Source organism: Sprattus sprattus (assembly GCF_963457725.1).
Source record: "Sprattus sprattus genome assembly, chromosome: 7".
Lineage (NCBI taxonomy): Eukaryota > Metazoa > Chordata > Actinopteri > Clupeiformes > Clupeidae > Sprattus > Sprattus sprattus.
Window position 1 is genome coordinate 28,396,253 of NC_137926.1, and position 138,603 is coordinate 28,534,855.

At 41.6% G+C, this 138,603-nt stretch overlaps 7 protein-coding genes across 8 annotated transcripts; 4 read left to right on the forward strand and 3 right to left on the reverse strand.

Annotated features, from left to right (window-relative positions):
• Positions 1 to 32,319: 32,319 nt before the first annotated feature.
• cspg4 (chondroitin sulfate proteoglycan 4) lies at positions 32,320 to 70,921 on the forward strand. Its single transcript, XM_080842929.1, has 10 exons — positions 32,320 to 32,433; positions 54,116 to 54,279; positions 54,831 to 58,391; positions 59,335 to 59,805; positions 62,650 to 62,826; positions 64,348 to 64,546; positions 64,845 to 64,976; positions 65,183 to 65,343; positions 66,355 to 66,532; positions 66,754 to 70,921. The coding sequence occupies exons 1-10, from the start codon at positions 32,364 to 32,366 to the stop codon at positions 68,571 to 68,573; spliced, it is 6,933 nt and encodes a 2,310-aa protein (XP_080699055.1). The 5' UTR covers positions 32,320 to 32,363; the 3' UTR covers positions 68,574 to 70,921.
• Positions 70,922 to 84,183: 13,262 nt separating this feature from the next.
• Positions 84,184 to 93,359, reverse strand: snx33 (sorting nexin 33). The gene is made up of 2 exons (XM_080841509.1): positions 91,884 to 93,359; positions 84,184 to 85,003 (listed from the first exon to the last, which is right to left on the reverse strand). Exons 1-2 carry the CDS (start codon positions 93,319 to 93,321, stop codon positions 84,750 to 84,752), a joined length of 1,692 nt encoding a protein of 563 aa, XP_080697635.1. The 5' UTR covers positions 93,322 to 93,359; the 3' UTR covers positions 84,184 to 84,749.
• Positions 93,360 to 95,103: 1,744 nt separating this feature from the next.
• Positions 95,104 to 98,890, forward strand: fam185a (family with sequence similarity 185 member A). Its single transcript, XM_080842858.1, has 8 exons — positions 95,104 to 95,684; positions 95,778 to 95,887; positions 96,895 to 96,987; positions 97,158 to 97,296; positions 97,387 to 97,428; positions 97,616 to 97,711; positions 97,797 to 97,931; positions 98,700 to 98,890. The coding sequence occupies exons 1-8, from the start codon at positions 95,270 to 95,272 to the stop codon at positions 98,810 to 98,812; spliced, it is 1,143 nt and encodes a 380-aa protein (XP_080698984.1). The 5' UTR covers positions 95,104 to 95,269; the 3' UTR covers positions 98,813 to 98,890.
• Positions 98,891 to 99,277: 387 nt separating this feature from the next.
• On the reverse strand, positions 99,278 to 105,399 carry fbxl13 (F-box and leucine-rich repeat protein 13; the record flags this gene model as incomplete). The annotated part of the gene is made up of 21 exons (XM_080842461.1): positions 99,278 to 99,449; positions 99,605 to 99,768; positions 99,879 to 100,013; positions 100,136 to 100,219; positions 100,356 to 100,482; positions 100,570 to 100,686; positions 100,791 to 100,953; positions 101,217 to 101,337; positions 101,596 to 101,694; positions 101,776 to 101,905; positions 102,059 to 102,159; positions 102,243 to 102,295; positions 102,394 to 102,529; positions 102,639 to 102,734; positions 102,938 to 103,036; positions 103,135 to 103,244; positions 103,719 to 103,873; positions 104,229 to 104,293; positions 104,403 to 104,523; positions 104,680 to 104,783; positions 105,325 to 105,399. 21 exons carry the CDS (start codon positions 105,397 to 105,399, stop codon positions 99,278 to 99,280), a joined length of 2,427 nt encoding a protein of 808 aa, XP_080698587.1.
• Positions 105,400 to 105,838: 439 nt separating this feature from the next.
• armc10 (armadillo repeat containing 10) lies at positions 105,839 to 110,067 on the forward strand. The gene is made up of 6 exons (XM_080842895.1): positions 105,839 to 106,155; positions 106,560 to 106,705; positions 106,832 to 106,966; positions 107,068 to 107,244; positions 107,860 to 107,931; positions 108,648 to 110,067. The coding sequence occupies exons 1-6, from the start codon at positions 105,876 to 105,878 to the stop codon at positions 108,897 to 108,899; spliced, it is 1,062 nt and encodes a 353-aa protein (XP_080699021.1). The 5' UTR covers positions 105,839 to 105,875; the 3' UTR covers positions 108,900 to 110,067.
• Positions 110,068 to 119,108: 9,041 nt separating this feature from the next.
• Positions 119,109 to 134,044, forward strand: cax2 (cation/H+ exchanger protein 2). Of its 2 annotated transcripts, none has more exons than XM_080842894.1 (20): positions 119,109 to 119,230; positions 121,553 to 121,711; positions 121,875 to 121,981; positions 122,121 to 122,229; positions 124,482 to 124,598; positions 124,690 to 124,751; positions 129,798 to 129,950; positions 130,178 to 130,363; positions 130,457 to 130,556; positions 130,842 to 130,983; positions 131,155 to 131,338; positions 131,692 to 131,791; positions 131,934 to 132,064; positions 132,266 to 132,303; positions 132,387 to 132,499; positions 132,580 to 132,725; positions 132,819 to 132,913; positions 133,006 to 133,084; positions 133,347 to 133,455; positions 133,588 to 134,044. In XM_080842894.1, exons 1-20 carry the CDS (start codon positions 119,149 to 119,151, stop codon positions 133,659 to 133,661), a joined length of 2,286 nt encoding a protein of 761 aa, XP_080699020.1. In that variant the 5' UTR covers positions 119,109 to 119,148; the 3' UTR covers positions 133,662 to 134,044. The 2 variants fall into 2 exon arrangements, with proteins under 2 accessions (XP_080699020.1, XP_080699019.1); XM_080842893.1 differs by having other exon boundaries at positions 119,110 to 119,230; positions 121,550 to 121,711.
• A 1,677-nt stretch (positions 134,045 to 135,721) lies between these two features.
• On the reverse strand, positions 135,722 to 137,690 carry LOC308367593 (uncharacterized protein; the record flags this gene model as incomplete). Its single annotated transcript, XM_080841536.1, has 2 exons — positions 135,722 to 135,874; positions 136,362 to 137,690. 2 exons carry the CDS (start codon positions 137,688 to 137,690, stop codon positions 135,722 to 135,724), a joined length of 1,482 nt encoding a protein of 493 aa, XP_080697662.1.
• Between the last annotated feature and the right edge of the window lie 913 nt (positions 137,691 to 138,603).

A 138,603-nucleotide genomic window follows, 5' to 3' on the forward strand; every position in this document is an offset into this window, starting at 1 on the left:
GATTTCAAGCAGTGGCATCAGCTCAGAACTCTCAGAAACCAGTGGTACCCAGGTATAGACATTTACTGTCCGGGGAAGTCTGGCCAGAAGTGGTCTTCATGGAAGAGATGCAGCCAAAAAGCTCTACCCCGACAAGGAAACAAGGCCAAGTGACTGAACTAAGCACGAAAACATAGAAACTGGGGTGCAGAAACATGGCAGAAGGTGCTCTGGACTGATAAGTCAAAATTAGAAATATTTGGCTGTAGAAGAAGGCAGTTTGTTCGCCGAAGGGCTGGAGAGAGGTACAATAATGAGTGTCTGCAGGCAACAGGGAAGCATGGAAGAGGTTCCTTTCCAGTTTGGGGCTGCATTTCTGCAAGTGGAGTTGGAGATTTGGTCAGGATGAATGTTGTCCTCAATGCTGAGAAATACAGGCAGATACTAATCCATCATGCAATACCATCAGGGAGGCGTATGATTGGCTACAAATGTATTCTGCAGCAGGAACATAACCCCAAACATACAGCCAATGTCAATAACAACTATCTTCAGCTTAAAGAAGAACAGAAAGTCCTGCAAGTGATGGTATGACCCCCACAGAGCCCTGATCTCTACATCATCGAGTCTGTCTGGGTTTACATGAAGAGACAGAATAATTTTAGGAAGCCTACATCCACAGAAGATCTGTGGTTAGTTCTCCAAGATGTTTGGAACAATTTACCAGCCGAGTTCCTTCAAAAACTGTGCAAGTGTATCTGGAAGAATTGATGCTATTTTGAAGGCAAAGGGTGGTCACACCAAATATTGATTTAATTTAGAATTTTCTTCTGTTCCTTCACTGCATTTTGTTAATTTATGAAGAATTGATGAAAATAAACTGTTAACACTTCCATTTTTGAAAGCATTCTTAGTTTACAGCGTTTTTTCACACCTGCCTAAAACTTTTGCACAGTACTGTATATATATATCCAAACCACTTACAGATTCCGATTAGCTAAATTTGCGTCTGGATGGAAAGGTGTTATCTTTCCCCATCCCACCCATGCTAAGCCATTTCTAGCATAACATGCGATCTACTGTGGAAAACAGAAGGCAGGCGATTTTTGTATCAGTTCTCACCACACAACGACGTCTCATCTTTGCTCCTTTAATGTCCAGTGGTGTAGTCCAGTGTATACGCAGGTATACGGAGTATCAGGGATTAGAAACGGTTCAAAGAACGAAAACGAAAACCGGTAAAGAACGAAATTTTGTGATGAACGTAATCGAAAACTGGAACAAAAACAATTTCAGCTGTTCCGGAGTGAAAACAATATTTTCAATTTTAAATAACCGGTTAATAACGTTATTTTTCGTTCCAAATAACCTTTCTTGAAATATTGTGGGAATAAAATAATTGTTAAAATAATTGTTAAAATAAATCTTATTCCGGAAGTGATGGGCTTGGCTACCTGCCCGCTAAATGTTACCCAGACACGCCTGGCTGAAGTGAAACTACTGTTGACACTAGCGAGCTGCGAGTAGCCTAACAGATCTGCAATGATTGTGCTGCCTGTGCCCGTTACCTAGGTCAGTGTAGAGCGTGCCTTTTCGCCTCTCAAATATATCCTGTCTCCTTTGCGCAGCAATCTGAAGGAGAATGTTTTGGAGGACATACTTTTCCTTAAACTGAATAAGCAATTTGGTATGTAAGCTATCTGTTGTCCATTTCAAATAGGCTAACTCTCGAGTTAATAGAAGAGAGTAGGCATAGGCCTCTAGCTATGGACATGAGTTGTGTTTATTTTGCGCGTAATGGAGAACGTTTTGTTGGAGATGCTTTCCGAATTTGAATGTAGGCCTAAATGTGACCGGCTGAGTTTGTTGTCATTTTGTTTTGAATAGCCATGGGTCTAAGCTGCTGCATTTCTTGCTTTCTTTTTTTTAACGGACTTCAGTTCGAAAGACATGTTTGCGTTTAAATGGTCCTGCAGCTTAATTTCATGTTGCCGACTGGAAACAAATAAAATTGAACTGCAAGGTGATATAATGTTGTTTCATTATTTATTATAAGTTGTAGGCAAACTCCGTTTCCACAACGTTGGAAAAGTGCGCATTGCATTTAGCCTATAGGCTTCACGCACGCACCCGAATAATGACAAACATTAAGCACGCGCACCAAGCCCCCCCCCCCCACCCCCCATGACATTTTGGAAAAGAATGTTATTAACCGTTCTTTTATAAGGTTGTAACCGGTTAATAACATGAAGAGAAGCATAGGAACACTGGAACGGAACAGAAAAATAACGTTTCTGGTCAGAACGAAACAAAATGAAAAATATTTCGTTTTTAATCCCTGCGGAGTATACCCACTTATTTTTCAGTCAGCATTGGGTGTACCCACTTCTCAAAACAGGGTGTTCATCCTGTGCTGTATCAATAAATAAAGAGTATACCCACTTATCCAGGGACCACTACACCACTTCGAATGTCGATATGTAATGGTATGGTGTTATTGAAACTTACTAGATGTAAAAAAGAAATTGAACGTTTATTTTTCGAGTCTAGAGTTTCTAATGTTGCCTCGGGGCGCCTTTACGTGAACATAATTAAAACGTCACATAAGTCCACTAAACAATTCCCAATTCGCAGAAGAGAAATACCCCAGAGGAGGGAGGAATGATAAACCAGGTACTTGCTCGCACCGACGAGCTAGACCCTTACCAGCAAAGGTGGCTAAGCGGTTAGCACCATTAGGTACACAGTGCCACTAACCTGAAGAGCGCAGGTTCAGATCTCGCGAAGCTCGCGTAATATTTCAAAATATACCTGAAAAGACACAGGTTAGATATTTACGAGTGGCAAACATGTCCCAAGTTGCGAAATGATTATCTCAATATCAGAGTAAGCCCAACTCTGTATAATTACATGCCAAAAGTGAATCTCAAGAACGTTACAGAGAGGAAGCTCCGGAATATGAGTGGAACAGCCTCGAACATTGCAATCCCCAAACTCTGAAAATGAAAGGCAAAGCAAGAATCGTGAAATCCCCGAAATCAAAACCCTAAAGACAGAACTCTGAAAACGGAAGGCGAATCAAGAAATGTGATAACCCCGGAGCAAAACCCTAAAGACAGAATATCAATTAAATTATTATCGTGTACATTTTAATTTCGTTTTTATGGGGCAATAGCTGTAAATGGGAGGGGATACGTTTTGTCAGTTGAAAGCTGACCTATAGACAGAATCTCATTCCGTCTCATCACAAGACGTTTTAATTCAATTCCTTGTCGTTTTCAACCAATGGCTGCCTGCAGCAGGGTGTGTGTGGCTAGACTGCTGACAGTCAATATGCTAATAAGAGCATTTCGCACCTCTGTCAGCGAGAGGTGAGAATGCTAAACACATCGGCCCCCCTCCCCTCGCAGGTTCCTTCCCGGGAAATTCCGTCCGTATGCGGCAGACGGATATTTCGGGGGAATTCCCGATCAGCCAGGAATGGATATCATTCGCGGCTGTATCACAGCGTATACGGGCCCGATAATCTTGCTTTTCGTGCAGTGATTTCCGGAGCATTTAAAATCAATACACCCGTATTAACAATTAAGAGTAGCAAACTCTCAGTTATATGATCGCTTGGATACTGTCACAACTTAAAAATAAAAGGCCATTTTCAGGGATTAGTCTATAAAGTTTTATTAAGTCCACCGAAAGTAGCCTATGTGAGCTTTAACAAGTTTGTCCACTAAACATCGCATTGTCCCACCTGCAAAGCAGTTACATTAAACTGACCCGATCCTCACGATATCCATTTTTTTCTTGAAAGGTCTTTCTATTATATTAGCCACCAGATCGATATCTCCTCCTCCTTCAGCCATTGTGGGTTGAAAATAAACTGAAATTTACGTTTTCGCTAATTCACCACCACGATTCGCCAACTAAAATGAGCACTTCCTGAGGCACTGCCTCAGTCTGCCGCACTAGTGCGTATCCAATCAAAGTACGTGTACGTGTACGTGTCACGGTCAACGTGATGCCTGCTAGCTGGCCCCAATGTTGCCAACTCGAATTCTTATTTGTTATCACAACTGTCTGTTTCAGTTCATTCAATTTAAATGAACTGAAACAGCCAGTTGTGATAACCAATCAGATGTACAGGCGCCTTCACTGTTAATTCTGAAGGCCTCGGGGAAGATTTCTTGGAGCCTGGCAACACTACAGGCGCCCTCACTGTTAATTCTGAAGGCCTCGGGGAAGATTTCTCGGAGCCTGGCAACACATGATAGCTGAAATATGATTGGATGAAAGCTCTAACATAAATAAACAACGCTGGAAGCTATTAAATGAAGAAAATGGACTATGGGGAATAAATTAATACATATTTATGAAAAGAAAATATTCAAATTTAATTTATTTTATTACATTTATTTTCTGATGGTGTTTAGGCCGTTAGAGAAGGCCTTGCTGGCCCTGACGGACCACCACTGGAACAGAGAAACACGATTATTTTGTCGAGGTCTTTCACTTTGTGTTCCATCTTTCCTCTTTGTATTAGGACATCTATCTTTGTGCTGTCTGGTGTGGTTTCATAGTGTGTGTCAGTAAGTGTAGCATTTAGAACACAATCTCCTCAGGTTTGGTGATGGGGGTGTGTCTGTTGTTGTTTGTTGAGTATTGGTAGCATTCTCCGGCGTCCCACCCACAGACCAAAAGCATTAATTTAAACAGGATGTCTCAACATCTCGCCAAGGGTTACTGCAAGAGGCTATTATGTTGTCGTCCTCATTTCTTTGTTATTCCTCCTTGCATATGGGTGAAGTCTCCTTCCATCGTATAGCTGCAAATCTCAGCACTTCCCTTTAGAAGTTTGGAGTTGAGATGGGGTGGGAGAGCGACAAAAAGAAAGAGAAAAGAGAGAGAGGGGGGTGAGAAAGATAGAGAAAGTCTTAATATGTGACTGCTTCTGATCCTGCCACCTCCATCAGAAAGCTCTTCTGTGATGTATGGCAGGGGTATGTCCCTCAACATCAGAGGTGTCGCAGCCAGGCAGATACGAGTCGTTGCATTTCTGATGGGGTTATTTCTTCTGAAACAGGCTTGTCATTGTTGTGCTCCTCTTCTGTCTCTTTCCCAGCATCCTCTGCCTCTCCCCAAGCATTTTAACTAAAGCTCAGCTTGTCTTTGAGCTGAAGTGTCTGTTTAGACCATAGCCAAGAAGTCTGGTGGGCTTTTTGTTTCCATTCTTTATTTTTTTACTTTTATATAAACGTATTTGTTTGTTAAATTCATGTGCTTGTGAAAGACTAAATACATACAGTACCTTGCGTAAGTATTCACCCCCTTGGATGTTTTACCCTTTTATGGCTTTTATAAATCAGTCATATATAAGTTGGCTTTTTGGACAAAAAAATTCACAAAATAGCTCTCTTTAATGTCAAAGTGAAAATATATTTCTACACAGTTATGTAAATTAAATACAAATATGTAATGAAAATAAGTGCTTGCATAAGTATTCACCCCCTTTATCACCCCCTTTGTATAGACTGACCTAATTCAACAGAGGTCCAGCCAATTGGTGCTAGAAGTCTCACAATTTGTGTAATGGGTATCAGTGTGCAGTGAATGTGTCTCAAGTGATTGTAGTATAACGACACCTGTGTCTGGAAGGTCCATTCACTGGTCAGTATTCAGTAATCAGTATTACGGGCTATTGTTAAACCATTAAGACCCAAGATCACTCTAAGCAACTCAGAGAAAAGGTTGTTGAAAAGTATAAGTCAGGGGAAGGATACAAAAAAATGTCCAAGGCACTAAACATCCCCTGGAATTCTGTTAAATCCATCATCAAGAAATGGATGGATCGTGGCACATGTGTAAATCTGCCTAGATCAGGCCGTCCTCACAAACTGAGGGGCCGTTCAAGAAGGAGACTAGTAAGATAGGCCACCAATAGACCTATGACTACTCTGAAGAAGTTTCAAGCTTCAGCAGTTGAGATTGGAGAAACTCTGCATACCACCACTGTTGCCTTGGTTCTTCACCAATCTAAGCTTTATGGAAGAGAGCCACTGTTGAAAAAAAGGATCGACTACAGTTCGCCAAAAGGCATGTGGAAGTCTCCATGGTCAAGTGGAAGAAGGTTCTGTGGTTTGATGAGACCAAAGTGGAGCATTTTTTCAACAGTGGCTCTCTTCAATGAAGCTTTGATTGGTGAAGAACCAAGGCAACAGTGGTGGTATGCAGAGTCTCTCCCATACCAGCTGCTGAAGCTTGAAACTTCTTCAGAGTAGTCATAGGTGTCTTGGTGGCCTCTCTTACTAGTTTCCTTCTTGCATGGTCACTCAGTTTGTAAGGACGGCCTGATCTAGGCAGATTTACACATGTGCCATATTCCTTCCATTTCTTGATGATGGATTGAACAGAATTTCAGGGGATGTCAAGTGCCTTGGACATTTTTTTGTATCCTTCCCCTGACCTGTACTTTTCAATAACCTTTTCTCTGAGTTTCTTAGGGTGATCTGTGGTCTTCATGTTGTAACAGTAGCCAGGAATACTGATTACTGAATACTGACCAGTTAATAGACCTTCCAGACACAGGTGTCGTTATACTACAATCACTTGAGACACATTTACTGCACACTGATCCCCATATCACTAATTGTGAGACTTCTAGCACCAATTGGCTGGACCTCTGTTGAATTAGGTCAGTCTATATAAAGGGGGTGATAAAGGGGGTGAATACTTATGCAATCACTTATTTTCATTACATATTTGTATTTAATTTACATGACTGTGTAGAAATATATTTTCACTTTGACATTAAAGAGAGCTATTTTGTGAATTTTTTTGTCCAAAAAGCCAACTTATATTGACCATGACTGATTTATAAAAGCCATAAAAGGGTAAAACATCCAAGGGGGTGAATACTTACGCAAGGTACTGTACTAAGGTCCTTAGTCGTACTTCTTTACTGGAAATCTTATACTAAATTGGTACCCTACATCAGCACTATTGCAATAACCAGAGGCAGCGTTAAGCCAAAGGTGGCCAATCGCCTGAGGCTCCACGCTACCCAGGGCCCCATAGAAAGGGTCCCATTTTTTACTTTTCACAAATGAACTACATCCTCCTATCTGTACGCCAACATGGTATTAGGAAGACTGTAGCCAGCTCATGTGAAACAGCACAGCGGGGTGTACAGACTGCTGGAAAATAAAGCTAAGCTACCCCGGCGGTGCTGAAAAAAGGAGTCAGTGGAAGGGAAACTGCCGAAGGTAACAACCTTTTCTGACGGCACTAACATTACTGAAGACTCCTAGAGTCAGAAGTCTGTTAGGCCCCCCTTTGTGCTTTTTAGTCAAAACATCTCTGAGTAAAAACCTCAGTCAAAAAAAGATTGCATGATGTAATTTATCATTTGAACAAATTGCCATTGATGAATGTATGGTTCACGTGCGAGGATGGAGAGGGTAGGGAGAGGGAAAAAAAGTTGATGTTGCATACCTCTGTACATGTGTTGAGGAGGGCCCCACTCTAGTCCTCGCTCTAGCCCCCCGAATGACCGAATCCACCCCTGGCAATGCCATTACAGTGGACTACATGGTAACTGCCCATCTCAATCGAAGTCATCATAGCCCAGGAGGATATTATGAACGCTGAATTCATTCTATGGATAACTAAACATTTATTTATAAACATTAAACATTTAATTACACATTGTCGTATTGTCTTTTGTTTACCTGCTTTAAATAATTTCCATTATCACCGTTTTATATGTTATGCAATTAAAGAAGAATGTATTAAGTAAAGTCCTCTGTTCTTTCTGCTTTGCTGCCTTAATGAGTCTTCAGAGATGATAGTGCCATGCCTCCAAATGATAACACTTTCATTAAGCCTGTATAAATCAATTTCTAAATGTAGAATTAAATGTACCCAACTATGAACAATTCAAAGCAACTGCATATTAACAGCCCATAATTAAAGTGGAATGTATTACCAGTTAGTCCTGCCTCATTACAGTGCAAGACACCCGCACACAGTAATTGTCTTTATAATAATGATGTTAGTTGACTCTCCATCGTAAACATCTGCAATGCATTTGAGCATTTCATGCACGGGATGTATGAATAGTAATGTTTATGCATTATGAATTTTTGACTGTTTGGTCGTGAAGACCAGTTTGCCCTGCCCATGCGGCAAAACAAATCTAGTGGTATGGGCCTACCCTTGTAATTCTCTTGACACATTTGGGTCATCCACCTATAACTCCAGCCATGGTTTGTGTGTGTGTGTGTGTGTGCATGTGTGTGTGCTTGTACCTTTAGTCCAGTCTGTTCGGAGAGTTGCTCCGTTTTGCTGAGAGAGGTGCCCCATATCTCAGCGGACCCCCAGGCAGCGGTGTGCCCAGCCATGCTGTAAGGACGAAAGGCGCCATAAAAAGCAAGGACATTTAGCTCCCCCTTACCACCCCCGTTCTCTCCAACTTCCAACGAGGAGGGAAATGGTGCATTAAACACCGCGGGGATACTCATTCCATAAACCGTCAGAAAGAGAAGAGAGGAATACGAAACAGTGAAATCTGAAGGAGAGTGCTGAAATTGCTGATTTGTTGTTTACAATGCATTCTTAGCATTTGTGTACGTCTGCATGCTAATGAGACATCACAGACACTATGCCACACCAATAACCATTAATACATCTGCTTGCATTTCCAAAGAACATTTTCCTGTCTTATTTATCTTTTTTTTGTATTTGATGAATAGAGATTAATACAGTACCCATGTCATTCTAATAGAAGCTGAATAATTGGATGACTTCATCATGTAGACATTGAATAATTATTACTGTAGGCTGCCTATACGATGACGGTGATTCTTACAAAACATTATAACCATACCTGAAGTAGGTTTCAGTAGTCTGTGTTAGCAACCAAACATATTTAATGAACAGCTAAAACTAAACTAATATTTTACAGACTTATCTCATTGAAGAGAAATATTGTGTGCCTACTCACTTTTGGCCTACCTTCATTGCCACTATACTGAGAGACAGGCTATTTTAGAATGGAGGTGTAGCAACCACGTGGGATCTGTTTGACTTCTTTTTTTTTATACTAAAATTAGCATTAGCAATCAACATTCAGTGTTGTACCGTTATAACTGGACTGTGAAGAGAAAAAAAATGCCCAGTGGGTGTCTAAAGGAAGCCCATGACATTTTGGCTTCCATGAAAACATATACTTAATTGCAAGTTGGTGGGTGAGGAAATCCAACCTGGTGTTGTTTTCACACCAATCAGATCAGAAACACAGCCACACCATGACATGAGGAACCATTAAACTGAATGCCGTCCATTGAGTTTAGGCAGTGAGCTGCCATTGTAAACCCCATTTGCCTCAATGACAGTTTGGGAGAAGGGAAACAATTAAATGACAATCATGTGCACAGAATAATTTGACTGTCTTTTTGAAGAGTGTGTTTGTTGTTACTCTGTTTGATATGTACAATAACAGCCCACACAGGGAAGCAATGAAGTTGCAATGACAACGTATCAACAAAGCAAAGAAGGTACCAATTACGGTGATAATGCAGGTCACTCTCTTTTGTCTCAAATACATAAAGGTCGTGATCAGTGGTGGACTGAAACAATAATTCAGGCCGTGAATTTGACTCATTCCAGTCCAGCCTGTTTATGCAAACCATCAGACTGCACATATCGTAAGCTAATCCTATTTGTTTATGTAATGTAATGTTTATGAGTTTTCAAATCAATACGCTATGGCTGTTGATGCACTGTCAAAAACCCACCAGGAATACACTCATAACACATACAAATGTACAGGGCTAGACACAACAATTAACCTAAACTTTAAAGCGAGGAGTTGGTTTAAATGTTCAAATAATTATCTTTATATTCAAGCATCATTATTGAAGGAACTTATAATGTTACACTGTACCTGCAGATAGCACTAATGATTTTTGTCATTGCCTTTGTCACACAGGCTACTGTGTTACATTCATGGATGTTTTACCTTACTCTACCTTATTAAGCATGACTGAGTGCTAGTAAGTTAATAGTCTAGGTTCACATTTTTGTATTAGTCGGAACAGACTGTTTTTAGCTACTTAGCTGGCAATGCTAGCTACAAAAGACTTGCACCATGGTACATTAACCAGATTTGTCCTCTTAAACAAAATGACTGGAAAACTAGAAAGACTCCACCAAAGTTTAGATATTTCACCTGGCATGGAAGGAAAGCCTTGCAGGCTATATAAAAAGCACTTTCTTATGTGAAATCGGCCTTCTTCATTGATGGAAAACTGAATCCACACTTTTATTTTGTTGAAACTAGACTACTGCAATGCTCTCCTGTCCGGATGTAGCAACAAAATAAAAAGCACCCAGCTTGTACAGAACGCTGCTGCTCGCACACTTACAATAACTACAAAATATCTCACCTGTACCTGACTCCTTGTCAAGTAGAAATTATTTCAAAGTACTCTTCCTAATATACAAAGCCCTAAAACAGCTTGGCTCCAAATTACCTCAAATAATGACTTGTCCCCTACTGCCCACCAAGACCACTTCGTTCCCAGAGTGCAGGTCTCCTTATAATTCAAAGAATATCGAAAAGCACAATCGGAGGCAGAGCCTTCTGATATCGAGCCCCCCTCCTGTGTAATAATATTCCTGCTTCCATCTGAGAAGCAAACACCCTGTCCATCTTTAAAACTAGACTAAAACATTCCTCTTTATTGCATCCCATAGTCATGAATAATGCATCAGAAACCCATCACTTGTCGCAACATTTCTCATACTTCTTGATAGCCATGTTGTTGTGTTTAGCTGGAGTGGGCTTCACACAGTGCATGTTGTACTGTGAAGGAGGGCCTTTACGGATCCTCGGTACAGCATCCACTATCAAACTTGTATGCATCATGTATAAACCGTGTTATGTTTGTATGTATGTTAATATGTACATTTACCACATGTATGCTAGCGTGCTCATGTTAATACGTGTATGAATTAATCTGCCATGTTTTTGATAGTCTCCCCTCCCTTTCTCCCACCTCTCCTTCTGCCACAAGCACACACTTCAACAGGCACAACAATAAGGCAACCTTCTCTCAGCAAGACTTCACAATGAATTACAGAAACGGGAGACTTTTTAAAGGCGGTGAATGTGTGCCTAATTCAAAGCAGGCGAGTCCTTAACCTAAGTTAAGTGAATTAGCACTGTGGAAAACTGCCAATTAGAATATAGGGGATTCAGAGCACTGGGAAAAAAGGGTGTGTGGCTAGAGGTTTGAAAGTGTTACAGGATGGAAGAGTTAGATAATAATACATTGAGTGTACATGATCCTGGGTTGATTATCAGTCAGGCCTGATACAATCTTAATGTATAATGACTGTAAATTGAACCAAGCTATAAGATGTTCAGACAATGAAGACTATGAATGATTTCTGGACAAAATTAACCACAGAGTTAAATGGGTGCATCTCCGAGCTAAAGTAAGTCGCTGTGCTGAAGTAACCAGTTAATCGAAGCAACATATCAGTTAGCTGTATGGTTGTGATGGCTACACATGCATAGGTTGTTTAGAGCAAAAGTCATCCTATTCACCCACTAAAGAGTTTGGTTATTGAATGGGAGATGCTGACTTTCAGACCTACAGAACTACTTTTTGTGAGCTCACTGAAATAAGGTTGTAGCAACAGTTGCTAAGGTACAGGGCATTTAGTTCGGTAAAGTGGAGTGTTAATTACTATTATATGGTCAGAGTGCCATTATTGTAAGGTTATGATGACCATTAGAAGATCTCGCCGCCAATCCCAATGTGAGTGCAGAAATAACTGTGATTTTAATTATACAGCACTTGCCTTTAAATGGAGGTCTATTTTTCTCTCACCACACATTGTAACACTGTTGTTTCTTGCTTTTCATCAGTAGATCCACTGCCTGTCCATTTTAATGATGACGTCCTTGAGCCATTAAATTGTTCAGATGAAATCATTTTCTATGTTAGATAAGGCCCATTTGATGTGATATAACATCCTATACAGTTGCTTTATGTTGTGTGCATCTCAAATTGAATTGATCATGAAGCGTGAATAGTTGTACCTGCAGAGCAATGGACATATGGCTCCCATACAGAGCACATTTTTTTTTTTTGTCAGAAGGCAGAGAAAAAAAACATACAAATAAATAAGACGATAAATATTCCTAATTGCCTGCAGCTGTGGTAATAAAGAACAGGGTAACGTCGCCACACTGTTCGTTGTTTTGCCTGAAAGTCTCAAAGTCGTCAATCAGCCATGAACAGACAGCTTTATTAAAATTATGCGCAAACACACACCGACGATTGATGAACCTGCACTTACCAGGCCCTGCCAGATGAAGGGCATATTTTTGTGAAATCTTCCTTTGCTCCAGGGCATTATTCAGCACAACCAGCAACACTCAGAGATGCTTCCAGTGAATCTCTTTCAGTGGGAGACTAGGCAGAAAATGCAAGACTTGACAACCCACTGGTCACACAATGTGCCCCGCAGTAGCTAAGCCTGGGGAATGGCAAACCTAATGATGCACAAAATGTAAAAAGCATTTTGCCTCCACACGCCCATCCACGCGTGTGGTTTTGTAATGTGCTCTATTAGATATCGATGTGAATTTTTAATCCAGTGTTGGTTTGGGGAGTGCAGCCGGACAGATTGTCCCGTCTGCCCTCCGACAAGTGTGGTACAGGGGCGGGTGCATGTTTGTTGTGCAGACAGAGATAGCGTCTGGGTCTATTGATTTAGCGGGCAGCCCCTGGCATAACAGAAGCCATCCCAAAGGCAAAGCCATCACTGCTCCACTGCACTCCAATCATATTTGTGGTTGATCATATCCTGAAGAGCTTGTCACCACAGTGCTTTGTGGCACTTAAACACAATATATTTTCCTGGCCCCATAAAATGGAAGTTGACCTTCTCCTACTTAGATAAGCATTATTAGCTGCAGGCTCCACTGCCCTCCGAGTAGGGGACTATGTCACCCGGGAGATACGGGGCCCAGCAATCGCCCCAGCACACTGAAACCTCTCATGTCTGCTGTGGATGACGAGGAACAAACTTGACCCAATCTGCTAACTACAATTGAATTGGGTACCATCAAGTGGACTCGCTTCCATAGCAAAATAGCTCATCCAAAGTTTTGACAGGTCATTTCAGATGATGAACAAATGATAAGCATCAAAAGTTTTTAGCATTGGAAAAACTCAAAATGTACACTCGAAATTTAGGTAATACAATACTATTTCAGCAAGACACTGGTACAGTCCAAAACAATTTACAAAGTGTGTGTGATTTACTGTGTGTCGTGGTCATGAGCAAGACTAGCATATATCATCAAAATATTATTGGACCATAATACATATAATTTACTGTCCGTCTAAAGATCGTGGTTGTATTTTGTTTGTCTGTCTTAGAGGCCATGACAGATGGTATACAGTCAATCATTTTAAACGTGCATGTGAAATAAAACATTTCTATAAACTTTAAAGGCACCCAGTGCAACTTTCGAGGCTTGAGACTCGAAAAATAAACATTCAATTTCTAGTTTTTTTACACGTAGTAAGTTTCAATAACTCCATACCATTACATATCGACATTCAAGGAGCAAAGATGAGACGTCGTTGTGTGGTGAGAACTGATAGAAACGTAAACAACAACAATCGCCGGTAGGGAGAGGCCATTTTTCCATTGACTGGAATCCTGCTGTATTCATTGGTGGCACCAATAAATAAAGATTTGGGGAAAAAATGGCGGCGATTGTTGTTGTTTACGATTTTCTATCAGTTCTCACCACACAACGACGTCTCATCTTTGCTCCTTGAATGTCGATATGTAATGGTATGGAGTTATTGAAACTACGTGTAAAAAAGACTAGAAATTGAATGTTTATTTTTAAGCCTCGAAAGTTGCACTGGGTGCCTTTTAAAGTTTGAATCAGCGGACACACCAAATGTAGTTTTAGTATGCAATCCATAAATCCAAATGTAATCTACTGGAGTGTTGCAATGCATGGCAAGACTGACTCTATATATAACCAGTTTACATTTACTCCTCCCTCATGTTTTAGTCCACTGAGAAAGCACACACATTGTCTAGGGAAGATGAGGTTGCTATTGTGGAAGCAGGCTGAGAAAACTAGATTTGTTCTTAGTCCACAGTGTTCAGCTTCAGTAAATTTCAACAAGCAAATATTCCAGAGAGACTGGGCAGTATCTCTCTCCTGTCTGGCCACTGCTCCAACCTCACATTATTTATCCTCGACCAGACTAACACTCCCCGCCCCCACCTCCTCCGAGTCCTTTAGCTCCCATTTTGCCTCCTGTCTCTTGTACTCACCACAAGGCTGGCAGACTTACTTTACAATGCTGGTTCCTTCCGATTATTGTGGAGACTATCTAGTGGCAAACTTGGGAGAGATGGGTCAATGAATTCTGATGAAACATTGTGTCTTGGCCTGAAAAAAATCCTTGTGTGCCTCAGTGTATTCTTCGAGTTTGTAAAACAAAAAATGTAAGCCCTGTCACAAACCAGAATTGATCTGTATAGATAAACTGATCGTAGCTTGTTTTAAACTGTTCAGAAATGTTAAATTCTGGGGAGGGGGGGCACAATAAGAGTAGGAGCATGGGGTTCCTTCCCTGGATTATTTAAAAACTTCACTAAAGCAGTTTTTGTAGCTCAGTGATCATCCATCTCCCACAAGGGTAGAAACTGTATAATTACTTAGAGATTTTCATGTCAATTATTTGTGCTGTTATGGTTATTGAAAATGACTTGCTTCTACACTGTTGCCACATTTCTTACAAAAAAAAGAGCTAAAGTCTCTCCTTCACCCCCTAATTTTAAGGGGCATAAATTCACATCCAATTGTGCACAGCCTCTTTGCTAGCTTAAGTACATATAACCTGTAACCACACCTACACACACTGACATGATGCGAGAGAGGATGCAATAATAGCCAGGTATAGGATTTTCATGCCTGCATTATCTCACGTAACGTCTTGCACTATCAACCTTCTGGTTGAGGACAGGGCTGGGGACAAAAAATTGTCCTGGAGATATAAACTGAAATTCAGTTATTTGCCAACTCTAACCTATGACAGTGATCAGCTCACTGCCATAAGATTCACTCTTCTCTCCTTTACCAATATACCCCCACACTACTGCGAAATGTAGTTAAACTAGTGATACCGCTACTTGTGGCAACGCTACACTGATATCAATAAGGCACTGAAACGGCAACCTGCTTCCGTAGAGAAGGATGTCTGTGAAATGGGGCTCGGAGACCAAAGCATGACCCTGTAAAATCATTGATTGATTGATTGATGGATTGATGCCCAGGTTGCACCAGAGAGACATGGTGGCACAGTCATAACCAGCCGATTGTTTATGTTCACTGGACTGGCCACACACCCAGCTAACCTTTCTCCTCCTCACCTCCCTCCCTTGATTGATGGGAACTGTCAGTCCCCTTGTCCAGGCCACTGAGTCACCACCTCCCCAATCTCACCTGCCAACCATGATCCCAGGTTCTCCCCAGGGTCCCTTGCAGTCCAGCACCAGATCACCAGTGACAGCACAGTATGGCTCATCAATGAGTCAAAGGGCTTTTAGGCCTCAGGCACCACTGGCCACGGTGGCTCATATTCGCTCCGTTCTGCCCAAAGCCAGGCTGAAATGTGCTCTACTCGAGAAAGAAAAGGGACTCGGCCGATGGACCCAGCGACATTTCATCATTTTCCACCGCAGTCTGGTGGACCGAGGGGCCCAACTGATGTTATTGGCGCATTGGAATTCGCGGATGAGTGACAGAGCATCTCACTTAAAGCTTAAGATGGAAGCACAGTGTGAGCCCCAGGTGAAATGTTGCTGTGCGCTGCACTCTGCAGCAATGGAGAGAGGTTTAAATTAAAGTTATGAGGGCACGGAGAGAGAGATAGAAAGAAAGAGAGAGAGGAAGAGAGAGTGCCTTGAATACTATTACTTAATTAAACAGCGGCAGATCACAGACATGGAGAATAACATCAAAGAGGGGCTACATTTATTTTCGGCATATAGGGGTTGTGAGTGGACACGTCGGCAGGAGGAGAATGTGCTCTTGGGTTCCTTCCAAATGAAGGGGCTCACCGAGGCAGATGAGACGGAGATTTATATGTCTAATCAATGTGGGCAGTGAGATAGACACAGAGAGATCACCGACTTAACATCCCTGCATCAAAACGAGCCAGGCAGATTGAAATGAGCTGTGCAACCGTGCTGTTCATCCAGCACTAAACTCAGATTAAAACGTCACGGACACGCCAAACTCTGCATAAAATACATGACATCTGTTTGCGCCATAAAGGTTGTTATTTATTCTAACATTTACATGCCACTGGAGATTGTTGCTAACTCCCACAATTCTCCTTGCATTCTCAGTAGTAGAAACCTGAGAGCTGGGAGCATATGGTCATTGCAATTTTTAATGGATGTCTTTAAATGTGTTTAACCTGCACAGCTGTTTAATACTGAAGTATACAAATTCTCAATGCATATTTTGGAGCAGTGTATTCTCTGCATACCTTAAAGATGCTTTCAGTACACCTCTTTTTTTCACAGAACCAGGAAAAGAGCAGAGCCAGGAAAAGCTGTTAGGACTGCTGATTACCCTAAAGGTCAGATGCTCCACATTCTGGCATGGGGGATAGAAGTCAGGACAGCACTAGGTGATCTAGCCTCCTCTGGAGTTATTACTTCCAGCTGAAATGGCTGTTTGTGTATTGGTGATCTGACTGGTGACTTTTGTCTCAAGGGACTTCAAACAAAAACATATATAGGAATGCAATAACGGTGTGCACTGGAGGGGGAATATGCATCTTCTGACCTTACCCCACTAATGGTCACAGAGAGAAGGCATAGCAGTTTGCTTTATATGGCAAATAATTCATATGAGAACTACACAGAAACGATACTTCATGCATACTATTGCACTTGAATAACAATGCAGAAACATCTTGTGAGTGAGTGAGTCACTGGATCGCTAAACTGTTTGAAGCTGTAGCAGCAGCTTGGCTATAGTCCACATGTACCTGAGCAAAGAGCAGAATGCTGTTTCGGCTCTTTTGGATGAAGTATATTACAAATAGTAAAAACGTCAGCCTCAAATGGGGTTATATATGGGGATGTGCTATCTGTAGATGGGTAACAATGGATGCAGAGGAAGCTTGGCAGACACCGCTTTAGGTGAATCAGTCGGAAATGAAGATGTCTCTTTGAAATGTTGCTATGCTTCTTCATCCCCAGATTGGCAACGTGTCTGGATCAAATGTAAAGCAAGAGATGGTTCCCTATACCCTTCCAGTCTGTTTATACCACACCAATATCATCCTGGCAAAAGAAGTCTGCATGTTATCATGCACTAAGAAGCACATGAAAGCCTGCACCATGTCTCACCAAATAAGAATTACTGTGTTGTCGTGGCTCAGACAGCCTTGCTTTTGCTGAATTTTTTTCTGATATATTTGGAGACTGCTCCTTGCAGACACACACAAGCAACTAAAGGCTGTCAGATACTTTAACCGGCAGCAACAGCGAAACTAACCATGCCCAGACAGAATCTCTGTTTTTAATTAAGTGGGAGCACTCACATCCTCTTCAACCACCACGCGTTCTCTAATTGGCTCTCACCCTCTAGTTCTTAATTACAGAATCACCTCCCCAGCCCCTGTTCATTTTTGCAAGGTGAAACACACCACCCAAATGAACCCACACCTTAGGAGCAACAGCAATCTCAACTATACCTGGTGTCCATAGGGCTGTTGCTGTCAGGCCTGCATGAACATTGTAATCACTCAAGGGTGAACACCGTATAGCATGTTTTGCATGTGTTTATAATGGTGATGCTGAGGTACGTTCTGTTCTTTGTGAAAAAGGCTGATTTAAAAGGTGGATCTTTGGTGTCCCAATGGTAATTAAACCGTGTGAGGAGAGATGAGTTTGTGTGTGTGTGTGTGTGTGTGGTAAATGGAGACAGCAGAGAAGATCCACATACCGTAACAGGCTAACCCTTCCACCGAATGCAATCGTTCTGACTCACTTGAGAGTGCTCTTGAAAAAAGCTGTCCTGAGAGCACATCGCTTTACTGATATTCAACTTTCACTGAAGAAATTAAACTACTCTTGTTGCTTGTGCAGGTCCTAAACAAAAGTGGATCCTCATATTGCACAACACAGCATGTTCATCATATTAGCCTGCATGCTTATTTTGCTGGCTTTCCATGCAGTTTAATCCCAATAGCATTGTTGTTTGTACAGCAAAGAGCAAACAACTACCTTTCTGAGAAAATCAGTTATCCAATGTCTAGCAATGGGGCAAAATTGAAGAAACAAAGGATTTTAAAAGCTTTGTGGTGGAGTTGTTAGAAGTCCAAAAATGTTCACATCTGCAGCAATTTGCCTGATGATTAATTTCTGCTCCTGGTCATGTTCATGCATTGTGAGTAAATGCTACGCTGCAGGCAAAGGCAGATGAGCTGTAGACAGAAGTTGCTGTTTGTTTATGTTGATATCAATAAATATTGATTATGTTTTTTCAGACACATTTTCAGAAATGTTTCAAGACTGTTCATGCTATTGTATTGTGGGTAAATGTTGTGGTGAAACAACCTTTTATTCAATTTTACTTCACCACTTGACGAGTCAGCAGCATTTGCCTTCGATTTGGTTGAAAGCCTTTAATTTGAATTAGCACAAGCAGGACAAATCCACACAAAAGGAGAAAACAGTTACACTGACGGTGGAAAGGTAGTGCTAAGCTATCACAGGGCTTAAGTGAACCCTCAAATGATTACCAATGGCACAAACTAATACCAGACACAAAAGGGACCCTAAGCGCAACAGTACAGACAACAGTCAATAGCTGATGCATGCTGTAAGGCTACGCAACAGTCTCTTGCCACAAATTCCTTTAGCCCACTCCCAACACACTACAATACTGGACTTTGTAAATACGGACATTTTGTAATATTGAAAAATATCTTCAACTCAGATGGCTTGCTATGCCCCCTGGCATACATAGCTAGTTGGTCTAATTCCCAGTGCAGACAAAAGTTAACTGATATTTCAAGATTCTTCGTGAGGGTCAGAAGTACTTTGGCATTCAAGAGGCAGAGATTTACTTTTGTGCTCACATTTTGACAACAAGGAAAAACTCCATCCATCATATCGTCCCAATTGAAAACCCATCCATTCTTTTGGACAGCTCTGGGACCAGTTCATGATCCGAATAAACACAGGTCTTCATAGAAGTAGCTGAAGCCTGGATTGTTTGTGGTTTTCACCTGAATTATCTCGGTTTCGGTCTTGACTTGCCTAAACCAGAGGGTTGCATCCTTCTTTCTGTGCCTTCCAGAAAGGTTTTGATTATACTGGCGCCAGGTAGCCTTCCCATCAATCAGGCCAGCCCTGGGCTCAGCGCTGCTACAGAAAGGCATTAGCTCTGCTTTACAAGGGCATATTTTACGTTGACGCCTGGTGTAATCATCTCAGTCGATGTCCTGATGGAACCTTGTCCAATCGATTGCGCTAAAAACACAGCAGTAAACTTTTCAGCCCAAATCACTGGGCTAACCCCCAGAAAAGGTGCCAGGTTGACGTTCACATCATCTCACTTTGCCACACCGATAAAATGTCCATTTTCATTTAGCATGGGCCAGGGGTTTCAGAAAAATATGTGCTGGTAAACATTTCTATTTTTATTAAATTATTTTTTTTGTGTATGCTACAGAAAATACTGAACTGCTCTTGTGAATGTCCCCATATCTTTGTATCGAGCACTAGAGACGCATTAAGATCTCTTTGGTCCTCATAACGCTTTATCATACAAGTGTGAAAGGCCTAAATAACTATAACAGACACCCCTTCTTTGAAGATATCTTGTGACAACCTGTGATGAAGAACAAAACATAACATTAGAGAGGAAGTCTGGAGACTTACTGGCCATTGCTATGGAGATGATGAAATTAGTGATGAATATCTCTGCAAGTGTCACCCTCACTTAAACTAAAAGGCATGCAAAAATCTTGCAAACACCACCAACAGCCCAGTTGGCACTGATAAAAGCTTGCTAACGTGCTAAATTGTGTATTTTGGTGATATACATATACACATTATGTCACACAGTAAAAGCTTTTCTTACATTTTTGCAAGGTGTTCCTTCCTAGAATACATAACTACCTAGTGCATGGCTAGTGTGAATGACAAAGGTCTTTTTCTGTCAAATACAAATTTACCATAAAAATGAATCAAAACTAGCTGCTTATAAAGGCATACCTAAAAAAAAGTGGTAAATTGTTGCATTGTGTTACCTGAGACAGGTTCATCATTATGACAGTCACAACATTAATCATACGGCATCTGTTGGGGATAATGTACTTGAGGAAGGAGACATGTCCTCAGTTCAACTGGAAAAATGTGAAAGGTGATTAATTGGAACGCAAGCATCATTCATATTTTATTATCAATGCATTACAACCACCCTTTATGAAATGGATATATATGTCTGTAGACTTAGATGGTCTACATATCATGTTCACTGGTGCCTCTCCTTACAATATCTCAACATCTGTTGCACTGACAAGTGTTACAGAGGATTCAGGGATATCGTATTTTGTTTGCCTAAGCTCTTTTTTCAAGATGTCGTGTGTCATTTAAATGTTTTGTTGGCCTTTTAGATCTTCAAACCTTTAGATCACTGTTGCACTCTAAGATTAACTGATTTTAGACTTTTGAAACAGCTGGGGTTTTAATATTGCATTGATGCCTCCCCAGTCATGCTACATTTGGCTAAATGTTATTTTCATGGACAATTTTGACATGCACCAGTTTTTTTTCTCCCTTTCTTCCTCAGCTTCAATATCCTGTCAGAGAGAGATGATCTCTGAGTAATGTGCCTGCGTGTGATGAAGAGAGAAATAGTTTTTTGTTTTCAGACCATAATTACACACTGTGAGTCACTCCACTCACATAATTCAGTTGTGTTGACAGATGCCATTTCATCACTTCTGTGAAACACATTGAGCTGGCTGAGAAGGTCTAAGTACTCTGTAGGTCCCAAAAACAACCCTTTTGGATGGCAGATCAAGCTGTTTTAGGGCGCTACATCCTCTTATAGGAAATTGATCAGTTCTGTAATACCACACTTTAATTACAGAGTGAATTCTTTTTCAGAAATATCCGGACTATTTATCATGGGAGTATATGTACATTTATATAATATTGTACATACAAATACATGCATATATCTACACATACAACATAGATAGCCTGCATATTCTATTATGTACAGTGTGTATATATAGCTAGAACTGAACAGGAAATGTTTTTTGTTTTTGGTTGAAATGGAAAACAATTTAATGGCAAACAAATGAATGCTCTATAAAGACAATGTGAAGTACAGTTACAGGTTAACGATTGACATATCACAGCATTAATGGGTCAGCCAGAGTGATGACAAACTGTGTTAGTGCTGAGAGTCAAATGGTTATTTTTGTCTGCCACTGGTTGCCAGACAGCGCTGCTTTGTGAATTGTGGCTCTTGACAGTTTAGTGCCGTGCTCGCTTCTCTCACTGACACCATTCCCCGTGTCACTCAGTGACGATGCCTGACTACCTAATGCAGTATTTTATTCACTGCCTTCCATCTGTGCCTCATGACAACTATTTGTGAAATGGGATGCCGTTTTTAAATGCTCCTGGCCCATCAAATTCTTCAGGGTGTATGATGACTGAGGCCACACATAAACAGATTATTAAGACTGTGAAAGGAATATACTGTGACTTATATTGGGGCTCTAAATCCTCATTTTGTAACCTTAAGTATATTGTGTCTCTATCAAGACCATTTTATCAAGGGAATACTGAATTAGACTTTACCCTAGGAGGTCTATCAAAGCAGCTGCATAATTGACAATAAATGTACTCTGGTGAGTGTTTCTTCATTAGTTTATTTAAGTTCAAGTCTTTGAGGTGTTAAAAAACTCCAGACCATTCTCAGACTATTGTATTCCCATCCAGGGGGTTTCAAGTCCAATAGCGATGCTTTTATCAGTTGTAGTCAACAATTTGTTACTGCCTTTGATGTACTTTGATCCACTCACAAGAGAAATATTGTTTGGACTATTTTGTGGAACACAATCTTTGCTCGCATGCATAAAAGTTTCAAAACCTAGCCGTAATTATTCATACAGGATAGAACCACCATATTATCACCCTGACCTTTTCACCATAGACAATAATTTAAGGGCAATCGGTGCAACTCAGCTGAGCCCACGACACTGTATTATCGTGCAAATGATGATAACCCCTCTGATTCATGACTCTGTCTGGAGATTAGAACAATCATCATTATTTGGAGAGGACCAAAGATGAAATTGGCGAGAGAATCATCGTGAAAAAATAAAACTGTACTACAGTCATTGAGCCATCTCCATTAGGTAAGTGCTTAAACTCTCAACAATCTGATTGCAAATGAGTTTGGAGCTTTCCAGCTGCTGGTCTGTGACAGACACACTGCGCAGTCTTGGCAGCCTGACGCCTGCCTGCTCTTTTATGCCACTCAGTGTTGAGCAACAGCGCCCCCTCAAGGTGGTGAGCAGAACGGCACTGGCCCCAAATCCCGTCTGAGCAGGCCTACGGCCTTTCCAGGGGGACAGGAAACGCCTGCTACCTCCAGCGGGCTTTAGATTAATTTCACGAAGGATTCCTCCGTCGAGCGCGGTTGGAACTTAAGGAAATGGGAGCGAGGAGAGGGAGAGAGAGTGAGAGGGAGTGAGAGGGAGGCAGGGAGGCAGTCACAGCGTGTGCGTCGTTGGCCTCCAGTGCCCTGTGTTTGGGCTGAGACTAAAATTGGCTATGCTGCCATGTTCCCAGGCAATCAGCCAGCAGGTTGCAGAAATCTAGGCGTGAAAAAGTGAATGAGGGAAAAAGCACCATTTTACCTCACAGGGGAGATGATTTTATTGCAGGTCTGCTTGATTCTGCGTACAAATTTGAACTTGTACATCATTTAGTTCCTGGTTTTGCAAGTTGTGTTAATGGGCGGCGCCTCATTGAATATGAAAATCGCCATTAGAATCTTAGTGCAAGCTAATTGCAAAGATTATGATCTTATTACTTTTCCTTTTCTTCATTATTTGAGGTTTGATATTTGTCAGTATAATACAGGCCATTTTTATTTTCATTTTGTCTGACATTTAAATTGGAATAGTGGCACTCAAACCCATTGTCATGCACTTCAAACTGTCAAAAAAAAAAAACCTGTGCTTCGAGACAGGATTTTTGTATTCATGTACAGCACTGCACTCCCACTGTTTGGCCTTCAGTCAACTGAATGAAGCACGCCTGGAGTGACCCCCTATTTCAATATCCATTCATAAGTGGTTGAGCCCCCGCCGGGAATGTGCATTAGCCACTTACCCCTGAGCTAGATGATAGCAGAGAAAAATGCCTTATCTCTCCACATGGTCCACGCTCTGAATGGAGAGGCTAAAAGAGAGAGGCAGCCCTACCTGAGCCCAGGGCATGAATAGCAGTAATGGGAGGCAGGGTGCAATCTCTGCACACAGTTCTATGAAGGAAAAGGGGTGCTGTTGTGGGGTGAAGGCGTCAGTGGGGGTATGTGGGTAATTGAGTCACATGAGGAGTGAAATTATCACTTTGCTGGAGCAGCTTGCTTTGCTGTCTAATTGGAAACAATGGGAGCCTTTGAGGGACTATTTAGCAGTGCGACCCCTGGAGTAAATAGGGTGAGGTGAAGTTGTGTGACATTCCCTGCTTCGCTGCTCCCAATAGTCATGGGCAACACACTTTTAGTGCCCAAGCATGTAGAGTTCAAGGTCATTGGTGGTTATGTCTTGGAGGCTTCATGCCCAGTGCATAATTAGCTCTTTCAGACAAGCAGCAACTGAAGGCAGACATGCTTTCATTTTCCAGTGTTATCACAGGAGCGCTTCATGCAGTAAAGTAGGAGGCGGATTGAGAAAGCGAAGGAGGTTTACTATGGACCTCCCTCGAGGCACCCTGAAACACCCCGCCCACACACACACACACACACACACCACCATCCCACCTATCTGGCATGTGCTACCACTTGTGCTGTTTCATCTAGGGATAGCTGAGGACTTTTTTTTTTCAGAAAGCGCTCCTCCAAACATTTCTCAACTGAAGGGACCCCGGGGCTGTGCATCCCCCACGCCCCCTTTCTCTCTGAATGGTGTGCATGTAGAAGGTAATGATGTTGTGAATACAAAGAGGTTTGAGGTGGAAGCAGGGGAGGCAACCTGGGAATGCATTCTCGGCTATACTCAGGAGAAAGTAACGATCTGCCTTCTGAGCCCCCCCCCCCCCCCCCCCCCCCTTTTTTGTACTGTCTTTCATGTCTTTCTGCAGAGATCTCTGAGCTCAGAGCAGGATTAAGAGAGTAATTATTGACTGACTTTCTTTGAGGTAGAAGGGGGAAGAGAGAAGTGCGCCGATTGTGTCTATTTGTCTCCAGCCTAGTTTTATTAAGTGCAAAAGGGCAGTGATTACTTTTGGAGTGACCTTGGGGGATTACCCAGCACGTTATGTAATCCAGCCATTGTGTGGTGTGAGGTGCTTTTCCACACAACTGACCCCTTCTGACATATATTTGAATTATGTATTTCAACTTCAGAGAGGGAGAGCAGAATGAAAAATGTCCCTCATCAATTCAATCAGCTCTCCGCAGCTGGCTTATTCAGCCGTATTTAAATGTGCAGCGTAGGGCTACAATGGCTCACTTTAACTTGTTCAGCCAGGCTGAACTTTTAAAGTGCCTGTACAATGAGAGAGAGACGGAGAGAGAACGAGAGATTTGCAGAGAATGTGGCCATGTGGAATGTGGTCTTACCTTTTTCTTTCCCCTCCAGAAGACTCAGAACCTGAAGAGGCATTCGCGATTTCTTTTCTAATGCGCCTATGAAAGGGTGTTGCTGTCGACGGACATCAGAGAGGCAAATACAGAGTCACTGGTTCTTTTTCAAATCTGATGTATGAAAATACGCATGTGTATGAGCCCCTTTTGAAATCCCTGAGTGATGGCTTTCTGTGCATTTTCATATCAACATCTTCACATAAAGCCATCTCCACCATTCTAGCTACCTCTTATGATCCAGAGTTTCCCAGCAATGTGCTAACAGGATATAGAGCTAATGTACACCGAACGGCACAGTGGATCTTTCTCTCTCTCTGTGTTATTTTCTTTTCTCCATCTCTCTCTACCCATCTCTTTTTCTCTCTTTTCACCTGTCTCTCACTTTCTCCTTGGCCGTCTGTAGTGACAGCCTGATGATCAGTGTACAATAGCCAAATTGCTCCCGAATAATGTGATCATCGCGCTAATGGCATCTGACTCCAGTAATGAGTGCTGGCCTTTGATTGCCACGAGGCAGCGTACAGGGGCCATCTGGAGATGGCGAGCGGGGGGGGGGGGGGAAGCGCCACAGCAGCGCATACCTGGCAAACGACTCTGTGCCCCTGCCCATCAGCATCAAGAGGCTCAGCTCGCACACAAAAGCAGCCCTCAGGCTGACGCTGGCAGCCAAGCAGCGGCGCTGACTGCGGGCTGTCAGACGGAGCCTGTGGCGATGCTCAGGACAGCTGAGGCATCACCGTTGGGTCAGGCCTTTTAGCCAGCAGGGGGATAGGATGGGGGGTGATTGGTTGCACAGGGGAGGGCTGGGCACGTAGGAGCGCAGGGAAGGGGGTCGGGGGGGGGGGGGGTAGCAGGTGCAGGTCATTACTGTGACAGACCGACTGAAGGGAGAGAGGGATTTCGATTGCAAATCTATCAGCCCTCAGAAAGTCTCGGGAATTAATGCAAAAATGTGCTCCGGCTTGATCCTCCGAGTCTTTGGACTGCCTTTCGTCAAGGTTACACAGGTAGCCGGGTGTCTAAAGGACTCACAGCTCCTCCAAGAGGAGGAAAGGCTTCAAGCCAGTCTCTTGATGGCCAGAAATGAACTCCACAAATCAGTCAATTGAGCCTGTACCCAGCAGAGAGGGTCTGGGCCTCCGCCAGCTGCATCTTTGTCACTGTCCACAGAGGAGCTTTGGTAAAGGGTTTTACACTATTATCTACACTAGGGGTGTCAAACATAAGGCCCGGGGGCAAGATCCGGCCCACCAGTGGGTCCAGCTCGGCCCGCCCGATCACTTTCTTAAAGTGTGAAATTACAGTACAGTAAGACATAAACTGCATTTCTATAAAAATGAGAATCAGAATGTCTCTTAAGAATATGGAGGTTTATGAGTACAAACGTTTTGTAATTTTTTTAATCGATCCAGTAATTGCTTCAAAACAGCATAAATGTGATGTCTGCTCCGGAGGCAGAAGCGCTTATTGCTACAGGCAGCAGCGCTTGCTGCTCGCTTTGTGATGCGTTTGACGTCAAATGCGTCACAAAGCGAGGGAATCTGCAGAGGAGAGCCCAGGCAAATAAAGAGTGGGCTGACGTCTGAGTTTTTGTGTTTCTAGTTTATTGAAGAAAGACCTTAAAATAGGGTTCATCATCTAAAAACCTTCACCAATGATTTAAACATAAAGAAATATTGTCGTTATGTATGCATTATTATGCTATGATTTCACTGATCTGGCCCACTTGAGTTTAAAGTGGGCAGTATGTGGCCCCGTAACTAAAATGAGTTTGACACCCCTGATCTACACTATTTCCCTGTGTCACTGCCTGAGGAAAGGGGGAACAAACTTGGTCAAATTATAATAAAAGCACGTACTAAAGCTTGCAATGCTTAAAATTTGAGTTCCATTAACACTTTAATTAACATTATTTAACATGGATATGGAACATGGAAGTCTGTAGTAATAAAACAACTAACCATGGCTATCTAAGTGAATCAAGCCTAATGGCCCTGGCTCCAAACCACGGTGTGTCTGAGACTAAGTGTATGGGTCTTGATGTGGTCAGGTATATCAAACCTATCAATATCTAACATCAACAAAATGTCATGGTTTGGGTTTTTGTTGTTCACATAGCCATGTGCTTTTGTTTACTTCCTTGGTTGCCATGTGCTTTTGTTTTCCCTGTCTCTGTCTCTGCCGCTTTTCCTTGTGTCACTGTTCACTTGTAACCTCCTGGTGTGTCTCATTGATCCCTGCCCGCCTGTTTCTTGTGACCTTGTTGGACCTGTGTATTGAAGGCGTGTATTTCTTCAGTTCCTTGTGCTGTCCTTGTTCGTGTTTGAATTTTCCGCACTGTTTGACTGCATCCCTTGTTGTAAGTAATGACCTCTCTGTTGAAACAGGGCCTATGCGTCATGCATTTGGGTCCAGCTCAAGTTATGACACAAACCATTACAAATGTATAAACCAGAACACTTGAGTTTATACATTAATAGAAAAACTAACTGCATTTAAGGTTTACTACAACTACTGCATGAAGCCATACCAAATACACCCTAATGTAAAGAGTACATCCCTGTCTAAACCGGTACATTTGTGAGGAAGTGATCAAGGAATGATTTGGGGACGTGAATGACTCACCAATGGTGAGCACCTCTCACCCCTCCTCCCACTCTCCTTTCTCTCAGGGTGCTTCCTGTTCTTTCAGTTCCCAGGGATCCATGGAGTCAGATTGCATTTTTCTGTTCAAATTTAGACTTCATTGAGGGCTGGGAAAGCTCTATTTGTTTATATTGCTGTTTAGACTATTTGCTTTTCAAGTGGTAGTTGTTACAGCCCTGCTGTGAGATGGTTCCGTTTTCTGACATGCTTCCAAATTCACTGTTGAAGAGTAGACATATCGTCACATGGTGGAAGATTTAACTTTGATGGTTTAAAATACACTAATATGTCTTTGTTACTGTGCATATGTCACACACTGAATATTGAGTATCTCTGCAATATAATCTGCACCAATATGTGGTGTTTTATTAATTGTTTTGCACATAAATGTGTACTGGATTAGAGCATTATCATTCCATTAGGTAGAGAACCTCCACAAGAGGGCGGTCACTGACAGAACTACCTGTATGACCTGTTGCTGAAGCTTGGCTATGGCCCATGACAAGTATACAATGGAATGAAATATAAAAATATATCATGAGTGGAATATTTTCTTTATTTATTGTCAGATTTGCCATTGGCATGAGGTGACCAAGTAAAAAGCCTTGGCAGTAAGATGTTCACCACACATTATTGGCAAACAGAGAGTCAATAAAATCTATTTAATGAATACATTTTCTTTATTTATGATTAACCCTTCACATAGTTTGTCTAAAACTAGCGAGCTAACGAACGTAGGTAACGTAAGACTACTCCAACAACTAAAGCACTGATCAAATCTTGCTAGCTTGCAAACTTGTGTCACCAAAATACCTGCACCTTATAACATTGCTTTGCCTCAGTCAAATGCACATTTTTTTGACAAAGTAATGTTGGTTCTTACAGGTTATGGTTAGAAATATTTTACAAATTACCTACAGGGATTTAGGTAGTCAAATGCAAGTTATTTTGACAAAGTATGGTTAGTTCTTACAGGTTATGGTTTCCCAAACTGGAAACAGTGGTATACAAATAATGCCAAGATGGGGCTGTAGACCAAATATCCAGCTAACAATACAGCCCGAAACTTTGACGCTAGCTCCACATCAAAAACGCACAGTGGGAGAAATACAAACTATTACCGCAACACACACTGGCCACTACATCCATCCAATATGGCCGCAGTGTGACATTTTTATGCATATTTTTTCTAGTTATTTATTCATTGAATAATTATTTGGATAATAATATATATATTTTTTTTGTGGTAACAAAACTAGTGTAACAGTTGAATAAATATTTTCACCACATTTACCAGAATATACAATACCCATGAACGACTTCACAAGGCTTTACAGACCATTAATCAAGGTGTACTGTTAGTGCACTGGCACATTAAGCACAATGAGATGAATTGTTAGATGTTGTACCATGCAAAGGAATATGTATAAGAAGAAACGATGAGTGTTCATGCATTTTCCAGTTAATAAACAACTTGATATAACATGAAATAAAAATATATATATACTGTATATATATATATAATATATAACTCATATTTAAGCATGGACATATTACAAACTCTTAAAGCTTTCTTTTCTTTCTGTAGCTTGTTAAACGCACACAACTCAGTTGCGCACTTTCAGTATTAGAGGAAACGTCAGTTAACAAAACATAATTAATTGATTCCATCAGGCCACCATGCCACTTCGCTAAATAAATTATCTATTTGCCTCGGAAGAAGTATTAAACCGCCCACCATATCTTTGATGTTTGTTTTCGTGTCCAATCAGTGTTTATCATCATTGATATGTGTTTGTTTATTATTCATCCGTCCCATGCTGTGCCTCTGTTACTTTGAAAGGAGCTTGAACACTGTGTGTGAGGGTGGTTTCAGCCTCCTTTTCATCCTGTCAGATGTAACAAGTTAATTTGTGAGCGCTGCGTGATTGGCATGCTTCTCTTCTTAAAATCTGAGCTGACATTTAGATCTTTTCTCCCTGTTTTGTTTCTCTACCCAGACAGCTATAAGAAGCACAATCGTTTCTTTCAAGTTTGGCACAGCAACTTAACATGCACCTCAGGGAGTGCACAAAGTTGAGAGCAGAGAAATGGCGAAACGCAACATGGACTCTCAACAACACGCAAAGTCAGCGTGGAGCAGATGGAGGAACGAGGTCTGTGGCTATTCCCATATTTTTTCAGATGCACTCTAAGGATTGCTGCTGCCATCTTAAACCTTTTCCCCAAGGTTATCACTTGGCTGCTCACCGCTTGTTCAATATTTGTGAAGCCACTGTGAAAATGGAGAGGACACAGACTGTGTCATTGGCATTCTTGTCTTTCCCTTGTCTCTGAGCATCTCTCCCATTCTCCCCGTCACTCACTCGCGCCCATGCTCACACTATTTCTCCTCCATCTCGCCTCCGTTTGTTCTAGGGGGAGAATTTCATACCTGAGCTTCCCATTCTGATCTATTCACAGACCATACAGCCAACAGCATCACATTAGAGATGGAGATTCCGAGCCACAAAGCTGTCAAGGAGGAGCGATAAACAGAACTATGCATAATGAGGATTATAATTTAGTCAGGGTTTACTGCACTCCTGCCTGAACCAGGAGGAAAGACAGATTAAAGTTTACCGGGGCTCAGATTAAAAGTAAATCTGGGCTCTTGGCTTGAACTTTTTAATATATATTAAAAACATAAAATATTGTGCACTTCCACTGTGTATAGACTCCATCTATGTATGCAGTGTATAAATATAGAGGTGCTCTCTATAATCTGTTATATGTGAAACATTTCTAGCCTTGCTTCAGTTTGTATTGACAGCAGATATGGCCAGCATTCACAGACTGTCAGAGTTACTTTGGTCATTCTCGAGCCAAAATTGGATGATGTTCCTTTTTTCTCACATTCCACATGGAAGGTGTCACTTCTCGCAATCGAGATGACAAGCTGATGATCCCCCACTGTTGAAGGTTAAGAAGGCTCAGTACAGGGTAGGGAAAAACACAGTGAGGCTCTCAAACCTCCAAGTCATCAACAGAGAGGCACTATATATTAAGCAACAATGCACCACTGCAGAAAAGCCATGAACTGATTGCATTGTATATCAGGAGATGCTGGCATTCATTGTCATTATACCCCTAATACAGTATACTATTTTTCAAGCTATTGTGAACATGTGATAGGAGGTCTCTGCAACTGATTGTCAATTGTGTTACACTCATCTGTAATTCATACGAATTGGAAGATACTAGTCATTGCAGGTCCTAAGTTTATTTTGACAAAGGTAAGATATGTATGTCTGTGTCAAGAATTTGCCATAAAAGTAGTAAATTAGTTTATTGTTCATTCATGGGTCCTCGTCATATATAAATATGGGTGTAGCTTAGTTTAGCACCTCCCTCCACAACACTTTAAGTTCACTTATGGAATAAACGGGGAGCTGACAATAAAGCCTTTGTAAACTTTGTAAAGCAGACACAGGTTATAGCCAGGCAGCTGAAAAAAGGATCTACCGTTGACACATAGGTTGTGGTAAATGAAGTTTTCAACCATGAGTATGAAACCACAGACTGTTAGGGGAGAGGCAAGAGGAAAATGAGGGGCCTTGGGTCTGGGGGAGTCGTGTGAGTTGGTAGGTTTCCCCAGACTGTTTCTCCTGGCCACAAAAGAGACTTCTTTTTTAACAAACAGAGTAATCATGTGTCGGGATAAAACCACAATACATACCATTTCAAAGAGAGAGTTATAAATGACATGAAAAAAACTATATATTCAAATTGGGACAGTGTGTACAAATGGCAGACATTGCCCTATCTTAAAAAAGTTTTTCAAGCTCTTCAGATTTCATTGCATATATGTACTTAGTCATGGAACCATATCGAGTTACATAAAAGATATGGTGTCTGCACCACAAAAATGTACAGATAGTAATGAAGTAATGTAGTGCAGATACAGCCTGCTTTCTACAGGCAGTGAAATTGAGTTATGCTGACCCTTTTCATATGTCTTAATTTGAAAATCCCACCCACAAAGTTTAGTTTGTCTCTTGGGAAAGGCTGTCGACTGTGTTTAAATATAGGAGGAACATTCCATTTGCACACAGAAGAGTCTCAAATGTATCTGTGCCGTTGATGGGTTTCCATAGTGCAGAGTGAACGTAGCATAGTTTCACAATCTTGTGGTAAACCTTGACAGTCTTTCCGCATGACACTTAGAAACGGTTCCTTTATTTTTTCACTGGTACAGGACAGAAATAGCGCAATAACTAGTGTGAGTATACTTCATCATTACATGATATGCTGCCTCCAGCTATTAAAGGCTACTGGACTACCACTATGAGTCACAATATTCATTTTCAGTCAAAGGAGAGGCTGCATCAATTAGTATGAGAAACAAAAAGGTCCTTTCATCCTCATCAAGTGTGTAATTAGACTGAATGAGAGGACAGAGAGAGGGAGACGGAGAGAGAGTCAGAGTTATGGATTACTTTTTAAAGTGTGTCATTTGAGTGAATGAGAAGACAGTGAGAAAGAGAAGGGGAAAAAGAGAGAGAGAGAGCGAGAAGGGCAGGGCTATGCATTATTTTTCCGTACAGGGGCGTCATGTTGCTGAGACTGGAGGTGGGAGGCTTTCCTGAGGTTTTTTGGGGTGTTGCAGGGCGTCACTCTGGGGCCTCCCTCTGCCCAGCCCCTTCCATGAGAATGAGTTGCAGGGCTGCTCAGGTCCCAAACTGGAAGGCAGTGCTTTGAATGGAGAACGAGACTCGGCTGCACCGGTAACATGAGAGTCCTGCCCCTGGTAGCGTGTGCCTTCTTGGCCCTGCTTTGTCTGCCTGATCTCGGCCACGGAGGTAAGAACTAAATCTAAATCAGACTTTCATCTATTTATAACATGACCTGTCAGGGCAGCAGAGAGTTGACACTTGGGGTCCTCCGCGGTCATCTCAGATTCCTGGAGCACTCCATTCAATCCAAATCAACTTCAAGATCCCCCCCCCCCCCCTCTTCCTACCAACAACCTTTCCATAGAGCTGGGTTAGATATGTGTCTTGTATTTAGTCATTGCATTTGTGAGAGTGCAGTGCCTTCAGTGTGAGAGTCCTGAGAAGGAGACAGAGTGTTATGTCAGTGTGCCGATGCCGCTGCTGCAGCTGCCGCCGCCGCAGCCCGTTTTTACAGGGACGTGTGTGGGAGGGCCGTGACTGAGGACTGTGTGGCAGTTAGGTGCGGGAAGGTGAACTGAGGTCCCCCTTTCTGCATGCTGTGAAAGACTCATTCAGATAGAATGAGAGGAAGGACGCATGAGGGAGAAGGCAAGCGAAGGAGAGAGAGAGAGAGGAAGAGCGTGAGCCAGAGCTCTGCTGGGGCTCACACAAGGCAGTGAGTCTTCAGGGTGGGTGGGAGAGGGGGAAGGTTTTGCCGGTCTCGGACAATGAGCCTACAGTGCTGTGCGAGATTTCAGATGCAGTAGCAGCACCTCACTTGTTAGATTCGTTTCCTTCCAGGAGTTTCTCGCAGATTTGAGGTGGCGGTGGTGGTAGGGGGGGGGCTCTGGCATCTGCTGTGTCTGGGAGGGAAGTGGGTGCTGGCCAAACAGCTTTGCCCTAAATAAGACATGGGGGAATGAAGAGATGCCTTTCAGGGCTCATTGGATCCCTCACAAGACTGTACACATGGCACTTTGGCAGGGATGGGCTCGCCTTTGTGTAGATGTTTAGGCGTGTTTCCTGTTGTTTTTTTTTTTATTTTATTGACTTCTTTTCTTCAGAGGAACCTCTGGGGCCGTATTCACAAAGCCTTTTATCTTACCACTAGGAGTGCTCCTAACTCGCGCTAAAACCTTTTACGTAGGAGTAATTTCTTAAAAGTGATTCACAACGGCTCTGAGACCTACTCATACTAAGGATAATACCAACTCCTAAGCTTAAGATAAAAACTCCGTTGCTATGGATGACGTCGCTTCTCATGCACGAGTTTAGAAGGGGTGAGGACGGTGATTGGTTGTTGACAGGCTCTCTCATTAAAAACTCATTCGTGACGTCTCTCTAACAATCCCACTATATCGACTGAAAATAAGAGAATAACCTAGGCTTCAAATTAAGTCATATTAAATAGTTATGGACAGTGCAGTTAGCAGAATGCACACGCATGATGACAAGTTTGTGCATCCAACGGGAATGACACTTAGCACGTTAAGAGAAATATAAAGCGATCAATATAAAATATGGCAATTGCATGTAATCAAGGCAGTAATAATTAAAGCACCCAGCAAACTGTTAGGATATTATATTTCCAGCCCTTGACCACTTCAAATATCAGCACATACGGCCCTTCAAGCCCTCCAATCTTAATTGATCAAAGCGAAACGAACGTGAACCGTAGCCTAGGCGAAAGCCTACTGGTCCCAATAGCCACTGTCACCCCAGCGGCATCCAGCTGGTAAGTTCTCAAAAACCTGCGACCGCTCTCCGTTGAAATGCACCAGTCATCGGTACATCCAGGCCACGGTGGACGAATTCTTGTAATGTTTCCTGCGATCGCCATGGAATTTACTTTGATATTGTGTAATAAGCGATTGTCTGGATAAACTGTTGGATGATGTGGGGTCTACAGTGCGTTGATAGTTTGATGAATTAAACGGCTGACTGATGATTCCCAGTGTCGTCAGTTGCGTTTTCCGCGAAGCCAAACAAAAATCTTTATGTTTCCAAACATTTCACTTCGGGACACATCGTTGTTTAAAGGCGTCATTGCATCCCGCGCTAATTCTACGACAATATTAATACAGGTATTAATATTCACGGTTTAAGCAATGTCTTTTATCAATTCCAAGTCGGCTGCAGCCATCTTACGATTTTTTGTGAATAGGTCTTAGTGATTTAGGAGTCCTCATGAGGAGTTTTAAGCTGTCCTAGACTTAGGTGCTACTTTTAGGGATAAAATATTTTGTGAATTGCTCTTAGTAAAAAAAATTAGGAGTCCTACATTTAAGACTGACACGCCCATTATTTTTAGGAGTTTCTCCTAAATTCGCCACTTATGACCTACTTTTAGCCCTAAGATTCTTTGTGAATACGGCCCCTGATCTCCAAAATAGGCAAGCCTTTAGAAGAATGCTCTCACTTAGCACTTTGGGTAGAAGAAGCTCTTCTGAGCTCAGATCTCAATGGCATTGGATCAAAGGTGTGTGATTTGCTGTGTGCTACAGAGATTGGACCAGATTTTACTGTGCATGAATGTTGATGTGCTCAGCCACTCCTTGAATGTGTCCAAATGTGACCATTCCTCTTCTCTTAACTTCCAACGGACTGCATCTTGTCAGTTAAAATGAGAGTAACCACTCAAACAACTTTAATAAAGACAAGGCAGTCTCTCTTCCCTAAAGTGTTATCCATTACAAAAGAAAGTGCTAGAATGGGAATTTGAATCAATATCCAGACAGCTATTAAACACAGCGCTAACCACCCATGTGCACTGCTAACCTATTGACCTGTTGCTTAGCTCCTGATGGGAACCACATGTGTCTGTGAGGGTCCCCCTACCCCCAAAATCTTTCCGCCAGCCTTAGTCTGTCAGTGAGAGCCAGTGGTCACCCTGTGAGCTACCTGGAATGTTTGTGAAACTGACCTCACTTCCTAAACCATGTTTACATTTCGGCCTTCTATCACCAAGAGCAGCAGGAGCTCCATCTGTGCTGCTGCTCCTGCCACCTTGTGAGGGCAGCAGTCGGCTTACGCCCTCGCCCATCACTGCGTCCAACAGAACCAGGGTGTGGCTCTGCCTGTGTGTTCAGCTATGAAGGGTGTGTGCAGAGGAGAGACAGACTAGCCCAAACCCTCTCGAGAGAAGAAGTGTCATCGTTTAGATCCAAAAGTATGTTTTAATTTCATCATTGTATTGCTAGGGCATTGAATTGCATGTTATTATATTCCTGTTGCAACATTTGAAGCAGATTACAACCAATACTCAGAGAAAATCCAGATATGCAGGATTTTAATGGTGTGTCCAGAAAATAAAGCAAGAGTATGACCATTCAATATTCAACAGCTCCTCGCAAGATCTGCATTTTCAGAGAGAGCAGCCTGTTTGGTAATGTGTTTATGCCCTAATTTTCCTCGTTGTATGGGGATTTGCATCTCCAGACAGAACAGATCTCCTCACGTCTATTATGTCACCGTGGCAACACTCTAAATAAATAGCGATTTCATTTCGCCTGTCTAAGAGCTTTTGAAGCTATACAAGGAGCTGCTGTGTGGCTCAGAAGTTAACAGAGCAAACATAGTAACTATGGCCTTCTACAAGGGAGATTAATAAGGACAATATTAGCTTTAGGAAATTGATGAGATTAGACCAGAAATGTAGGCTCCTCTTTCACAGCCTTCCCAGGTAGCCTCAACACTGGACATAGATGGACCAGACTGTCAAAGCAAGGTTTGATGGCATACTACATGCTTCACAGCTGGGTCTTTTGTTTGTTTACTGTAATGTAAACTAACCAGGGAGTGGCATTTGCATAAACTTTAGTTATGGCGCCAGTATACACATACACACGTGGATGACTGTATTTATCCAAACCTGCTTTCATTTCATGTACTTAGTTAACAACCCCTCAATTACACCACCGCATATTTCTTTTTCTTGGGTCTCGCCTTGCACAATTGAGAGGTATCACAGTTTGAGCCCAGTAGCTGTTATGGCCCTCTGCTGGATAAATGTAGTATTGGAGATCTTTGGCTCACTTCTGCACTGGTCCAGGAGCTCTACTATAATCCTCTTTATTAAACCATATGGAAATTACAGCTTCATAAAAAGAAGAAAAAGTCAAGTCAGAGAGTGCTTTAATGAAGTGCAGAAGCCTCCTCTTCTCATCCCGCCTGCTTTGGACGTCAACTTTGAGCCGTCTTCAGCTGCTGTCCTGATTTATTGATGTCCTGTAAGGCAGTGGCTGGAGGCAAACACCATCATACAGATGCATCATAAAGCAGACTGGACTGAGTTGCCTGTATGTTAACTCTAGTGATCTTAAATATGGTTAGCCAGTTGCCTCTGCATTATTCAGTGCTACTTTGGCTCAGGTCATTGGAATACCAACCTCCCTGCAACATTCACAGCTTCCATTTTGTGGTAAAAGAACACACACACGCGAGGTGTCAACCCTACACAATGTGTGACTGTCCTGAGCAGTGGGGTCAGGGGGCACTCTGTGGAATGCTGCCATGTTTTTTTTCTTGTTGTGTAAGTGAAGTTAAGTCAACAATCCATCTGAACCTAACCCTAAATGATTCTCCATCCTCCTTCTCAGTCAGATTCAGCTGGGCATCATTACAAAAGGTGACAGAGTGGCTATCATTTATTTGTGATTGCTATACTATACTATACTATTATGAAACGTGCTCTTGAAAGGGCAACCATTTGCCATCATACCAACACTATGTTGTTTGCAGCTACACCGACTTGTCAAGTGACATTGTCTAGTATATTTGGAGGATGCCATTCGTGCATATTTTATGAGAGAGCTGTGACTTGGCAGCCCTCAGCCGTGTCTCACGCCGTGTTTGTTTTCTTGAAAAGTTCCATCCTGTTTTGTCCCAAATTTTAAAAAGGCAGTCAGAGAAAGCCCTTCTTCAGCACATTTATGTTTCATGTTAATTCTTTAGAAAAGTTCAGCTTCAGAGGACTCTATACACACATATCTGTAAATGTGAAGAAACTATGCAGGAACAGATGTTTGTAGTGCGCTTGTTTCCACTGTGTCTTATATGGTGAGGCAATCTGTGACCAAAAAAAGCACTTGGCGAGAACGTTCCTAAGGAGTTGACTGTGGTTTTCCATCTTTCTGGAGTAAGAGACTGTTGAAAATAAAGACAAACATCAGCCAAGATAGTAACTTGTAACATTGTTGTTTTAGGATACCATGACACTAGGCTGTAAAATGATAATTTCCTTATCTTATTTCTAAATATTTTCTAACTTATCAGTCAGTCTTGCATCTGGTTTGGCAGTTATTGTATTGCTAGAATTTTGATTTAAGTGCCTTGTACTTAGTTTCCTTACATAGGCAAGTCTTTTGGATAAAGAAAAAACTTTCTGATCGTATCTTCAAGGATGTTATGCTAACCATTATCAGACAAGTATTTAAGAAGATTCTTTTTCTGTTGCAAGCACTTCTATGGGAAATAGTTCATGTACAACGCTTTTATCGCATCAGTTCACAACTGAAACCTCATAACCAGAGCCACAGAATGTCTTTTTTAGCACTTAGACACAACCATATAGACACAGGCATGTTAGAAGTCCCAATGATCAGATGGCAAATCTGATGCTGCCCATCTGCACATAATGATAAGGCAATTCTGTGTTTTTGTTGCTTGGAGACCAGTACTGCTGTAAAAAGCTCTCCGGGGCTTGAGTGGTTTTTAGTGGTGGTTCACATGGTTTAGTGACTAATGAAGGCCGATTCAGGGGTGCCCGAGATCCGCTGCCACCGGACGAGGGTGAAAACCCAGGGGAGGAGCGATGAGTCACTGAGTCATGAGACAGCCCGGGAGGGAAGCAGACATCAGAGACACTCTGTGACAGAAGACCGGCTCCTTAGCCGCAGGCCTCAGAAACAGACCACCTCCATTTCTCATCTCGGCAAAATAAACATGGTCTGTAGCTCCAAGAATCTAGGGACAATCATTTACGGTTGATCTGTCTTGGTCCTAAATTTGTTTCTCTCTCTCTCTCGCTCTCTCTCTCTCTCTCTGTCTCTCTCTCTCTCTGTCTCTCTCTCTCTCTCTCTCTCTCTCTCTCTCTTTTTCTCTCTCCCTTAAAACTGGACTTATGGAAGGAATGCACAGCATGGATCTCAAGGGTGTTCTCTTTTCTTCAGTTTTCTTTTTCTATTTCCATGTCTGCGGTTTCTGAGCAGTGTCCACCCAGGTTTCAAAAAAAAAAAAAAAAAACACTTTTGAAATCCTACTGTTTCCAGAGACTTTAAAATAAATATTCTTTGTTCACCCTGCTGGATGAAATATGAATATCCCTTCACAAAGACATGGCTTGCCACCATCCGGTTCTAAGTGGGCAGAGGAATTTGAGAGAGCATTTCCAACAGGGAGCGAAGCCTTGTCAGAGTCTTGTCAGGGCTAACTCCTATCCTATCAGACTCTGTCAGACCTGAAGTGTTATGAGTAATTTGCGCCCAGGTCTTTGTCATTGCCCAGACCCCTGGAGAGAGAGAATCAAGTGACCTGAGAAGGGCTGGGCCTCTGGCTGCTGACAAGCTTGAAACCAGTGTGCTGGATAAATATAGTCACAACGTGCATATGGAGAGGGAGAGGGAGAGGGAGAGGGAGAGGGAGAGCAATGCAAGCTTTGTGTGTCGGAGTGGGTCCCGGGTGCTGGTGAATGGTGGGGGCTACTCTCCCATGAACACACATCCAGATGCAGTTTGTTTGCAGCCATGTCGTCATCCCTTAGTCACGAAAGGCCCTAAATATCCAGAGGAAGAACTGTCTACTGTTGAGCCACTGCAGCTGAAAGTGAAGGCCGTCTGGCTTGTGCCGGGTTCAGAATCACATGACATCGATCTTGGGAGAAGACACACTCTCATTCTCAGTGGCTCCCATTTCAAACTGTAGTTGCATCACTTTTCAAATTTAGCTCAGTTTCTAGTGTCATTACGCCGAGTTATTCGTAGCAAATGAGTGGTTCATTGTATATGGTTGTATAGTTGTATATGGAGTTATACGATATACTCAGTCATTTTGTGTCCCAACCTGCCAAATTGTGCTGTAGCCTTTTTTAACAGCTGTACAGCAAAACAAATTTGATTTGATTTTCAACATAAAATCTATTTTTGAGCGACAATCTATAGGCAATAGTATTATGGCAGGAACAATTTGAGCTCAACTAAAAACATTTGCTAAACATAGGCTGAATGATTTGTAATCCATGTCTGAATAGATTTTTCTTTATTAATAACAAACGCTAAAATAAACGATGCCTGCACTTATAACCAAGTATTTACACAGTTAAGCAGATCCCAAAAGGGTGTTACTGTCAGCTCCAATATATGATCACTTGACTACCCATGAGGTGACGCATCAGGAGCGCAATTATATTTGGACTTGCCAATGGAATCAAATGTTTATTGGCCCTTAACTCCATAGTATTGCTTTAAATGTCAATAGGTGCTATACAATCATTACTTAAAAGGCAGAAGGTTCATCTTTAAATGACCATAGTTGCTATACAATCATTACTTAATGGGCAGAAGGCTCATCTTAAAATCGGAAAATATTTAGGCAGAATCTTATGATTCCAAGGTCTTCAAACATTATTAAAAAACGCAAGTGAATAATAAAGGAATGTTTTGAATTCAGAGAAATAAAATACTAATCATTGCATGCTTCACCCAGATGTTTGAGTTTTTTTTAAAGTGGGTAGAGCCAAATCCACACAAACAGAACAAGACTGTCCCTTGAATTTTCATGGTTATTAAATACATGACACAATGTACATAAAAACCACATTAGATAAGAAACAATGGAATGCCCTGATGTAATCCCACTAAAAGCTAGTTGTTTCATTCATTTTATAAATATACCCTAATAAAGAAGCTATAATAACTTCCAATTACATAACTTCTGCATACACAAGCTACTCCTGAACGTCTTTTTTGAGTGTTCTGTCAACCCCAACATGGACTTCACTGGACATGTTTTAGTCATCACACTTAAAGAAAGTAAAAAAGAAAAATGAAATGCTTTTCATATGGGAATGGAGCATAATCTATATCCCAAATCTCACATTGTTGGAATGAGAAAGTTCAGGCGTCACCTGACATCTGGCTTTGTGTAAAATTCCAGGAACACTCTGTGGTTGAGTGTAGGAAGGGTTTGCGACTTGATATTGTGAATCTTTGTACAACTGGAGAAAGAGAAAAGAACATGGGAGTGTCAACTCTGTTCAGGTGTCTGGACCCCAAATACAGCAAGATATGGTCAGTTTTCATGCACCGTCATTAACTGGCTTTAGTATCATGCCTTGATAACGTTTGGCTTCACATAACCACACATCTTTCCCACTGCTGCATGCTAAGTTTGACGAGTAAGGTAAAATTGAGTAGATCTCCCTCTAAATACTATATTCAAAAAAATGTGCTATTCATGGGGTGTAATGCATTCCATGACAATCTGTGAATCCATATATTCTAGGTGTTCATTTCCTGTAGTGAGCATATTGTGTGGTGCAAACACGGGTTTTCTGCAGTTCAACAATACTGCCCAGAAACAGGGTGCCAAACAGTGAGTACTAACACCCAATAAAACCATTGATAACGGGGCCATAATTGGCCCAGAACATAAACGTCGAGGACCTTATTCACAAAGTATAACCACTAAGTCAAAAGGAAAAGCAAGATCTCCTCTGCATTTACAAGTTAATGTAGTTATTTTAGAGCCCTTGTCCAGTGTTTCAGAGACATTTGAAATGAACCTGCTGTGGCCATTATGAAGGCATTCTTCAAGAGGTCTTGTGTAACCTTGGTGCTGGTAACATCTGTATTCATGGGGTGCCATTGTAGTGTGTATTGTGACAATACTACAAGATTATGTTTCTAGAATGCATAACAGGAAAATGGTATAACACAGTGGTTAAGGAGTTTTTTCTAAAAGTAGCTTGTACTTCATTTGTTTGCTGGATTTGAAAGGAGAATTTAAAACATATACTTTTATGAATGCACAAACCCTCATGAACTTCCTTATCTGTCTGATTTAATATCTCTTTACGTGAAGATCGCTGCTGTTGGTGGTTCATCAGATTATGGAAACCATTTTGGTTGAATGTTATATTATAAATGTCCGTCTGCTGTTGCCATGGTAGAGAGGGATTTGATGCACTGGTAACACAACCAACGCCCTTAACCTCAGTCCAGCACTGTCTAACCATGTGGCCAGTAGACACAGCAGAAGAACTTATTCTGACCTAATGTTGCTATAAATATTTGTTACAACACATAAACTTAGTCATTTTTGTCTCGGGGCATCAGTTGATTCTGAAACCTCTTTTTTCCTTTTTTTTAATGGAGTGAGTTGTTGGCCAAATAACCAGAAGCCTACAGGTTAAGTCAGCACAAAGGCCCCTTTTTTAAAACAGTAGACCTGTGAAAAATATCTTTTCACGCGACTTGTTTGCTTTTTCGGTGCAGTTTCACGTGTCCCACCCGGCCCCTCCTGTCTGAGGTGGATTCGCCCTCCGCCTCATAAAAAGTAAAAAAAGAAACGTTTTCTTCCCAGGGCAGCTGCAAAGAAACCGCCTCAAAAGTCTGGCATGAGGGAGCCTGCAGGAAAGCTGTGTGTTTTAAAACTCAGCGCACATTCCGCACATGTGAGCACCAGGACTGCTACTGAGAACGCTGCGTGCTGAGAGGCGTTGTCTCTCGCGCTTAGACGCGTTGTCTCTTGCGCTTCAAAGAGCTCCGTTTGCTAGACTCAAGCAAGTGTGTTTGTGTTACCCATATGCTCCAAATGGCCTAATTGACTCCAGCATGCACTTCATCACTCAAAATGAGCATCGAGTGATGGGGGTGGTGTTTAGGCCCACTGTTTTCAGCCCTGAAAGACCCCGGGAGGAAAGACCACCCCTGGGGCAGAAATTTATGGTGAGGTAAAGAGGCAAAATTCACTGTGAATTTGACTTAAGAAGAATGTCGTCACTTTAGCAGTGCTATTTACATTTCCATTAGGTGTACTCAGAGGAAATGCATATCTAATGCCTTTACTTAGCTGCATGTTGTAAGAGGACAAGTTGGCTTTTTAGGATGTGCCCTCACACACACAGGCAGTGGCGTATACCCGGGGGAATAGACATCATGCATAGGAAGATGAAAGCTCAAGGTGCAACAAAGCAGAAGACACGAAAGATGTTAGTCAGTTTGAGTCTTCAGAGCAAAGAACTTGAACGATTTTTTTTATATTGATTTGTTCACTGTGCTTTGGTTGTGACCGCATGTTTCTCAAGAATGAATTGAACGAAATGTAACTACGTACTGTATGCGCAACGTTAGCTATAGTATTCCTGCCACACACACACACAAACTACAGTTGCATGTATGATGGCTGTGTAAGTTCAACACCCTGTCATGCTCATTACTCTTCAGCTGCGGGTGGCGGTGCATATGTAGAGCTGTGACTGCGTGGTTACGGTTGGCGTGTGGCTGTGGCTTCGGGGGCTGATACTGTAAGCCCGACGCATACTGCAGCGCATTGTGAGGGGTGGTGCTGCAGTCCTGCGGTCGCAGTTCATCTCAGCCCATCTTTGCTTGTCATTACCACTGATGGATGGCCCCTTAAAATACTCATCCTTCCAGAGGAATTCTCTCCCAACATTCACACGTTGGTAAACACATGATCGCACTTCATAACAGAGCGTCAGAACAGAAAGCCGGAGGCCATGCAGAACTCTAATGCACTGTGAAATAGCCCACACTTAAATAATTGGGTTATAATGTTGGCTCAATTAAGTGTCATTGTCACTGCTTTCCTGACATGATGAACATTTCTATGATAAAATGATTTTTCTCTGCGAGTCCAGATAGACAGTTAAACTCTACATATAACTTCCATGCAACCTGAGATGTTAGATGTGCCTCATTGTCATTTTGTAGAGAATTAAACTAGTATTAAATGAGAGTGTGTTCATTGCTTTGGCCCACGTAGGCATTCCCTCGTGCTTACTTCAGAGCCGACATAAATCAGGCCTTTAATGCAAGACTATATCTCGACACTGTGCTGAGCTTGCAAAGAGAAAGTTATGTTGCACCATACACTTCTGCTGGGGTTGACACTAAAACATACTACACCAGCTACTTTCAGCTTCACGGGCTTCTGGTTCTAATTACACGTCAATGCAATCAAGCCAACTCACACATAGATATGCGCAGATTTTTAGCTCATTGGAAAACAGATGTTGGTTAAATGCATGCAATCATTCACATACTCAAACCTCACATTCGCAGGCCTCTTATAGGGGGAAGCATATAGGTTTTCTTGAGGCTCCTTTTCTTTCGAGTCTGTTTTGAATGAGTTTCTCATGCAATGCTGTAGCATCGAGCAGCCAGGAAGACACAAAGCGTCGGCCCAGTTCCTGCAAGCGCACTAATTCTTCTTTGAGGATGGGACTGGCTGATGCAATAAATAATCCAAACGTTCACTTGAAGGAATGCTTTTCCCTTGTCTGAGGAACAGAAATTTCCAAGACAAAAGCCCATGTGCTTTCAACAATGTGCAGTGTAGAACTTCTCTCACCCAGCCCAATACATCTGTTTTTCAAACAGGGCCAAAAGGACTATGAGTCTGTCCAGGACGTATTCCCTCGCGCATGTGGTTGTAGGCTTGTCACCCACTGGAAGGCGACAAGCACAAAGTTCTTAGTCTGAATATCTCTGAAACTCTGATCACTTGAAACTTTTAAAGCTTTCTGTCTATTCATGGGGTCTTTTCCAAGAGACTGTCAGTGGTGCAGTCTGTATCATTAGAGTATTAGCTACTTCAAAATGTCCCACATGTTGAATATGATTATAAGTCTCAGCCACCATGCCAAGTGGCTTAAAAACATCACCTGCTAAAAATGCTGGTTAACCCATTCACCCTGTTAGCGCTAAATGATCTTCTGACATGGCAAGTTTATGTAGTCTGATTCGTCAATGACGCCTTATGTGGCTCCTAGGAGGAACCAAGAAAACACTCATAAATGAGAGAAATTGGACAATGAAGGTATCTCAGCCTTCCCAAGAAGCCATGTGCTGCCATAACTACATAGAAATGCACTGGAATGTGGGGCACCATTTTAATATTATTAAGAGAGTCTGTAAATTGGTTCCTTGGGTTGTTTGTTGGTAAATTACTCCGAAGAGAGATGTTTTCTCCTCTGCTCCAAAAAAAATTGCAGCTGAGGAATGTTCTTTATAGCCAAGCTGACCAGGCATTTTTACAACCTCGTATCACTGCAACGATGTTCAGTTAAAACATTTCCAACAGGCATAGCTTTGAACTACACTCTACATTTACATTTAGATTTAGTCATTTAGCAGACGCTTTAATCCAAAGCAACGTTCAAAGGAGAGAACAATCAAGCTAAGATCAGAGTATGAACTTGGATCAGAATATGAACTTGTCCTTGTTTTTTTTATGTAAGGAAGTTAGAACAATACCTATAACTTTAATAGTGCTCTCAGGCTGTGTTTATAGCCTGCTTCAACTGGTCTCAAGGACAAGTTTAGGGCAAGGGTTTGAACCTCCCAGCTGAGATAACACCAAAGCCAGCCCAGTTGTGGACCTTTCTGTCAACAAACCACCACCATGCGTGTAGTGGAATAAAGAGGCCTTCTTTGGTGGCTCCAAACTGTTGAATAACTTACATGAGATTAACATCAAAGAGCCAGACTTTACTTTTACTATTACTGTTCATCATTGTTTTATGCTTTGAAAACGGCTGTCAAAGAAAATGAAAATAGTCAATCTCTGATCTTTGATTTCATGTCTGCCTTCATGTATATGGTGTTCCTTCGCATGCAACTCCACTCCCTTGAGTAATATTAGTGGACATTATGTGCATATACAACACATGTGGCACATACATCCTTACAGTCATTGACATCTCACCACTTTGTTTAGACAGTATGCTTACTTTGAGGGGAAGCACCACTGCGCACATCTGCAGATAGTTTTACCGTGCCTCGTGGTGAAATGGGCCCCAGTTCATTCCCCCCCTCCTCGGTTTATGGACACAGTGTATTGCTTTCATTTTAATGAGGAGAGAACACGACCTAATAGTTAGTTCCTCCTTGCTGCCCTATGGTACCCTCTAATAACAGAATGTCACAGAATCTCCCTCGTTCTGGAGAAAGGGAAAACATCCAATGCAAAAGGTCAAACTTGTGGTGAATCTGGAATGATGTGGTTTTCTCATAGACTGTGTTGGTATGCATGGAGAATGATGTGCTGTAGCTTTTTGCCTGCCGTCCCCCACCTGACTGTCTCTTCAGAGAATCTTACAACACAGCACCTGCAAGACCTTGATTTAATGATAGGTTTAAGGGGGCTTCAGCACCGTTCTTTTGTAGAGGAGCAATGATTGAACGCTGACTCAACTTGCTTTCTATGTGTCCCCACAGATTGCCGCCGGGTAACGTTTGTTAAATCATTACATGTGACCTGCACCAGGGCTGTGGGGTTCAGGAGGAGGGGGGGGGGGGGGGAGGAGGGGGGGGGGGGGAGTCGGTAGATCAAGTGTGCAGGGTGTTTGATAGATTAGTCCCAAATAAGATGGAAAGGAGTAGAGATGAAGATATATAGCTCCAAGGGGGAATATGCATATCACATTTGTATCTCGGAGATGCTGGTAAAGCAAAACAATGGAGCAAAACAGATATGTACTGTTTGTTAGCAAAAAAAAACAACAAATTGTACATTTGGCCATATGAGAGCATGCACTAAATGACAGGAATAGAAATGAATGCATGGACAGCGCTAATGCACAAGTATGTTTTAGGTCAATTATATGTCAAAGGAAGAGGTCATCTGATTGGAGCATTTAAAAGCCAGGCTGCCACAGTGGTCCTGATAAGTGGGTGTCAGCAAGTAGGCCTACCTACGAAATAAAAAACAGTTTGACACAGACACCATGTTTAGTACCACATCATGGCCACAGCAGGGCCAGACTCGGAGGAGAGAGAGATGACATGTATCCTCTGTACACCGTGCAAATCTATAATATTCTCATATTACCAATACAGTGGTTGCAGTCACAGCAGGGACATTTGGTTTACTTCTCCCGAGCTTTCAATACAACCACTTGGGTGTACATAACCGTTCATCAAGTATTGATATCAGGTTTGCTGGATGGACGTTGGTCTCTGAGTGACAGGAATGTCAATATAGCCTGACTGGAATGGGGGAAAAAGAACCATACCATGCCACGTTGAGCTGGAAAAATGTGCTCATAAATCTAAATAAAGCTGAGGACCTGTCTCCATCATTTGTAAAAATGTGACCGTAGATGTGTGCTTTACATCAACATCTCGACGAACCATCTGTAGGTAGGGCATCCTTGATCTCTGCACTCAGACAAGACAATTGCTTTCATAAACATAATTATACCATGACAACATCAAACATGTCTTCGGCTTGTAACTGATATCTTGCTTTCCCCAACAACACTGACAATCTTGCTCCTGATGTCTGTGACTGAGACACCGTGAAGCCATATTTCCATTTAAAAAAAATATATATATGTATATATATATATCACCATAGTGATACAAATCTTTAGAGACATGCTGTCATTTAGAAACAGCATTAATCGAGGACCAGTTCAAAGTGATAGATGAAGGAGGTCTGGCTGGAGTTGGCTGTTCATAGTTTAATGCAAACCCAGTGCATGGCCCCTCTTGAGAGTAGCTTGCACACAGTCACGGAGAGGGGGTGGTTGCTGCTGAGTGGATAGCAGTTGATTTGAACGCATGGAATGAAGAGATAACATTGAAAACAATTGCAGGCAATGAGGTGCAATTGCGCGTAATTACATCTGCTTAAACACTGCAAAAGCTGTTTAGATAGCGAGGAATTAAATTGCTTTGTGATGCTTATCACAGAAATGCAAATAGAGGGGGAATATATTTTTTCTCTGTTTTTAAAACATTTTTTATTTAATGAGCACCGTGACAAACTATGTGTAGCGTTTCTTCAGGGAGGCCGAGTATCTTTCTCCTGGGAGGCACGCTGTGATCTAAAAGTGGACGCATCAGGGCTGTTCAAATCATGGGGGCTGTTCAAAGGACACGGGTGCAGTGTGTGACAGGATGTTGCGTGGAGTCGCAGCCCATGACTGATGGCAGAGAGGCTGAACATCTTCTGCCCAGGGGAATGTCAGTGGGAGCCACATGTTTAAACCATTAACCCAAATGGGGCATGGAAATGCTTACTAGGTACACCATAACAAACAACAGCAAGTTGTATTCTACCCCAGAGAAACTTAATCCCAGAGTAACTCCAAAATGTGGTCAATGATCTGGGTAAAGACCATAGTGCCATTTGTTATCTACCTGCCTTTTACACGTCAGTCCAGTGGAGGTATGGCCTATTGTTTAGGTTATTGTGCAGTGGAGCCAGTCTTAAAGTACTAAGTACTATACACACTGAAAACAGTTCTGGTTTAGTGGTATCTGATATCAATTTTTCATTATGGATGCTTTTATTTTTCAGTTCAGTTGCTTGCTGTGACAAAAGATTTTCCATGGTATTTGAGACCAACCTTAATCTAGGCTTGGGACGTCTAAAAAAAAAACAGGAGCATTGCAGAAATAATGAATAAGTAAATCAGGGGTGGAACATTTGAGTGGTGTTTAAGGCCGTTGCAGAATTTCAGGGTTTCCTTGAAAAGGGCTGTTTATTTTGAGCCACAAGTGCCAGGGGAGGGAGAATAGAGGCTTTGGCAGACCTGCTGTCTCCCAAATGGCAGACTGCGCCTGCAGAGCAGGGTGGGGCCTCAAACAGTAGCGTCTTGGAAACGGTGGCGCAAGCAGCGGACCGTAATGGGTGGAGTGGCCCCTTACTGAAGGGTGGGGGTTATAGGGGGGGGACTCAGCAACTGAACACCATGATTGAAGGCTTCAGGGGAAACTCAGTATTGCTGGAACCAGAAATCTGCTGTTAAAGCATTTACCAGGACCCTACATGGAAACAAAAAGGACATTTTTAAGGGGGAAGGGCGAGTCAAACTGAGCAGCATCAGTCCCTTAGTGTTCTTTCAGCTGCAAAGCATTAGGGGCCAGCAACATGGCTTGATGAAATATACTAACGTACAGAGTGAGCCTAGTTTGCTATGGGGCCTCTTGTACTCTCACAGTAGTGCCACTGGTCTTTACACATACTGCGCACACGTAGTAAGGGTGCTGAGAATACGGCCCTGTGTCCCACTGCCTTTAAGCCTGCCCATTACCACACCGACTTAGTTTAGAGGAACACATTGTCGCCAAGGCCACATGTCCAGATGTTGCTATTCATGACCTGATTAATGGAAAGCATTCTCCTTCTCACTGAGTATTTTCCACCCTGTTGAAAGCATAACATCCAACTGATATTTATCAGACCAATGACCAGTGACTGAGGGGAAAAAAACAAAATGGTAAAAGCTTGCATTGTCCTGTTTATGAAGGTCACGTCAGCAGCGGCACTGATGGTTACTTAGCAGATGCTTTCAATTAAGTGTGACTCACTCACTGTTGGTGGCGGCATTTACCTTCAACTCAAACTATATCTGAAAGTTTAGTCATGAAGAATGTAAGCAGTGTCCTGAGGTGTACGCAAGGGCCCTTTGAGGAAATCCAATCTCAGGACCCCTGGACTCAGGGCCCCCGACCAGATTTCTCCTTTCATTGCCTTTGGAAAAGGACAGGATCTAAGGCGATACAAGGATTTTACGTCTTAATTTGCTATTTAAAGGGCAGATGAAAAGTCTGATGCAGATACTCACTTGTTGTCTCGGCTGCCTGCTATAGTTTAGCAGTTGTGTAACCGTTTTGAAAATAAGGAAAACCTGAAGGGGGGGGGGTTCTTCTGATGTCACAGGGGGGAATTATTTCAACAGACCCACCCACGGGGACCTTGGCAGTTGATGGCTTCCGTAGTTTGCCATGCCTGACAGAGATGTTCTTTGTACTGCCTGGTCATAAACCTGACCTAGCTTTTGGGCTCATACAATAGCCTTGTTGAGGTTTCTATTTTTCCTACAATACCAGGAGGTGAGTGAAATCATACAAGCAGCACATGTATGATGATGGCTATTATTCTTTCTTTGAGGTGTGATGAACCTGAATCGAACTAGCCTTTACTCACCATCATGGAAAATGTAGCGTTCAAGGTAAACACTCCTCAGAGTCGGAGTCAAGCTCAGAGGCAAGACTTGTGATCATAAAGGACCTTAAAATTCACATAAGAGCCGTAACAAATCCGACATGAAATTCATGGCGTGCCAACAACTGATATTTTAATTGGCAATGACAGTGGGTTAAACCATGCAAGACTGGGGAGGCTTTGTGATTATCCTTTCATATGTGAACCCCATTTTATCTCTGCCTCCTCTGCTTGCCTCTCACCTCTCAGATCTGCCCTGTTTCCTGTTCAGAGGCGAAGACTGAGGTTTAATCTTTTGATGAAAACGGCATAGGAACAGCAAGAGAGGCAACGGCTCCCTTCTGGAATGTGTTGCTGGTGCCCGCTGTTTCATACAAGTACATTCCAGCACAAACTAAAATCTGACTCCAAATATTATTCCTTTTCTCTCACTTGGAAAGATACATTGGTGTCTTCGTCATGAATCATTTTTTGGGGGGGGGGGGGGGGGGGGGGGGGGGGTGGTGTGCTTTGTGTCTTCCACATATGGAAACTCCGGATTTCTTCCAGCAAGACATTTCCTTACCAGTGTCCCAGAGTACATTTTTATGAAAGAGCTGAAAAGATTTAACTATTAGCAGAGGGGTGGCCAGATGCAGTGTAATTTATACTGGGGCCCGTATTTATGTTTTATTCTGCTCTGCCTCTACCTCTTGCACAAATCTCAGAGGGACAGGATGTATGTAAATTTGAAAGGAAAGAAGAACGATGTTTTGTTTCTCCTCTCAGTGTTGGAGTTCTAACAGAGGTCTGGCTCCAAAATGGTAGTAAATGTGGGTCCCTGGTGAGTTCACAAAAGAGAGCGCTGGGCTCTATAAAACACCCAAGCTATGGCCTGCTGGGTTTTACCATGTCCATACTCCCGGGGGTGCCTCTAAATAGGGGGATTTGTTACTATTATCAGATTTAGAGGCTACGTGTACAGGAGTGTAGCTCCTGATTGCAAACACTTGGTCATGTTTGGTCTGGGAACATCGCCTGTATATGAGTTACTTGATGTGCCAGAACAGCCATGATGACTCATAATAGCTCCAAATGAGAGCACACTGCCAAGACAGAGCCAGTATTTTATGTTCTTTTGACTATGATCACATGAAAACCTTCTCTTCGCTACAGAATATGAGTAAGAATGAGTTTGAAATGAGTATCAACTATCTTTAGCATCCTATAAAAATGTCCTCGAATAATATGGGAAAAGAGACTGCTCTGGGATATTCAGATTTACTCATAGTGCAAATGGTGGGAAATGTTACTTTTTGACAAGCACAATCATGTACCCATTTAGTGTTTGATGTCATATCTATAAATGGAGATACCAACTCCCCATCATTGCATGCTTCACTAAATTATATCCAGCCCTTGTGGTGTTCTGGCGTAGGCAAATCCCTTAAAAAAAACGACAAGCAATACCACTGTAAATATAGACAACTGACCATGATTTCACTAGTACCACAAGATGAGCTGGTTTGTTTGTAGAGGTCAGTTTCCCTGGTGATGGGTTTGTTAGGAATTGTTTTCTGTCAATAATTAATCGCACAAATATTTAGATTTGAATCACTTCTATAAAGATTTCTTTCAATTCATGCCATACCTAAATGATTTGCTAGCTTTTACAGAATCATTGGAGCCTCTTTCTGTACTTGTTTGCCTGATATCAAACTAAGTCTATCGATCATGCCTCAAGTAAGGACCTGAATGTCTTTCCAATGTCGCATTCATAATCTATTGGATATTGACAACAACTGATATTTTAATTGGCAATGACAGTGGGTTAAACCATGCAAGGCTGGGGTGGCTTTGTGATTATCCTTCCATATGTGAACCCCATTTTATCTCTGCCTCCTCTGCTTGCCTCTCACCAGCTCGCTCACCTTCAGGGTCATTTTAAATGATTACATTTACTAATTATTACTCTTTTTGTAGACCAGCAAGGCCCCCACATCTAATCTGAGACCCATGAACTTCATCAAACCCTATGCTGCATACTGGACAGTTATGCAGCTTCCTGTTCCTTCAACCTCATGTGTTTTGCAGACGGGTTGAGTAGGAAAAAGCAAAGAGGGGGGGGGGGGGGGGGGGGACAGGGAAGAAGGGAAAAAAGGGGGCTTCACTTACAATGGGAAGATTCATTCATCGGTTTTCAGTGCCTTTAAACATCAGAAGTACAACATAGACCAGTCATAAAATTGTAGCCATCGCTTTGGAAAGTGCCGGGGATGTCACAACTCATAATAAGCCGTTGTTCACTACAGGGTGTGGTTAGCAGCCTTTCAATGGAGAGAGAGAGAGAGAGAGAGAGAGAGCGAAAGAAATAGCGAGCGAGAGAGAGAGAGAGCTGCCATGTTCATTCCACTCACATGGTTTCATTCGAGAAATGGTCATCTGTACAGTCATTGCACCGCACTACCTGGACTTCTACTTAACCCTCTGAGGCGCTCTTAACAGTAACTCATGAGTTATGGCACGCCACATATTACTTTTCACTCTGGCCTACAATGTCTTTCTGCTATGGTGCCAGCAAGCACATGGGGAAGCCAGTGTTATCAATCAGTTCACACAGAGTTAAACCCTCCATCATCCCAGCATGATTATTTAGGTTCGAGCACCATATAGCCATGCTTGAAATGGATGTTTGGCAGCCAGTAATACAAAACAGCTGTTTCAGTACAGGCACTGCAGAGATGACATTGTTGTTCACTGAAGTCGCCTTCATAGACGTCTGGGGCAGATAAAGAGTACCATGTCTGGTCACCTATTCTCCTGTGAATGGCCGGTGTAAAGCAACAGTTGTTCCAGAGCCCTCTCCCTCCTCACCAGCTGCAGTTAGCTCTACATGAACCACAAAGTCTGGGGTCTGAACGACTTGGCTTCGGTTTGGAGTCACATATTTTCTCCTCATTTTCTGTGAGAGCTATCCAAGAAAAGCTAAGCCTGGAGGATCATGAAGCTGATTGTGATTTCTTTTCTTTTTTTCGTTAATTCAATTGACTCTCTTGTCCCCAACTCCATCCCCCCCACCCCCACTTTTGCGCCTCACTAACTCCTGTTTTATTGGCTCCTGTCCTGTCTTACACTTGGACACCCTGTGTTTGTTTACTGCCAAACGCAGAATTCTCTGATTCAGTCCTGATTGCACAATCCTTTGGCAATGTAAAAATAACCCCCACCTCAAACTGTGCATAACACAAAGTCTGTCTCTGCTACTCTGTGACGTGCAGTAAATTCTGATTGACAGAAGTTAGTGCTGCAGTCAACAGACCGTTTAGAGTGCCATATTAAGACTTTCTTGTATAACCATTTATTTATTTATTTATTATTCATGCAAACAGCATTTAGTGGCATGATTTGAGTAGAGTAGAGCACTATTACTAAGGGTGATTAGTCATATTAGTTAGTAAAGCAAAATCACCCTATGCTAATCGCGAGCACCAAAACACTACTTTGTAAATGGTCAGAAATTAAGCATGACATCTTTTTTTGGAATCTCCTTTGTATCCTTTGTATATATATATATATCAATTTGGTGTTCACAATCACCAAGTAGATTTCTTCTTCAGTGTATGGGTAATTTAACTTTTAAAATTTCAAAACCTACATCTGGCTGTTATATTGTTATATTGACTGACACTGTGATGATTTAGCTCCATATTTAGACGATTCCTCCCATCTTTGCCAATGAAAGTGTATGGTAACAACTTGATAAGCAATGTCTGTTCCTAAATGCATAGAGATTTAGTAAGACAAGACAAATTAAGTGTTGCACTATATAATAAGGACATGTGGGAATCTTATATCCAAATGGCTGTTGGCCAATTGAACTTCATAGCTGTGTATGTACTTTGATATAACACAGCCCCAAACATTACATTTAGCTGGTCCCACTTAGTTTGATAGCTGCAGTGGAGTTGAAACATTCACCGGTGCAGATGTGTTGCAGTTAAACAAATAGGCCCGCAGCTATATTATGGTAAGAGCTGGTTGTTTATGTTCACCATAGCACTGTTTCCACAACCTTCAGGAACCAGATTGGGAAAATGCAGCCTTGTTGGCTGTTTGTCTATTATCTCCCATGCCTGCATAGAATCCTTCCAGCGAGATTTTCTGCGTGTGACCTTTGATCCATAGTAAGATTGGGTAGTTGTGAAACAAGCTCTTAGGGGCTGTATCTTTTGGCTCAGCCACTGGAAACCACTGCTTTGGAGGTCTGACAGTTTGATTTGAGAGAATATGGGAAATCGTGGACTGCCGTTTTTTTTTTATGTTGCTTAAAAAAAACGAGACAGGTGATAAAATGCTTGGGAAACCCCAATTTGGACTTGAAGCGGAGAAAGTCTCAAGGGACAATGACTAATGTCTTGGCGAGAGACATCCTCCGGTTTATTGAGAAGATCCCTTTGGCCGCTTTTCTTTCTTGCATAAGCAACAGCTGGTCCAGCTGGAAGTATCCAAGTGCATGTTGGGTCATACGTGTCACAACTCAAGACAAAAGGGGCACATATCCATGGTGTAATATTACCCTTAGCTTAGTGTGAATGCAATAATGAAATTCACCAAATGCTAAAGTCTAGTTTGTTTTCTGTTTCTCTTTCTACAGCATCCTATTTTGGAGACAGTTTCTGTAAGATACATGCCATCCAAGACCTCTCCAACTTCCATCTTTCCCTGCAGTTCAAGACAAGCAAGCGGAGTGGTCTTCTTCTCCTTGCTGCAGGTGTTCAGGACTACCTGTCTATAGAACTCTACAATGGCAAGTTACAGGTCAGGATGCATTTTTCATAACAATCACAATTATTCATTTTCTAAGCAACCAAGAGGGCAATATAAATGTTATGAAGTAAAATCTCAAACTCCACTCAAGTAAATGGGAAACTTCCATGTTCAAATAATAAAGTACTATTTCTATAGAATAAACACGAAATCAGCTAGCTGCACAATTGCACAACAAAAAACATGAATGGAATTTGGTGGGTTGACTTTGAGGAAGGCACAATTTAGCTAAGAAAGTGTGTAAACAACCATGTGTACTCCATGTTAAAACTATGAAGAAAAATAACATCTAGGATCTTATGATTCTAATTAAAATGTGGTCAGACTTTACTCATCTGAAAGCTATTCCAGTGACATTTTTGGTTCAATCATGAATTGTAGCTTCTCTTCAGTACCACTCTCTGTATTTCATTCCAGCAATTGAATTAGTATCAAATGCTTTGCACAATGAAGATAGATGCATCGATGTTATTGTTGTATCACATACACACACAGCATGCACACAATAGAAAATGCCTCATTTCTTCTTTGTTTGTTTGCAGGCACGAATGAATATGGGGTTTGGAGAGGTAGTCCTTTCAACAGCACAGGGTCGTCAGCTAAACCACCTTGTGGACCACCATGTATCCATCACTCTGAAAGAAGCCAAATTCACAATGGCAGTTGATGACTTTACCACTGACACTGATGTGCGAGAAGGTGAAGATGACCTTAACATTGATATTGGTGTTTTCCTCGGAGGCAAAGACGACTTGGATGTGTCATATCTCAACCATGCTGTCCCTCCGTTTCGAGGCTGCATCGCTGATGTCAAGTTTGAGTCTCATCAGTTTGATATACTTGCCTCAGAAACCACAGACTGTCAAGACACAAAGGAGCTCTGCAGTGACGAGTTTGAAGCTGCCGACGGGGAGGCTATAAGCTTCATCAGCCCTGACTCCTTTGTTTCGTTGCCCACGTGGGTCAGGACCAGCAGTGACATTCACACTCTTGAGCTGTTGATGAAGACCACTATTGAAGACGCTCTCTTGGCCTTTCATCCTGGACGAGAGTCAGACTTGATAGCTCTGGGTGTTGTGGGTGGGTATTTGAAAGGGGTGGTGGACTTGGGCAATGGCATTGTGGCGCTTGACAACCTGAAGGTACAGCTTGACGATGATCAGTGGCACAGAATTAGAGTTCAGGTCGACTCTGACAAGTTTGAAATGAATGTGGACAGTCAGTCTGTATCCATTCCTATAAGTGGGGAAGATAAATTGGACTTGATTGGGAATCTGTATTTAGGAGGAATTCAGGGCAAGATGAAAGATGTATTTCGAGAGGCAAACTACTTGTCACGGATGGAGGAACAAGTGACGTCAGAATCATTCATTGGATGTTTGGGGGAAATTAAAGTGAACGAAAAGGACAAAAGCCTTCAGGATGCATTGGTCACTAAAGATGTGCATGTTAAGTGCGAGGGTGAGGACTATGATTACTCAACTTATGACGAATTTGAGACACCCACAACCACTGCCCCTGTTCGAATTCGATACGTTGATGTAAATCCTGAAGAAAGACATTGTAACCCAACTAGCGACATGCCAGAAATCTTCCAAAACGTCACAAAGCTTCTTGATTTCACAACCTTGCTTGTTCCTGAAGGAGGTGAAGCCTACTTAGACATAAGCAACCTAAGCCCAACCTTTGATATAGCTGCAGCTGGCATCCGGCAATCTCAAATCATTTTCACTCTTGTCAATGATCCCTGGTATGGATTAGTGGATATGAACATCAACAGCAGACGAACAAAGAAATTTACACTCCTGGATGTGGTCAGTAAGAAAATTAAGTATCTTCATGACGGAAATGAAAGGTATGGTGACCAGATTGAACTTGAGGTTGTAGCCCATAGTAGTGGCTTCCTTCCAGACTGCCTGAAAACCTCTCGGCAGTATGTCCTTCCAGTGGAAATCATCCCTGTCAATGACACCCCCCAACTGAGCATTGGGGACATCGCGATCACTGCAAATGGACGCACTCGTCTGAGCCCCAACCTCATAAAGATTGTTGATTCAGACACTCGGTGTGATGACTTGATTGTCCGTGTGATGGCTGAGTCAAACACACCAGAGGGATATCTAGAGAATGTGCAGCAGCCAGGAGAGAGCATCAGTCAATTCACGTGTAGGCAGTTAAAGAATGGACTCATTTACTATGTACATAAGGGGGGAAATGGAGCAGGACTGAAATTAATGGTATCGGATGGTCAATCTACTAGTGAGCCCACCACATTTAGGCTATCTGTGACACAACCACAGATTAACCTTGTGACCAACACAGGTCTTCTTATATCTCAAGGTGGTAATTCTACCATTGGTATACAACAATTGGCTGTTTTCGTCACTCCCAGAAATGGAGATGTTTTATACAATATCACTCAACCTCTGAGATATGGTGAACTGCAGTCAACCACTGCAGGTAATGACATGCCAAGGAAGGTGACCTATTTTCGGCAGTCAGATTTGGAACAAAACCGTTTAAGGTACATCAGCACAGACACAAGTGGTCAGGAAGAAATAGTGACTGAGTATGTTCAGTTTGATGTCCATCTTGGACAACAGTCACTGACAGACAACACCTTTCTGATCAAGATCACACCTGCTAAAGTGAGGGTGGCAAATATTGTTCCATTGGAGGTAGAGGCAGGGCAGCAAACAGTCATTTCACAAGCAGAACTTCAGGCAACAGTGACTGGAACAACCTTGGAACTGGATTCAATACAATATATCCTTGTGAAGCCTCCAACCCTAGGGACTCTACAGTTACAAGGCAGAGATCTCACAGAAGGTGATACATTCACTCAGCAAGAACTGGCAAGTGCCCATATCAGCTACATGCCAACATCCCAAATAGCGGTCGATGTGCCAGACCAATTTCAGTTTAAAGTGTTAGCGGAGAATCAGTATTCTCCCATGTACACGTTCCCAATTACAATCCTGGCTGACTCAAACACTCCAGTTTTAACCAACGAGCGACTGACAGTCCTTGAGGGAGGGGAGAACATCTTAAATAAAGAGTATCTCTGGATTGAGTCACCCAATTTACCAGACTATGTGTATAAAATTTTGCAAGGCCCACAGTATGGTCACCTCTTTAGAGAGTCTCCACCAGGTCAGCCAAGGTTTGAAGGTGCTGTTGGAGTGTTCAGTAATGAAGACCTGCTCTTGGACAGGCTCATTTACAAACACGATGGATCTGAAACAGGCGACGACTTCTTCACCTTCCAGGCATATGAGCAGACAGAGGGCAGTGTCAGCACTGACAAACAGGAGTCCCTGAGTGGAACTTTCAGGATATCAGTTCAATCTAAAAATGATCATGTGCCACAACGTGTCATTGACAAGACCTTCAATGTGGTGCGGAACGGAGAGAGGTTGTTGACCACGGAGGACATCCTGTTTGACGACAACGACTCAGACTTCAATGATACTCATCTGGTTTATGTTCGTGTAGGGATTTTGTCAGGTAATATAGTCTCAGCTGCAGATCCCTCTCAGGCCCTGTACCGCTTCACTCAAGCAGACCTGAGGGACCACAAAGTCCTCTTCGTTCACAATGGGGCGGATCGTGAGAGGTTCCAACTTCAGGTCTCTGACGGTTTGCACAAGACAACAGCCTTGCTTGAGATTCAAGCTGGAGTTCCATACCTTCATGTGGTGAACAACAGCATCGCAGTCATGGACCACGGCAGTACGAAGACACTGAACACAACTTTGCTTAGCGCTGACACAAATGCGTATGTCCAAGATGCCAGTGAGATTATATACGAGGTGACAGCACCCCCAAGTGATGGGAGGATCATTGTCAGTGGAATTGAGGCCTCACAATTCACACAGAAGGACTTGAAAAAGGGTGTGGTGTCATATGAACACCATGACTACAGTTATAAGTCAAAAGATTCTTTTAGCTTCACAGTACGATGCAAAGAACTATCAGAAGACGGAATATTCAGGATCAAAATCTTCAAACGAGGCTACTTGTCTGAACCCAAAGTGATCAATAACAAGAACCTAATCTCATATGAGGGAGAACATACAGTAATAGCCCAAGATCATTTGAAGGTAAAATCTCTTCTTTTCATATCCTTGAAATGTTCATGGCTGTTATCATGAAAATGATTTAGTCAATGGGACAAATTGTTAAGCACCATCACAAATACTTTCTTTAATGAAGATATACTTTCTGTGTTGTAAGGGTTAATTTTAGATCCCTTATGTGCAACTCCTATTTGCTTTTTTAAAATTAAGCCTTAATTAACTCCACACTTAAAAACAAAAATGACGTGTCTTTGTTCAATGTGTGTCTTAAACTAATTTGTGACTATATCAAAAGACTATATACAGAGTGTACCCAAAGGACAGGATCTTTGAGACAAATCTCTTTTTCATCATATGTTCAAAGTTGTTTGAGAGCCCAACATTGTCTTTTGTTTATCAAAGAGGACTATATAAACAAAGACATATTTTAACTAAGGAGATTAAGAACTTGCGCAAAGCTGAATGAGCCCCTGGCAGAGACGTTCATTGACAAAATCAAAAACTTGACTGCTTCATAAAAATCGCAAAACCAAAAGTCCCTAGATCAAAGAAACACATCACTGCTTTACAAGTCTTTTATGTGTGGGGTAGTAAATCTATCACTGTGCGCTGTAATTTCACAATCCTGCTTTACTCCAACTGACTAGCCACATACATTACATGTCAATTTGGGGCTATGGTAGTTACTGAAGACATCCCATACAGAAAAATCCTCTAAAGTAAGCAACTCGTGTTTTCCCACAATGTCATACGGGATTATTTGGTCTAGTGCATTCAGAGTGCTGTTCACATGATCCCCTCAATACACACACATGGTCACTCTTTAAAAAGATATTTGAACATGACTGGGAGATGACTCAAGCTGGGTTTCAAAGATGTTCAAAGTATAGTGTACATTCAGGTGTTTGAATATAAACAGACTGGAGAACTGAAATCACTGAATTCATTAATGTTTTTCCCCCCAAAGGTAGAGCAACCTGATATCCTGCCAACTGAAATGGTGTACACCATTAAAGATCCCCCACGACTGGGACACGTAGTGAAGATGATCAATGACTCAGAAAGCACAGTGGCCCCGGTGCTGGACTTCATCCAAACCTTCACACAGGAGGACATCAATAAGGGCCGCATCCTCTACGTGTCCACCTCAGTCCAGGGCTATGACGTTTTCACCGTTGACGTCAGCAATGGCTTCACCACAGTGGAGGACTTGGAGGTGCAGATCAACATCGTCCCACGGCTCATCCCAGTTCAAACCTTTAACTTCACTGTGAAGGAAGGCGGGGCCGTGGCACTGTCACAGGAGCTGCTCAATATATCTCATGCCTTCTACAGGATGGCCAATATTGACTTCATAGTGGAAGAGGCCCCACAGCATGGAGATATCCGTTACCTGGAAGGGGATGATTTTGAGCTGTCCTCGTTTACCTGGGATGAGGTAGGTCTTGTATCTCCTCCTATCCTGTAGGCTTGTGATTGATGCTTAATTTATGCATCAATAATCAGAAAATGTTCCCCATTATTATTGTTGTGCATCTGCATTTTTCAGATAGGTTTAATTAACTACACAAACGCTTAATTATCTATGTTGCAAAGGCTTCAGGCCCTGTTGAAACCTTAAGCAGAAACCTCAGGTCATAAGGGGGGGGGGGGCCCTCTGCTTGGAGACAGCCAGGTAGAGAGGTAGAGATAGAAAAAAGGTAGGGGTAGCAGAAGGGAAGGTATGAGAGAGGGAGTGGGGAGAATCATAAACATGGCAGATGACTGACATACTTGTGGCAAATATACACGATACATATAAACATAAAGATGGTATATATATGATACATACAAAATGAATAGTGGATAAAATGGGGAGAGAGTATTCAAAGATTATATATAAACTGTTAGATTCTGGTGTATTTCTTTAGTAGGTATACAGTGTGTGTCGTAATATAGATATCTCATTTAAACGTCAGTGTCAGTTAAGACACTGATGCCTCAAAAACATATTGAAAAAATAATTTGCCAATCAATAATCAATTAATATTTATATTTATATATATTTTGTGACATCCCTACTATACTGTCATCCGCTTAATTTACATCTGTATAAAACAGAGAGTAGTCTATACTTCAGGTTCTGAGAGATGTCTTCCTGGAATTGTGCTCAGAGCACAGAATGTCTATATATGATCATCTTTACTACCAGTGTGGTTTCTGAAGTCTGTGAGGAGCCTGGAAAGAATGAAAAGTGCATGAAGCGTGTGCCGGTGGAAAAGCGTCATGGGCTCGGCGTGTACTGTGTGTACTTGAGAGCCTAGTGGAGGCGGTTAGTCACTCCAGTGTGGACTCCAGCATGTAGTCCTGCCCACCTCTCCTCCCCTCTGCCGCACGGTGGAAAATCTGACAGTGCTGCTCGTCTGCCCGGAGCCAAAATAAACTGGCCCATATATTCCTATAATAATGCATGTGCACACAGCCTTCCCGCGCTTTGCCAGATGCATTCTCTCAAAGGGTTCACTGTGAGCTCCATTTGAACTAATAGAACCCACATGCTATAGCCATGATTCAGCTAAATCTGATTAGTCAAGGGGGAAATAAACAGGGAAAGGAACCTATTCAGATGTAACAAAGACATTCTGGACAAATCATCATCTTTCAAGTTATGAATAAGACTTGCTCCTATGTGCGAAAGCAGGAGCTTTCAGTGCTCAGTGTTTTTTCCTCCAGGTTATGCAACACACACGCAGTCAGAGAGGACAAAGCACAGCCATTCCCTAAATGACTTCCACATTGACGCAGAGAGCTGCAGACTGTGGGCTCGCACAGGACTGGAACGAGAGTGTAATTGTTCCTAAATTAAAGACGGACGTAGGGTGCTCATTATCGGACATCACTCTCAACATTTCTCTCGCTCGACACATGTGGGAGCAGTGGTTCCTTTCATGCAGTCTGGCTTTTTTCCCGTGCAATGTGAGGCTAGAGTGGAGTTCAGTAAGCTGAAGTCAGACTAATTGCCTTCTACGGTGGAAGTGTGATGCAGGAAATGCACACATTGGGCATTCACACTGCATTTAAGATGCTGTGGGAAGAACATGATACCGTCGAACTGGGTGGTTCAGACAAACCGCAGACTCTCCCTTGCTCACTTGACTTTGTTGTTCATCAGGGAGAGACAAAAGCCAGGCAGATATATAGAAACCGTAGGGACTGCATTCATCCATCATCCATTCAGAAGAAAACTTTGTGAGCTTAATCAACACGAAAGAATGTTCTTAGTTGCCCTGTTGAGTTAAGGTTGTATTCAGGAAAAATCATTATAAAGCTGTTAGCCCGAATCAAGCATTAAATGTTGGTTCATGCTGGAGTTCATGGCTTATTCATGCTATGCTTGCAATGACTCATGCTGATAAGAATATTATGGATGCAGACCGTGATTGATTAGAAGAAACCATGGTGATGTTAATCATGGTTATTAATGAAGCCTTAATGTGAAGTGGCAACCCTCCCTTTTGATTTGGCTATACAATAGGTATACATAGTCATATTTGCTATGAGTTATTTTCAAATGGTTTAAATGTTTTACTAATTTGGCCAGAATTCAGACCTTTTCCAAGGTATTTCATGTAATCACATCTTCCATACTATTACTCCCTCTCACAAACTGACAGCCAACTTGGATCTTTGGTTAGAAATAGTTTATTTTCATTTCTGATCAAATTGTGAACTCCTATACTGCAATCAGAGGTGCTATTATGCCTTCTCTGAGTTGAGTTCCGCTCATCTGGAGCCAATTAATTCCACACTGTGAGAGTGCTGGGGCCTGACTGTGCTGTGACTGGACTCCCCATGTATGCACAAGACCAGGGGCTATATCACTCAAAAGAGAGGCACTCAAAATGACGTGATGAATCACAGAGTAAGGATATAAGGACCATCTTTGTGGGTGTCCACTGACATAATACCTTTAATCAATAAACTTCGCTTCACCCCCTCCACAACACAAAGCTCATTATGAATATAACTTCTTTAAATTGCCCTGGGTATGATGGTGAATTCCCTGTGCTGGTAATTAGGGGATTGTAAACAAAGGTGCAGCTCAATGAACCACTGATGAGTTTATAATGAAAGAGACAGCACACAACACACATTTTGTGGTCTATATGTGTCTCTTCGAGTGGAATGGATCAACTACAGATCCTGCGTCATACGTGACTGATATCTGGAACATGTGATGTCTTCCCTTGCAAAAACAAAAAAGCACAACCTAACTTCCTTGGATTTGTTTTGTCCATTTCAGGTCAAGAGGAAGGTTGTCTACTACCTGCATGACAGTACAGAGACCACAGAGGACAGCTTCACTCTCACTGCATCTGACTTTGAGAACACCAGAAGAAGCTTCCCCATCACTTTTGGTGTCACTGTCATCCCCATCAATGATGAGCCACCATTACTCGAGCGCAACACAGGAATAGAGGTAACGTCATCTCTGGAAGTGTTTTTGGTATTCATCAAACATCTGAAAAAAACAATTAAAGCGAATAGTAGAGAACACATTTTGTTGGAAAAAATAGAACACCAAGTGTATCATTCAGCTTTTTGGACTTTGTGGTTTCGGGTCTCCTTGGTAACACATATTTTTGGAGAACCATGACTGTGGCTGGAATTCTGCAGCCACGAGAGCCAACCAATCCATTGCTCAGCCTCATTCCCACAAAAGGGAATATAATGATGTATCTTCCTCTTGCATACTGGCCACATCCCTATCCACTCTCTCGCTTTCTCTCTGTCTCTCTCTCTCTCTCTCTCTCTCGCTCTGTGATTTAAGACAGGAAGTGTGAGCACCCCGACCTACAGCAGATGATCAGACTTGATGAATAACACAGCCGTGACAGAAACTGATCACCACAGCCCCTGCCTGGCTAGCCTTGTCCACAGCTGCTGTCTATTAAAGCCCTGAGCCCGGAGCAAAGACTCATTAGGCTTAAGATTTGCCCCTGTTCCTGGCGCCCTCTAGTTTTGCCAGAATGGTGAAGTGCACCCTATGGAGACCATTTTAAACATCAAGCATGATTTCAGCACATTTCCGAAGATGCCCTCGAGTGAGATATTACTGACTGTTCAGGACTAAATAGAATTTGCCACACAGCTTGTGATCAATTTTGTTTGTATAGCACATTGATTACAACATGAATTATCAATTTCCTGCACAATTTCGAGACTGATTGTGTTGTGAGCCTTTGCCTCAGCATGGGCCTGAGTGACACTGTGGTAGTGGACCGATGTCGCCATCTACTGGACGTTTTCACTCACACTCACTCACCCACTCACCACGTGACGTCACTGTGTGGTTGTCTGATTCAGTGAAGCCATGGGAGACAGGCAGTTATATGGCAGTGTTTACCGCCTTCACTAGAGAACACTTACCTGGCCTGGTCATTTTTACACGTTATTTCGATCAGAGCTAAAATCGTGCTTCCAACATACAATGACAATATGACCGTGAACCCACTTTCTGGCACCTGTGTGGCTTTGAAGGTTGCATATTCTACCATTCAAAATGCCGCAAGGAGACAGAATAATAGCTCTGGCTTATCTGGGACAGCACTCTACTCTCTGAATTTCCCCGTCAGTCTTTTTTTTCCCCTGTCTGGAGAGTCTTGATGGAGGCAGCAGAGAGAACAGTGCTGAACAAATCAATATATGCCTTTCACGGCAAGCCTCTGACTTTTCCCAACTGATTCTGCCCATCTCAGAGTGTCTTTCAAGACGTCTGGCCCATTTCTTTCAATTAATGTTCCTTTCAGCAACAAGGCCATTAGAGTCTATTAAACCACTGCCCTGGGAGGTTAATCCCCATATGCACTTAGTTTTGTCTTCAGATAACAAGTCAAGCCACTTTGCCAAACACCAAAAAACAAAACTCTGTCTTTATTGCAACAACATGTTTTTGTGTTTTGCGAAAATGTGTTATTGTCTTTTTTTATTTTTATTTTAGGTTCTTATTGGTGAAGAGGCCGGAATCACCAATACAGAGCTCAATACCCAGGATGCGGACACACCAAAAGATGAAGTGATTTATTCTGTTGAAGTCCTCACTAATGGGATGGTGGCTCTAAAAATATCTCCTGATGAAAGCCTTGACAATTTCACTCAGGCACAAATCGACAACGGCGAGATCATTTTCATTCATCAAGGTATATCATAGCCTTCACCCCTCCCCAGTCTTAGTCTGAAAACCTCTTGGGAAACACTACACAGGGCTTTATGCCAACGTGTGGGTATATGTTTTCATAGTTTCCCTCCAAACACCCCAACACCAGGCCTGCCATTTCATGATATGTTACCACACAGCATCCAGTGGTATTTGTCCCAAGCCTCCTGTAAGCTGTATCTTGACATTATAGGCTGCCATGCCTGGCTTTCGGTGATAAAGGACCAGGCAGTGTGGATCATGGTGCATTTCTCTAATTGACTATGCTCTCTCTCTCTCAGGCTCGGAGTCTGGGGGCTTCAGGTTTACCGTGACGGATGGAGAGCACACATCACCGCTTTATCAGTTTGTTGTCACCGCCAGGCAGCCAACCATTACCGTGGAAACAGGAGAGGAACTCATGGTGTTCCCAGGTGTGTTGCTCGTGGGGAGCATACCCATCACCATCAGGGTGGTTGTTTATGCCATCCTAAATAAGCCGGTGACAAATAATGACGCAGGCTGCTGAGATTGAAATCAGACGTGTCAGATTATAATCACCTTAACTGCCTATCCTGGTTCACATTTAGTCCAACATAAGTTATAAGGGGGGGAAAAACATTGTTTTTTGTTTATTTAGGGACAAAACAGGCAATCAGCAGTGGTATGCTGAAGGCTGTGACTGATGACAGTGGAAATGAGCTCAGGTACTCGCTGCAGAAACCGCCTCGCCGCGGGAGACTCATCAGGCAGATCCAGAGAAACCGTTTTGAAGAGATAACGTCCTTCTCACAAGCAGAGGTAAGGGCTGTGAGGAACCATGTTGAGTTAAAAAAACAAACTGCTGTGAGCATGTTAAACTGGAGGCAACACATTTAGCTGTATATCATAATCATACTACAATCCTAATATAAGGGTGTACATTAAAACATAATCAGGATGTTCTATCAAATGTGATTAATAATAAATGAATAATACATTATTTAAATGCAAGTATCTGGGGTTTACATGAGCAATGGTGATCTCTTAGGATGCTTTAGTGCATTCTGCCTTTTCATGCCACTGAGGACAATGAGGAGGTGTGTTAACCTGATATTGTTGCCCTGCTCTAGAGGCCTCTGAACAGCCCTATCCATGGCACAGCACTCTGGCAGCATGGGAATCTTGTTGCACACTTAATACATTACCCCTTAAATTCAGGACAGACGACCCATTTGTCCTGATTAGAGAAGCTTAGAGAAAACTCATTTAAGGCACACAAATATTCAAGTGTTTAATAATTAAGCCTAGTTAGTTTGTCCAACACAGAGGACCTTCCATTTCTGCAAACAACAACACACATTAGCACCACTGAATTACACCCCTTTACAGCCGTGTGGTTTGGAAATTAAGTGGCTGGATATCAGTGACCATATAAAATACTCCTTCCCCTGACTCGGCACAGTACAGTGAGCTCAGCTCAAGTAATTGCAAGCTGGGGAGGCCTGCTGAAAACAAACAGCCCTCAGCTCAACTTGTTTACCCTCTGAATCCTGATATAATTACCTGGTGAATGTCATCCTCTTCTGATATGCCCAGAATATTTCAGGCCAAGAACAATGTGCCATCAATTCTGTTTATCTGACTGATGGATCAAAATGTGCTCTTCTCGGCTAATAGCTGACATAGAATGATCCCTTGTTTGGAACATGTTGACACCTGCCATATGGGTGTCCTTTGCAAATTGTTTTTATATAAATAGGAGTGCATCCCAAATGATGTGGACACAGCTGTTGGCCTAATGAAAGTGTTTGTTTCCCCCCTGCTGCTCAGCTGGAGGCTGGAAACATCTACTATGAGCACCAGATGCCCGAGGAACCCTTCTGGGTTGTACGTGACTCGCTGCAGCTGCAGTCGTCATCACCTTCGGCTTCGACCGTCCTCCTACCCATCACCGTGTCTTTCTATGCCGCCGATCACAATGTTACATCTCAGCTCTGGAAGAATAAAGGTATGAGATTATATGCTATTCTGTACATCTCACATGTCAGCTGATTAATAAATGATTAATACATTTGAGCTACAAAATACAAATACAACACAACAAGTAAAGAGGACTGTTAGCCAGTTAATATATAACTCTTTGACGATACATAAAATGTTGTCATAGATGTATAAGCTATTGTGTTGTATTGATGTTTGCTGTCTATTTGTTGTCTATTGTGTTCCCAGGTTTAGACGTAGTGCAAGGCCAGAGTAAGGTCATAGACAGCTCCCGACTGGACGCCTCCAACCTGCTGGCCAGCCTCCCTGAGTCAGAGCGTGGCACCCAGGATGTGTTGTACAAGGTTAAGGAGTTTCCCGTCCATGGTCGGCTCACACTAGGTGGTGTGGATCTCACACACGACGCCCCGTACTTCCTCCAGGAAGACGTGAACAGCGGTGACCTGGAGTACCAGCATGGTGACTCTGGGGCCTCCTCTGACAGCTTCTCCTTCCGCGCTTGGCTCAACTCGCACAGCAGGGGGCCCTCCAGCCCACCGCAGTCCGCTTTGGTTCTGGAGGAGATCTTCCACCTGAGCCTACGACCACGTGACTCCAGCCCCCCGGAGCTGGTGAGCTTAGAGCTGCTGCTGGAGGTCCTGCAGGGTTCTACGGAGGTCCTCTCCAAGCAGTACCTCAACACCATCGATGAGGACAACACCCCTGATGAGGTGCGCTTCACCATCATCAAAAGCCCCTCCAACGGCCAGCTCATCAACACTGATACCAACGAACAAATCAGCGAATTCACCCAGGAGGACATTAATGCTGATCGGGTGGCATTCATAAGTCACGGAAGCCTCTCTGAGGGTTTTATGGAGTTCACAGTCTCAGATGGAAAGCACCACACCACTCCATACACACTCCATATTGGCATTCTGGCCCACACACTGGTGCTAACCAAACCACCGGAGATCTATGTCCTGCAAGGAGATGATGAAACCCCTATCACTGAATCCATGCTAAAAGCCAGTACTGGTGGACCCATTGAGGAGGAGGTCCTCTACAAAATCATCGGCACGCCTAAGCACGTCGCTGTAATGGTGGACAGGCAAACAACCCACGCCTTCACCCAAAAGCAAATCAACGAGGGTCGGGTCAGTGTGCGCTTTGTGACGTCAATGTCACCTCGGGACAGCATACCCTTCCTGGCGCGAAGCAGAGCTGCCAACGTTTCTTCTGTCCTGAACATCACAGTGAAGCCACTGGCCAAGATAGCAAAGGATCCTCTGCTTCCCAGAGGTGCTACTGTCCTGGTTGATAGAAAGCTACTAGATGCAACTCCGCTTGCCGACAAGACGAAGACATTCCCAACATTTACAGTCATCCAGAAATTAAAGTCAGCACGGTTTGTTGAAATGAAAGGAGAAGGGGAGGGGGAGCCTGTGAACACCTTCACACAAAAGGACTTGGATGACGGACTTGTTGGACTAGAGATCCTGAACAACACGGGTAAACAGGCAGGGACTGACGGTAAAGACGAGGCCCGCTTGCTTCTCAAAGCTCATGGAGTCCCGCCTGCTGTGTGTGTCCTACCGTTCACCACTACCCCCTACAGTTCCACAGGTGTATATGGAGCAACAGTCGTAAAAACCCCCAAATTACCTGAGAGCAAGGAAACACTTCCAGTGGGGAGGGGAGACAGGCCTTATGAAGTTGGCCCAACAACAGCCTCCCCAAATCCAGGTTCACACAAGACCCCAATGGTAGCCAGGCGGGGCACCCTGTGGTCCATCCTTATTCCCATATTGATCATCCTACTGCTTTTGATTCTAGCTGCTGTTCTGGCGTACTATCTGGTGCGCCGGAATAAGACGGGAAAGCACGACGTTCAGACGGTTGCCACCAAGCCCAAAAATGGGGACGTCAGTCAGGAGACATTTCGGAAAACAGATCCTGCCAACAACATTCCTATGTCCAGCATGGACTCAAAGGAGGCAGATCCTGAGTTACTGCAGCACTGCCGGACAACAAACCCTGCCCTGAAAAAAAATCAGTACTGGGTATGAGAGCTCACCAAGAATAACCAAACTGTACTATTCAGAACACTCACTGTTGAGCCTGGCACAGGACTTCTCCACCTTTAGCTCCATGATGTTTGCCATATCAGTATAACAGATGACAGATTGTGTTTGCTCTTTGTCTCAAAAAAACGAAATGAAAGAAAAAAAATCTGCAGTTGTCTATTCTCAGGTTTTTGCACAATGCAGATTTCCACTGACTTAAAAGAAAGAAGGTAATGTAAAGCTATACACACATTTAGCTAGATTTGTCTCTATTTATTGTAGGACATGTTGGACATAAACATATTTTGTGTTTGAAACTCTTTTTAGATTTGTTCCTACAATGATCTTGTGCTCTCTTAGTAATATCCTGTCTCACAGCTCTACAAGCATATTTTAGTATTAGTTCTAAATTTGTTAGTGTATGTGTACATAAAATCTAAGTTCACATTTAATGTTTTGAAGTAACTCCTATGGGCAAGTTCGCCATTTTAGTGTAATTTTGTTTTATTTTTCTACAAATGTACAATATTTTCTTTGTCTACCGATATAACTTTTGTATCCTTAGGCTATGGGTGGTAGTATTGCTAACACAACTGAAATTCTCGCTTACATCCACTGGACTGACTTATGGCACTGAAGAAATATCTGCAGCGTATGCAATTGCAAACCACAGACAGGAAGTCACTCACCAGTGGCTGTTAGTAATACATCCCAAAGGGCTGACAGGAAGTTGTGAGGTCATTTTCAACTGATTTTCCAGAGTTGTAAAGAAGTTGCGATGAAGTATTGCTCTTCACTGTTTGCTTTTGGGAGAACATTTTCCATGATAGAACAGCTACTGTATGACATCCATATCTTTCTCATTTCTTTTACAAAATGTTGTTATTTCTGATACTTTTCTTTAGAAGTTTAGATTAATGAATAACTGAATTTGAATTGTTAATGCTTAGCTTTGTCTATAACCCAAACTTCAGTGTTAACATGTAAAAGTGCCCTTTAATCTGTCATCTTTGCTATTACCTCTGGAGACATAGCTTTGTTTAACCGAAACACTTTTCAGTAGTGTATGCACTCCTCAAATATGTCCTAAAATTCTAATACGGATGGCCACATGGGTGCAGCAGATTGTGTCCTAAAAAATATAATCTTATGAATATATATTTACTGTAAATATACATATAACATAAAGCTTGCTGATCTGTTGTAACAGGTCTATCAGGCGGAATGCCATTTAACACTACATTTTGATGTGAGAGTCATGACATTCAAATCATTTCAAATGAAATGGCACCAGTATAGGCTTTGGTAGGTATGAAGTGTTAAGATGAGTCACTGGCCTATAATAAAATGTCCAGGTGACATAGTTTAGAGATACTTTGCACGTGTTGCATAAGCAGCACCTGTTTTTGTCATTTTCAGGAACAGGTTTTGTTTCTATGGTTTTTAGACGGAAAACAGCAGAATCACTTTCTTACTTGGGTCTCTCTTTATAATGAAATCGTTAAATAGAAATGTAAGAAAAGAAGAGACATTTTGATGTATTTGATGTGTTCTCATTCACTTCACATTCCTTTGTTATGATTTATTCTGAAATGTTATATCTTCTATGAGTATGCTGTTTAAAAAACTACAATGACACGTAAAACTACAGAGAATAAAATTTCCTGTGTTTCTTTTTATAATATTTTTCCTCTCAGATGAAGTCAGCATAGTTGGTCTGTGCTGGTCTTCACTGCCATAATAATTAATGCTTGTATTATTATGTCCTATCATTGAAAGTCAGATGGATTTGAAGCTGTTACTAACCCCTTCTGACTGTAATACAAATTCTAAACATTCCCTTATTGTCAGATGCATTTGCCATTGAGAGTCTTTCCATATAACCGAGTATTTATATGTATTTTCTTTTTAAAGATTTTGGCTGAGATTGAGATATCTCTGGAAATGTGTGTGTGTGTTTTATCTGCAGTGCATGATAATTCAGATACATTATTCAAAGGCTAAGAGATAGCTCAGGAAATCAACAGTTTGTGTCTTTAATGTGTACCAATGGGTTGTTTATCTGTTTTTTTTTTTTAAATGTTCAAGGGTCTATCAGATCTTGATTTCTTGCGTTTGTCAATATTTCTGTCTCCAGTATCTTTATGTATACTACAAATACCCCTTTGAATGGACTGAACCCTAAAGCATACTCTTAATATTTAATTTTACTTTCAACTTTTTGATCGATTTTGACCACGTGTGGGACATTGCCAATCACTTTACATCAAAAGTTATTTATTTTTGTACTTGGCTATGGCGGTGAGTGCCATCCATGTTGAAATTGTAACCCACCAGCTGCCACGAGAAAGTTTTTTACCCAAACATGAAAAATAGAAAAAATAAAGTCCAAATACTGAATTAAGAAATAAAATGGTTTTAACTTTGTTATTGCTTTTTCTATATGTTTGTGTATTCTTACAACCAGCACCCTAAGCAACACTAGTGAAGCCCTTCAAATTTTCTTCATTTCTTTCTGTAACAATGTGTCTTTGTTTGGAAACTGACTAGTTACTTTCGCCTGAATCTTCTGGTATGTGGGAGCGAGCCACTAATCTATCCCTGAATCCATGCACACATCTACTTCCCATTTATTTAAAATATCTCTCATACAAGGGTGTCTGTTCCAGACGGTCATTGAATATTCTGTTTCTTAAAACAGTCTATGTTTAAACCTTATAACATTACTGATTCAAGTTTCCCTGTATTAAATATGAAGTATTAGATATACAGTTAGAATATATTCTGGTGGAAATCGTCTCTGGTGTCAGAAGAGGCTCTTGCATTGTATGTTGTCAACCAGCAGGTGGCGTATTGTGGCACAGAATTGGCTTGACAGACATGAACCAGCCATTGGACGGCATTTAACAAGCCCCTCATATGCAGTCATAGTTTCCAACCAAGAGCCTTTTCTTTCATTGCACCTTAAGCCTTTTTCAGCCTTTTCGTCATTCTTACCTCAGTTCTCAACATATGCTTATGACTTACAGCCTGGTCTTGGTGTTTCACAACTTTCAAAGGCACTTTTGTTTTCAAAATGCTCTTCCCTGACATACTTCCAACCATTGTTAACCTTACTCCCATGGATTACTTGAAACAGTTGTTGAATGTAAACTGTACTAAGTACAGTTGTTGACTTTCTCAATAATTGTGCAAAGAGTCCCATTAATATGTTCCACCATTTTCTCATCTCCTCAGCTGAGTAAAACAGGAGCAGATTTTTGTTTGTAAATTTATGTTTCACTGGATTTGAAAAAGCAAGCCAGTCACAATCTTGAATTAAATCCAACAACACATCCTCAACTCTAGTAAATCACTTTTCAACAGTGACTTTCTTTGAAGGCTTGTCATGCAGTGTTTAACAACACAATTCATTGGGAAAGCTGAATTTTTGGGATGGTGATCTGTGAATCTGTTGAATTCATCAGGATAGCTTATTCTATTTTTTTAGGTAATTATCTGAAGACTGTGTTCACATTTGATCTCAAATATAAAAACTCATTGAGAATTGCTGACGAAAGCATTTTGTCCAACATTTACCAACCCATCTCCTTGTCTCTCAAAATGAGTCTTCCTGAAGGCTTTGCAATATGTGCGGAATCACCGAGGTGGTCTTGGTGGTTGTCTTTATTGATTCAGAAAGCATGATCGGAGAATTGGAGTGCTTTAAAATCTTAATGACATACAAAACCAATGCTCATACACAACTTTGTGAATATGGACTGACAATTATGCCTTATAATTTTCACATATTTTCACTTTCAGACCAAAAAGATAAAAGGTGTGAAACATGACATTGCACGTAGAAGATGATGGGGAGTATTTGACCTGAATTCTACAGCCCCTTGTGAAGAGTCCCTGCCTTACCTTTGGCTGTAAACTCTCTAAGTAGGCTGACATCAAAGTGTTTAGTTTCACTTGAGGACAACCATTACAAGAACCTTGTCAGAAGCCTGTACTGACCTGAAGTGGCCAGCACTGATCCCACACGCACGCACGCACGCACGAACTCACACGCACACACACACACACACACACACACACACACACAGAAAGAGACACACACACACACACAGAAAGAGACACACACACACAAAAACATTTGTTGTTATCAAAGATTTTAGGATTAAGTTGGTGTAGGCCTCTGGTGTATTCAGAAAGTGTCTTAGACTTTATGTTGCAGCCTTTTGCCAAAATAAAAGTTTAATAAAATTTTCCCTCATCAAGCTACACTCAATATCCCATGACAAAGCTATTTTTTTTTCATTTTTAGCTCATTTATTTTAAAATAATCTGAATCTGCAACAAAACAAAAATGTGAAAAAAGAGGTCTGAATACTTTCTGAATGCACTGGATAAGGCTGAAAGCATTTGATTGCATTTGTTTTCAGTCATGTGGAACACCCGCAGCTGTGGGTCGCACAGGGCACCGGCTCTGCTCCCAGCCTACCTCCCTGAATTGCTTCCACAAGTAATATTGGCATTAGCCTCTCATATCAGGGTAAGCCCCCCATTGTTTTCCTCTGGCTCTGTGACTCGACCGGTTTGTTTATCAAGGATGTGTATGCGTGTTTACCTTTCTCTGAAGTTTGCAGTCTGGATCTGGACACAAAATTGTTTTTAAAGAGAGGCTATACCATGCCATGTGTTTTTTTCCCAAACCCCTGGAGGAGTCACTGATCTAAGTCTCAGTCATCTGAGGTGAGGTGGCTCAGTGAGGACTGTGGGCTTTGTGACTCCCTATAGACAATGACTGACTGGTAGGCTGCCACTGAAAGAGTCTGAACACAAACGTTGAGATCAAAGGCATTCGCTTGGTGTGGAGGCTGGCTGGGAGCAGTAGCCGCTGGTGACTTTCCTCCAGCCACACAGGGTCACAGTTTGCCCCTTGAACTTGACATTAGAAAGAGACGATGTACAGATGTGGTTGACAGTGAACACACCATGTGTGCTTTGTGCTTTGCTAGCCATTTAAAGTGTCTGCTTAACTTCAAATGCTTTCTATTCTGATTGGAAATGTAGGTCAGGGTCCGTATTCACAAAATATCTTAAGGCTAAAAGTAGCACCTCACCGCCGATTTAAGACAAACTCTTATAAATTATGGTTGTGTCTGTCCTAACTTTGGGACTTATTTTCACTAAGAGTAATCCATGAAACCCCTTAAAGCCCCCTAAAAGTAGTACCTCAGTCTGGGGGAACTGAGACATTGACCTAGTCGAGAAGACCAACTCCCATGTGAATGGAAAATGCTAGTTTCTGCCACTCCACATTACAATGTTTTGGAATGCAGAAGCAGATCTACTGTTAAAGATACCAATCACGATTGGAGCCTGTAAGGTATGCAACCAACCACGATGGAGCTTGTAAGGTATGCAATCAACCTTGCTCCTGTCTACATAAAGATCTCATCATACAGATGCAAGCAAGCTTGTGCATGAGACTTGATGTCAGCCATAGCAACGAGGAGGTCCTTAAGAGTTCTTGCTTTTCCTTTGTAAAAGTTGATCTCAGCAGCTTTGTGAATAGGATTTAGAAAACTTAGTTTAGTTAGAAACTTGAAGTGCGACTTCAGACTACTCTAAGTGGTAAAATGCTTTTTGAATCATCCCTCAGTCTCTGCTTCCCTTCTTATTTGTCCCTCAGAGGGGTAAAGACTTCTGTAAAATAGGCCAGGTTGGATGTGTTTATCACTCATTTAACACTCATTCTCTTGCTAAATGTCTTGCATATTTTCTTTTAGAGCAAGGTCATAAGGGTTTATCCACAGTAAATAAACATGTCAAGTTGCAGCTACTTGGACAAAGGGTCATTACTAATTGGTTATATATAGCATTACTTCCTATCCAAAAAGCTGATAAGAATATTGACCCCTTAAATCAATAGTTAATATAGGCCTGCATAGCCCACCCTGAGGGCACGTCCTCAAGATAGAAGATCTATAGAAAAACAGCTTTTCTGTTTGTTTTAAACCACAGGCCTCTGAGGCAATTTGTTCTGGTTGTGACCCAGCTGTTGTGGCATGGTGTTGGGTACAACCAATGTCAGAGGGGCATCTGGTGGGGTCAGGATAGTGGCCAGTTGGACAGTAGCGTAGTGTTCCCAGCGAGAAGAATGGTCCCTTCACTGCGGTGCACAAGACAGTCTACTAGAATGCAAGGGGTTCAGATATGTCACTGTGATGCATTGGTATGACAGTGTCAGCTGCCTCTCGCGCTCTGCCATACACTAACTACTGTGTGTGTGTGTGTGTGTGTGTGTGTGTGTGTGTGTGTGTGTGTGTGTGTGTGTATGTGTGAGTGTGTGTGTGTGTATGTGGGGGGCAACAGTGGTGCTGCCATGTGTTTAGCTAAGACAGCCTGGACTTGTGGCATGATGTACACAGGCCTCTCAGCCAGTCACTGTTTGAGCACTCATACATCAAGTGAGAAAGTAATGAATTTTCCAGGTATGCATTACATAACATGCAGTTAATGCAAAGAAAACAACATTCATTAGTTCAATTCATGGAGGAACAATTACATTTTACACAGTGCTCAGACTGCATAAACATGCCCGCACCCTTTAGTCCTGACATCATGACTTGTCTGGAGCTTCTCTCATTGGTTGGAAAACAACTGTAATGGAGACTTAGTGTTTATGATGGTCTGTCATGTTAAAGAAGTTTGTCTAAAAAAACAAAAAAAAAACAGGGTAGCCCAAGCAAAACAAAATAGTGGGCACAGCTCTGTGCTCTCTGTGCTCTGCTGAGGAGATGAGAGACTGGGACGGCAGGAAATTACGGAGGAAGTCCTGGCGAGAAGCAGAGTCTGAGCGTTTGATCCGTGCCTTGTCGTCACCGGCTACAGCCGATGGGATGGCGGCCTGCCACTAAGATTGAATGCATGGAGAGAGGTGTAGTGTTCTGTGGAGTAAAGGGACTGGTATGCAGACTGGCTGTGCTGATATTTTCGGAGAGCGCACTTCTGGAAATACACTTAGGCTGTCTGCAGCCACTCTTTTGCAACAGCTCAGCCATTCTTAGAGCAAACCCAGACACTATAAGTTACACAATAGGCTCAAAGTTTGCACAAAAAGGAAGTAAAATGAGGACACTTTGCCAAATATATGATTCATTGCTTTGAATGTTCTATTTGAAAGTTAATTACTTAAAAGTTTCTAACTAAAAGGTTTCTTCTAAATCCTATTCACCAACTACTAAGAGCAACTCTTACTAAGGAAAAGCAAGAACTCCTAAGTTAAGAGACTGACTGACTGACAGGTCTATGCCTGTGAGAAGGAAATAAATGAACATGTGACATATACAACATATGAAGTTATAAAGGAATGTGCTACTCAAAAACAGAGTATCTTTGCATAGCAAATCATCAATTTGAATTCAAAATGAGTGTGTTCTTTCGGTTAGCTGATGTTATTGCATCCCTAACAAGCTCCATGGGCTGCATATTCGATCGTGATTGGTATGGAATCTTTTTCAGGACTTCTGCTTCTGCATTCCTAAACATTGTAACATGAAATGATTAAAACAGCCTCTTTTTTAGTGACTTAGTAGCCCTCTTGACTACTTTTTACTTCTCTCAGTCTTAGATCCTACATATAGTGCTGATGGGCTTTTTGGAGTCCCAAAGTTAGGACTGACACACCCATCATTTTTATGAGTTTCTCTTAAATCGGCAGGTTAGGGCTTTTAGCCTTAAGATGCTTTGTGAATACGGGCCATGACTTTTATATGAGGAATTCTGTAAGTATGTGTATGTCTGTATGTCTCTATGTGTGTGTGTGTGTGTGTGTGTGTGTGTGTGTGCGCACATGTGCACGAACTGTGTATGAAATTATGTGATTTAATTACCTTTTAACATCCTGAAACATTTAGAACCACAGATGGAGACAAAGACTCTGCAAAAAAAAAAAAATTGGAATCGAGAGGCATTGGCACAAGCCCTCAAAGTCACAACAGAAGGCTCATTTTCAGATGTTTTTCCACTCACCCTGCATGAGGCGGCTGATATTCACTCAAAACTCGACAAAATACCTTCATCAAATAGATCACTGAAGCTTGTGAAATTGAGCCTCAGACATTAGTGTCACACTGTGTGACTCGTAGCACTCGGGCTCAAATCTGCCCTGCCACATTCCAATAATGACTCTGCTACTTTTGGGTGGAGCTGAATTGAAGTAAAGGTATCCATAGGAACACAGCAGGTGTCAAAGGCTGCAGTAGAAGACTGACATCCCATAATGATTTAAATGCATTACATGCAAGGGTTAGTGGTTTCAATGTATTTGGCTAGTAACTTAGTGTTGATTAGCCTAACTGGATTGTGCACATTCATATGGAAAAAGTATGGAAAATGTATTACTAGTATATGCAATGTGTTTATACACATTATCATGGCCCCTGTCATATACAGTAACATCGTAAGTGTTTGTGTGCCATTTTAGTATGAAATGTATTCTTTACCACAGATTTATCAATCAGGTATTGTACATGACAAGTGTGATTCCCATAAGTTTTTTGCAGACCTTTTCCATAGAACTGAGATCAGCTCTGGCATAGATGAAAAAGTCCAAATTCTAAAACATTTCCAGAGAGAAACCAGAGTCCACCATTACAAAGACTGCCAAGAGTTTAACATTTCAGTGTTACACAAAGCCTCAACATTACACACCGAGGTGTGGGCTATTCTGATAACATTCATTTCTCATACATGCTATGGCAACTGACAAGCTCACATTTTTAAACTTGTACTACTGCTGACAACATTGCCTAGAGGGAATAATTGGAGGAGTTACAGACATAGATGGTCTCCAATGGTATGTGACGAGTTGAACAAGGCCTGAGTCAGATTTTCAAATGGTAGGCATCAGTCCAGTTTTCCAGAGGTAGCAGTAAATCACAGCTCTGGCAGTGATCATATGGAGGCGTTCTGTGTGTGTGATATGATTGATAAAAAAAACATGAAGTGGCAAAATGTAGTGACTTTGGTGGGTGCTTATTCACTAAGTGGCTCACCCTGAGATGGAATTTTGTTTACAGGGGTCAGGAAGAATCCCAGGAATGCAAACTCAGTGTTCTGAGGAAATGGCTGTTGTCTCCAGAGGGAAGTCTCTCACTTGGCTCTCAGTTCAGAGGGAGGGACAAGATAAAAGTACCATGAGGATGAGGAGGAGTCACACTGAGCTGCTGGCTCCAGATGGATCTTTACCTCTCACCCATTAGCTTTAAGTGTGCTGTGTGCATTAATAAATACAGTGACCAGTGACATTAGCATAGTCATAATTTATGTTTTTATAAAATAAGTGTATTCATATTTTATGTTGTTACAAAATGAGCATAGTCAGAGATGGGCGAAAATACATCAAAATGTATTTTGATACAAAATACAAAATACCCCTCAAATAAATGTATCAAAATAAAATACAAAATACTGTTGCCAGAAAATGTAACAAAATACAATACCTGTATTTTGTATTTTTAAAATACAGGAAATACTTTTTCTGAATTTTCAGTTTTCTCACAATTTGCTATAGCAGAACATTCAGGTTTGGGCTATTCAGTGGCGTAACGTAGTAACCATGGGGCCAGGTGCAGGCTATTATGACGGGCCTATGTCAGTGGTTTTGTATCATTTTTTTCATGTTTGTAACCGCCGCCACAGGGCTCTCATTGCAATCTCTATGGCTTCCGGGAGGGCTATCCCCACCGTGCTTTCGTCATACGTATTTGCCAGGTAAGGACTAGGACGCGATCTGGCACTCCGCGCCTGGGCGAGACTCTCCACTGTGTGAATGAGGCGCGCCTCACCTAGGACGCGGGTCTGGCACTCCGCGCCTGGGCGAGACGCTCCACTTTGTGATGAGACTCTTTTTAAAGAGCTTAGCCTACTATAAACGTTGTTAAGACTCTTACTAAAGATCTTACTCATTCTCACAGAGACAAAACAATACACGTAGCCTACTATAAACGTTGTTGAGATTTGTATTAAGTTGAAAGTCGGTAACAAAACAGAGACAAATAGCTACACGTCAAGCAATGTCATTTATTTCTTAAAATACGTTTTACGAATCCAACTTACATTACCGCTGCACACTCACAACCTTACAGATAACGTATATAAGTTGTACTAGCATTTGTATTCAAAGTTTACACTTTAATCTACCAAAGTACTCACCGTTTAACAATACAACTTCCACAAGTTACAGATTATCTTTGACAACATTGGCGCCCACATGTGATTGACAACACTGGCGCACACATGTGACATCACACAGATAAATGACCGTGTAGCTATTTGTTTTGTCTCTGTGAGAATGAGTAAGATCTTTAGTAAGAGTCTCAACAACGTTTATAGTAGGCTAAGATCTTTAATAAGAGTCTCATGTGCGCCCGGGCCCCTGCCTCTATGCAATGCGGTGCGGAGTGACAGATCACGTATCGGACCTTAGCTCTAATTGCGTATAAGGACATCACACGGCTTTCATCAAGTCACATTGTCAAGATAGCTAACGTTCAGTGCAACAACTCTATTCGCTCTTTGAAAGAACCTCCTTTAAATCGGTGTACTAATGAAGATAAAATGACAAGGATCAAGACAGCTTTCTAAGTTTTCGACCACAACCCTGTTTTGTGAAAAAAATTGATTTAACATGGGAGTCAATGAGAGAGATCTGGGGTGATTTCCTTTTTGCCCCAAAAAGGGGCGGGCCATAAGAAGCAACACTTTTGGCAAATTGACTGATTCGACAATGACATTCAGAGGCAGATCAGATGGTCTCGTGGTAGAATCCGACTGAAAAAAAATCTCCTTCTGCCTAAACACTGGAGAAAGTAATTTGAGTATTTTAAATACAAAATTACTCCACTCTAAAGAATTTTGATACAAATTACATTCTATTTTTTATCGGCCCTATCAAATACAAATTACAAAATACTCAAAAGCAAATTAACTAGTATTTCAAATACTGTTGCATCATAGTTTAGGAAAAACGGTAGATGCCCTTTGTTGCCATATTCCCTGTATATTAGTACTCAAACTATCTTCATCACACACCATTGCACTGCAAGTATGTTTGTTATGCAGCTAGGACAGCTTTGCCTGATTACATAGCAAACATCCAAGGCAAAAGCCTCATTTCATGCTTCAAGAAAAGTATTTGGCCACCCTTGGGGCTTAGAGGGCACTTCAGTGTCCTGAATCTCATCGTAACATTTTACAGCAATCCCTGCCTCTTACTCAAACACACAGTCCCTGGCCCCATGCCAGCATCCACATCTAAAGGATTTTGCAATCCCTGTCTTTGTGAAGCAGCAGGCCCTTTCAATGTGTGTCTGTGCCTCTCAACCCAATTGTTTTTCAGCAGTTTTGCAGTGAACTGGGGTTTGAAAAAAGCAAACAAAACGAAGAAAAGCTGAGGTACAGCTATGCATGCTGAGAAACAATACTGAATTATACTGCTGCCGCACTATCTTCAGGGAGGTTCAAGCTGTACTGGTTGGATGTTAACATTGACTTCTAGAGGCTCACATGGATAAAGCCCAGTATATTTAATGAAATACACAAAGTGTTTCTCCTCTTGTCCTTATATGTATAAAGCAAGTACATAGAATTGTGGTAGTATATGGGGAAATGTCACAACAAGAGCCACTGCACATAGAGGTAAAGCCATCAAACAGAAATGTTGATGTCACGACAGAACATATATAAACCATGACAGAGCACGCACTGATAAAACTGGCCCAACACCATCACAACCACAAACCAACACCAAGTGTTATATGCAAAGTGACAAAACTTATGTTGATAAAAAATAAACACTTGGTGCACGCAATGATGTCATCAGAATGGGACCAGAAGAGTCCAGTGGGAAATGATGAACTTGTCAGAACTCCTACCATAAACGGACAAACCCTTCAGACTTTTCCACACGAATGCTGAGGCAATGCACACAAACCACTGGAATTCCACTGTGTTTTCCCAGCAAAAGGAGGTGGTGGGAGGGGGGGGCTGAGTTTGGCAGCGTTGTCTCCCGGTGCAAGGGAATGCCACACCCACTGGGCAGTGACTGCTCACCCTGAGAATGCTGTGCTGCCTGCGAGGCTTTCTTAATTGAGTACATCTGGAGTCAGTGACTGTGACTGTCCTTCACAAATAGACAGAGGTCAGTTACTGCCTCTGTCTGGCCCGTGTCCTGTAATCCTTTCCACAGTTCCAGAGCATTATACAGAACGTTATCAAGAGCATTATCCAGAGAACCAGAGAGGGCTTATGACATGGTGACCTATGCATTACCAAACTTTGCTTCCAGGACCATTTTTAAGCATTAAACGAAATCCTGTTTATATGCGTGCATTTGTGTAAGAAGTAAGACTTCTTAAAGCAGGGTTTGTGTTTTCCTTCCATAACACTGATATGTACTCTCAAAGCTTTTACAGTTTGCCCCTTAGTGTCTGAGACATATGATTTATACTTGTGGGTTGCCAGTCAAACAACATAATACAAACGCTATGTGTAAATTTCCAGAGATTAAATAAATCCTCATTACTCACTTGAATAATGGTAGCATTACAATGTCCCATGTTAATCATTTATAAACAAAGATGTTATGTTGCCAAGACCAACTAAAGAGACATTTTGTCTTATTTCATTTGTCGCCGAGATCTTCGCTATACTTAATTGTGCATGGTGCATTTGCACAAGCACAAGACCAACACACCCATATTTCACCAAAACCTGTGTGAGCTTCTACGGTACAGACACTGTGCAACATGCGGGGAGGAGGTCCTTTATCCGTGTGAGGTGACAAGCACAGCAGCGGATTTTGGGCCAAGGATTAAGGAACATGCTGAGAGAAGAGATGGCCATCTGCTCCGTTTGTTTGCTTTTGCTGCTAAAGGAAAGGCCCAACTCACCTCGTCCCACCCCACCCCTGAAGCCACTGCTCTACAGTCCAGGACCCCAGCAGTTCTCTGGAGCCTGACCTGACAACATGGCCTGGATGCAGCATTGATCACTAGTTTGCGTTTGTCATCCTGGGGAAAAGACAGAGTGATTTCTACACATTGCTGGCACAAACGAGTTCCCCATTGTTATCAGTGGTGATGGCCTGGGCCAGCAAACAGGTAATGCAACAATGGTGTTTTAGAAGTGACTTCCCCAGACGTCATGAATAAAAAGAGTGCCATAGCTTTGAGGTAAGACTGCGATTGACCTGAAGGGCCTTTAATGAATGCAGGATGACTGAGGATACAAATAAATACATTTTCATTTGAGCAATCTTCTCATTTAAATCACATGCCATCATCACAGTCCAGCCTCCTTGTTGCAAATGAATGTACCTGTTTAGCCTCTACCTATGCATTTTATTACAAACCTCGGAAACACAAAGTATCCTATATATTTAATACAACCCCCGGGAGCCTCTGTTGAAGTTGAAAAGACCTGATTTCTGTACCCTTCCCAGCATGCCGTGCCTTTTATGGACATCTGTTGGCACTTTCAGCACAAACAGGTTTAACATACACCCGTCCAGACACACAGAAGAAAAGCTGGGATGAATCAGATTGCCCTTTCCAAGAGAAGTGTGCCTCCAGGAGAAATGTGCTTGTATACAAGATGGCCGACAGGTAAAGGCAACTATAGCTCTGGTCACATCTGCAACCTTGTTCTGTGAATAAATAGCGTGACTATAGGTTCTTTAGGAGGACGGGTACAAAAACGACCCATCTCCATTGTTGCTAATGTGATAAGATTATGTGAATGCCAGCAACGATTGAATCACAATGATGAACACTGTACATTGCACTTCAGTTCAGAGTCAGTTCACTGGAAGTTAATACCATGTTATTGATCTAGGCATGAGGCTGACTGGATTCAAACCAGTAGAGATTTTTGTTGTTGTTTTTGGGTCCACAGGAAGTAACAGTAATGTGAATTGGATGGATGTTCTTCCTTCCACCATCTTTAATAAAATATTATTTTCATCAACAAAATAATATAACAGTAATAGTATGAGGTATGAGGCGCCAGCTCATGGATTGAGTGCAATATTGCATGCAAAGCAATTGATAGGCTTGTTGCACAGATACAGCTCTTATAAGTACCAAAACAAACCAATACATTTATAACAATGTTCTCTTTATTAAGACATCATGAGTTCTCCTTTAGTGACATTAAGAAACTACTGGAAATTTAAGACATTGTGTAATTTTCTCTTCTGTTCCATAAGGAACCAGTTCACAAAGCCCCACAAGTCCTCGGAGACCCAAAGTCATCCGTGTGAGAATGATGTGCAGTCCCTTCACTGGTGTTATGTCTCAAGACCACAAGTCATGATGACCACAGCAACTCAGGCTCTTCTCTGCCAGAGGATGCTTGGAGGACTGAGGCCATATGATTCGAACAGGCAGTCCTCTGCATTCCACAGCTCCCAACCTCCCTAAGCACTGCCTCCCATGAGTCCATTTCCAGGCAACTGTCCACTTAACTACTGCAACACAGTCTACAATGTTTGTGTTGTTTGGACGAGCCAAAGATGGTAGCCTGGGGGGGGGGGGGGGGGGAATCTTTTTTGCTTTGACTTTACTAGCAGAAGTACCATTTTTGGGAACAAACTGACAATTTTACTTTGGTCTGTGAACAATATAAAGTGTCCAAGAGACAACTACATTCCAGAGATGGCATATAATATACCCCCCAAGTTCAGACAAACGGTGCCTTGTAATGTTCTGGAGAAACAGCCATGGAGGCACCATGCAGTCCTGACTCAGATACAGTCATACATTTTACAGGCTTCCAGTGAACTGGAAACACACCACTTTGTCTATACAAAGCCTGAGGTAAAAGCAGCCTCCAGAGCTGAGGTCACCCTTTGCGTGATTGTGTAGTTCCAAATTGTGGGATTGAGAAGCGACATGGGTACATGGTTGTCACACTCTGATGTATATCAGCATGTCAACTCATCAACACACACACCCCCACCCCTTCAAACTAGAACTCAAAACAGAAACAATTAGTGGACTTTAGAGGTCATTATTTTTTTAAATCTAAAATCAAATATGTGTGCAACAGAACACGCCTGCTTATACCTCAGAATCCCAGTGCTCCGAAGAGTGCACAAGCCACAGAGAAACTAGGCATTCAATCAATCACACATTTAGACTAGAACAATAATTGTTTGTACTTTGGTTGTCATGTCACACAGCATGCTACAACATCAATTCCATCTTTAACACATCAAGCTTTACAGCACAGTTCTTGCTCATATCAAGTTTTGCCAATCAGTGTAGTGGAGAAAAATTGCAATCATAAGCAAATGAAGCCTCACAGATACAAACATCAAGCCAGCCCGAGGCCTGAGGCTTTTACACTAGCACAGCAAGGATATAACTGTTCTACCCAAGAAACCAGAGAGACAAGAGAGGATCTCTTTAGTTAAGAACAGAAAGTAACACCAAGAACTGTGCTCTCTCTCTCTCTCCTGCCACAGGCACTTGTTGGGACCACTAAACGGATGCAAGGAATAAGGTATTTCATTTACGCATCCTCATTTCTTAAAGCTGTGAGGGTGCTAGGACACAGTGCTGGCCTGGAGGGGAGGCTCCCCCAGGCAGGTAGCGCGGAGGCCTGAGTGGGTTTGGTCGACACCAGCCTAGCAAAACCACTGAAAATCATACTGGAAAAAAAAAATCTTATTTTTTTAAGACATTTAAATAAGATACTTTTTAGCAAAATAAAACGAGTTACTGGTCACAAGATACATTTGAAAGACTTTCAATCGAAGGCAGAAGTACATACGTCCCTGGTAAATAAAACGTTGGCTGTAGACTCAGCCAAGAAAGTGACTTTGTAAGTGCACAGGCTGGCATGACCAGCTTAAAGAGAAGCTGTTCAAGCCTGAAACAGCTGTCAGTTGTAACAGGTGATTCCATTTCCAGGGAAAGTTAAAACAATTTAACTGAATTCCCTGATATTCACACCTATGTTCAAAGCTCTCAGCAATCAGTGGAGAAGGAAAAGAGATGGCTTTCAGAAGCAGGAATGTGGGACAGGGCCGGCCCTGGTCAACGAGGATGGAGGGATTGGGGTTGAGGGTGGGGCGGGGTGAAGGGGTTCTGGGGTAGGTGTGAGGAACATGCCATGGCTCTAGAGGCTATCATACATGTGCAGGGTACGTTCAAGCTGCTGGACCACACGCTGGTAGAAGACAATCTGCTGCTGGATGTACGCCTGCATCATATCCTTGAAGTCCACCTCCCGCCGTTGGTGGAAGTAGTTCATCTCAGCCTGCAGGGCAAAGCCCACAGTCCGGCAGCGCTTGCGCACGCCGTCGGCCTCATCCTGATCCATCTTGCCCTCGTCGCTCATTCGCTGGCTCTCTTTCACCTTGGCAAAGGCACCTGCAGAGACAGAGATAGGGATAGAGAGGTAACCTCAGTTACTATGTGGTCTTGATGTTGGACACCATAGTAGGAACCCCTTAAAAAGTTACTTCAGATGCATTTTAGAAGGCTGTGGTAAGCTTTGACACATGCCGTACATGACTGCAATCACTTGTTTTTTCCCTGGTGGATGTCACAAGTAACCATGGTGACCTGTCCGCTGCACAACAACTTTGGAATTATTCATAGCATACTAGGCATGACTGACATTAAAATGAAAAGAGAGCAAAAGTACTGCCGAAGTTCTGCAAACAAAACTGTGACAGAAACCTCATAAATGCAGGAACATAAACAGGTGCACACACATGCATAAACACACACACAATTATACTATATTACACAAATATATATATTTTTTTATATATATATATATACTGACAAATATGCATGTATGTTAGTGTGTGTACAGGTTTTTATGAGTATAGATATGTATAAGTATATAATGTTGAGTATATTTGTCTCTAATCTTATATGGCTGTTTGAGCAGGTCCTGCAAAACAAATGTACTTGAAGGAGAGCAGGCAATAAAGTATCAGCTTATCTTTTATGACCAGAAAATAATGTCTGAAGTTGTCAGATGATCCTGGGAATAAAACTTAATCCAGTAATCTGACATTTCACACAGTAAATTTCGATAAGTATCTGTCAGCACAGGATGAATATGCATGACTCACTACAGATAGGTAGATACCTCCAGCCATAATACATTACATCACCCAGTTGTGCAGTAACCCCGATACTGAGCATCCAAGATACTGAGCAACCCAGTAAACCACATGTTCAACATCATCACTTTTATATGTCTGTACAAGGACCATGCGTACATATGGAATTAAGGGTAACCAGCCCCAGTCCAAACCTACACAGAGAGATCAGACTTAATATTGGCATGGGGTAAAAACACAAACTACCTCCCCAGTATTAAAAAGACAAAAGATAATTTATTTTACCATTACATCACAAAACCATGAAAATGTGGGCCACATTAGTGTTCCATCTTTATGTAATGCCTAACCGCAGACTGAGTAAGCATATAGACCACTGACGGGCTGTTCCATGAAGAGAAGTACTCGCTACTCTGTAACGCCCTGTACATTCATGCATTGTGTTAAATAAAGAATGAGGCACTGCATTATCAGATGCCACATAGGTACTAAAAGAACTCTGTGGTACCACTGGAGTGATTGACCATAAACTCTTTATAAGGGAACTAATTTAATTCACACTCTTTGAATCCATTCCAATCATGTCAAAAAGGGCAGAAGAATCTGTACTGGGGTTATAGAACAGTGTGATCTGTCCACTAGCCCAGAGATGGACCATCTGGTACATTTTTTGATCAACTCCATGACTCCACACAGATCTCCCCTAGCGACAGTACTATATGGTCAACTGTAGAGTGAGAGATGAGAGAGTAGGAGACTTGAGTGGAGTTTTAAGCCAAATGAAGTTCTTCGCTACAATGACAGTCCTACATCTCAATGAAAAACATGAGCTAAAGTGCACTCTGTAAGCATATAACATTATTGTAGTAACAAATATTATATCTAATCTAACATTAATACATAATATAGAATAGAATAGAATAGAATAGAAAAGCCTTTATTGTCATTGTATTTACATACAACGAAATTTGGAGTGCTTCTCCTGTTGGTGCGACGAGGGACAACATATAACACAACAACAACATATGATATAACACAACAATATTGCATATCTAAAAAACGGTAGGAATAGCATAAAATATATATAAATATTAAGTGTGCAACAAAGCGCCGTGGAATATATTAAATAACCTATGTATATATTATCATACAATATATACAGCAACAGCACACAGCATAACAGAATATATAATATACTTATATACAATACAACACCAGTACACAGAATAAGAAATACAGAAATACAGAGATGGTATGTGTGACTTGCAGTCAATCAATAAAGTGAAGTTTAGTGCATGACTGTATTTAGTGTTCTGATGGCCGTAGGGAAAAAACTGTTCCTAAGACGTGTGGTCCTTGCTCTAAAGGATCTGTACCGTCTGCCTGAAGGTAGGAGAGTAAACAGGTGGTGGCCTGGGTGAGAGGAGTCTTTTAAGATGTTATTGGCCCTGCTAAGGTAGCGGGAGCGTGCAATGGATTCCAGGGAGGGCAGGGAGCTGTGTTGATGACCCTTTTGTCTGCATATATATATCTAACAAGTGACCACTGGGGGTTACTCACCCCCATCAAAGAATACAACCTTGTAAGCCCCAGTGGTGCCAAGTGGTGGTGCAAAGAACTGAACAATCGCAGTTTTGGGCTGCAGTTTTTTGCACCGACATCTGTAAGCATTGAATATGGCATTGATCTACTCAGACAGTTCACCCTCATTCCTTTGTGGTCATCAAATACATTTTAGTTTTTCCTTATTTCTCCACAGCAACAGCAAGCCAAACATAAGCCAAACTAATTTAGTTGTTAATACAATTGGCCCATTTGAACAGGTCCAAATAACTTCAGTGTGATGACCAAAATTATTTGTAGCTTTTAGAACCATGCTGGTTTGATTAAATAGGGCTGGGTGGTGGTTAGAATTCCAGAGAGAGAGAGAGAGAGAGAGCACTCAAATAATGTGCCATAATATAATCCCTGGTGTTCTCATATCTTCTTCAGAGCTTCAAAATCAAAATGAATCTGGTTGAGTATGGATATATAGACGTATACAATGAACACGATGGAACAAGTGACGCTGTAAAATGATCCAAAATATTTTTCCAGGAAGCTCTTCCTGAAAATAGCCTGATAACACAACTGTTGAGCAAGAAGAAGTTATACTATCAACGTTCAAATGCTATCCCTATTCCAATAATACAAAGTGATATCCAGTACTAAAAACACCACCATAAAAAAAATACAGTTCAGAGAGATTCACACATTTGTTGAACTGAGTATTACTGGTGTTTTCAACTCTGTTTATTTGTCTGTTGCAACACAGTTCCTTTTACATTTCCCTTTGTGGAAGGGAACCAATTTCCATTCCTCTCCTTTCTAAGTAAAAACATACTGCATAGTATTTATTTCAGTTTTGATCGAAATCCAGAGCGATATAGCTTGCATCTAAGAAGGCATTTGTAAGAGGTGCTGCTAAATCATCGGAGCTAGCATTCCCATTAATAAACCAATTATTTACAAATGAACCATGTTGGTTTTGAATGGTTATTATTTCACATGTACAGTTTTTAAAGTGAGATGGACTCAGTTGGTTGGACTCAGATAGTCCAAAAGGAGACTAAACAGACAGGCAATAATGATTGATAAGCAAAGGAGTCCTCAGCCAAGAGCCAGCATCACTATCAGTACAGAAGCCGGAAAGGGCACATGCCAGAGGTTGTTAAAGACTGGGCGGTAATAGCCTTATTTGATGTTCTGCAATCAAGCTGAGTGGAACAGCCTTTCCAGCACACTGATTCTTTTAAGAAAGATTTTACAAGAGCAGACCTCCTCTTCCCTTATCTGAGACTGCTGATTTTGTTGAAGCTGTCTAGTCAGTCTGTTGTAAATGTCTCGAAAGACAGGTTTAAAAGAAAGACTGTCTGGACAGTGAGGTAAAATATTTCTAAAAGTAGTAGCCATTTATCAAGCGGTTCTCTACACTCTGAGACCAGTGAAACAGGTCGTAAATTTCAAGACAGCAGAGTGCTACGACAACAAGGTTTGGAATGTGGAGGCATTTAGCTCCATGGCGTGGATAAACTTCTTGTGCCCTTCGTCTCCATTTATCTATGGACAAATAAGAACAGCAAACATGTACAAGCACAGAGAATAGCAAGGGGACAAACCCCCACCCACTCAACCCTAGTTCTCCAAACCATTAAGCAGTGCGATTGTACGTCACCACACAACGCTGCACCTCATGTAATTCGTCTTCTAAGTAACTTGTGTCCGCATAGGTGTTTAGCAAACAATATCTCCCTTTATTCTATTGGAACAGCAGTCCACATAGGCCATGCCTCAGGACAGGATATGTTTTCCAGTGATAAATGGTCAGTGTTTCTCTGTCTGGGAGAGACCCGTGTCAAGTCAACCCCAGGGGAGAGATTCCTCGATTGCACCGTCATGTCTGTTTATTTAGACCAGGCCGGCAGAGTAAAAACATTGTTGTTATGCTTAGAGTAAGCTTTCTGCTGCAGTCCCCATCGACCTGAGCACAGATGGAAAGGTCATTTGGCACATGCGACCTTCATTTTTCTTTCACAAAAGATAGCAAAAACTAAGTTGGAAATGGTCATTTTGTATCTCCCTACAGGTACCGTGATTCACACCAAAGTCTTAGTCCATCAAGGCCTTTACCAGGAAGTTATAAATCCTGTGATAGACCTGTGTCTGAAGTACACAGGAGCACACATCTAGTCCACATCTGAGGCTGTCATAAATTGTGAAAAACTGCTTTATAAAAACCAGCCCTGGCAACATGCAAGGACTTGCATAACCGAGGTATTTCACTTACTAAAAAGAACTTATGCAGTGATCAATGCCAAATTATCTTCCATGCAAACAGGAACCAATAGACACCTGTGCATCATTAGAGTATAGCATACATTGTTTAGCTGTACTTCCGTAGAATCAAACAACACTTCCAAATGTCCTTGTTCAGCTGCCAGGTAAGTTCCCCTGACACAGTAAATTACTTCTTTTCCATCAATCACACTGATGATCTAGATTCCGTTGAGTGGACAGGCCAGAGAGCTCTTTGGTTTCTCTCTCAGGCCATCTCAGATGGACCCCGGTGATACTGATAGCATGAGTTTAGTGACAGAAGTCCATGGTTAGTCTATTCCTTTCAAGCTAAAGCAGATAAACCCTTTGCTGAAATCTTTTGTCACTTTATTAAATGCTTCTCAGCACACTTACTGGTAAATATGGTCCTAATGCAATGAGTAGGGATGTCTTTAAATACAACTTCTCCTTAGATGCCCTTTGTCATTTTAGCCTTGCATATACTCCTGCAGCAGATGGCTTTTCACTTGACCGGGGCAACTAGGTAGGCTATGGAGTCCTTCACACAGGCAAAGATCTGGGAGAGCAGTGGACAGAGCAGACAGGCTTCCAACAATATTTTGATTTATTTCCAGAGCCTCTCCATTCCTACCCTGCCCCTCTTTATTAGTCCCATATGCAGCTCACACCACACCCAAAGGCTTTAAAGTCTTACTCTGTGAGTTCACTTGCACCTACATGCAAATGTTGCCGCGGAAAGGGAGATAAAAGAGATCAAAATGGGTTTATTCCACTGAGGAAATCATGAATCTACATTAACAGCACGTCTTTCATTTTCTAATTATGTGGTGTGTAGGGCAATAGTTCTATATTGTTTGACACTCTGTAGTGATCCAAATCAGAACTGGCCTCATTCATACAACCCTTGTGAACACAGAGTACTGGTAAAGTATGTGCAAGTGTCTAGGCATGTAAATTGAAGGCTTGTCAAGAATGGCATTCATTCCTCACTCTTTCCTTGAAGTGGGCCAACAGCTTGAGCTCTGCATGGGAGAGACATGTTCTCTCCTTTTGGGCCATCTCAGCCAAAATGACAGGCGGACAGTGACTAAGAGCAGCAGAAGACGAAGAAGACAAAGAAGAGGAGGAGGAGTCAGGTCTGTATTAATATTGGTCAGATTTGTCTGATTTAAAAAATATGATCTTGCAGATGGGTGTGATCAAGAATGTCAAAGCTCACTTCTCAGCTTCGCATTCGTCACAGCCAGGGTGTGGTAGATGTTTTATTAAGATTGCTATATTTCCACGCCCATATTTACCAGCGGAAAATAGAAAGCATTTCCCACCCAGGCTGGAACTCATTCAACTGCTATCTGATACACCTCATGTTAGAATGCAGAAGTCTTAACTCAAGTGTACTGACCTGTCAAGATAAAATCTAAAGGCTGATTGAAAAGAACAAAAGACAATTCATAGGCACAGTAGGGAAATTTAAAAATGTCCACCCTTTTACCTATCAAATTATTCTGTAATTAATGAACATGATTTATAGCTTGGTACAGGCTTGAAGCAATTTCAAAACAACAGAGATACGCAACAGAATGATGATAGTGAAGCTAGTTAAGGTTTCTCACTGCAGATCCCTACAAATGACTGCCATATATGACAAATCATTATGACATTTAGAATTCTCCATGTCCTCAATAACCTTTACCTGTTAGTAGGGAGAACTTTTTTAACAAAGTACTTGGTGACCTCTGACTGCAGTCTAGAAAAAATCCAAAGGTTGATTTGTGCTAAACCTAACATCAAGGACCACTGACAGAACATTAGGGATGACTGAACATCTTATAATTTGCAGCAATAAGTCAGGCTGCAGTAATAACATCTGTGCAATTAATGGGTGCCATTTGGCTTGGATATGTTTTAAACTGTCCTTTTTCATAAAGTTATGCTTGATTTGAAGTAGGTGCCAAGATCTGCTCCAATTACCTTCCATGGCTGCAGGCACAGACATTTCCCCCAAAAACAGTCTGTCAGCATTACTGATGAACTTCAGACAGCCTCTAACATGTTGATTCCACTAAAAGGCAGGATGTGCATGATTCATGCAGTACAACTGTGCGTGCTTGTTAAGAGGCCTCCACTCGTTTTCCATTCATCAGTTTAGTTACCCATAGATCTACTGAGCCGTTTGAAATAAATGTTCCAAAAATAGATAAGGAAAAGTGAACTTGAGTATATCAGAGGCTACGTGTCCTGTAATAAATACAACTATGAATATTTACAGCAACAACATTTACCAATGTACCGCATCATTTTATTATTAGAAAACTAAGTACGCTCAAACATATTACCTTTCTGTAGGTGAATGATGTCTGGGAAGTTGGAGAGCAGGCCTTGGTAGAGAGAGAGTTTGTCCAGCATGTGGAAAAGGTCAAACTTGGGCTGCTCAGCAAACATTTCTCCAATGTTTTCGTAAGTGCGGCCAGTGTGGGAGATTGCATTGTTCAAATTATCTGAGCTGCAAGGGGGATCCAGCATGAAAGCCTGGCTTATGGACTGGAAGGAATTGCCCAGTCTTTGAAATTCCTTTCGGAAGCCTCCAAGGTGCTTCCGCACCAGCTCAGAGGCCACATGCGTAAGCTGCATCACACTGTCATCCATCTTTTTGGCAAAGGCCTTGAAGGTATCCACCCTTTCCTCAACATCCTGCAGGTCTTGATGCTCATTGGGAATCTTTAGGGTGAGCATAAAGTGGGCACCCACCATCTCGTCCTTCTCTGCTCGCCGCTTCCCCAGTTTCCACTGCTTATCGTCCGCACACATGAGAAAGTGCTCAAAGCCCTCATACTGTGAGAGGACCGGGTGACTGGTCATGTGGTCCATCCAGAGGATTAGCCGCCTCTTGCGCTTCTCGATGAAGTCCTCCTCAAAGCGGCCTGTCGCTTGTTTCTCAGGCAGATGGGGCACAGATATGACAGTGAACTTGTGCAGTAACCTGTTGTACAGCCAGTCAAAGTGCTTGTAACGCCGGTACACAGGCCGGACAGTGTGGCTCGGGGTTACTCTGTAGGATATATAGGTCTTGATGCCCTTGAACTTGGTCTGTTTAGTGGGGTCCTCGATGGAGCAGGAAAAGGGCTGAGGGCTGTCCCCCCACTTCGGGCCTTTGGGGGCCATCTCTATGGTGTAAGACTCTGCTATTTTAGCCATCATCGGCACATCGCCCAGAACGAAGGCTTCTACCCCAGAGCGAACAAAGCTAGAGAAACGGTTGAGGTTTCTACCCACCATGCTGCCCTTTCTTGAGCTGGAAATGCTGTCCTGTCTTTCCATGCGAGGCTTGGAGCGGTAGTGAACATTGGGGTTATTGAAGGAGCTTTGGTGAGTATGCCCATTGGCTCCATTGCCTCGGCCCTGGGGGTCTTCATCCTCAACCACTGTGGAGCTGTCATCCCAGTCATCCCAGTCGTCATCGTCGTCGTCATAGTAACTCTGCGGCATGTTAAAGGAACCAGAGGTGTTGGAACCAGAGGGAAAGTAGGAAGAGTCATTGCCAGGGGAGCCTGCTGGGCTTAGGGAGCAATCTGTCAGGTTAGAGTTGGAGCGTGGCCGTATAACCTCCACATAAGAGGCTGGGAAAATGCCTTTCTCTCCTTTGCTGTTCTCTCCTCGCAACCAGCCATCCATAGACTTCTCGTCAAAAATAACCAGTTCCTCATTTTCCTGTATATTAATTTCGTCCGTATTTTCACTTTGGAAAGTATATAGCGCCTTAGCTTTGAGTGGCATCGTGGCTCTCTATGCTGACAAGTTAAACAACAATGGAATTACACATTAAAAGGTTGGTACCTTGGATATCCTACAGTTTCTTTTTGTTCCTTTCAACTCATTGCAAAATACTGTGTGAGAAGCCTGTAGGCCATTTGGAAGTGGTACAAGATACACAACAACAAGAAAGCTCTTCATGTAGTTGACGTCATCTTAGTTTTCAAATTTCATGCGAATGAAAGTCTACAGAGAAGTTCCAGCCTCGACTATTTACAAACACGTTATCCCTGAGGCGTGCTTTAATGTTTACTTGTCACGAGTCTCTTAAACGTTTCACGAGAACTAGGCATATTTATCACTATCGTCTTACCTTTTTTTCTTGTGTTACAATAGCCTAATTAGCAACTGCGATTATGTTCAGATAGCTAAAAAGAAAATATTCCGCCAAAGTTAACTCTATAACATTGCAAGAAATCTATTTTCAAGCATTACATGAATTACCACTCATACCAATATGTGCAGGACCAATGTCACTTGAACAAATACATCAAAAATCAACTCGCAATCTCCAACCACAGACGCACCGGCTCAATCAAAAAAAAGTTATTTCCATGAAACAATTGGAAAGATGGAGACGATCACTCTAATCCCTTAGAGAGACGTTATCGTTCGCCCTGATGCAAGAAAAGCAATCCACACCAAATTGGCTCTGTTATACATCCCAACGTGAAATATCATCAAAACATTTAGCAGCCTTTAGTCCCAGTACAGAAACAAAGTGCCCGAGGCAGAAGAATAGCATTTTTGACGGTGCGGAGAGCAATGAGTAATGACTACATCCTAGTGCATTCTGGGCTTGATCCACATTCCTTGAGGAACTTGCTCCATTTTCAGAACAAAACAGGTTCGCAAGCATCCAGCCCCAACATAATGCAAAATACAAACGCTGTGTATGATCTCAGCTAAGGCTCGGGGAACACCCGAACACAATTTTCTTAAATCGTTTAAGATGCTCTTCTTATCCGTTCTGCAACAAAGTAACTCTTTCCATGACGTTAAGCATGGACAATGAATTTAGGAAAGTTTTTTTCCTTTCTTTCATGCAGTAAGGTGAATGGAAGGCGGCTCCACACTGCCTCTCAGTGGGAAGGAGGGTGTATGTCTATGCTTATCCAGCCGTAGTAGTAATTTGGGTATGTCTGATAATGTATCGGAAAAGGTAACAATAGGTTAGAAAAAGTTACATAAATTAAAGCTTAGAATACATAGAAATTAAATATATAAAGAAATACATGCCTCTGAAAGATGCTCAAAATGTGCAGTAACCTAATAATAATCTTTCAAGGACAAAACGTAAACCGGTATAAAATGAATGTCCCAACACCTACATTATGATGAACAAGTGATTTAACAGATCAGACCAGAAAGGGCATAACCGCCAGATGGCGAACGTGCTCCATTTTTCTCGCACGGAAGGCAGATTGCACTTTGGTTATTGTGGTTTAAACGGCACACGTCGATTTTATAACAACAGCACAGGAGAAAAGCATGGAAGGCTGGTGCCACTTAATAGCCTACCATTTCGTGCACATAATATGGAACGTTATTCCATAGCCTACCTATGATTTCGGGGAGTCTAGTTTCAAGGTATTAGTGCACAGGCTACGAAGATGACAATGGAGAATCACCAAAACCTGCGTAACTTCATTTCCCACAATACATTGCATAGCTCATGTTGAGTAAGCGAGTTGTGCTTAGGACGCATGTATGGCAATGTCACTTACGTAGCTACATGACAACGATAAGTAGCCTAAGTGGATGCAGGAGTGTCATGTGGACGAGTTTGTTTGTCTTTTGTTGACTGACGCTGATATCTAACAGACCGTTCAATAGCATGCCCGCAGAAATATCAATATCATGCCATTAAGTTAACTTCATAAGAGCTAGCCACAAGTCACCTCAGCTAGTCATGTATTCGGCTGCATTGAGCACTCGGGTATGCCTCGGAGCACTGCGCTTTGGAAACAAAGAATGTTTTCATTTTGGCTTTGCATTACCTTCCACAGCTGTCCGTATGTTGTCAACCGCGCCGCTTCTTCTGAAAGATCTTGACATATCATTGAAACAGTGGACGTTTGAAGTCAGCCCTTTTAGCAAAGTTAACGTGAAGCTTCGATGTGACTTGTCTGTGCGTCCCTTGGATCCTCATGATTTTCCTGAAGCTGACCGGGCTTTCATCTCGGTCCATGGCACAAATGTGGACCATGAGTTTAACCTGGATCATTTGCATGTTCATTATAGCGATGAAAACAAAGAACTCTCCATTCACGGTGATAAAGTGACCAGCAATGTAACTGTTGAACTAACTACGCCAATTAAAAGCGGTGAGTGAAAATTCAATTAAACTTGAAATAAGAGCAGTTCATGTTATCTGTCTACATTTTGGATGATTTGACAGATGACCGTTTTTGCTGTAGACCTCTTCATCACAACTAGTGGGGGAGGAAATGTGAACATTCAGAAGATGGAAGGTGATGTTTGCAAAGTACAGACAGAGAGAGGAAACTGCATCTTGACATCTCTAAGGGTGTGTTTGTCCTCTATAAATATAATTTAAAATTGATATTCGTTATTATTATTATTATTTTTTTATGTGGTCTAAAGCAGTGGTTCTCAACAGGGGGGCGGGGCCCTCAGTGAGCTGCAAGGGTGGCCTTGAGGTGATAGGACATTATTTAGAACAATATATACACAAACATTTGTATGGAGAGTGTCTTAAATATTCTCTCAAACTCTTTTCTATTTAGAATTACATTACAATAAGTCATAAAACATTTGGCGTTCATATTTTGTGTTTAAGTGAATTGTGGCACCTATCAACATTCAATGTGATATTTCGGCAAGAGTTGATTTTGAATGTTATTATGAGGTCAAATAGAATAAGCTTGTCTAACTGCCTTGAGCTTTAAAGTGTGTGCAGATGGAGTCAGAAAGAAGACAGGCAGACAGGTTATCACATCTTCTGTAGGGGGGCCTAGAATATTCAGGGGGCCTTCCGGCCTTGGGAGCAAAAATGTTGAGAATCACTGGTCTAAAGTTTACGATCCAGTAGGGGTGTAGCATAATGCAATGATATGCCCTTATTCACTGTTTGTCCACGTAATGTCAGTTTAACATGAATGATGGATGAGTAGGCTAGTGAATTGTCAGTGTTTCCCCTACAATGATATTAGGGTGGCGGCCCGCCCCCCCAACGGCCCCGCCCGCCCCCCCTGGAAGGTCAAGTAAAAAAAATATAGCGCCAGATCACAAAATAAGTCATTTAAGGTTACCTTTACCATAAAACATGTAAAATTATACTTATTGACTGCTGTCATTCAAAGAAACACATGAACATCATAATTAATTTAAGTGTTTGTGTCCGTGTCCGCTGCCGCGGCGCATTGCGCCGCGCCCCTGCCGCCGTCCCCCTCCCCCCCACCCCTAAGCTGTAAACCTAGGGGAAACACTGATTGTGAAATGAGAAGACGAAGTATTTTGAGTCTATCCGTGCATTTTGTCCAGGTCATGATCAGCCTTTGATCTCTGTTTCAGAGTCACCAAGTGAAGGTGCTGTCAGCAGGGGGAAACATCACAGGTTTTGGCACCATCCATGGCAATGTGGATGTCTGTGCAAAAGAAGGCAGTGTACTGTCATTTTATTTTTGTTTCATCGCTATAATTTATATAATTTAAAATAAATGAAAATACAGACAATCAAAAAATATAGTCTCAGAATTGCTTGACTGAAAGATTAAAATATATGTATCTATTTTGTGATTTTCATTACTAATGATCTTTTTAACGTCATATCCTAGGAGGTGGACTTTAAAAAGATCCAAGGGTCCTTCATGAATGTCTCAACAGAACGAGGTCAGTTGAAGGTCAAAGCTATCTATGCAGAGTCCTCCAAAGTTTCATCATCATCAGGGGCAATTCAGTTGGGGCATATCCATGGTATGTGTTCTTGGGCTGTTGGACAAAATTAATTGGCTATGATTTGTGTATTTTTCTGCTTTAACTGTTCAGTTCCTCTATTTTGAACAGGTGATGCCAACGTACAGAGTGAAATGGGAAATGTGAGAGTCGGTATGTCAAATATCGGTGTTAATTGTTTCTTGCCTTAAATGCACTTGAAGCCCTGTAACAGTATTACATTATTACCTGCATAAAATCACAGTGCTCTCTAGTGTTCAAGTACTATATTGGGAATCTGGAACAGGGTTTTAAATGGTGAGCTTGTGTGAATGTGAATGTAAACGTGACTGTTTTCCAGATTCCTCAAGTGGTGCTTTGAAAATCTCGACTGCTGCTGGGAATATTGATACATATGTTGGAGATATGGGATCGGCAGACCTCACGACTCTGCAAGGTATGCGACTAAACAGATTTTCAAATGATTGTTTTCCTAATTTCTTAATGTGCCTAAGAGCATATCTTCTTCCTCACCCCTACAGGCTCTGTGTCAGTGCGGGTTCCTGCCTCTATGAAAGCAGGAGTTCAGTTGTCTGGAGCTTCTGTAGAGATCAGTCCAGAGATAAAGCTGCATGAGGCCCAACACGACTGCTCAGACAGCAGTACAACTGTCAGCGGTGAGTCAAGTATGAAAGCTAATGGCATGACATAACACAAAGCCAATGTGTGTAGAGGTTACACACAAGTATATCTAGAGGCTTTGATGTAAATTGACAGGCTAACCATTTGGTCCACCATTTGTTTAACATGGGCCACTCGTTGTTATACTTAATAAGTGCAAATGTGGTTGTCTGGGAATTCCCTGCCCCTTCACTGCATTCCATTTGTTCAGTTGGTCTGGCCAACTCTCAACGGCGCTCCACTTCAGCCACCTGATTGGACAGTCCTTTAACCAATCAGAGCAACGATACTATACAACGATACAACGATCGGTAATAAAGCAAACACATATTTTTTCTGTATGAATTGTTCCAGGGCAAGTTTCTGTTCTGTTTTCAAAGAAAACTTGCCTTATCGAAGTTTTGCGGTGCTTTGGCGGCCACCATGTCCAATGTTTAAAAACTCTCCGTGCAGTAGATTTTGTAACGTAGCCGTGGTAAGTTTAAATCCGCCAATGGCGCGCCAGGTAGCCAAAAGCCAGTTTGTGATTGGCTCCAAGGATTCTGGAAATCTTGAAATGAACGGGTATGCAAACTTGGCCAGACCCAGTTCTGAGGCAAAATCAATTTGGCCGGAAGAAGTGGGGCGGGACTTCCCAGACTACAAATGTGGTGATGTGTGATAAGTATCCAGCATGTTTTTGGAAATAATACAGAAAGCTTAAAATGCTCTAGGAATCGCATTTAGTGTAAATGTTTGTGTTGAAAGTGTACTTTTTCTGACAGGTTATCTGAATGGCCCATCGGCCGGGGATCAATGGATTAAAGTCAAGGCCGACGAAGGGACCATCAGCCTGAGAGCTCAGAGTTGGTTTGAGTCTCTGAGGCTTGGGAAGTAAACATGTCCACCCCTACTCTCGGTCTCTGCCAGATGCACTGTACTTATTGTATTGTGTTTTTTTGTTTACATTTTATAAAGTCACCGAAAATTGAATGCAAAAAGCGTAGAAAGTGTATGCTTTATTTAATGTAAAAATATACATATTCCACTGTTTTTATGTTGCTGCTGTAAGCACTATGTAAATCATTAATGTGTAAAAACATGAATAGGTAGCTCTCCTAAGAGCAGAAGTCAGACACAATAAAGGAATGCTATTGCTACTTTTGATATTTTGCTATCCTTTTTAAAGGGTTTCATAACAACTCTGAATCATGAGGCTTACAGGATCCATTACATGCAACAATGTCAGTTCCTGGACCATTCTGGCACATAATGATGATTCCAATGAAGGTTTGTCCACAGTGTGCCCTACAGTTATTCGCTACATACACTTCTCACATAGCCACATCGTCTGTGTTGGCAGTCATGTAGGCAGACTGCTGCTGTTACGACAACTGTCATCACATTCCAATGGAGTGTCCTGCTTCTCTGGCCTCTTCTTTAGCTGCAGGTTATCATAGCCATACCAGTAGGGGGCGTCATCTCTGCTGTGTTCCCAGTGCTTTAGGCCAGGCTGAAGGCGCAATGCTGCCTGCCTGTAGGGTCACCACAGTGTTTACATGTACTGCTTTGAAAAGAGTGAGTGTACACACAAATACACAAAACAGAATGACATTGTCACACAGAAACAATTTAAAAGGGAATTAGAATTGCTGTAAAGATTTCCAGTGAGATCAGACTACATACTTACTTGGAGATTCCCCTACAGTACAGCATGGTGAGGGAGTGGAAGTGTTGGCAGCCCTTGAGCAGGATGCGAGAGGCACGGTCAGTTAGGAGAACACAACCGCTGACATCCAGCTCTTTAAGGCAGGGTCCAGAGCCTGTCAGATACTTCATGGCTGCATCCGTCATCTGGTTTTACAGACATGTTTTAATTCATCATGATGCATTATAGATACTGAATGAATAAGCACTAAAACGTTCACTGTGAGGTGAATATACTGTATTCAAACCAGGCATACTTTTGGACAGCCCGCCATGATGAGTCGGGACACAGTCTTGCAGTAGAAGGATAGCGCTTTGATGGACAGGTCTGAGAGCGCCACACAGTGAGATATATCAAAGTCCTCGAGACGTTTGGCCCCCCTACAGAACATCTGACACACCAAGAGGTGCACATACAGACATCTCACAACACTTACTGAAATGAATCCAACAAGATAAACTGTTTCATGAAAAACAAATAATGGGTATTAGATTTTAAATTAATTAAAATTACCTCAATGCCCATATCGGTTATGGAAAGACATTCAGATATATTGAGCTTCTTTAAATATTGAATTCCTCCGGCTGCTGTTAGTCCCTATGAGGCAATGGATTTAGATTAATGTAAAGATGCAGATATATTGATAGCAAAATATGCAATGTATGTCATGAATAGATTGGTAAGGTATGGCACATATATCACTGCTTCTACAATGTCACAAAAGGCAGCTTACTTTATCCTGGATATGACAGCCAGTTATGTCCAAACAGAGAAGACATTGGAGGTTACTCAAGTACTCAATGGCCATGTCTGTTAGGGACTCACAATATGCCAGATTCAGGGTACGGAGCATGCTGCATCTGTGAAGAGACGGACACAACACAAACATTATTTATATTGAATGTGTACACCGGGTATGTGTGTGAATGCTGAGAGACATTGTGTACCTCTGTACAATTTTCACAACCACAACGTCACTGACACGGCAGTTGCTAAGATTGAACTCTTGGATCTTGAAAGCAAATGGACCATCAGTTAAGTAACGCAGGCCAACATCACTGACCCTAGATGGCACAGAGAGAGAGACATAGACCCGATGTTCAGAAATAGTCTGCCTGTACACCAAAGTTTTTTTTTTTAGTGACAACAACTATCAGTATTATCCTACCTTACACTGTCTGAGATGTCAAGGTAAGTAAGATTCTTCAGAAGTGCTATGTATTTCAGACTGGCATCAGTCATCTTTGAACAGTCAGCAGCATGCAAATGACTTAGGTTGGGAGAACTCTTGCAAACAGCCTTCCAGCCGATGTCTGTAATACGGTTGTTGCCTGCATAGAAAATGGAATGCATACATTTTGAATGATACATCATTTGCTCATTCAAACAAAGCATATATTTTAAGTATGTATGTATAATGCTTGATAAATGTCAGTTTCTATTCAAACTAGCTAATCTGGTCTCAACATCTGTAATATCAAGATTCAAAAGCTTCTATATCCCGTAATAACTTTTTTTCACATCGTACAATACACACACAGCAATGACAGAATCTGGCCCAAAACTGTATACTGCAAAGATATTATACAATGACCTTGTATTCGTAATTTTTCGAGAGACGCCACTTCAGCGATGGTTTTAAATGCAGTGTCAGTGAGATGAGGGGACTCCAGGAGGGAAATTGTAACCAGAGAGTGACATTTAGCGGTCAGCACCTGTCAAGGTATTGTTACACACAGATGATTCAATGAGTGGAAAACACTGTATTAACTACTTTAAACTGACTTAAAGCAGATTGAATTTTAGCACAACAATTTAACACGATTTTTCAGAGCCTGTAAAGAACACTTAAATGTGTTTTTTGTTTACTTCTTTAACCTCATTTAAGCTCTTATTTTACAAAAACAATGACATTTTAGAGCATAGTTTGAAAACAGTACTCATGATACTCATGATGTACTTAAAATACCTACCTGTAAGCACTTGTCTGTAAATGTGGGCATGTTGTCGAATACAATGTGCTGTAACAGACTGCATCCAGCAGCAATGTGTCCAAACCCATCTACTGTTATCTAGAGCAGCAAAATTAATGGTGGAACTTTGACATACAAGAAATATCTGTTAAAAATATTAAATGCTGTGACTATACTAACCTGAGTGCAGCCAGAGAGATCTATGTGAACAAGCCCATGGCAGCCTCTCTCTATAGCCAAGAACTGCAGACCTTTATCTGTAAACTTTCTACAGTGGGCCAGACTCAAGTACTGCAGATTCAAACAGCACCTTTAGGGCATAGTAATAAAGAAATAAGGGTAGAGATTAGTGAAAAGAAGGTTGGATTACATATACGTACATAAGTTTGAACTGCAAGACGTATTAGAATAACACCATTATGTCAGTAAACTGAACCAAAATATTTAAAGATGTAGCCACTACCTTGAAAGCATTTTCAGAGTTCCATTTGTCACGTAGGTGTATGACAAATTCAGATAGAGTAAGGAATGACAACTCTCTGCTATTATTCGCACAGTCTCATCCTGATAAAAAGGAAACAAGGTATTTGGTAAATTCTCATGTTTGTTTAAATATTTTGCTGAATTGGATTTTTAGTAGTACTGACATTGATGTTGGTGCATTCACTCAGATTGAGCTCCTGAAGATTTCTGCATTCACCTAATGGATTATGAAACATAGCATAAAAATGCAGCCTTTTCTCTGCTTTAGGTCTTGTCTTGTTTTAGTTTTTTATGTAAATCAGAGAAAAAACTCACTTATACATCTAAAGGTGGGCCACTGCAGAGACACACAACCACGCAGATTCAAGTGGACCACAAAAGGACGATATGCCTGCAGAATCCTCTCTACATCATGGCTTTGAATCCAGTGCTTTTCTGCTGAAAAATTGATCTTACAAGAGCAAAGATTATATACATAAAATAGAAAAACTACACGAATACAAAAAAAGATGTTTGTAACCAGCGTTGCAAAATGTGTCACATTTTAAATTCACTCTAACCTTATTCCAGAAACTGCTGGTTTGAGTTATAGCCATCCATGCGTCGCACACCTCAGCACATCTCAGCAGGTCCCCTGACTCTAAATACTGAAAGATCTAAGATCAAACGCAACCAGCCTTATTCAAAACAAGAATAAATTACAATTTTAAAAAACCCAGTCATTTCAAGAAAAATGGTATATTCGCAAGGTAGTCACTTTAGAATATACTGACGGCAAACAAGGTTTTTCAAATGATCTCAATGGTAGTACGATGAAATTAAGATCTAGCAACAATACTGACTGAGATCCTTGCTATACCTTTAAAGACAACTTGCTCGGCAACATTGAAATAATGTCTTTTTCCTCAGTGGTGTCGATCTGTTGGATAGACTTCTCATGTAAGCCTTTTTCCCAGCTCTGCCCTTACAAAAGAAAAGTGGTTAGGATCGATAGCTCTTGACAAGAACTTATAAATACACCATTCTTTCAATTGTGAAAAGATCTTCAAAAGGTACCTCAAAGTACTCCTTCGTCCTCTTTGAGTCCTGCACCGCATATCGCCATGCAGCAAATATGTTCCTGCAGTGCAATATTTCATACACTTTTTGGATTTTCTTAACAGCATCTGAATAAAACAGATAGTAAAACTGTACAATTGATCAATTGCGGCAATTCAGTGCATCATTGCTGTTATTTCACAGAATACAAAAAACCTAGACATGATAAATATAATTATATAATACTGATACATGGTTGATAAAAAAACGAAAATGTGATCATTAGTGGGTAAGCACTAGAACTTGTTTATTGGGATTTTATTTTATATTATTTTTGATGTATTGTCCGATTTTGATTTATATTTGATGTATACCTTTTTTTTTTAGGTTGCATAGCCTTTTTAACTCTGGCAGGGGGACTGCCAGATGAAACAGGCCTTTTGGCTATAATTGGGTGCATTTACATCTTAATGTTCATGAATGTACACTGTCTCTCTTGATCAAATAAACAAATTGATTGATTGATACATAATTATACTTAGAGCCTTTGTTCAAAACTATTTTCTATGTGCACTGCGATAAAACAAATGAAAGCCACATACCCTTCTTTCTCTTCCTCTTACACTGGACCCACTTTATCCATATTCCGAAAGTATAACGCAGGACTTTCTTTGAATAGTGGCCCTGAGAAGCATCCATGTTCTGACGAAGGATGATCCTTTCTATTTTCCTCTTCAGGATGTACCTTTTCCAGGCCCTGCCCACAAGTGGTCCTTTATTAATTCATGAGTAACTGAATGCAAGCCACTAGTAAAACAAAAGACTCTGCTCTCAAGCTGTAACACTGAGCTACACTCAGTTATTCATTTGATGAAATGGATCCCACTGGATCAAATGCTGAAGTAACTTTACAATACATTGACCAGAGCCAAAGGCAAATCAGTGACACATTCTGTGTTAAACATGTGTAAGTTAATACTAATGACAACTTAAGTTTACATGTGGTATTAACAGAAGCACTTTACCCCCAAGTATTCCCAACAATCACCTTAGTTGTGCAAAGGGCTTAGGCCTACCTAAATTGTTATGTTTCAAATGTTAAAAGATCTTACATGAAGCACATCTTGAAAAGACTCTTCTGATAACAGTAACATGCCTCTTCAAAAAAAGGTGACATCTACAGAACCAAACAAACATTAATGGACAAATGTAGAAAGGTATAGGCTACACTTCTTTCGGCAATAATATGCTTTTGGAAAATTCATAGGGTGAGCAAAGCATTATACCGTGTCACTGTCATCTGGGTTTGTGGTTCTATTTTCTATGAAAATATTCATTATATTAAGCATCAAATTTTCATCAGATAGGTAAAAGTCAACCTCCACATCATCATCAGCATAGGTATTCCTGTATCAAGAGAAGACAATTATGATCTTCTAGTGTTACAAGAAGAATTGTTAAAATGGATGGCAAAGCACATCACTTGTATGATAGACAACTGTTTATGATATGCAATATGTTTGGCACACAAAAATGTAATTTAGGTAGGCTAACGTTACCCACCAGTTAACGTAAATGTCCCTGCTCTTCTGGATTGCTAAAAGCTTCTCCTCAATAAAATGCAAGGGGTTCTCGGGACACGAGGCCAGCAGGCCAGCTATGAGAGCCTAAAAAAAATGCAATTGCTTTAAAGGCACCCAGTGCAACTTTCGAGGCTTAAAAATAAACATTCAATTTCTAGTCTTTTTTACACGTAGTAAGTTTCAATAACTCCATACCATTACATACCGACATTCAAGCAGCAAAGATGAGACGTCGTTGTGTGGTGAGAACTGATAGAAAATCGATAACAACAACAATCGCCGCCATTTTCTTTATTTTTTGGTAACCTACAATAAATAAAGCAGGTTCCAGTCAATGGAAAAATGGCTTCTCCCCACCGGCGATTGTTGTTGTTTACGATTTTCTATCAGTTCTCACCACACAACGACGTCTCATCTTTGCTCCTTGAATGTCGATATGTAATGGTATGGAGTTATTGAAACTTACTACGTGCAAAAAAGACTAGAAATTGAATGTTTATTTTTCATTGAATGTTTACATAAAGTTGCACTGGGTGCCTTTAACTTAATCATCATCAACTAAAGCTGCCTATCACACCACAGGTAGCTTCCCTCCCTATGGCTAACAATCTTTCTTTTACTTCACCTGAAAAATTCGAGGAAGGGAATTCTTCAGAATATATTCTCTCAGCGATGGGTCTGCGTTTTCCAGTGATGCCATATTTTCACTTAAGTTAATTTACAGCATTATCTTTAGCATCCAATATAAATAAACAGACTGTGGCATTTAAACATTTTTACGGGAAATGTGTTGTTTCAGAAAACTGAGACCTGTCAGGTCAGTGTATACACAGCACAACTAGCTTGATGTTACTAAGTAACCAAAACTGCGTTGGTCGATTAAAAAGTATTCAAGGAAATGAATTAATCGTCGTTAGAACCAGTGAATTGATAACCTCCTGACAAAAATACAGAAGAGTGCACGTTGTTTGTATTACACTGGTTATGGCAGTATTAGTTATTATAAAACATAAATGTACGTCACTCAACGCTATGCCTCTGAAGGCTTTGTGAGACGATGTCAGCAATCCCATGGAAAGATTTTGGTTGGCCTGACGGGACTCGCAGACAGCATGGGGGAATGAGTCTGAGAACGTTGTCATAGGATATCTTCATGTTAATAAGACGATTTTCAGGATGGGAGATGGTTTTGTCGCACCCAAATTGGGTAATATGAAAGCAGTATTGGGAATACTTGCTGGAGCAGGTGCCTCTTATGGCTTATACAAACTGGTCCGCGGTATTGGAGGAAATGCAGAGAAGAAAAATAGAACGAAAAAGGTAGAAAGAAGTGGTCCAGATAACAGAGCGGCGGGAGATGTAATTCTGGAACCAGGGAGTTTAATGGCTAAGGTGTCCGGATTCAATGTGGTTGGAGTACCCAAGAATCCTTCTCAGGTCACCGCAGAGGCATCAAGTAAGATGGAACATTGTTGACTAGCTAGCAAACTTTAGCTGGCTAGCGACCTATTTTTGCATGTTTTGCTCAATATAACGTTATTTGACTAGGTTAGCTAGAATGATTGTGTCTGTTGACATAATGTGGCTAAATCTTGAACTATTTGTTATTGCTACTTCACATTTTCTACTAGCGGGTTCAGTCTATGACTGATAGCCTATTCCCAGACAGCCACCTATCATAGCGTATTCTGAGCTAATGTCGTGGTTATGTTTGCTATAAGTCTCTTTGTTGTCCGTTCCTAAATATAAGCCAAAGAAAGTTTACTATTGTAGGTTAAAACCAACTGCCAAGAAACGATCTTTATCTGTATGCTTACTATTCGTTGTGCTTCTTTTTGCAAAATGTTTTTCCTTTACTAGAAGACATCTTAACAAAGTCGCCAGGGTGTTTGGAGGCGCGGCACATAGGGATGCTCCTCTCCCTTCTACAGAGTAGTCCTAACGCTTCAGAGAGGTCCCACGTGCTTATTACATTGGGGAATAGCGCTGCTTTCACAGTGAATCAGGTAGAGTCACTTGCAATGTTGTGTTAGTGAAAAACTAATGGCTGTGTGTATCCATCAAAACTAGAGGACTTCTACAGTAAAGATTACTTTATGTTCGTTTCACACACGTTTTGCACTTTGCCACAGGATCTCATCCGTGAATTTGGAGGCCTTTATGTTATTGCTGGATTCCTTACAGACACTTCAGCAGATGTTAGACTACAGACGTTAAATGCTTTGAATAACCTGAGCATGAACATAAGAAATCAAGAGCAGCTGAAGGTACAGCAGAACAGATGTCTGTATGATGTTTACCTTCAAACTGATTTCAAGGCCTTTTCTCTGTGTTAAGTTTTAACCCTGACATTTTTCTTTTCATGTAGGTGTACATTCCTCAGGTTTTGGAGTTGATAGAAATTTCACCAGTCAACTCTGAGTTGCAGCTGGCAGCCCTGAGGTTGCTAACCAATATGTCTGTCACAGACAAACATCAGCACCTAATGAGGAACTCAGTCACCCTGTTCCTGTCACTGCTTGTAGTGAGCAATGAAGCTCTTCAGGTATTTGTGCATAGTTTAGGAAGCAACCACAATTAAATATACTTTATTGTTGTCTTTTAAATTTGGATCTTGATCCTTTCAAGGAGAACTCTGGTATTTTCTAAACCAGCTCTATTTTCCCATCTTTTTGGGTCCAGATTTTTATGAGGGACAAAAATTAATATTCGTCCCAGTCCTAGAACTCTATAACCAGCAACTGCAAAATGGCTATACAATGTAATCCAATGGGGCCGGCATCCGCATCAAAGTAAACCGCTTGTTTTTGCCGCTTGCATAACGTTATTGACAAGTGTCTTGACAACATGGAAAGGATCCCTACAGAGATAGTTCTTTGTCTGTTAAACTCAGTAACTGAAAATAAACTGTAGAAAGTAATTGTTTCTACAGTCATTAGTTTACCTTTAAGCTTACAGTTATTGAGGTAAACAGCCAGTGGTGAAAACATAGGATTACGTTGTAGAACCATCCTTGTTATACTCGACCGATTTTGATCATTTTTGTCTCTAAAATACAAGTAACAATTTGGACCCAAAAAAACATGGAGGAATCATGCCTCATTTTAAATCTTGATTTTTCTATATACATCTTGGTTTCTTCTGCTCTCATAACCCACAGATTCAGGTTTTAAAGGTCCTGGTGAATATGTCCTCCAATCCAGATATGATTGAAGAAATTGTCCAAGCACAGGTAAAACTATATCTAAAGAACGGCTTAATGTATGGTTGACCTGATTGTGGTTTTGTGTTTGATGAGAACATTTAAAAAGTGTTGCCCAAAAAACCTCTGAAACTATCTCCTTGACACTTATCTTGAGGTAGGGAATTTAGAAAGTGTGCATGATACTATTTTTCTTTCTTTGTGTTTTTCTCCAAAGAGACCACAACAACAGATTCAGGTGCCTTATAATGGGGAAACTGTTTTAGGTCATAGCATCCCTTTTAATTTTTAGGTCATAGTATCCCTTTTAATTATTAATTAAAAAAAGAAAACAATTATAAAAGTAATATAAAAAACTGAAGTACAATCACTTTTTAATAAATAGACTTATTATCACTTGTGTCTGCTACAAAAGCTGTTAAAGGCTGGTGACAACTGTCCTGTGTCCTAGTCTATAAATAGATAAAGCTATTAGTAGATTTCAAAATACATAGCAGTGTGTGTTGTTTAGATGTTGCCAAAGAGATACAGTGCCTGCTCAGATAGCGATCATACTTGGAGTAGTTGAAATAATCAATCTGCCCAATGAAAATGATTTGCAGTGTGAGCAAAAAGGATATTGGGTACATTGTTTCTGTTCTATGAAAGCTCACTCATTTTTGAATCCACCTGAAAAATGTTCCTTGGGGGAATGTGTTAAGACATATCTTTATTTTTCTACATTATCTCCTCTTGTTTGTTGGCAGGCTCCAGCTTCCTTGGTTCTTCTGTTCGATGGCTGTACCAATGTCTCTGTGCTCCTCCGTCTTCTGACATTTGTCGGAAACCTCATGGCCTGGACACCTTCCGCTCAGGTAGCACAGGCCCTGCGGTGGAGGCCAGACTCGCTGTTCTGTGTGCTGCTAGACGATTCCTCCCAGTTGCATTACAGACTCCCGCAGCTACTCTCTCATCCTGACGGCGAAGTCAAGGCTCAGGTGGCTAGGATCTTCGCATAGCCTCCCATCTGGGTTGTTGCCTCACATATCCTCCAAGCAGCAATGTTCTTTTTGCTGTCACTGTTCCTATAACAAAATCACCCTTCTAAACGTCCTCTCTCATCCACAGTCCTCTTGGCGTTCTGGGCCATGTTTGCTAAGCAGCGTAAGCTCTGCAATGTCCACACAGTGTCTTCTTCTTGTCTTCTGAGCTCCCTTAGGGCTTATGAAAGTCCTCACTGCCAAACCTATTTATAGAAAAGTGAATGTGTCAGTTGAGACATCAGGTGTTCCCTGCCATACACCAAAAAAATGACCTCTGGCGGTTTTGGTACAGGGAATGGAGTTAGTTATGTGGAGGTTTTGTGAGACTTACATTTCATTTTGCCTTTGGCATTTTAACTGCCACAGACAGTTTACAAAGGGAATGTTTTCAGGATTAGATGCATGCTTCAGCATGGAGAGTGAGTTTCTTACTGACTGGATTCTTCTCATTTGTTGTGTCTATGTTCAAGTGTTAATGGTCTGTAAATGCTGCACAGCAATTGAAGCTCCTTTTTTAGCAACAGTCAGCAGGTAGGACAGCTCCAGAGTAGTTACCCTCTGAAGTTGACAGTTGATACACAGTTCAGGCTTAGACTTTTGTGAAGTAAATGTTTTTACCAAAATAAGGAAACCACCATCAAACACCTCAAAACTGCAACAAATATATTGGTTGTCTATTCAACCCTATTGCCTAACCAACCCCAACGGTGGTTATCAAGCTATCTTGGAAACTGGAAGAAGACATTCCAAGTAATCTGTTGTTCAGACCTAGTTTTACATCAAAATAACTTGTCCAAAGAACAACTGCACAATTTTTCCCCTTAAAAATAAATCGCCAAACTATTTAAAATAAAACTAAATTTCCTACCCATATTTATTGCAATAAAAATATAGTGAGATAGAAGTATAGAAATATATATCCTTCTATATATGTTGTTCTTTCATTTGTTGTAACTTAATAAGGATGCCAAATCTGATAAACTGAAGAGCTGCCATGACTTTCGGTAGGCCAGAGAAATGAAATTTTGATTTGAAATCTGTCTGTGAAGTAAATATATTTAAATAGTATTATTTATTCTTAGTTACAGTGTTACTCATCTGCAGATTTGAATGCTTAATATTTGTTTTAATCAAATAAACGTACAGATTTTACAAAATGTGGAGTGTGTCTTTGACATTCAGGCCTCGGCTCTCTTTGCTCATGGTTATGCCATGACACTACATTTTCTTACTAATTAGTTAGTTACCTTGTAATACATAACTATCTGCACATATATCAATGGAAAAGAATATGCTCTGAAAAGGCATATGTAAAGTTGAGCCAATCAAACAATCTTCCTTATAATGAATGATATTCAACCATTATCGATTTCTGATCAAGGAAGAGGAGAATGTTTAAGAACTTTACTAAATGATGCAGGTGCAGAGATTATGAATGCTCATGTTGTCTACCTGATTTACATGATATCCCCTGACATTTCCTGCACTGAGTTAATTATTCCCTTTGAAGATACAAAGAAAGAAAGCCTCTGTTGTGCACCCCGCTGTGTTATAATACCACTATAGGTAAGGTTGTTGGGTATGAATGCTTGCATGTGGCAGTGAGAGGTTTGTGGGAAGTCCCCAACCGTCCCAAATTTGTCTTGCGGTCATAAAATGACTTGTGGCCTAAGTCCAAACTGGCTACAGTATTCCTGGTCCGTAGTGATTCTCTCACAATCTTTGCTCTCAACATAGTGGTTTTGTTTTGATTAGTAGCATTTTGAAGGCAGTAGTGATTCTAGTGAATGTCCCGTTTCTTTGGAACCTCTGTTCTTCTCCGGTATCTTTCAAGCCTGTTTTCTCTGTTCTGTCATGAGCAAACAACCTGCTGCTCATCCAGTAAAACCTCGTAGGCAAACACTGAGCCAACTGAGGTGATTGTAGGAAAAGGGGCAGAGCTAACATGTCTGGCGCTCACAGCTTAGACCCGACAAGCCATTCAGGACCCATGCTAGCAGAGCTGCAAGGGGCTGGAGACGAGTCAGAGAAACAGCTGCATGCACGCCTGGAGCAGTGCACAGACACTTTCGCAGCCAGAGTCGAAGACAGAATGCATACCAGCCTGGTTCAGCTCAACATTGACACCTGAGATGCCTGCTTAACACGTGGTAATTTCATGTAGGCCTAATAACATGATAAATATCTTGTAAAAACGTGAAAATATCGTTATCATGTTAAAACGTGAAAATATCATTATCATGAAATAACGTGATCATTTCATGTAATAACATGATATTCATCATGTTAAAACGTGAAAAAGATATTGTTAAAACAAGAAACTTTCACGTAATAACTCAGGTAAGGCCAAAGCCGCGATCAGGCACAATTCACCCTTCGCTAAGCCCCGCCCACCTTAACTACTGTTGCTACGCCTGACAAGCTTTCGTACCTGGCATATCAATCTCAATGATAAGTGCCGTTATCTGACGTCCGCAGAGAGATAATTACTAATTTCTGGAGTTCAGGGGAGATCTCTGAAAGAACGAGGCAAAAGGGGCTTCAGTATGCTTTTGAGGGATACATACATGATATCTCCGCGAAGTCAGACAATGGGGAAATACATATTAAAACCTCCGGCAACCCCCCTGATGCTCCCACGTAGGAACTGACACAGGGAGAGCAGCAATCGGATTGGGGAAGTCGTGTGTCGGCCGTCATTTAACAAAATGCTAAAATATATTGAACAGTTTGTCAAAGCGAGCCTGCATCTTGTCTCTTACCATTTTATTTTACGTTAAAATGTACGCATTCTAAACAAAGAACCGTAATCATTTGCAAGCAATACTGAGATGAGTAAACTATCCGCTAGCTTGATAACATTAGCTTGTCCTCATGTTGGAGACTTAACAAAGTGCCAAAATACATTCAACAGTATGTCAAACGCGAACAGTAGATATGTATCTTATAGTCTCATTTTACGTTAAAATATGTGCATTGTGAACAAAGAACTGTAATTGTATGCAAGCAATACTGAGATGAGTTAGCTCGCTTGCTAACATTAGCTTGTTGTAAGCAAATATAAGTGTTCTTTGTAAACATTCAGCTACGATTGGGGCCTCCCACACTTCTTTATCCACTCACGGCATTTCTCATATTGAGTTTTGGGTTTTGGGAAAGCAAAAATTCAACCCCACCCTCCAAACTCTTTGGGTATCGGCTGTCGGTTTTGCACAACCCATAGGCACAGTGCTTCGGAATCTTCACTTTGCCAAATGCTTGTCAGGTCCTCCGCGCTTAGTTACCCGTTGCTAAACTACGATTGGCCTGGGGCAGTTTTTGGGCGTGGCTTAGCGAAGGGTCAATTCGGGTGGGCGAGAGTTGCCACTTCGCTTCACGCGAATCAGGGACAAATCAGGCACAATTCGAATGGGCGAGAGTCGCTGAAATCAGTCACACGCGGTCAAGCAATGTCATTTATTACGTTCTACGAATCCAACTTACATTACCACTGCACACTCACAACCTTACAGATAATGTATTGTACTAGCATTTGTATTCAAAGTTTACACTTTAATCTACCAAAGTATTTACCGTTTTACAATACAACATCCAACACTAGGGCCTTATACATGTGCCACTGAGATCAGATCAGTTTATCGTATCGTATTCGCGTGTAGGTGTGAACATTTTCAAGGGAAACGGCTCTTGTCGTTACGTGTTTACATGTGCAAAATGTGAACCGTTTACATTGCCTCGGGCATGCGCAAAGACCACGGACAACATCAACGTGGATCCGCATCGTGCACAGGCAGTGTAGTGGCTTAAAGTTCCCTTCTTTCTATCAGCATATAGTTCTTAATATTTTCTTTGAATAACCACTCTCGGATGGAAAGAAAACGAGTCTACGCGTGGATGTGTTTCAACAACGTTGAAAACTGTGTTTGCTCCGTCTTTTACTGGACTCATAATTATATGACAGTGGTATTAGTTACAGTTGAGACACCCGAAATAACTTGCATGCGCAGCAATCCTGAGACGTGATTTTTAGTTTGCACATGAATACTAACGTCTTCTTTGATCCCAGGAAATTTGAGCACATAACCCATCTCCCTTACGGAGATATTGGCGAAAGTTGTTTAACCTACTTCATTGCAAACGTCTAGTTTTTCAAACGTGTCTAGTTTTTGTGCAGTAGTGAATAGAGTCTCAGTCTACTACACCATACATAGCATATCATGTTTGTAGAAAATGATTAGGCTAAGGTGCAACAAATGCCAATAAGCATATTTAAATTGATTCACATTGCAAGTAAAATGGTGCGGCTGGAGCACAGGGAGGGACAACGGTGACGCAGTTTGGATGTAGCGACAAACATTTATGTGCTGTAACAAACAGTGTTAACCAGTATGTGAGTAAGGTGGCTTTTATTAAAACATAGCGTGTGTAATGTTTAGCTATTTCATTCCGTTTATTAACCTTTCCGGCTGTCTGTATTACTAGCCAGCAGCAGACGTAAAGGAAAGGGACTTAACCCGAAGTTAAAATCATGTAATCTACTTCGGCAGCGGAGCATTTTATTCCCCGCAATCTCTCTACAAACTTCCATATAGACGCGGGATCAGCAGAGGAAAATCTACTTTCCTTTTCGTTCCCACGACTACAGCACCTTGCAAAACGAATTATATGCGTTCCAGCAACAGGTGCTGCGAGTGAGCGCTCCTTCAGTGCAGCAGGGCGCGTTATAGAAGCCAGGCGCTCTCGCCTGAATCCTGACACTGTAGATGCTATTTTATTCCTGCATAGTGCTAAGACAAATTCTAAATAGAACGAAGGTTAGGCATATCAGCAGAGGTATATTTTGGTTACATTAGGATGGCTACGTTTATAGCTTGCGTTTTGGGCGCACCACAATGCCAAGAAGTTTGTCGCGACTGTAATGGCATATTTCATTGTGGGGGTGATTGATAGCTTAAGGCTTACGAGACACGGTGTTTTCAAATGTTTTCAAATGTCGCGTCTCCCGCAAACCTGCAAGCTATGACTCAGCTGTCAGTATTGGAGGAAGCCTTAACGTCTCGAAGATGAAACTTCCTGGGTTATTTTGTTTCGTTAGGCTATTAGTTATATTTTTAAAAAGCCAGTCATTGTAGCCTACCACTCGTGGAATAAGGAATTTCAAAGAGATGATGGAGTGAACTTTCTAGCCTCTAACTTTCTAGCCTCCTGTCACCGTCTCCCCCCAGTCACGCACCGCCTCCCCCATGACACATCGGCCTGATTTGACACGCCCTTTTCTAAGCCGAACGATCGTGGTAAACCACCTCTCTCGAAAGCTTCAGACGATCGGCGGAAAAACGAACAGTTCACATCTAGACCCCTTATACATGAGGCAATTGTAACACGTTCGCGAGTTTCTATCGTGGTAGACGCGATGTAACAGCTTTACATTGACGCATGTATAAGGGGCTACTGGTGCTCACATGTGACATCACACAGGGGGTTGGCCAAGTACTGAGACAACGGAATCTAACCAGAAGAACCATAGCAGAAGAGTGCAGAGTATTCTGCATATGTATAGTGGTAATATTAAAAATAAATAGATGGGATATATACAGTATGATATGACAGTACAAGATATATGGGGTATGAGCAGTAGTAACATTGGCAGCAATAGTTGGTCATTAGTGCAGATATGATACAGGTACAGGTGAAGGTAGCAATATGAATGAGGTAAGAGACATGATAATATATATATACAATGAATATGAGGCAGGAGGCATGATATGATAGCCTGGATACCAGCCCAAACCCCGCCCACAAAAATATTGGTCAGGGAGATTTGGTCTGGCTCTGAGTTATTTGGGAGAGAGTTTCAATGGACAGATAAAGCCGGACCAATCAAATTGTCAGGGCGGGCTTTATACGATGATGGACAGATTATCAAGGGGTACATTCGAAATCCTCCAAAAGATGGCGGCGTATCCGGCTTGTAAGTGGGACATATTTTATGTAAATTATTCTATCTACACGACTTTTTTATGTCTACATTGACTCGGTTAGTTGTATATGTGCAACACGAATGTTGCCGAGGATTGTATGTCTTAACTGAAGCGCTCGAGACCATTATTGTTAGGTCATTGCTAACGCTACACCAAAAATCCATTAAAATACATGGTAGCTAGCTATAGCCTTGTTGCTAATTAGTAACGTGAGCAGGCATATCTCAACAGATATTGACTGCGTATTCATTTTAAAAGCGTAACAGAGAAACGCGATCAAGGCATTTGTCTATCGAAAAGATGTTTTTGCCGTCCTTCCTTAGGGGATCAGGTTAAAGTTTTAATGTATCAGATGGTCATACTACGTTGCTCTGATTGGTTCTAGGTATCCAATTGAGCGAAGAGGCATTTTTTCCCCCTGGTTCGTTGAAACACGCCCCATAATCATAGCCCAATAGTTCAGTATCAGACTCATATTCTGACTAGAATTATGAGTATGACATCGTCAGGCTAAAGATATGATATAAATACAATGAATAGGCACAACAATTTTAAATAAGTAGATATAGATATGAATACACTACAAAATGTTAAGTGGCTGAACAAAAAAAATAACAAAATACCAATTCAACCCCCACAAGGTAGTTTACACCATAGACATCATATATGATGTTTATGGTTTACACAGCACCAGTTAGAACCATCAAGGCGGCTCCTGGCCTTTTGTCTAGGTTGATGGGCCCTCAGACCTGGTTTTTGTGTCTTGGAACCAGAGCCATTAGACTCTGATTGTTGTTTTTTTAAGTAAATTACATTAAATGACATTGCTTGACCGTGTAGCTATTTGTCTCTGTTTTGTTACCGGCTTTCAACCACGAGAATGAGTAAGATCTTTAATAAGGGTCTCAATAACGTTTATAGGCTACGTGTAGCTATTTGTTTTGTCTTTGTGAGAATGAGTAGGATCTTTAATAAGGGTCTCAACGTTTATAGGCTACGTGTAGCTATTTGTTTTGTCTTTGTGAGAATGAGTAAGATCTTTAATAAGAGTCTCAACAACGTAGCCTATATGTCTCATATGCGACCGTCTCTGTGCAATTCAGATTGCGTCCTAAGTGAAGCGCGCTTCATTCACAAAGTGGTATAAAGTAGGCCAAGATCTTTAAGAGTCTCAACAACGTATATGTCTCATATGAGACCGTCTCTGTGCAAATTCAGATCGCATCCTAGGTGAAGCGCTTCATTCACAGCGTGGCAGCAATACGCTTCCGTAGATATTCGTGCAAAAAACTTCAAACGGAGTGAACTGTATGGAGGACCAAACCTGCCATATTTACAAATGAATGAATAAATAAATAAATGTCCACATCCATGCATTTAGACAGAAATAAATGGATAAATGTATTAATTAATGCACAATTGTCAATCAATAGTTACTTATAATTTACATTTACGTATGTATTTATTTATTCATTCATATATTCATTCATTCATTCATTCATTCATTCATTCATTTATTCATTCGTTTTTCCCAATATGATAATGAGAGGAGGCCAGTAGGCGTGGAAACTGACGTTCAGACCTTTTGCAATCAATCCAGAGCCTTGATGATACTGATTTAATGGTTTTGTATCAGATCGCCATGTTATTGCTCTCAGGTTGTGCTTATGCATACCATGGGATACTCAGGAGTAGGCTTCCCATTCACAAAATTCTACAAAGATTTAAATATAAAAAGTTATTAATGGTCTTTTGGGACGTTTTGTTCAACATTGATGTAGTGTGTTAGCCTGGATACCAGCCTGAACTCCGCCCACAACATTTTTTGTCTGGGAGATTCAGTCTGGAGTCGAGCTAGTTGGGAGGGTTTAAACGGCCCCGAAAAGGGATCTGACCATTCAAATTGTAAGGGCGGGCTTTATACGTTGATGGACAGACATAGATAGAATACCGGTATACATCGAACAAAGATGGCGCCGTCTCGGGAGCTTAGTGGGACATATTTGATATGATTTAAGGTATCTACACGACTTTTTTTATGTCTACATTGACTCGGTTAGTTGTGTATACGCAACACCAATGTTGCCTAGGATTGTAGGTCTTAACTTATGCACTCTAGACCATTATTGAAAGGTTATGCTAACAGCGTAGACAAAAAAAACATTAGAACTAATGGTAGCTTCTAGCCTTGAGTGCTAATTAAGTAACGTGAGCAGGCTCAACAGATATTGACAGCGCATTCATTTTGAAAGAGGAACAGAGAAACGCGATCAAGGCATTTGTCGATTGAAAAGATGTTTTTGCCGTCCTTCCTACGGGATCAGGTAAAAGTTTAATCTATCAGATGGTAATAATACTACGTTGCTCTGATTGGTTCTAGGTATCCAATTCAGCGAAGAGGAATTTTCTTTCCTGGTTCGTTGAAACACGCCCCATAATCACAGCCTAGTGGTCCGGTCTCAGACTCATATTCTGACTAGAATTATGAGTATGACATCGTCAGGCTAGTAGTGTGTTGAGCTCCTGGCAAATAGGTGGCGTTTGCTATCGCTAGTAGCTAGGAGGATAGCTCAGACTGCAATTTTTCAAACAGTAACATCAGCATTTTGACAGTAACATTAACATTTTGATTTTAACATTAACACATTTGTTGGAGAGACTAGTTATGTACTTCTGATGGTAATAATACTAGTTGCCATGAACCACAACTGTTAGGGGATGTTCTCTCAACAAGATAGTTAGTCATCATAACTAGCGATAGATAGCTAGCTAACTGCAAGCAGCTTCATTTATTTTGGAGCAGACATATGTGTATTTTGCGATATATTGAGTTGGGAGTGGTGTCTCCCACACTGTTTAATCCACAACTGGCAACTTTCCTCCTATGTTTTGGGCTTTGGAAATGCGAACAAAAACGACGTGTCCCTCTAATCTCTCAGGGTACCTTGTGTAAGATCTACAAGTCCCGTAGGCACTCTGGGGACGGCCCAGTGTTCCGAAAGGCCAATATTCCGAAATGTCAATATTGCGGGGGAAAAAAGTCCCCCTGGCATACTTTAGAACTAGTTTAAGTGGCACAAAACACACACAGGTTTTAATTTGCGCAGCAGAGACGCCCATCAGGCTATCACGCAGATCACTTTTCCTAGGCAATATTTGTAGCCTGACGATGTCATACTCATAATTCTAGTCAGACCAAACATTTTGTGGGCGGAGTTCAGGCTGGTATCCAGGCTACAATATTTGTTAACTTAGCCTACTATGGTTTTGAATATGGGGTACCTTTCCTGTGAAGGAAATCACCGTTATTGTAAACAATGCACCTAGTGGGGCCGGCAAAGTGCTCAGTATCGTGCCAAATGCTCAAAATGATCGTATTTGGAGGATAATTATTGTGCACCTGGCAACACTGAGAGGGCTGTCGATGACCTATGACAGTTCTCTCTAGTCAGAGCTCGCGCAAGAGGGTGGAACATAAGGGAGATACCCTTTCCAAAACTTGTAAGGGCTTAAAAACGAGTTTGCGAAAGACCCAGAAACACAAATATCCGATGACGCAAAATCCCGGACAATTTTGGAATCCCAAAAATGTTTAGGTCTCGGAATGTCCGGGTAAAAGAGGACGTTTGGTCACCCTAAAGCACAACCTGAGAGCAATAACATGGCGATCTGATACAAACCCATAGCATTAAATCAGTATCATCAAGGCTCTGGATTGATTGCAAAAGGTCTGAACGTCAGTTTCCACGTCAGTTTCCACGCCTACTGGCCTCCTCTCATTATCATATTGGGAACAACGAATGAATGAATAAATAAATGAATGAATGAATGAATAAATGAATGAATAAATGAATTAATAAATAAATGAATGAATGAATGAATGAATGAATGAATGAATGAATAAATATATGAATGAATAAATAAATACATACGTAAATGTAAATTATAAGTAACTATTGATTGACAATTGTGCATTAATTAATACATTTATCCATTTATTTCTGTCTAAATGCATGGATGTGGACATTTATTTATTCATTCATTTGTAAATATGGCAGGTTTGGTCCTCAATAGAACTGAAGTCAATGGACACCGTAAACCTAAGAATAGCCGAGTAGAAAACCCTACAATTTTAATACATTTCCCAAAGTTCCCTGCGCGCTCAATGGAGCTCACGTTAACTGTGCTCTCAAGGATAACGCGAATTAACCATCACATGGGATCCATTACTGTGCTTAACAGAGATGTCCACTGAAAGTGAACATTTGTCAGCTGACAACGAGACACGAAGGCGAAGGTTTGCGGCTGACTGTTCAGATGAAACAGGTAGAACCGCTAAACTCGTTAGCCAAAGCCATTTATCTAGCTGTTTACGCTACTCCGTAGTCACCGGAGCTACTTGTGTCGTCTCTTGAACTTGTGGCTCTATAGTAAATGTCGGTCTATTCGAAATGGCTCTTTCGGTCTATATTGTGTTTAAGATTTAAGTGTTTGACGATGTACATTTGCGTTTATGATGTTAAACATACCAAACTATCTAAAGATTATCGATATGAAGCTGATTTTATGTATAGGCTGTGATGGATGTAAGCTTTGTAGCGTTATTTATAAGGCATATGATACGCTGGGTCGTTTTACTCTTTCCTTTATCCTGTAAAACTTAAGTTTGAAGCGTATTGGCAGACATGATCGTTTCGCAGTCTTCAGGGCTATTATTATTGTTATTACAAATTACTGGATCTCTGAATGAGCTGTAGAACTTTGCGGGGGCGTCTCCGTGTAAGCAGGTGTCTCGGACACAGCATGAAGTAAGACTGAAGGTCTACACTTAAGTTGCGTTTTCGTCCTTTCACACTAGATAAGGAGATATGTAAAAAGCAGCTCAGACAAGGTCGAGGAAGTGGGACTTTTGGAACTGGAATCAAGCCAACAGTTTGTGTTTCCTTACATGAACAGTAACACAGTGGGCTCAAAGACCAATATGACAACATTATAAGTTCCAGAAGTGAAGTGTGCACATGTGATTCATTCACACACTGATGATGGCTTAGGCCGAAACACGTCTGGTAATAAACTGGTCTAATAAGCAATGAGAAAAGCTTGAGAGTGCAGTTTTATTCTACTCACATGTGATTCATTGCCACTTGGCCACAGCACCTGTCTGAGTGTGTCAGGAACATGAGCGAACATGAGCTTACTCTGCACACATTAGCCGATGTGATGGAGGAACTGAGAGTGAGAGTGCTGGCTGCAGACTTTTTGTGGCACGCATGCTTGTGTTTAGTGAATGTTGCCGCAGATTATTTAATTATTAATGTATTTATTATTTTATTTAATTAATGAATTGTATTATTTTCTTTGGCAATAATTTAATATAAAGGAAATTAATGACCCTACTGTACAGTCGTGGCCAAAAGTTTTGAGAATGACACAAATATACAATTTCACAAAGTTTGCTGCTTCAGTGTCTTTAGATATTTTTATCAGATGTTACTATGGAAGACTAAAGTATAATTACAAACATTTGATGAGTGTCAAAGGCTTTTATTGACCATTACATGAAGTTAATGCAAATAATCAATATTTGCAGTGTTGACCCTTCTTTTTCAAGACCTCTGCAATCTGCCCTGGCATGCTGTCAATTAACTTCTGGGCCACATCTGGACAACTTCTGATGGCAGCCCATTCTTGCATAATCAATGCCTGGAATTTGTCAGAATTCGTTTTTTTTATTATTATTATTATTATTGGGAGAAGTTACCTTGGAGGATGTGTTGGTACCATTTTTTATTTATGGCTGTGTTCTTAGGCAAAATTGTGAGTGAGCCCACTCCCTTGGCTGAGAAGCAACCCCACACATGAATGGTTTCAGGGTGCTTTACTGTTGGCTTGACACAGGACTGATGGTAGCGCTCACCTTGTCTTCTCCAGATAAGGGGATTCATCAGAGAAAATGATTTTACCCCAGTCCTCAGCAGTCCAATCACTGTACCTTTTACAGAATATCAGTCTGTCCCTGATGTTTTTCCTGGAGAGAAGTGGCTTCTTTGCTGCCCTTCTTGACACCATGCCATCCTCCAAATGTCTTCGCCTCACTGGGCGTGCAGATGCACTCACACCTGCCTGCTGCCATTCCTAAGCCAACTCTGTACTGGTGGTGCCCCGATCGTGCATCTGAATCAACTTTAGGAGACGGTCCTGGCGCTTGCTTGACCAAAGCATCCTCCGAGAGCAACTTCTCCCAACCATCCAGGAACAGTTTTGTGATGAACTATGCCTTTTCCAGCATGATGGAGCACCTTGCCATAAGGCAAAAGTGATAACTAAGTGGCTCGGGAACAAAACATTGATATTTTGGGTCCATTGGCCATTTGTGAAAATGTATATTTGTGTCTTTCTCAAAACTTTTGGCCACGAGTGTATAGTGAATATAGGATATTGAATTCGTTCATCAGATTTATATATCTAAAAGTATGTATTTTTTGCCAACATGCAACATATATGTTATAACAGAGCAGCCAGGTCAAAAGTAACTTAAAAGTAAAACTTTGAGGTAAAGGTACACATGATAGAGCATGTACAACCTCAAAGGAATGTGGAGTGTAAAGCTGCTGTACTTGTAATTAAAATGGGCCTTTCTCAAAGTAGATCCACCATGGAACCAGCAGAGCCCCAGAGGTGGTGCCAGAAGGCTGGGGTGTGATGAGGTGTGTGGGGCACACCTGCACCAGGAGGGCCTTGATGGACACTCATCCCTCCCTTGTAACTCCCACCCCTTCGCACCAAAGTACTTATGTACTCAAGGAAGTAAGGACTTATTTGTATCATTGTACAAGTTGCAGTGTCTGTTTTAATGCATTATAGTATTTGCCATTCATTTGTGTGAATGTACTGTATGTGCAAATATTAGGTGCTGGGTAAATCAGTGCTTTAAGGCAGTGTGTTTCTGAGGGTTCGCTTTCTTTACCAGTTTATAGTTTGCCTGCATTGGAGGATGAATGGGTGGAGGTCCCCTCCAAGACAACTATAAGTGCAGAGAATGAAGTGGAGGCACAGAAACTGGCTAACAATTACAAGGTGATTAAACTTCCAACCAGAGTTTGACCAAACTTGCCATGTATCGGGTCATTGTTTATCAGACCACTTATGCACCTGGCTACAGTGATGCGTCCCACTACACTCTTTAAAAAGGTTGACACTGCATGTCTCTCTTCAGTTTGGATTTAGGAAGTGGAAAAGTCATGTCACTGAGCGACCCTTTGAAGAGAGATCAGAGGTAGTTAAAGAGCTCTACTCTGAGTTGAATGTCATCAAACCTCACACAGGTAAGTCAGTGACCCGCACATATATCCTCAGTCACCACTAGGCCCTAATACATGTGCCAATGTGATCAGAACAGTTTATCGTATCGTATTCGCGTGTAGGTGTGAACATTTTCAAGGGAAACGGCTCTTGTCGTTACGTGTTTACATGTGCAAAATGTGAACCGTTAACATTGCCTCGGGCATGCGCAAAGACCACGGAGATGTGCTCACACCTGATTTGTTTACTAACAACATCAACGTGGATCCGCATCGTGCACAGGCAGTGTAGTGGCTTAAAGTTCCCTTTCTATCAGCATATAGTTCTTAATATTTTCTTTGAATAACCACTCTCAGATGGAAAGAAAACGAGTCTACGAGTGGATGTGTTTCAACAACGGTAGAAAACTGTGTTTGCTCCGTCTTTTACTGAACTCATAATTATATGACAGTGGTATTAGTTACAGTTGAGACACCCGAAATAACTTGCATGCGCAGCAATCCTGAGACGTGATTTTTAGTTTGCACATGAATACTAACGTCTTCTTTGATCCCAGGAAATTTGAGCACACAACCCATCTCCCTTACGGAGATATTGGCGAAAGTTCTTTTACCTACTTCATTGCAAACGTCTAGTTTTACAAACGTGTCTAGTTTTTGTGCAGTAGTGAATAGAGTCTCAGTCTACTACACCATACATAGCATATCATGTTTGTAGAAAATGATTAAGGTGCAACAAATGGCAATAAGCATATTTAAATTAAATGATTCACATTGCAAGTAAAATGGTGTGGCTGTAGTAGATACAGGGAGGGACAACGGTGACGCAGTTTGGATGTAGCGACAAACGTTTATGTGCTGTAACAGCACAGCAGAGCATTTTACTCCCTCGCATTCTCTCTACAAACTTCCATATAGACGCGGGATCAGCAGAGGAAAATGTACTTTCCTTTTGGGAGAAACAAGGCCAGTCGTTCCCACGGCTACAGCACCTTGCAAAACGAATTCTATGCGTTCCAGCAACAAGTGCTGCGAGTGAGCGCTCCTTCAGTGCAGCAGGGCGCGTTATAGAAGCCAGGCGCTCTCCTGACACCGTAGATGCTATTTTATTCCTGCATAGTGCTAAGACAAATTCTAAATAGAAGGAAGGTTAGGCATATCAGCAGAGGTATATTTTGGTTACATTAGGATGGCTACGTTTATAGCTTGCGTTTTGGGCGCACCACAATGCCAAGAAGTTTGTCGCGACTGTAATGGCATATTTCATTGTGGGGGTTATTGAAAGCTTAAGGCTTACGAGACACGGTGTTTTCCGATGTTTTACTGAGTCCTCTCTGTCTCTCACACACACACACACACACACACACACACACACACACACACACTAACGGAAGCAAAAAAGGTTTAAATTAAGTGTCGATCCCTCAAATGTCGCGTCTCCTTAAAGCGCCGCAAACCTGCAAGCTATGAGTCAGCTGTCAGTATTGGAAGAAGCCTTAACATCTCGAAGATGAAACTGCCTGGGTTATTTTGTTTCGTTAGGCTATTAGTTATATTTTAAAACAGCCAGTCATTGTAGCCTACCACTCGTGGAATAAGGAATTTCAAAGAGATGATGGAGTGATTTGACTCAGAAGTGACATTGGGCATTGGCAGCGCGAGATGTTCAGAACAAGTTAAACTTCTAGCTCAGTAACATCAACAGCTAAGAAAGAAGGTAAGAAAAATAGTCGGAAAACTTTGATTTGCAAGGGAAGCAGGCAAGTGTTGGGGTTGTTACAGTATATAGCCTACAATGTGGTGAAATTTCGGAATTAATAGGCTCGAGTCGGCGTTTCCTTAATAGGCTTTCTTTCATTTTGCAAAAAACAGTAGGCTATATTACCATATTAAAATGGTGTACCAAATTGCGTTTTATTACAATGATACAAAATTGTAGACCTACCTGTCACCGCCTCCCCCATGGCACAACGGCCTGATTTGACACTCCCTTTTCTGAGCTGAACGATCGTGGTAAACCACCTCTCTCGAAAGGCTCAGACGATCGGCGGAAAAACGAACAGATCACATCTAAACCAGTCCTACATGAGGCAATTGTAACACTTTCGCGAGTTTCTATCGGAACAGACGCGATGTAACACTTTACATTGACACATGTATTAGGGGCCACTGTCGTAAATACAAACGGATTTGCTAGGTACTGAGTGCAGCATATGAAATTAACTCTCTTATATTAAAGGAAAGTGTAACGTTGTTTGTGACTGTTATTATTACAGGTTCCTTGATTTCCTGTGGCAATGTCTTCTATGTGATTTTGTTTGGATGGTGGCTTGCCCTGGTCTACATTTTGGTCAGTCTTGTGATGTTCACTACTCTCATTGGGATCCCATATGGTCAGTTTAAACCTCTTTCAAGTTGATTATGTGTCTGTTGTAACATTTTGTGAATTATTCTAACTGCGGTGGTTACTTTGTGTTGTTACAGGTAAACTTTGCTGGAATTTATCAGGTTATTTTCTCTGGCCGTTTGGGAAGTCCATAACAAAGGTAAAATGTATATGTTTTCAGTTTGGGCTGGAAAACTATTTGACATAACATTGTCACCAAGTATATAAGTTAGGCTTTATACGATTGGTCTGTTATTAATGTGACCAAGCCAATGGTTTTAGCTGTTAAAGTAACACTATGGAGTTTCTGGAGCCACCAGGTAGGGGGCTACTTTCTGCTGGACTATTTAGTAACTTATTTGCTGTCTTGCTTTGTCTTGTGTTGCACTTGCTTGATGTTTGACTGTGTTAGGAAAGTTGTTTTTCATAAACAAAGTGTTATGTATTCGTGGTTTCCACTTTAGAGTACCTTGTTAATGTGAAGGACACACGGACACGTCTTTATGGTTGAATTGTAATAGTTTACTGAAGCATTAATTGCATGGGTGAGCTACATACATGTCATTGTACCATTGGCGGCACAGCGCCGACTAGTGGTGCAGGTACACAATAGTCAAGACATCAGATCTCCTCCCCACTTAATGTAGTTCCCACACTGAACATGAACATGACATTTATGTATATATAAACATATGAAACTAATATCATAACCTTGAGGTAGGGAGTAGACTGTCCCAAATCCCAGAGTCCGTCAAGGGTTTATTCTGCCCTTGTTCTTGAGACGTGACTCTATTAGACTTATGGATAGTTTTATTAAACTTAAAACTATTATAACAAAAACATGTCAGTCTATTCAGAATTTCCACATACGGTATGCCTTACGGGCTATACCTAACTGGTGGTTTAGCAACACGAGATGGGTATCTCTTACCAGTCTCTCGAAGTGGTGTGCTGGTGGCTTCTGGTGTTAACTGTGGTGATGCCACACTCACGGAATCAGGAGTAGTCGGTTCTGGAACCGTGGGATGAGTACCAGGTTCTGGAACAGTGTCCTGGGACGCAGGCAGTTCTACTAAACCTTGGATCGACTGCGTTTCTTCCAGCGGTGGAGCCTCCAACTCAGCGTGCCGGGCCAGCATTTGGTCAGCATGTCGTCTCCAGTGTTCCGTTGATCCGACATCGACTGTGTATGACACAGGACCGGTTCCTGCAGATACTACGCCAGGCGTCCACTTCTCACCTCCTCTTCCATAATCACGAACTAGCACTTTGTCACCCACCTGGAATGACCTGGCTTTTGCATGTATTTGACGCTGAGCACACTGCGCCTCTTGCGCTTTCTCTACTCGTGATGCTACGCTCGGTTTTAACAAGTCAAGTCGTGATCGCAGCTTGCGACGCATGAAAAGCATGGCTGGTGATTCCTTGGTTGTTGAGTGCGGAGTGTTGCGATACATCAACAGGAACGCATCCAGTCTGTGTTGAATTGACAGTGTCCCCACCGAGCGTTTCAGTGAGTGCTTGAAGGTTTGCACAAAGCGTTCTGCTAGCCCATTTGTGGCTGGGTGGAATGGTGCAGAGCGTATGTGTTTCACTCCGTTTCCCTTCATGAACAAGTCAAACTCACTTGATGTGAACTGGGGGCCATTGTCGCTTACTAAAACTTCTGGGAGTCCATAACGACTGAATAGCCCTCTTAACACCTGTATGGTCTTGAAAGTTGTAGTGGAGCTCATAAGGTGCACTTCCGGCCATTTGGAATGAGCAACCACGACCACCATGAACATATGGCCTTGGAAAGGGCCAGCAAAATCGACATGAATTCTCTGCCATGGAGCTCCAGGCCATGTCCAGGGATGGAGAGGTGATGGACCTGGTGCTTTCTGGGTAAGTTGACAAGATTGGCAGGTCTTTGACACTTGTTCAATTTGTGCGTCGATTCCTGGCCACCACATATAACTACGAGCGACAGCCTTCATTTTCACTACACCAGGGTGTCCGGTGTGTAGCTCAGACAACACTGCGTGTCTCAGTTTTGGAGGGATGATGACGTGGATACCCCACATGAGTCACCCTTGCTGGAGGGTCAGTTCATCCTTCCTACTGATGAAAGGCATCATGGCGCTGTCCACATCCTTGACCTTTGGGAAACGACCTGTGGATACCATCTCCAGTACCTGGGCAATGATAGGATCTCTCCTACTTTCTCTGCAGATCTCCTTGCTGCTCATAGGTAAGGCTTCCATGTGGTTGATATGAAAACTGTCCACAGCAGTAGTCCTTTCTTTTGTAGGTGTAGGCAGTGGCAGGCGTGACAACCCGTCTGCATTACAGTGGCGTGCTGCCTCTCTGTACTGTATGTCATAATCGTGAGCAGCCAACAGTAGGGCCCATCGCTGCATTCTCGCAGCAGCCATAGATGGAATAGCTTTGCTCGGGCTCAGAATTGTGGTCAGCGGTCGATGATCTGTGAGGAGTGTGAACTTCCTGCCATACAAGTAGTGATGGAATTTGCGAACTCCGAAAATGATGGAAAGAGCTTCACGCTCTATCTGTGCATAATTCTGCTCCGCCTTGATCAGCGTCCTTGATGCAAAGGCTATCGGCCTCTCTTGTCCATTCGGCATGATGTGTGAAATGACACTGCCTACCCCATAGGGTGAAGCGTCACAGGCAAGTCTCATGGGGAGCTCTGGATTGTAATGAGTCAACAGCTGCTGCTTGGCTTCTTTAAAAGCTGTTTTACATTCTGATGTCCATTGCCATTGCTTTCCTTTGCACAGGAGTGAATTCAGTGGGTTGAGAATGGTAGACAGGTTTGGAATGAATCTGCTATAATAATTAATCATTCCTAAAAATGAACGTAGCTGACTCACATCAGTAGGTTCCGGAGTGTCCACGATTGCCCGGACTTTCTCTGGTGTCTTGTGCAGGCATCGATGACATGGCCCAAGTATTCAAGTGAATCCTTGAAAAACTCACATTTTTCCTTTTTCAGTCGTAAACCGAAATCTTCCAAACGTCTCAGGACTGCTTCCAAATTCTTCAAATGGTGCATACGGTCCTGTCCTGTGATAAGAATGTCGTCCAGGTAGCAGTGAACATTCGAAGACCCTGGAGGACCTGGTCCATGGCCCTCTGGAAAATCGCTGGTGATGACGTGATTCCAAAAGCAAGTCTGTTGTAGCAGAACAGTCCCTTGGATGTTGTAATTGTCAGATATTTGAGAGATTTCTCTTCAACAGGCATTTGCAGGTACGCATGAGACAAATCCAGCTTACTGAAATGCTGCCCGCCTGCAAGTGATGCAAATAAGTCCTCAATTCGTGGAATTGGGTACTTCTTCACACACAGAACGGGGTTGATTGTCACCTTAAAATCGCCACAAATCCTTACATCGCCATTCTTTTTGACAACTGGCACGATGGGCGTTGCCCAGTCACTGAACTTTTTAGGTGATATGATGCCCTCTTCAACCAGTCTGTCAATTTCAGCCTCTACTTTAGGCCTGAGAACATAAGGAACAACTCTTGCCTGACAAAACCTTGGCTGATGTTCTACTTTCACAGCTATGGCAGCTTCAATGCCTTTCAGTGTGTCCAGCTCTTTCTTGAACACTTCCTTGTGCTTCTGTAGCACCCCCTAGTGTTTCCTCACGAATCATCTTTATTTCCCGCCAGTCAATCCGTATTTTTCGCAGCCATTCCCTACCGAAAAGTGGAGGCAAGGCCCCTTTCACCACATATAGCGGTAGCTTAGCCCTCTGCCTATTCATCTTGACTGCCACTGTGATGACGCCTTCTGGAGGAATCATCTCGCCTGTGTATGTCTTCAGTATGACATTGGTATGACGCAATGGTAAGTGGCAAAATTGCATGTCATACAGTTCTTTTGAAATAAGAGAAACTGCAGCGCCTGTGTCTAACTCCATTTCAACTATCTTCCCTTCGATTTTTGGTTTAACGCAAATATGTGACAAATTTTCATTCTGTGCCGTCACATGCACTGATAACTCTGAATCCGATGTGCTATCATCACTGTTTGACATTTCTTTTGCATCCATGTGGTGCACTTTTTGCATTAACTTCATGTAATTGCCAATAAAAGCCAGTGACACTTATTAAACATATTTAATTATACTTCAGCCTTCCATAGTAACATCTGACAAAAATATCTAAAGACACTGAAGCAGCAAACTTTGTGAAAATGCATATTTGTGTCATTCTCAAAACTTTTGGCCACGACTGTACATGTCATTGTACCATTGACGGCACAGCGCCGACTAGTGGTGCAGGTACACAATAGTCAAGACATCACACAAAGTATGCAAATTTCAACAGGTTTCGATAAATTTAGCCGCAAGCAAGACATCTTGTTAGCGATGTTAGAAAGCTTGTTATAACACGCTTGGACATTGATGCTATTAATAAGGGCTCTCGTGTCGGCTTTTTTGTAATGCTATTGTGATAGCTATGTTGGCTAGCTTGCCAACAACTTTCCTAACACAGTCAAACATCAAGCAAGTGCAACACAAGACAAAGCAAGACAGAAAATACGTTACTGAATAGTACAGCAGAAAGTAGCCCCCTACCTGGTGGCTCCAGAAACTCCATAGTGTTACTTTAAATTTTCTTCTAATACACTTTTTGTCAAATTCAGCCAATATCTCCTCATGGTCTGCTAGTTGTCCGTTTTGTGTGCACAGAAATTATTCGGTGTACACAGCCCTGCCTCTGTAAATGGGAAAGAAAATAAATTGTCTCGGACCGAGGGGCAGAGTGAGAGGGCTTTGGTTCTCATGCACAGGGTAGGGCAGAAGGGCTGAAAGGGGGAAGTGGGAGCGAGAGAGCCTGTAAATCTGCCACATGCTAACGTGCTAAACTTTATAACAGAATCCCATTGTCAAGAAGGAGACATGGCAGAGGATCAGCCAAAGTGAAATGAAAATGTAATATGCAAAATGGCAATGTAATCCAAAATTTAAAATTCCCTCGAAATTCTAATTCAGTAATAGGGCCCAGGTTAAAACATCGTGAAGTTTTCCTTTAAGATTCCTTTTATTTACATAAAGCACATTGAATTGCCTGTGCATGGAATGTGCTTTATACTAAACTTGCCTTGTGTTGAAGTGGAATTTGAAATGTTCATAATTTGTTTGTGCTGATCACTCTTGCTTATGCACGGGCTGAATTATCTTTGGGTTCAGGGCGTGGTTTTAGACAGAAGACCTAAAAGGAAAGACGCACACACCTTTACTGAGGATGTAGAAGACAATCGGGGAGCCTCTACTTTTTTGCTGCCAACACCTGTAGAAGAGATTGTCGAGGAGCCTCAGCCACCACTCAAGACCACACACTGGGTGAGATGAGACAGTTGTTCATTTGCTTTGTTTTCATAAATTCATAAATCAAATACAGAATGTCTAACAAGGAATAAACTGTTAACTGACATAAATGTCTAAATGTGAAAAGCCAAGCTTATTTGTTTATTAGTAGTTATGACTGATATTGATAAGCATTCTGTACCATATGTAGATGCTTCCTGTTCCTACCATATCAGTGCTCAGTAGATACGATGTTGTTTCAGAAACGTGTGAGCACTTACGTGTGGCTTCTGCTGGGCTATCCCGTCCTGGTTATCTTTCACTCTCTGGGCTGCCTGCTGTCTTGGCTGCTGGTCGTCACCATACCTGTGGCCAAAATGAATGCCCGTGCAGTGTGCTCAATACTACTTTTGCCACCTGAGGAAGTTCACATCAGCCCTGTAACTGAGGTATTAATTAGTTAATGTTGGTAAATGAATATTAATGACAAATCTAATTAGAACAGCTTTGACGACTGACATTATCACCAAAACATTCTCTAGCCACAGTCTGGTGAGGACACGGCTCTGCTGTGCTGCAACCATGCTATCAATGGCTACTACTACAAGTACACGGTGGATGGGATCAACGTGTTTGCTGTCAGTATCTTTTGTGAAAAGTGTGATCAAGTTCAGCCTGTTGTTCAATAATGGTCTTGTTTTTATTATTAACTTCATCATTATTAACATAGTTGTTAAGTAGATGGATAATCCTAAAATGTGTTAGATGTCCCAATTGTTAGCCTTTGCTAGTATGATCAGTCACATACAGTATGTACTATTGGTTTGCTGAAAGCTACTAGTTTGTGTCAGATAACTAAACAGATGCTGCTGCTGTCTATTGTGCTCACTCTTCCTTCTGTTGAATTCCTTGACCTGTCATTTTTAGACCTTTTACCGCTGGTCATTATTGCTCTGGTAATTGGTTACGTGGACAAAGACAATAAATTTGCCTCTTCGGAGGTCAAATTTGCCACAGCCATTGGCTCAATCATTCCTTTGTCCTACTACATTGGTATGGGTATCGCTAGGTGAGGGCATGGTAAACTTTCACACACTTGATGAGATGTCGAATATATAACCATAGATGGTGACTCTTTGTAGATAAGAAAGAGCACAAATTCACTGGCCATTGAGAATGCCACCTGTTTGTGGTATGTTGCTCAACTCAGCAAATTAACTTTGATTCCCTTTCCCGTCAGTATTTCAGCGCAGAGTAACTTTGCTGTTGGTGCAGTTGTGAACGCCACATTTGGCTCCATCACGGAGATGACCTTCTATATCACCGCCCTGATTAGGGGACACAGCCAAGGAAACCAGTGTCTGCAGGAGATAGTAAAGGCTGCCCTGACTGGAACTCTCCTGGGATGCATTCTCTTCATCCCCGTCAGTATTGTGCATACGTGCGGCCTAGACTGGATGCTTCATTACATAGCATGCAACAGCATGCAACCTTCTTTCCATTGTAGTGAAGATGAATGTGGTTACAAACTGTATCAGCAACATGTACACATCTATTAGCCATGCCATTTGTTCAAAGGGGATTCAAGTGCTATGTGGTTTAGAAGTTAAGAGTCAGTTTTGGAAATCTATCTTTATTTCTTTAAAAAATCAACAGTGGGGTCAATTCAGTACAGTGGCCAGGTGTGGTTATTCAGATGTTTTCACCGGTTTGTTTACTTAAGTAATTGGTTTATTTTCACATTTTATTGTTCTAACTTGCTCTGTGTACCCTATAGGGGATCTGCATGGTCATTGGTGGACTGAGACACAGCGAGCAAAGGTTCAACAGTCGCTCTGCCGGAGTCAGCTCATCACTGCTCTTCATATCCATTGGAGGTAGGTAGAGTAGTGATAGGTCCATGCATTATTTAAATGTTATTCCCCTACTCCACACTGGTTGGGAAAATAAATTGTTCTTAAAGCGACACACTGTGATCTTGTGCAACATGATTCACAAACCTGTTTGCTGTCATTGCAGGGGTGTTTGCTCCAACGATGTTCTCTAAGGCCTATGGCAATCTGATCTGTGAAGGCTGCAGTTCCACAGGGACCAATGCCTCAACAAATACTACTGGTCCTTACGTTTGCCACAACTGTCACTATGACCTGGTGAGCCTCGTCTGTCGGTTGGAATGCACCATTTAGACTTAATGTCACACGTGTTACGGGTGTACCGTTACTGACTCTGTCTATGTTGGTTACCATATGCATTGTAGAAATCCTGCAGGAACTTCGAACTCGGTTCCATCGAACTGCGCAACATAGTTTGTTGAAAGGTTGATGCTGAAATCTCTTCCTTTGTTTTATCAGGGTGAAAAAAACTCCACCATGTTCCATGACCATATTGAGTAAGTGTTATAATCCTATCGGGCTCTGTGTAGGTTTGTATTGAAATATTGTGAGTTTTAAATTGAAATCCTCCCTCCCCTAGGCCATTGGTGTACTCTGTCTCTGCACTCTTACCTGCTGCCTACATCATTGGTCTCATCTTTACTCTGAAGACACACTCACACATCTACGATATCCAAGTTGGTGATAGTAATGGTAAGTAAAAATTACTTGGGATAAAGCCATGCCGTAAATTTCAGTATATCATGTAAGTGAGTGTGTGTGTGTCTCCACAGCATCTGGACACCTAGGGGCTGTGGTCCTCTGGTCACGGTGGAGAGCTTTGTTCATTCTCATCGTGGCCACTGTGCTAATGTCGGCCTGTGCAGACCTGACCACAGAACATATTCAGCCAATCCTCAGCCAGCCTGGCATCTCCCAGGTTTGTCCGCCACTGACAAGATGAAATATAAAAAAGAGCAGAAGTGTATGCCAAACCATTTTTGCACAGATCACTCATTTTCTGTCTTGACAGTATTTCATTGGTGTCACCGTGATTGCTATGGTGCCGGAAATTCCGGAGATAGTGAATGGAATCCAGTTTGCACTCCAGAATAATATCAGTTTGAGGTAATTTCAATCTCAGTTTAATATTTTGATTTTCAGGCCTTAATTTGTTTCACTGAGCATGGATTAACTGATGTCCTCTTATTCTGCCACAGCCTGGAGGTGGGAAGCTGCATTGCTGTGCAAGTGTGTATGATTCAAATCCCTTTACTGGTCCTCTTCAATGCTGTCTATGTAAGTCTACAAAAGTGTGTTTGCAGTAGCTTCTTGGTTGTTTTGTGAGGTGGCCATATACAAGCACTTGAGACACATAAGCCTCGGACACATGATGGAGAAAGAGAAACATAAATAGTGGTTGCTGGAAATTGCTTTTAAGTGTAATTTAGGGATTACATGAATTGTGTAATGTGTATTACACCTTCTGGGTAAACTCTCAATTTTCTATCATCATTTTATTAATGATTCTTAAATAATCAAAGGATGTCTTTGTCCGTAGGATGTTGGCTTTGTCCTCATATTCAGTGATCTCCATCTATGGGCAAGCATTTTCAGTGTGATTCTTGTTAACTATATTTTCATGGATGGCAAGTCTGATTATTTTCAAGGTGAGAATTTCCACTACGTCTTCCTTTCGGTTCTTGTGTTAAAATTGATCATGGACTGTAGGCAGAAAACAATTTGACGTTTGTGTGTGTGTGTGTGTCTGGGGTGTAAACATGCACTGTTCATCTCCACAGGTACTGCTCTGGTAGTGGTTTACCTCATACTTATGGCTGTGTACTTCTATGCACCCTCCCCTGCTGGCTGCTAAGCAACTGATGAGGTCAAAGTACTGTCATTTCTTACTTGAAAAGGGTCCGGTCCAAAATGTCTCAGCTTCATCTTTCGAACTCGAAGGATTTCGTTTGCACCTTTTCTATGAAACTGATAATATAGATATTTTTAACCTCTTAAGATATTTTGTAAATGTATGATTTTGGTTGGAATTTCTTGTTTGTTTGTTTGTTTTTGTTCTTAATGAGATCTTGCTGCTGATTTGAATGCTGAGAGGGAAATGTGTGAAAATTAGATTGAGCTAACCCTTTATCTGACACATTCTCAATTGCAAAACTGTAATATGTCAGAGTTGAGTGTGTTTTATTTTATTATATTAATTAAGTGTATCTTAACAGTTTAGTTATCTAAGGAGAGAAAAAGAGTATGTTTGTATGTATGTTTGTACATGAAGTCACTTTTGTTGAACATAAACCAAACCTTACTAAACCATCCTAATTTGTATCAGTCTGTGCATTGCATCAAAGAATAGATTCTTGATAGGGCTTGGCATTAATTGTGGTTGCTGTCTTTGGAAGTAGAAGTACCCACCATTTCATCTTCATCCTTACAGACTACCTTATTTCTAAGGATGTCTCAGTAGATCACATGATTAGCCCTCTCAGGCCTTGCCTCACTGGTCAGTGTTCTACTTGTAGTTCTGAACAAGATTCGGGGCAAATTTCAATCTGCTGGCTCTGCTGAGTTCACATCAGCTTGCTGCTGACGCAGATTCTGAACCCTTTATGAATGCAAATTGTAGATTGTTTGAAAAGGCTCAAAAACATTAACATGGTAAGACACTAACCACATTGTACGAGACTGAAGGCCAGGGATAATACCTTCTCATATTGCCATCAGATAGAAAGACAGATGGCGTTTTCTAAAATATATGTATATTGTCAGCATTATTTCATAATAGCCTTGAGAAACCTGATGATGATTTAGCACTCTTTGCAGGTGATTGGGTTCGTTCATATTTAATTTAATACAGTGCACTACATGAAATGTGGGTACAATCACTCTGTCTGACAGTCTATTTATTCAGTTCATCCAACAAAGAAATGGTATAGTTATTTCAGAAGGCTTCTGTGGGCTAGGGTCGTGAGGACTACACAGGCATAACTTTAATTCTGCTGACACCCCCACTTTTAATTACTTTGCTGTTACATGTTTCAATGTTGCATACACAGCACAACACAATGTTGCCTTATCATTGTAAACAAACACATTTACATAAAGTTTCTGTAACATAGTCCACTCTTTACAAATACAAACTCCTTTTCTCCTATCATTATTATGGATTCTTTCTTCCATACGATACATCACTCAAGGTTTAGTAATAACAATCCACCACCACTATTTCCAAACTAATTTGTGCCATTCCTTATTATTTCCTGTGTTCAATAAATGGCGTTGCAGGTTTGCATGGCAATCTGAGTATAATCTATAAGAGCTGTGGCGCTTGCTTGGCATTGAAATCTCAAGAGACTTCCAGAACTGTGAAGTCCCTTGGCTCTAATCACCACTTTGAAAGGTGTGGGGACTCACCAGAACAAGCTCAACATAGCCTGGCCTGTATGTCCCATTTTCCATTGGAGTGCCAGGGTATGGTATTTGAATCTACTTTCCCACTCCAATTATATCTTGGTTTTACTGGTCTCTGCAAATAAGAAATAAAAACACAAGTAATCCCTTTGTTTTACGTTTGCTGCAAAATATTTGATACACAAGAGGCAAAACAGTAGTTTATGATTTTGTGTATCCTTGAAGAGAAACAAATAAACTAAAGTGGAAGTTGGATCAATGTGGTAACGTACATTATACAAAACAAATAGAAGCACATTGTTATAGGCACTATAGGCATATATATATATATAGGCACAATAGCCTTCACCACCATCACAATCATCATTCTCTTATTTGAAAACCATTTCAAACTAAAAGGATAATTTAATATTCTTCAGAAGGAGAGGTCAAAACACGAATTAAGGGTATAAGTAAGCAAATATGTACATAGTTAAGTAATCCTACAAACAAACTTTTTTCCCGTATATTTCATGTCATACAAATTGATTTAAATTTAGATCTTAGGCTGTAAAATTCAGTTCGAAATTGCGGGTTTACAACAGCATAAATTATTGGATTGGTGACAGATGTCATGCAGACCAAGGAGACACTCAGTATGTCCAAGTCCAATGCAATTTTCATCTGAAATACACAAAAGTTTGTGAAAATCAAGCATGGAAAGTCAATCCTTTCACTAAATCATACATATAAAGAATAATTGATGTCAAGGTCATTACAAGCTATTGTCTTAATTGTTTTTTTAGTGTATATTACGCTTTCTTTTTTTTTGTCCAGACCTGCTATCTCATTCTTTTTCTATTAACATCTCAACAATACATCTTAGGCTTCTTGATTTGTATAAATAAAAAATATTGAATTAGTAAAATGATTTATATTTGTAATAATATTATAATGTCTATATTATGCATGACCATGTCATGTCTAAGATCCTTGTTTATTCCTATTCTGAGTTGTAATAGGCTATAACACTATAAATGTTGAATATCATGTGCGTCCTAAACAACAGGGTTATTTAACATATTTTAAATGTCTACAGCCTATAATAACATCTTCTGTGAGTCAGTAAGCTACAAACAGTTTGTTGAAGAAGTTTTGAAGAAATACTTACAGTTGTGTAATTAATAAAGTGGATGAAGTAATTTGCAAGGCTTGCCGCGATTAATGGTGTCCAAAATAACAGGAAAGTAAGAATGATGTAACCGGAGCGTTTTGCCAATTTGCCCTCTTTATTTTTCTTAGACCTGTCTGAGTTAAGGTGGGATGGCATCATGCAGACAGCACCTACTACATCACCTTGATTCTCAGGTTCCGGCGGAATGGTTGTTTTGTTGTCTGTCGGTTTTTCTCCAGCAGACTGTAACGTTGCTGACTCCGATACGGTATTCAAAGGCTGCGGTTGGAGTCCACAATCGTCCTCGCGCTTATCAAGGTCTATCAACACGACTGCTCTGGTCTGCGAAGAAGAAACACGCTGTGTCGAGTCACTGTTTAAAGTGAAAACTCTAGAGGACTGATTTGTTTCTGTGTGATGTCTGTCCAATGTTAAATCATGGTCCGTTGCGTGAAATGGCGCGGAAACAGTATTGTTTTCATGCGGTAATATGTTGTCCGTAGAGACTTGTTCCTCTTGCGCACGAGAAGTAAAATCCGTCTTGACAGTGACTTTTGGTACGATTTTAATAATTTCCTTTATCGTGCTTTCATTATTTACCTTGGTGCTCTTCGCGTTTCCATTGGTGTTATCAAGGGTCAGCACTATACCTTTGTCAAATATTTTTCTTCTATGGGCTTTTACTACGATAAAGATACGAGCATAGAATCCAACGATGACTGCCAGACAAGCAGTCCACAGTGGCATTAAAATATACATTCCAAATGTGTCGTGTGACGGGAGTTTTTTTATGTCCAGTCCCTTGCACTTTATATACACTGGAGAGTCCTTCACAAACAGTAAGCAAAGAATAGATAAAATAATTGCCACTGTCCAAGTTGAAGGAATCCATACCATAACCCGTTTACGCCGTTCAGTTGTTTCGAATGGGTGTGCTATGGCTTTGTATCTCTCAGCGCTGATACTAGCCAAAGTAAGCAGCTGGACACAACAGGTGATGGAGAACGAAGCAAACTGTGCGTTGCACAATGAAAATCCAACTTGATCAGTAGTGTCTCCATTTAGAACAATGACTAAAATTAACGGGCAGTCGATAACGCAACGTAAAAAGTCTACCACTGCGAGATTAACCAACAATGCATTGTTGGACGTTTGTAAGGACTTTTGTTTATGCACAGCCCATGTCACGAACACATTTGCTGCAATGCCAACGAATAGAGTACAAACTAACAATGCGCAACTGGTTACCTTCAGAACCAAACCGACGAAGTTTATACGCGCAGAAATGTTCATAAACTCCAGTACATTTGAAATGTTTCCTTGCATTTCAGGTCAAAAGAATTACAGATCACACTCGAATTACACCCATCACATAATGGATATCACTCTAAAAGGAACGACCAGGTCATCCGACTACATGTTAGCCGCACGTTGAAGAAGGAACAGAGCATTTTCTGATATCTGGAGGTGACAGCTTTGTGCACTCTTCAATTAACACCCCGTTGCGCTCTGGAGACCACCTGGGAACTCTTTGTGAATTTCGCCAGTTTGTGCTTGGCCTTGTACGTACTTGCATAAATAATAGCAATTATATCTCAGAATGGGGTGAATTTAATTGGATCTTCTGCCTTCCTTCGGGAATTCAAGTCGTGGGTTACATGGTATACGTGTAGGTTTACGTCGTACCACAAGGACAGTCAAAGACAAATGTCGGTTTATTGGAATCATGGCAAACAGAGACCCTTGATCGCACATCATGGATAGATACAACTTTCGATTATTTTTAAACTGCATGCTGCGAGTTTTCTTTACCCGGTAGGACATATTATGTAAGCTTTTCCGAGTTCTCCCTATGAATTACCACCTATTTGCTTTGCGTTTGCGTTACATTGATTAAAATCGATATAAGTAAAATGGATCCTACTATAACGAAGTACTATTGGTGTCATATGTCGATTTATCAACACTTCTTTTCATCTTCTTCTTGCCTTATTTTTTTCTCCAAATGTATTTTTTACGCTGCACTGTTGGATCATTAGATCAACCAGAACTTAAGATTTTTTCCATAAAGACACCATACATACAATTGTGCCTATTGGTTTAAATTAAACAAATATTTGATTCATACTTTCCTATTTTAGCATTCTGATAGCTGTGTTGTTTGCAACAGGCACAAACACATATATAGTCTGAATACAAATTCAAGAAGAAACAAGAATTCCGAGCTTATACGGTGCTG

Bases quoted from the DNA above. Each gene is read 5' to 3' on its own strand.
- cspg4 (XM_080842929.1), top strand. From the start codon at position 32,364: ATGAGAGTCCTGCCCCTGGTAGCGTGTGCCTTCTTGGCCCTGCTTTGT. The intron at 59,806-62,649 runs GTAGGTCTTGTA...TGTCCATTTCAG, and splicing joins CCTCGTTTACCTGGGATGAG to GTCAAGAGGAAGGTTGTCTA. The intron at 64,977-65,182 runs GTGTGTTGCTCG...TTGTTTATTTAG, and splicing joins GGAACTCATGGTGTTCCCAG to GGACAAAACAGGCAATCAGC.
- snx33 (XM_080841509.1), bottom strand. From the start codon at position 93,321: ATGCCACTCAAAGCTAAGGCGCTATATACTTTCCAAAGTGAAAATACG. The intron at 85,004-91,883 runs GTAATATGTTTG...CTGTCTCTGCAG, and splicing joins CATCATTCACCTACAGAAAG to GTGCCTTTGCCAAGGTGAAA.
- fam185a (XM_080842858.1), top strand. From the start codon at position 95,270: ATGTATTCGGCTGCATTGAGCACTCGGGTATGCCTCGGAGCACTGCGC. The intron at 95,685-95,777 runs GTGAGTGAAAAT...TTTTTGCTGTAG, and splicing joins AACTACGCCAATTAAAAGCG to ACCTCTTCATCACAACTAGT. The intron at 96,988-97,157 runs GTACTGTCATTT...GTCATATCCTAG, and splicing joins TCTGTGCAAAAGAAGGCAGT to GAGGTGGACTTTAAAAAGAT.
- armc10 (XM_080842895.1), top strand. From the start codon at position 105,876: ATGGGAGATGGTTTTGTCGCACCCAAATTGGGTAATATGAAAGCAGTA. The intron at 106,156-106,559 runs GTAAGATGGAAC...TTCCTTTACTAG, and splicing joins GGTCACCGCAGAGGCATCAA to AAGACATCTTAACAAAGTCG. The intron at 106,967-107,067 runs GTACAGCAGAAC...CTTTTCATGTAG, and splicing joins GAAATCAAGAGCAGCTGAAG to GTGTACATTCCTCAGGTTTT.
- cax2 (XM_080842893.1), top strand. From the start codon at position 119,149: ATGTCCACTGAAAGTGAACATTTGTCAGCTGACAACGAGACACGAAGG. The intron at 124,752-129,797 runs GTAAAATGTATA...CTTTGGGTTCAG, and splicing joins TTGGGAAGTCCATAACAAAG to GGCGTGGTTTTAGACAGAAG. The intron at 130,364-130,456 runs GTATTAATTAGT...AACATTCTCTAG, and splicing joins ACATCAGCCCTGTAACTGAG to CCACAGTCTGGTGAGGACAC.